The 129,327-nt window shown below is 39.5% G+C and overlaps 4 protein-coding genes across 9 annotated transcripts in view; 2 read left to right on the top strand and 2 right to left on the bottom strand.

Annotated features, from left to right (window-relative positions):
* Window positions 1–13,985, top strand: part of syn2a (synapsin IIa) — a 15,207-nt gene extending 1,222 nt beyond the window's left edge. The window contains exons 2-11 of the mRNA XM_026241537.1: window positions 3,141–3,198; window positions 3,286–3,377; window positions 10,801–10,957; window positions 11,042–11,131; window positions 11,225–11,287; window positions 11,378–11,520; window positions 11,616–11,690; window positions 11,785–11,887; window positions 11,995–12,132; window positions 12,811–13,985. Of these exons, the coding sequence (XP_026097322.1) occupies window positions 3,141–3,198; window positions 3,286–3,377; window positions 10,801–10,957; window positions 11,042–11,131; window positions 11,225–11,287; window positions 11,378–11,520; window positions 11,616–11,690; window positions 11,785–11,887; window positions 11,995–12,132; window positions 12,811–12,945 (1,054 nt within the window). The 3' untranslated portion in view covers window positions 12,946–13,985. The remainder of the gene's footprint in view (window positions 1–3,140; window positions 3,199–3,285; window positions 3,378–10,800; window positions 10,958–11,041; window positions 11,132–11,224; window positions 11,288–11,377; window positions 11,521–11,615; window positions 11,691–11,784; window positions 11,888–11,994; window positions 12,133–12,810) is intronic.
* A 20,627-nt stretch (window positions 13,986–34,612) lies between these two features.
* Window positions 34,613–44,357, top strand: cnbpa (CCHC-type zinc finger, nucleic acid binding protein a). The gene is made up of 5 exons (XM_026241538.1): window positions 34,613–34,732; window positions 36,497–36,608; window positions 36,688–36,753; window positions 43,002–43,200; window positions 43,383–44,357. Exons 2-5 carry the CDS (start codon window positions 36,500–36,502, stop codon window positions 43,498–43,500), a joined length of 492 nt encoding a protein of 163 aa, XP_026097323.1. The 5' UTR covers window positions 34,613–34,732; window positions 36,497–36,499; the 3' UTR covers window positions 43,501–44,357.
* A 4,765-nt stretch (window positions 44,358–49,122) lies between these two features.
* On the bottom strand, window positions 49,123–51,807 carry gp9 (glycoprotein IX platelet). 2 transcript variants are annotated; one of them, XM_026241539.1, is made up of 3 exons: window positions 51,617–51,798; window positions 49,981–50,158; window positions 49,123–49,880 (listed from the first exon to the last, which is right to left on the bottom strand). In XM_026241539.1, exon 3 carries the CDS (start codon window positions 49,877–49,879, stop codon window positions 49,160–49,162), a length of 720 nt encoding a protein of 239 aa, XP_026097324.1. In that variant the 5' UTR covers window position 49,880; window positions 49,981–50,158; window positions 51,617–51,798; the 3' UTR covers window positions 49,123–49,159. The 2 variants fall into 2 exon arrangements, with proteins under 2 accessions (XP_026097324.1, XP_026097325.1); XM_026241540.1 differs by lacking the exon at window positions 49,981–50,158 and having other exon boundaries at window positions 51,617–51,807.
* A 322-nt stretch (window positions 51,808–52,129) lies between these two features.
* On the bottom strand, window positions 52,130–118,306 carry iqsec1a (IQ motif and Sec7 domain ArfGEF 1a). Of its 5 annotated transcripts, XM_026241541.1 has the most exons (15): window positions 117,612–118,306; window positions 114,199–114,228; window positions 113,938–114,051; window positions 67,632–67,917; window positions 65,413–66,461; window positions 63,589–63,750; window positions 62,918–63,040; window positions 62,592–62,758; window positions 62,368–62,507; window positions 62,171–62,200; window positions 61,085–61,210; window positions 60,873–60,972; window positions 59,572–59,733; window positions 58,343–58,522; window positions 52,130–54,903 (listed from the first exon to the last, which is right to left on the bottom strand). In XM_026241541.1, exons 1-15 carry the CDS (start codon window positions 117,842–117,844, stop codon window positions 54,890–54,892), a joined length of 2,916 nt encoding a protein of 971 aa, XP_026097326.1. In that variant the 5' UTR covers window positions 117,845–118,306; the 3' UTR covers window positions 52,130–54,889. The 5 variants fall into 5 exon arrangements, with proteins under 5 accessions (XP_026097326.1, XP_026097330.1, XP_026097328.1 ...); XM_026241545.1 differs by lacking the exons at window positions 113,938–114,051; window positions 114,199–114,228; window positions 117,612–118,306 and adding an exon at window positions 108,135–108,382; XM_026241543.1 differs by lacking the exons at window positions 113,938–114,051; window positions 114,199–114,228; window positions 117,612–118,306 and adding an exon at window positions 96,957–97,578.
* Between the last annotated feature and the right edge of the window lie 11,021 nt (window positions 118,307–129,327).

The following is a 129,327-nucleotide window of genomic DNA, read 5'->3' on the forward strand; positions in this document are numbered from 1 at the left end:
TTGTGAAAAATCAGGTGGACTCTGCAAATTGATTATACAATAATGTTTACATATTTCTACTATGTCATATCTGTTGTATCCTCAGTTTCCTTGGTCATTTGCTCAAAGGATTAGAGTGAGGAACAAATGCATGTTAATTATCCTTTAAATCCATATTTGTAATAGCATGCAGAAGAAATGGTCAAATATTGTTTAGTCTTGGAGAGTGTATGCTGTTAATTTGTGTTGTATAAAGAATAAAGATTTTTGCGATGCAACTTATCTCAAAGATGTTATAGATATTATAGTATAATGTCAAAGAGAATATGTTCAGAGCCAGACAAACTGGCTTACTGATTGCTTTCTAGCTGCTTTGAGATGTCACATATCATATCATATTTTTATGGTTAGTGTAAATAATCCTTTCTGAATCAAAGCTCCCAAAACATGTAATAACATATAATACAGATAAGGATACTTTATTAAATACATTTTCTGTCTAAAGGGTCTGCTGTTAATATATAACTAATATGGATTTTATTCAATTAAATCTTGCTGACATGCATTTAACCTTAAGATTATTGTTTTATTAGAGAAATTGCTGAATAATGTGTAAATAAAATACATGTTCTTAGTTTTAGAATAATTTGGCATTAAATGGGTCACTAATATCCACAGTAAGTGACCATTGGTTTACGTCAAGTCAAGTCACCTTTATTTATATAGCGCTTTAAACAAAATACATTGCGTCAAAGCAACTGAACAACATTCATTAGGAAAACAGTGTCAATAATGCAAAATGATAGTTAAAGGCAGTTCATCGTTGAATTCAATGATGTCATCTCTGTTCAGTTTAAACAGTGTCTGTGCATTTATTTGCAATCAAGTCAATGATATCGCTGTAGATGAAGTGACCCCAACTAAGCAACCCAGAGGCGACAGCGGCAAGGAACCGAAACTCCATCGGTGACAGAATGGAATAAAAAACCTTGGGAGAAACCAGGCTCAGTTGGGGGCCAGTTCTCCTCTGACCAGACGAAACCAGTAGTTCAATTCCAGGCTGCAGCAAAGTCAGATTGTGCAGAAGACTCATCTGTTTCCTGTGGTCTTGTCCTGGTGGTCCTCTGAGACAAGGTCTTTACAGGGGATCTGTATCTGGGCTCTAGTTGTCCTGGTCTCCGCTGTCTTTCAGGGCAGTAGAGGTCCTTTCTAGGTGCTGATCCACCATCTGGTCTGGATACGTACTGGATCCGGGTGACTGCAGTGACCCTCTGATCTGGACACAGACTGGATCTGGTGGCTACGGTGACCTCGGAACAAGAGAGCAACAGACTAATATTAGCGTAGATGCCATTCTTCTAATGATGTAGCAAGTACAAAGGGTGTTATGTGAAGTGTTTCCGGTTTCGGTTTACCTAATCAATGCAGCCTAAAAATTCTTTAACAGATTTGTATATTGAAAGCATATTAGTATGTTATGTGTAAGCCAGGTTAAAGAGATGGGTCTTCAATCTAGATTTAAACTGCAAGAGTGTGTCTGCCTCCCGAACAATGTTAGGTAGGTTATTTCCAAATAGGAAAAGGATCTTCCGCCCGCAGTTTATTTTGATATTCTAGGTATTATCAAATTGTCTGAGTTTTGAGAACGTAGCGGATGTAGAGGATTATAGTGTATATAGCCTTGTCTATATTACGATAGTTAGATTGAACATTAAAATGCTTTCAACTTTCTTATATATTAGGATATAACCAAAACATTATATTTATATACAGTATAATATAATGTCATTTAAACTGTGATGTTGTTAGAAATATAACCTTCACCTTAACCTTAAGATTTCAGTCCGGCTCTGTATCTGTCAGCAGAGGAACCAGCCCTAAAATTAGTGCACTGCACTGCAGGACACTGTTGGTAAAATGTGTAATTACTAACGAGACGTTTAACTCCACTGGTCTGAATTATAGACCATTATAGCACAGGAACCTAAATCAAGTTTGGTCACAATTTTGGCATGGCACTGGCAGATATATGATACAGCCAAATCAACCTATTTTGAACATATTTCAACATATGTAATGTATACGATGAAATAATTAATTTTGTCATTAAAAATAAATGATCATAATCATTTACATGGTGTGTGTCCCGATATTCCGTATATGATGTTGATCAAATGTCCCTACAAGGATATTTTGACCTTGTGGGGACATTTATTTATTTTATTATTTTATTATGATGTTTTTGCAAGTGGAACATTTTGTTGAGGGGTAAATTTAGGGTAAGGGGACAGAAAATACTGTTTGGACAGTAGAAACCCCATTACGCCTATAGAGTCCATGTAAGACATGGAAACTAGTGTGTGTCTGACCTCAATTTGAAGTTAACATTGATTCATGTTGTAACAAGGCAATTTAATTGAGGAGTTCCTGGAATGTCAAACAAACTTCTTCAGATTAAAAAAGCCTACCGCAGAATATGCCATCATCCGTGTGCCTACATTTAGGCCAACATACCAACTTCATTTACATTCCCAGAAAAAGAAGTGTAATGATTGTTTAATAGCTTGTCACTGGAGTAGTAACCTATCTTCGTACACTATTTACTCTTTAACACAGAAGTATCTTAAGCATATAGTGGTACCAAATTGCTAATCTTAAGGTACCAATATTCACCTTTAATGGCCCCAGTGACAAAGCTTGTTATGTGTAGCACATTTCTAAAGAGGTATTTTTGAATAAATAATTGATGGTAATTAATGAACTCACATATGATAAAGAACATCACTATGCAATCTTAATTTCACTTAGGTATTTGTGTGAAATATGAGTGCATTTCTTTATGATCAAACTAATTTCAATTTGAAAAATTTACTTTGAACAGAAAAAATTATATTTTAAATACAAATATATATTTAAATATATATTGTAAACAGAGCTGGGTAGATTACTTAATTACTTAATTACAACTTAATTACTGATACAAATTACACAACTGAAATTGTAGGTACTTGAGTCATTTTAGGAAATGTATTCTGAGTACTTTTTATTTAACTTTTATTTAACTTAATATATATATATATATTAATAGAATACAATCTTTCTTTCTTTCTTTCTTTCTTTCTTTCTTTCTTTCTTTCTTTCTTACTTTCCTTTTACTACAGGGCCAGACTCTTTAGAGGGAAGAAACTGAATGGAGATTATGATATTAAAGTTGAACAGGTGAGATTACGAGAGTCACAAGACAAATTAAATCAAAGAAAGTATTCGTATTAGTTGAGTTACTGATTGATTAGTTTTGTTTTTCAGGCTGAGTTTGGAGACATCAGTGTTGTGGCTCATGCTAATGGATCATGTCACGTGGCCGTGCAGGTTCTGCAGAATGAAAACACAGTTGTCAGGTAAACTTGCATTTAAAAATCACCACAAGCTGTTCCAATTGTTCCACTGGATTAAAGTCCAATTAATGCTAACTTAATGTGAAATAACTGTTACATATTGACATATCATCTAAAACGATCAGTGTCTGTGATCTAATTTGTTATTGTGTACAATAACAGCCAGCAAACTTTGTTAACCTTCTATCAATATGAAAGCTTAATAAGCCCACTTGGAGAGATCTGATTTGATGTGTCATACATGAAAGCTATATCATTATAATGAGATGTAATAAAGGAGAAATGTAATAAAAGCCCTTTCATAGTGATTTGAGTGGCTTGTCACCAAGACATTGTTTCTGTGTAATATCACAAATAGCCCATGAATTTACATAAATTCTGAGTCTTCAGAGGCACATTCAAAACATTGTCAAAAATGACTATATGAGACACTATTGTCACGTCAAGGACTGTCCTGTGTTCTGTGTCTTGATTTCTCTCACATGTTCCATGTTCCCTAATGTGACCTAGTTTCTCCCTCATGCTCTTTGGTTTAATTTATTCCAAGTGTGTCTTGTTAATTTCCTCATCTTGTTCCTTGGGTAAGCCCTGTGTTTTCCTCAGTCCGGCATCCTGTCTAAATGTCATTCCCGGTGCTATGTGTGCATTCCTTCCTTGTGAGTTATTTAAGACTGTTCATGGTGATATTCTCCATCGTCTCCACACTCCTTGTTCCTGCACAGTAGCGAACCGTTACAGAACACAGGACCAAAACAGTAGTCAAGTCACTTTTATTTATATAGCGCTTTTAACAAAACAGATTGTGTAAGAACAACTGAACAACATTCATTAGGAAAACAGTGTGTCAATAATGCAAAATGACAGTTTAAGGCAGTTCAGCACTGAATTTCGGTGATGTCATCATCCAGCTCAGTTCAGTTTAAATAGTGTCTAATTAATCAAACCAACAACATTGCTGTAAATGAAGTGTACCCAACTAAGCAAGCCAGAGGGGACAGCGGCAAAGAACTAAAACTCCATCGGCGAAGAAAGAAAAAATCTTGGGAGAAACCAGGCTCAGTTGGTTGGGCAGTTCTCCTCTGACCAGACGAAACCAGTAGTTCAATTCCAGGCTGCAGGCATTGCCACAGTTCTTCTGGATTGAGTCTGTCTCAGTTTGTCCTGTTTCTTCATGTTATTTCAGACAGACTGGATGTTAATGAGATCAGATCTCTGTGTGGAGCAATGGCTGCTGTCAGACTTCTTGTGCTAACAAAAATCTCACTGGACTATTACATTTAATGGCACAAAAATAATGTTTGGAAATGTAAACTGATATTTCCTACTGACACACTACAGCAAAACATAGAAATAACTGACTTAAACCCATTTTTGTTGGTGAAATACTAGTGGCCTAAGACTTTCGCACAGTACTGTATGTATATATATACAGTTTCTTCTCAAAAAATTAGCATATTGTGATAAAAGTTCATTATTTTCCATAATGTAATGATAAAAATTTAACTTTCATATATTTTAGATTCATTGCACACCAACTGAAATATTTCAGGTCTTTTATTGTTTTAATACTGATGACTTGGCATACAGCTCATGAAAACCCAAAATTCCTATCTCAAAAAATTAGCATATTTCATCCGACCAATAAAAGAAAAGTGTTTTTAATACAAAAAAGTCAACCTTCAGATAGTTATGTTCAGTTATGCACTCAATACTTGGTCGGGAATCCTTTTGCAGAAATGACTGCTTCAATGCGCCGTGGCATGGAGGCAATCAGCATGTGGCACTGCTGAGGTGTTATGGAGGCCCAGGATGCTTCCATAGCGGCCTTAAGCTCATCCAGAGTGTTGGGTCTTGCGTCTCTCAACTTTCTCTTCACAATATCCCACAGATTCTCTATGGGGTTCAGGTCAGGAGAGTTGGCAGGCCAATTGAGCATAGTAATACCATGGTCAGTAAACCTTTTACCAGTGGTTTTGGCACCGTGAGCAGGTGCCAGGTCGTGCTGAAAAACAAAATCTTCATCTCCATAAAGAATTTCAGCAGATGGAAGCATGAAGTGCTCCAAAATCTCCTGATAGCCAGCTGCATTGACCCTGCCCTTGATAAAACACAGTGGACCAACACCAGGAGCTGACATGGCACCCCAGACCATCACTGACTGTGAAAATTTTTTGAGAAGGACCTGTATATATATATATATATATATATATATATATATATATATATATATAAATAAACTTTTGGTCTGTACTGTATACAGTATGTGCATCTCAATAAATTAGAATGCCATGGCAAAGTTAATTTCAGTAATTCAACTCAAATCGTTAAACTTGTGTATTAAATAAATCCACAGACTGAAGTAGTTTAAGTCTTTGGTTCTTTTAATTGTGGTGATTTTGGCTCACACTTAACAAAAACCCACCTGGGCCCGGTTCCCCGATACTGTTACAAAGGCACCGTCCCGAGTGAGGGTGCTGAATTAGTTGGCATCGATTGCTCAGGAATCGATTTTCCACTTCAAGCAAAGGTGCATTACAGCGTTAAGAAAGACAACACGCAAATGAAACATTTATTTTAACATAGTTTAAGTTATCAGTAGAATATAGACTATAAATTAAATGATCAAATATGTTCACATGATATGTTGTGACGGGTAGACGAACCGGGTATCCCTCGCTAATCATCCACCCTCCTTATCCCATTGTGCCACTTGTGCCACTTCTTGACATGGGTTTAACGACTTCTAAAAATTATTTAATACACTTTTATATTAATAGCAAGGTACTTTACACTCAGAATTTATTGGCAAGCAGCTACAGTTACTTCTGTTTAATGCAGTATTGATTGCCATTGGTTAATGTTTTCAATAAAAAGAAACCTATGAACAGAGAGAGAGAGAGTTAGATACAGATGGTCGGGACGCAACGTATAAAATGGCACCTAGCTTAGACCTTAGCCCTCTCCCACGACCTTGAGGAAGCTCCCTGTAGCAAAAAACCTTAGCAGTGCAAGAAGCTGGACTTCAGGGCTTAAAGCGAAATTCCGCCGCGTTAGCCTGGCAAGCGCAGGTATGAGAAGGTCCAGCAGCTCCATAATGAATTGTCTTGGGAGGCGGATTTTTTTTAATATAGCCACTTCAGGCAAAGTGTCAAGTTTTGCTTAATAAAAAAATTGACATGGGCTAAACGGCTCTGCGTTCGGTGCCATCTTTGATTCAACACAACAACAAGTTGGATCGATGCCATAGTTGGTCGCTTACTGGAAACCACCATGCTTTCCTATTTATAGATCTTAGCCATTTAGTGCCAGATTTTAGTGCCAGATGTTTGACAGATTTTAATTATCAAAAGTGATGGCCAATTTAAACGCTTTGAAATTACGAAATAGCCCAGGCTAATTATCACCATATTAGTTCTGATACCACATAAAGTCAACTTCATAAATAGGCCTGTATCCATTGCTAACATATTTTATTATTAGTCTTAAAATGTCTTGAGCTCAAACAACGCTAAGAAAGAGCTTACGAATGGTCCAGACCAACCTTACGAAAGTGTGACTTACAAAAGATATACTTGGCGTACGAACATGTCGGGAATCGTGCCATAAGGTTAAGAGAGAGGTTAAGACTTAGCGATAAGAACGTTTTGGGGAACCGGGCCCAATTCACTATCTCAGCAAATTAGAATATGGTGACATGCCAATCAGCTAATCAACTCATCTGCAAAGCTTTTCTGGGTCTTCAAAATTGTCTCTCAGTTTGGTTCACTAGACTACACAATCATGGGGAAGACTGCTGATCTGACAGTTGTCCAGAAGACAATCATTGACACCCTTCACAAAGAGGGTAAGCCACAAACATTCATTGCCAAAAGAACTGGCTGTTCACAAAGTGCTGTATCCAAGCATGTTAACAGAGTTGAGTGGAAGTAAAACGTGTGGAAGAAAAAGATGCACAACCAACTGAGAGAATCACAGCCTTATGAGGATTGTCAAGAAAACATTTATTCAAGAATTTGGGTTTACTTCACAAGGAATGGACTAAGGCTGGGGTCAAGGCATCAAGAGCCACCACACACAGAAGTGTCAAGGAATTGGTCTACAAGGCTACAGTTGTTGTATTCCTCTGGTTAAGCCACTCCTGATCCACAGACCAGATCAGAGGCATCTTACCTGGGCTAAGAAGAAGAAGAACTGGACTGTTGCTCAGTGATCCAAAGTCCTCTTTTCAGATGAGAGCAAGTTTTGTATTTCATTTGGAAACCAAGGTCCTACAGTCTGGAGGAAGGGTGGAGAAGCTTGTAGCCCAAGTTGCTTGAAGTCCAGTGTTGTTTCCACAGTCTGTGATGATTCTGTGATGATGTCATCTGCTGGTGTGGGTCCATTGTGTTTTTTGAAAGTCACTGCACCCGTTTACCAAGAAGTTTCGGAGCACTTCATGCTTCCTTCTGCTGACCAGCTTTTTGAAGATGATGATTTCATTTTCCAGCAGGATTTGGCACCTGCCCACACTACCAAAAGCACCGAAAGTTGAAGCATGAAAAGATTCTGAGGACATTAAAGGAACTGATACTGAGAGTGGCTTCACCAGAAGAACAAACAGGATCAAACCAGACTCCTTTTCACTACAAGCGGCATGAGAAACCAACAAACTACCAGAATGCCCTCCTACTAAGGAGAGTCAAATCAAGTCAAGTCACCTTTATTTATATAGTGCTTTAAACAAAATACATTGCGTCAAAAGGGGGGGGGGCAGTTCTCCTCTGACCAGACGAAATCAGTAGTTCAATTCCAGGCTGCAGCAAAGTCAGATTGTGCAGAAGAATCATCTGTTTCCTGTGGTCTTGTCCTGGTGCTCCTCTGAGACAAGGTCTTTACAGGGGATCTGTGTCAGGGTTTTGGTAAGGGAGGAACTCAGGTGAAGACAGGAAGTAACGAAACACAGGATTTATTGTACAAAAAGGGAAAACAAAACCCACGAGGGGGAAAACAAGGGCTAGGGTAGACACTAAATAATTCTACAAAACACAATAAACAAGGTAAACAAAGACTCTAAACACTAAATACTGACAAACAAACACTCACTGCAAGACAAAGACTTCTTAGAGGGGTTTCAAGGACAAGATATCTCAGGAGGCTTACAGGTAGGAACACATAAGTTGAACAATCACAAATCACAATGAACCAACGCAAGACAGAGCACACTAGGAGATCTAAATAGGGGGAACAATTAAGACACGACAGGTGACACAGATAGGACAATCACGACAAGACTAGGATAACAAGGGGGGCGGGGCAAGGGAACGAGACAACACAAGCACATGGCCCAAAGACAAGGCCATGTGCTTGTACACAAAACATGGGTCTGTCATGATCCTGCCTCAAGACTAGGGAAAAACCAAGGACACGAGGGCAGAATCATGACAATCTGTATCTGGGGCTCTAGTTGTCCTGGTCTCTGCTCTCTTTCAGGGATGTAGAGGTCCTTTCTTGGTGCTGATTCACCATCTGGTCTGGATACGTACTGGAGGTTAGGTAGGTTATTCCAGAGTTTAGGTGCCAAATAGGAAAAGGATCTGCCGCCCGCAGTTGATTTTGATATTCTAGGTATTATCAAATTGCCTGAGTTTTGAGAACATAGCGGATGTAGAGGATTGTAATGTAAAAGGAGCTCACTCAAATATTGAGGTGCTAAACCATTCAGGGCTTTATAAGTAATAAGCAATATTTTAAAATCTATACAGTGTTTGACGGTGGTCATACTTCCTGGTTTTAGTAAGAACTCTTGCTACTGCATTTTGGACTAGCTGTAGTTTGTTTACTTAGGGATTTAGTTACTGCTTTGACATGATTACTGAAACTAAGGTCTGTCTCCAGAATGACACAAAGAGAAATGTCCAGATCTTGGGCAACAGTCTCTCACCACAGAGACATCCATCCTAAAGCCAGACGGTCATGGCACCAAGACACCACATCAGCAGACGGCTAACCACCCACAACAGGCCAAAAACACACATAGCCAACTCCCCGGCTTCTGACCATCACCTCCATGAGACTGTACACCTCGTGTACACAACGCAAGTGGACACTTGCCCTCTTTTCACCAATATAGACATGCTGTATTGTTCTGAGCCCCAATGGACTTGAAGCATTCATAGAATTGTGCTCAAGTGTGGGAATGTTCACCTTGCCAGCCAGCCAACTCATCTGAAGTGCACTGCCAGGTCACAAAGATCAGGCTTGACTTGACATCTTAGCTGGTCGCGAGAACCCAGTCTCAAAGTCAAACCAGCTCATTACACAGATCCTTGCAAACCAGCCACTGACCATAGGGCCAGCCATTCCATCACCAAGTAATGGCATCACCCAGCCACTTCAGCTGATGGCTGCACATCCAGGATGATTCAACACCTGTCAGCATACCGATTACCACTCGAACCCAGTATCAAGACTCCTGAGGAACCCAATCGAAAAGGGGGGCAACCATGAAACAGCATGTTGGAAAACAAGGCAAGACTTGGAGCTCCGGTGACACTGAAGTAAACCCAACTTTTATGTCACCTCTAACTCTTTGATAGACCCCACGATTAATCTTAGAAACAGAACTGAACTCTTAAGGCCTCAAAGGTGTGCACTGAACATGCAGTCATACACACATACCACCTACTCAATGATAAAGAGATGTTGGATCACATTGACCCTTTGCTGAACTAGAGTCAGCCAAACAGTTCACCCAGACAGACAGTCAGGTCCCCGAGGTCACAAGAAAATCTCACAGCCAGTCATGAGAATATAGCCTTGAACCTCACACTGTTCAAAGCATGCAATCAAGCACACACAAAACCTGCCTTCACAAGAAAGTGAATGAGCTTCCCTATGATGTTTTGTGATCAACCATGGTGACTGCTAAGGACAGCTGCGTTTTAACCTGATGTAAAATAACCAAAGCTCAATCTGCTACTTTCTGTTTCAAGTGCCAGAACTTTCTGCCAAGACTTTACCAGACATTTACTCTTGTGAATATATAAGACTGCAATCCCAGCATATACAAAAGGGGACACAGTTCATCCAGCGATTCTCCAGTCACAACAGAACCTGGAAAGTGATCACAGAGATGTGCCTCCAAATTTTAATGGCCCTTAACAGCCAACGCATCCGAACAGAGGACCAACTCCCCAAAGCCACATGATCAATGGCCCTTAAAGGACACAATGTTGAGTCACGGTGTGACCAGAGCAGGTGTTTGGTGTGTTAATAGCAAACGTCTCCCACGGCAACACTGCAAGCTGGACTTCCAGTCATCAAAGTACAAGTGAAAGCCATTTATTTTCTGTACTTAAATTATGTGATTCCAATACATGTCCCCAACAATTCACATTGCAAAGATGGCTTTCATCTATATATGTGTGTGTGATCTATGCCTCTGCAGGTCATTTAAGCCTGACTTTGTCCTGATCCGACAGCATGCTTACAGCATGACAGAGAATGAAGACTTCCGTAACTTAATCATCGGTCTGCAGTACGCCGGCATTCCCAGCATCAACTCCCTGGAGTCCATTTACAACCTCTGTGACAAACCCTGGGCAGTAAGTTTGAGAATAGTCAATCTGACATGACATAACATTTAATAAATATCTGCTACAAACTCATCTTTCCAAACGTATCTGCAGTTTGCATGTCTGATCAGCACATGCAAGAAACTTGGACAGGAAAAATTCCCATTAATTGAACAGACGTTCTATCCCAATTATAAAGAAATGGTAAGCGATCGTTCCAGAAACATTTTCTTCCAATGATGACTGTATCTGCATAATTAAATAAACACAAACTCTGTTTGTGGGAAAACAAACCAGGTGGCCATGCCGACATTTCCAGCTGTCGTGAAAATTGGGCACGCTCACTCTGGTGTGGGGAAGGTAATGTTTAAACTGAAGCGATAACTGTAAAAGAAGTGACACGTGTTCATGTGCAGTTAAGCATGTAATCAAATTACATGTGTTGTTAAGGTGAAAGTGGAGAACCACACAAAGTTTCAGGACATAGCGGGTGTGGTGGCTATCACTCAAACCTACAGCACGTCTGAACCTTTCATCGAAGCCAAATATGACATCAGGATTCAGAAAATAGGAAATGATTACAAAGCTTACATGTGAGTAACGATGCTAGTCTGTAGAGTTTCTGAATACATCTCAGATTTAGCTAAATACTGTTCTTGACAGATGAAGAATGCTTCTCGTTTCATAGGAGGACGACAGTCTCTGGTAACTGGAAGTCCAACACTGGCACTGCCATGGTGGAGCAGGTGGCTATGACTGACAGGTAACCCACACAACAATGGCACCATTTAAAGCATCTGCTTTCAGGTAAACAAATATGCTTCAAACATGACTAAGCAAGTTGCATTATTCTGCAGGTATAAGCTTTGGGTTGACACCTGCAGTGAAATATTTGGAGGCCTCGAAATTTGTGCTGTTAAAGCTATTCACGGAAAAGAGGAAAAAGATTACATTACAGAGGTATATGCTATGATTTGCTAGTTGTATATATGTGGCATATAGGCAAATTCGACCAATGTGTTGTATTCTCTATGTTACATTATTAATAACTGTGGTAATTTCATAAGGTAATGGGTTCGTCTATGCCACTGGTGGGGGGACATCAGGCCGAAGACCAGCAGCTGATAGCAAACATGGTCATTGCCAAAATGAATCAGGTTATGGAACAAAATCCCAATAGACCAACTGCTATTCAACCAAGAAAGGTAGATAATATATAACACATAAGAAAAAAAAACAATCTTACAAAATAAGGCAGCATTTTTAAGCAAGCTGTCTATAGTACAGAAAAGTAAAATTATAAAAATAATCTTAATATATATAATTAATAATTATATATAATTATCCTACCTATAATTATTATATTTTTTTTATTATTTTATTTTTACTATTGGGTGCAGGACACTATAGTTCATTAATGTAAGTGAGTATAGCAAGATAAAGTAAACTGTGACATATTATACCCAAATATTCTTCACACAGTGGACTACCAGTAAAATTTATAACATTTTATTGATGAAAATAGCTGACAGATATTAAGCAGAATTCATTACATACCTTTCTATCAAGATATGTCATCTGATATTATCATGATTAATGTGTCCTGACACAGTTTAACTCTGATTTCTTTTAACCATTTTCTAAACTATAGCAAATAAACTGTGATAATATGAGAAATGTTGAAGGTGTCTGAAAAAAAAAAAATTGGTTTGACTGTATTAGTACTTAATTTCAGCTTATAAAAATTAAAGTTTGAATTTGCAAGTATGTTTTCAAGGATTATTTCAGTAAAAATAAGTATTACTTACTGTTGTATTTTTATTTATTTTATTAATTTTTTTTGAGCATGAGTGTATATGAGCAAATGTGCTTGTTTCTTTCAGAACGCTGTTGAGAAGGACGCGGTGGTTGAAGTAAAGAACACCCCACCACAGAGAGCTCCTCCACAAGGCTGCTTGCAGTACATTCTTGACTGTAATGGTGTTGCAGTGGGACCAAAATTAGTGAAGGCAAACTAACGTTACCGTGAAAGCTTGAAGCATTTAAGCTTCTGACAGGTAGTGTTCAAACATTCAGACAGTGACCTGAGGTGCAAGGGGACAAATAATCTATAAGAAAAGTCTTAGTTTGGGCCTGATCCGTATTTCAGTCTGTACTGTGTAACTTTCACTGTTCTGAGCTTGTGATGGTTGCTTTGTTTCTATGTGAAGCGGTTGTCTCTTCAGGGTTGTTGTGTGGTGATACAGCAGATCGTGCCTAGTGTTCAGTGCCACTCTTTCCTTGTACTTATTTTTTTCTCGTCTCATGTCTTAGTAAATGGTGTTCAAAGAGTTACAGTGTGTGAGTGAGTGTACAGTATGTGTGTGTGTGTGTGTGTGTGTGTACCTTGTATTCGCTACATTATGGGGACCAAATGTTCCAACTAGTATAATAATACCAGTAAATTTTGTCCTTGTGGGGAAATTTTTTGGTCCCCATGAGGGAAACAGCTTATAAATCATTCACATTTTTTGAAAAAGTAAAAATGCTGAAAGTTGTTTGTGAGGGATAGGTTTAAGGGTATGGTTAGGGTAATGCGATAGAAAATACAGTTTGTACAATATAAAAAACATTACGTCTATGGAATGAACCCATAAAACATGAAAACCAATATGTGTGTGTGTGTGTGTGTGAATGGTGTTAATCATACACAAATAGAGACATTTAATTGCATGAACATTTAATTGCATGATCAAATGTGTGTGTGTCATTGTGTGTTAAGGTGTGCGTTTTCTTTTGTGACGTCACTGTTGAAATAATAGATATCATGTATGCACTTCTAGTATTATGAATGTGTTATAAAATATGGTGAAATGTATTTGCCACAATGGATGAAAGCTATATTACTAAACAACAATTATTTTTTGTTCTTGTTACTAATATTATTGAAGAAATGCGATCACACAATAAAACATGCAATAAAAATAAAACTCTGAACAAACAATGAACCAGTTAAGTGAATGTGCTTAACATTCAGACAGTGTTGACTGTTAACATTAAAAACATTATTTATATTTTATATTGTTTAATTTCTCTTCATTTATATTAAATATGCAAACCTTGTCACCAATCTTAAGGATCTAAACTTCCCAAATTAGGAAAACTCTTTAAATAAGCATCACAAAATAATACAATGAATAACATTTGTCTTTACTTGCAGTCTTGAAGTCTCTACTAATGAGCTGATGACCTCAATCAGGTGTGTTTGAAATATGAAGATATGTGAAATGTGCACTGTTGGGGGACTGAAACCCCTTGACTATAAAACCATTAAACAGAGTGTCTAAAATTTGAAGATGGTTTTCCCAGGTATCAGAATATCACACTTCATCATCAATATGCTTCACAACTGTCTACATACGTAGCAAGCACTTGACTCTTTAATCGTTAAAAGATACCGGGAGTATTTTTCAGGCCAAAACCTACTGTATATTATACAAGCTCCCTGTGAGAGCCTTTTCAACAAGTCGCCCCATCAGACCATAGAATCATACTGCAGATTTGCGTGTGTGACAAAAATGTTTTTTTTTTTTTTTTTTTTTTTTTTTTTACTGTAAATGAAAGGGAATTATCATTTAGGGGTTGTGTCCAAATGTGGTGAAATGCCTGAAGCACTGGAAATGGCTAAGAATGAATAATGGTGCGATGAACCATCAAGGAAAAAGTCCCAGCATGGTGAGTGTAACACCTCTCTCTCCGCCACACCTCGTCCGAGTGGGACTCGAACCCAGGTCTCCAGCATGGGAGGCGGACACACTAACAAGGAAGCTAAATGACTGCAGCCACTATCAGGACTGAGGCTTGATTGCACACCAGTTCAGTTTGGAAGTATCGTATCGGTATGACATCAATGATACTGGCCTTAAAAAGTACCTGTATCGTATTGAAAACTAAATATGTGGTATCGGCCATCCCTAACTGCAGTCCAAATTCAAAATCTTTTTTCCTGTGTCGTCCTTCGGACTTAATGCTCACACAGGTTGCCAGACTGAAGACACAAAACATGAATGAATGCAACTGACAATGGAAGGAGACAAGCCTTACACTGTAAGTTGATGAGCTAATTTATCCATGTTTTAATAAGCCTTTGTTCACAGAGATTGTCAGGATTTTTAGTTCAGGTAGAATCAGCTATCTCTTACCCAGTTTGTTTGATGGCTTCCAATGGCTCCAATATGCACAGTTTTTGTTAATTGGTAACCCAGAGTTATGAATTACTATTCATTTGTTTTCATTTGTTTATTTATTTAAACAGGGACAGTGTAAAATATACATTAACCTTAAAAGGAGATATGCATTTTACCAGGTTGTAGCACATGTGCTAATTTACACCTGTAGTCCCTGGACAGGCTGATGTCAAAAAAATAAATGCATTATCCCAAAACAGTACAAAAAAAAACCTTTCATTCAGTTCGCAACATAAATTTACAAATACACTCACACATACACATCAATTATTATAAATTATGTAAACATGTTTGTTTTAAAAGAAGCCATTTTTGACCTGATGTGAAAAAATGTTAAAATTTCCACATGTGGTAAATTCTGTTGGCAGCTTATTTCACTGTCTGATGGCCACACTAGAGAAAACTGAAGTACCAAATGCTGTTTTACACAAAGGAATTCTACACTCACCTCGAACAGTCGACCTAGTGGCCCTGGATGTACTTTCTGAGCTCAGTAGGACAAACTTTTTTAAGGGAGGAGCTGCAATACCATTTATTTTCTTAAATAAAAGCCAGAGGTTTGAATATATGATTAGGTTTTCAAAACTTAATATCCTATGTTTTTTTTAAATATGAAAGTGGTGAAATAATCAAGATTTCTTATCATGAACCTTAAGAGAACTTTTGTACAATGATTCCAGGGGCCTTAATGTTGTTTTACAGGCCTGTGACCAACTCGTCATACAGTAACGAAAGTGCGGAAATATGAGTGCATTTAGATATAAATTAGATGCATCTATGGTCAAAGAGTTCCTAATATATCTAAAGTGTGCTATGTTCATTTTCAGTGTGTTGGTTATCTTTTTAATGTGTTTTTTAGAATTAAAATTTGGGTCAAGAGTGACTCCTAAATATTTAATTTGGTCAACCCTTGATATTTCCTGACCTTCAATTGTGATTTTTGATTCAGTTTCATCTAGCGAAAACGTACGGCGGATTATGAAGAACATCGAGACTGCTTTGTCAACATTCAAACATTCAACTGGAAATCTTTTTCATTTCCTCAGTTAACTTTCGGGCAACATCCTTAACAGTTTTACCATGAATATACACCACTGTATCATCAGCATACATTATCATTTTAGCATTAATACACACAGATGGAAAATCATTTATATACAGAGAAAACAACATCGGCCCTAATATAGAGCCCTTCGGCACACCCATGGTGCATGCTCGTAAGGAAGAGGATACATTATTTATAATGCCTTGCATTGAGAAAAGATTGAATCCAGTTTATTGTACTTCTACTAATAGAGAAATGTGTTAATTTATCTATCAGTAGATCATGGTTTATTGTATCAAATGCCTTATGCAAGTCAAGAAAGACCGCCCCTACAACTCCTCCGCTATCCAAACTTGATTTTATTTCCTCTGTTAAGTAGCAACACGCTGTCTCCATTGAGTAACGTTTTCTGTAACCAAACTGGAGAGGATGTAATGCAGCAATGTGATTAAGATGTTCCACCAACTGTGCTGCAACTACTTTTTCGAAGACTTTGGAGATAGTGGGAAGGATGCTTATAGGTCGATAGTTAGAGACCTGGAGCTTGTCCCCTGACTTGTGTATAGGCTTCACTATAGCTGTTTTCAGAGCTATAGGGAAAATACTTTCATTTATAGACTGATTTATAGCTTTTTTTACTACTGGAGTTAAGATTTCCTTGTGCTCTTTTAAAAACACAGAATCAATGGCAAAGATGTCTTTAGATTTACTATTGTTTAAGTGTGATATTACTTTTAAAACCATCCCTTCATCTACATTAGATAATTTAAAAAAATGACTCATCACAATTAAAGGGGGGTTGAAATGCTCGTTTTCACTCAATATCCTGTTAATCTTGAGTACCTATAGAGTAGTACTGCATCCTTCATAACTCCAAAAAGTCTTTATTTTTATTATATTTATAAGAGAAAGATAGTCTGTACCGATTTTTTCCAGAAAAACACGAGCGCCTAGAGGCGTGACGTCTGGGCGGAGCTAAAGAATTACGAGCGCCAGTAGACTTTTGAGTTGAGAGCGTTTGGAAGCTGTGACACAGATCCAGAGGCTGAAATTTAACAAGAGCAGCATCAGCAAAGGCGTCTCTATGTGGTATGTACTGAAACTGTATATATTTGCTTAGAGGTTTTGGAAAATGACTAAGTTCCACTTTATGTCATCTTTTTTTTTTTTTTTTTTTTTTAAGCTGTACATGTGGAAAGTGCAGTTTGATGACAACATCGCATGTTGTTTACTTGATGTGCTTACGCGCTGATAGCTAAGTTAACAACACAGAGATATTTGAAGCAGTTTTACTCACCGCATGTGGTTCCAACACACGATCGTGACCCTTTTTCGTTGGGACTGCATTATCCTTAAGAAATAAACGATGTGTTCTGTAAAAATAAACTCTCCATCCACTGGTCCATTAATGCTGTTTCTCTTTTGGTAATCTGTGCAGGGTTGTCTTGCCCTGGCAACCAAAAACACACTCCTTTTGTGACATTTCCTCGACGCTCTCGTTCTGATCAGGCTGTGCTCAGCCTCTCAGTGCTCTGCTATACGGGAGCGCGCGCTCTTCCGGGAGAAGTGCTTTAGGACCCATATAAGGAAATCCCGCTCCATATAACGTCACACAGAGCCATACTCGAAAAAAACTTTCCGAAACTTGTGACAAACCGGAAGAGGTTTTTTTGGAACAAAAATACTCCTTCAAACGTATAACTTAATTTTTGAAACTTTGTCCATGTTTAGCATGGGAATCCAACTCTTTAACAGTGTAAAAAACTCAGTATGCATGAAATAGCATTTCACCCCCCCTTTAAAGTTATGTACACAAATTGATTTCGGGAACATATAGGCCAGATCCCGCACAGAGTCTAAAAAATAATCATTAAAATGTGTTGCCACCTCTATGTTGTCATTTTGAATAATTCCATTTATTTTGAGTGGTACATGATCACAATTTATTTTTTCTTTTCCCAGTAATTTATACATACTTTTCCAGAGAATTTTACCATTTCCTTTTGCTTCTTTAATCAAATTTAAATAAAAGTTTGCCTTTGCTTTTCTAAGCTGTGTGGTAACTTTGTTTCTTAAACTTTTGTATACATGATTCAATTTTGATTTAAGAAAGGTTTTAAGTGCCCGGTCTCTCTGCTTCATTAGCTCCCAAAGAGAGCTACCAAACCATGGCTATTTATTTTTATTAGTTTTATTTCTTTTTAATTCTGTATATTTGGTAATAGTCTTGTTAGTATAGTATAGTTGGATAAATTGGCATTGGATGGAGTCAAACAGAGCTAAACAGACACAAGACGTTCAGATACGGAACACGCATTTTAAACTAGAATAACAGAGAACTTGGAACTTGGCATGTTTCCTAAATATTTGCAAGCATAATATGGAATTTATATACTTTAGAATAGTCAACAAATTACACACAACACCTTTTTTATGAACTATTAGAATAATGTTAGATGTATGAAGCTGAAGAAAGGGCTTTATGCAAGTCAAAAATGTTCAACCGCAAGTGAATCAATCATTCTTTTTATACATGGACGTGCTTTGTGTTCACTTGCTCTTAAAATACTACATAATTTTGTTCATACAAATAAGAGTCTCTACTTTTATTTGTGTGCACTCACAATAACAACAAAACATTGCGCTTTTGTAAAATAAGTGAAGCAAACAGGATGAGTTTTCTGCAGTCTAGGGCTCTTTGAAATTTAGCAAAAAACTCTTTTTACTTCTCTTACAGTAATGAAGAAAATATATCAATAGAGAGTGAAATATCTACTTTCAAATGAAACAATTAAAAACTGAAAACACAAATATTCTCTGAATATGTAATCCGTATGTGTCACGGATCCAGTCTCATAGTTCATAGTTTAGTCTTGTTCTTTGGCTGGATTTGTTCTTGTGTCTTTATTATTGCCTGTTTTCCTCATTTCTGCCTGACCTGGACACTGTTGCCTGCCATGGGTTACCCCTCTCCTCTCGTCCTTGTTTAGATCATGTTTTACTCCTTGTCTGAACTATTGCTTGTTTATTTGGTTACCCCCCTGGCCTTGTTCACTGGATATTTGCTGATCGTTGACCTTATCTGTGCCTGGAATACTGTTTGTCTTGCCTGAAATGTACCTGTTTGCCACTGTTTGACCCATGCCTGTTATGACCAGGTTTTGTAATAAAAGTATGCAGATGGATCTGCAAGTCTCTGTTAGCCCATAACAGTATGAAACTTGCATGCAAGGCACATCCACTGCTGTGAAGATGATAAGTCAGTGTCAGCAAATGTATCTGTTAAGCCAAAAAAACACAGAAAACACTTAAAATCACTCTTAAAAGAAAATCATTTTGCATGTAAATGAGCCTGAGTGACTTTGCTCTGAGGGAGAAACAGCACCATCATGTCAAGTTCACAAGTCAGGTAAGTGCCACTAAATAAATAATAAATAAATACATTTTTAGACTAAATTTAACACTGGTTTAGAGGAAATAATCATTCACATAGTTCCATTTGTAAATTAAAACACAACATGCTCATTATCATCACACATGGGCATAAATACAATCATAAAGCCAAAACTTTATAGGAATAATTGTCAGGTGTTTATTTACAAAATATATGGTAGGCTAGCAAATACTAACATGGTTATATAAAACATTAACTAGGTAAAGAGATACAAATTAGAAAGGGGAAATAAACGTATTGTGACGAACGCACCCAGAGGAATCAGCGTCGCCCTGGCAACCAACAGAAAACACCTGCACGTCCTCGTCACCGGCTGATCGGTCACAGCTGCTCGGTCACAGCTGCTCCCCATCAGCCTGCACACTGTCTCATCTCTTCACAGAAAGCAGCGAGTGACCGACAGCCCACCCACTTTGGAGCACATCAGGACACCCACTTTCACCTTAACTGGCCAGAAGAGCACGGAGAGCACACGGGAAGCACCGGCCACCACAAAGCGGAGCAGCACATTTCACCAGGCACCCCACAATACTCAATAAATCCACCCTCCGGGGCTTTTGATTTCACGCACCTCTTGTCGAGTGATTGTTCACCCCATGACAGTGGTGGAGAATGAGGGCAGAACAGTGAAGAATTACCGACAAGATCACCACCCCAACTCCTAATTTTTTTCCCCTCTTTTCCCTGTTTGTGTCACCAGCACCACGGAAGGCGGCGCGCGTCCCCGCGATGGAGGACGTCTTACAACGCCTCGCTGAAGTGAGCATCTGCCAGCAGCAAATAGCGGAACACCTCGCCACTTGCCTGGGCAGGACGGAGGATGAACTCGCCGCCATCCGGGCCGCCGCAGCCCAGCGTGTTCCGCTACCTGAGCCTCGGGCACAAGCCACCTGCCTGTTACCCAAGATGACAGCCGATGACGATGTGGAGGCCTTCCTTCAGATCTTCGAAAACACTGCCCACCGTGAGGGATGGCCCGAGGACGAGTGGGCACGTGCGCTGACACCCCTCCTCACCGGTGAAGCACAGAGGGCTTACTTCTCGCTCCCCTTGATGACTGCCGACAGTTATGCCGAAGTTAAGCGAGAGATCCTGGCGAGGCTGGGCCCCCTGTATGCGCCGCCCAGCCGAACTCAGCCGCATCGCCCAGCACTGGTTGTTGGAAGGAGACCCCACCCCAACACAGGTAGCGGAACGAGTGGTGGTCGATCGCCTCATGCGCGCACTACCTCGCGCCCACTGACAGGCCATCGGCATGAGGAACCCAAGTAACATCCGGGAACTAGTGGAGGCGATCGAGCTGGCGGCTGCTGTCCATCACAGCGGGGCAGCGGACCGGCTGCCGCCATTCCCACGGAGGGTGGTCCAGGAGCGACGCCCGCTCGAAGGCACTGTGCGACCAGTCAGCAGGCTGACGGTTCCCCCACCGTGAGATGAGCCCATGCCAAGCGCAGATCCACCATCACCTCCGTGAGCCTGGCTGGCAGGCTGCATCGTCCACCATCGAGTACCGGCGGGAGTGCCGAACGGCCCTGTTCGTCTCCGACAGTGGAAGAGAAGGTGAGGCCCCCTCCCAATCTAATAATCTGTTCTATGATGTGTACCAACAGGCCGCTGTAGGGGGCTCTTTCGCCAAGGAACAGCGGGAGGACGACCGACTCAAGCACTGTAGGAGTCGGGTGCGAGTCGTAGATGGAGAGGACGTCCTCCCCCGGCCCCACCCTCTCCCACATTTTGTTGTAGAGAATGGCCTGCTGTATTGTGTCGCCCAGCGGAGGAGGAGGAGAAAAAGTTACTAGTCATGCCTCAAGCCAAGACCGAGACCATCCTAGAACTGGCAGATTCCCACCCCATGGCAGGACACCTCACCGCAGCCAACACCGCTCAACGCATCCGCCACCGCTTCCGCTGGCCGGGCCTGGAGGCCGAAGTAAAGCGCTTTTGCCAAGCCTGCCCGACCTGTTAGGCCATGTTGCCCAGGACTCCTCCCCCAGCCCGCTCAGCCCGCTCATCGAGGTGCTATTCGAGCGGACCGGAATGGACATAGTGGGGCCATTGCCGAAGTCTGCCCGAGGGCATGAGCACATCCTGGTCATCGTCGACTATGCCACCTGGTACCCAGAAGCAGTCCCCCTGTGGAAGGCCACCGCAAAGTCCATCGCCCAGGAGCTGTTTCTGCTGGCCAGCCGAGTTGGCCTCCCCTCGGAGATCCTGACTGACCAGGGAACCCCCTTCATGTCCCGGCTTATGGAGGACCTCTGCCGGCTGCTGCGGGTGAAGCAGTTGAAGACCACTGTCTATCACCCCCAAACCGATGGGCTCGTAGAGAGATTTAACCAGACCCTCAAGCAAATGCTAAGATGCGTAGCGGCAGAGGACAAGCAGGACTGGGACCTCATGATCCCCTACATGCTCTTTGGAATTCGTGAAGTTCCTCAGGCCTCAACTGGCTTCACCCCCTTCAAGCTCCTGTTTCGCCGTCAACCTCGGGGCCTCTTGGACGTGGCCCGGGAAGTGTGGGAGCAGAAGCCGGCCCCTCATCGTTGAACACGTTTGACACCTCCTGCGGCCCCACCAGGCCTATGCGGCCGCCTACCTGGATGACGTCGTGGTCCACTCCGAGGCATGGGACGAACATCTGGATCATTTGCGGAGGGTGCTCTCGGAGCTCCGGCGGGCTGGACTTAACGCCAACCCCCGAAAATGCCACCTAGCCCTCTCTGAGGCCAAGTACCTGGGCTTCCAAGTCGGCCGAGGACTCATCCGGCCGCAAGACATGAAAGTCGAGGCCATCCACACTGCCCCAAGACCCCAGACAAAGACCCAGGTAGGAGCCTTCTTGGGGTTGGCAATCCCAGAGGAATCAGCGTCGCCCTGGCAACCAACAGAAAACACCTGCACGTCCTCGTCACTGGCTGATCGGTCACAGCTGCTCCCCATCAGCCTGCACACTCTTAAGGAGCACACGTTGCACTCAAACGAGGGTCTCGAACCGAATGCAATGCTGGTCTAATCCCTGTCTCATCTCTTCATAGAAACCGACAGCCCACCCACTTTGGAACACGTCAGGACACCCACTTTCACTTTAACTGGCACCGAAGAGCACGGAGAGCACACGGGAAGCACCGGCCACCAGAAAGGGGAGCAGCACATTTCACCAGGCACCCCACAATCCTCAATATATCCACCCTCCGGGGCTTTTGATTTCACGCAACTCTTGTCGAGTGATTCTTCAACCCGTGATAATATATAACAATAAATATAAAATATAGCCCTAATAAGTTCATGTAATAATAATAATATACAAATGTTAAATTAAATGTTTAATGTTAATAAAAATGTTTCATCTATTTTTGATAATACCGGGTTTCTATGGTCACGCAGGTTTGTATACGAATTAAACTTGTGGCCACAAGAAAAATATGTTGTTCCCTAACCATAAGAAGTCATGGCCATAAGAAATGGATGTCGTTCCCTCAACATAGCATCTGGAGGCCACGACGTAAGGATTTTGTTACCTCGACAAAATGATCTCGAGGCCACGACATAATATCATGTTCCCACGAGTTAATATGATGTTAAATTAATATCTGGTGGCCAAGACATATTATCACTTTCCCAAAAGTTTAATTTGTATTTAGACTAAATTTGTCAATACTTGTATATAAAAAAGGAGTAAATGTATTATTTAAACTGTATGTATACACAAACGTGCAACATATATAAAAACAATGAATGAGTGTTCTATGAATATGACTGAGAGAGAAGAGCTGTTTAAGTGAAGGGAACGTGGTCTTCTCTTTTAATCCATAAAACAATGTCAAAAGCTGTTACTATAATTAATTTTAGGTTTCATTTTGGCGTGTTATATGATATTTTCTGTGTTTTTTTGTTAAATGATTAGAAGAGATTGCACGGTCTCTCTCTTTTATGGCATTTCTGGTCTTGTGAAACGCTTTGGAGAGGAGTTTGTCATTCCAGAGGAAAGAGAATAAACTACAGAATCCTTTCACAAGCCTGTTTTCAAAACAGACCGCATAACAATTATTTCCATAGGACAATTAGATGACTCCCAGAGACAGATCCCCTCCGAAGACCTCATCATCAAGACAAGGCAAGACCACAGGAACCAGACCAGTCCACAATCTGACCTGTGTTGCAGCCTGCGATTAAACTGCTGGATTCTTCTGGCCAGAAAAGAACGACGGAGTTTTCTTTACTTCGACACACAATTTTTCTGTTTAATACTGTAAAGCTGCTTTGACACAATCTGTAGTGTAAAAAGCACTATTTAAATACAGTGACTGGACTTTACTTGACAGTTCAATTGAACTGTAACACCTGGTTAATTTTTTTCCTGACTTCTGCCTAATTTTAAAGATGTAATTGAGAATAGTAATAATATTTGTAAATGTTTGTTTGTTTTTTAAGTTCTTTAAACAAATGTTTAAAATAAATTTTACATTTGTATTGCAAATGTAATGTTTGACAACTAGAGCACTTTAAAGGGATAGTTCACCCAAAAATGGAAAGTTGCTGTTATTTTACTGACCTACAGGCCATCCCAGATGACAGTGACTTTTTCAGGGTTCCCACACCTTGACTAACATCAAATTCAATAGCCTCAAATTCAAGGACTTAATCAAGGTGTCTTCAGATATGAACAAGTAAGATATAAGACTTTTAAAGACCTTTTTAATACAACCTACATTAAATTTAAGACCAAACGTCTGATAGAAATCACATTAATTTACAAACGTATAATGTAATATTTAATTTGTTAAATATACATACATATATATATATATATATATACATACATATATATATATATATATATATATATATATATATATATATATGTATATACAGTATTGTTCAAAATAATAGCAGTACAATGTGACTAACCAGAATAATCAAGGTTTTTAGTATATTTTTTATTGCCACGTGGCAAACAAGTTACCAGTAGGTTCAGTAGATTCTCAGAAAACAAATGAGACCCAGCATTCATGATATGCACGCTCTTAAGGCTGTGCAATTGGGCAACTAGTTGAAAGGGGTGAGTTCAAAAAAATAGCAGTGTCTACCTTTGACTGTACAAAATCAAAACTATTTTGTACAAACATTTTTTTTTCTGGGATTTAGCAATCCTGTGAATCACTAAACTAATATTTAGTTGTATGACCACAGTTTTTTAAAACTGCTTGACATCTGTGTGGCATGGAGTCAACCAACTTGTGGCACCTCTCAGCTGTTATTCCACTCCATGATTCTTTAACAACATTCCACAATTCATTCACATTTCTTGGTTTTGCTTCAGAAACAGCATTTTTGATATCACCCCACAAGTTCTCAATTGGATTAAGGTCTGGAGATTGGGCTGGCCACTCCATAACATTAATTTTGTTGGTTTGGAACCAAGACTTTGCCCGTTTACTAGTGTGTTTTGGGTCATTGTCTTGTTGAAACAACCATTTCAAGGGCATGTCCTCTTCAGCATAGGGCAACATGACCTCTTCAAGTATTTTAACATATGCAAACTGATCCATGATCCCTGGTATGCGATAAATAGGCCCAACACCATAGTAGGAGAAACATGCCCATATCATAATGCTTGCACCTCCATGCTTCACTGTCTTCACTGTGTACTGTGGCTTGAATTCAGAGTTTGGGGGTCATCTCACAAACTGCCTGTGGCCCTTGGACCCAAAAAGAACAATTTTACTCTCATCAGTCCACAAAATGTTCCTCCATTTCTCTTTAGGCCAGTTGATGTGTTCTTTGGCAAATTGTAACCTCTTCTGCACATGCCTTTTTTTAACAGAGGGACTTTGCGAGGGATTCTTGAAAATAGATTAGCTTCACACAGACGTCTTCTAACTGTCACAGTACTTACAGGTAACTCCAGACTGTCTTTGATCATCCTGGAGGTGATCATTGGCTGAGCCTTTGCCATTCTGGTTATTCTTCTATCCATTTTGATGGTTGTCTTCCGTTTTCTTCCACGTCTCTCTGGTTTTCCTCTCCATTTTAAGGCACTGGAGATCATTTTAGCTGAACAGCATATCATTTTTTGCACCTCTTTATAGGTTTTCCCCTCTCTAATCAACTTTTTAATCAAAGTACACTGTTCTTCTGAACAATGTCTTGAACGACCCATTTTCCTCAGCTTTCAAATGCATGTTCAACAAGTGTTGGCTTCATCCTTAAATAGGGGCCACCTGATTCACACCTGTTTCTTCACAAAATTGATGACCTCAGTGATTGAATGCCACACTGCTATTTTTTTGAACACACCCCTTTCAACTAATTCAACTAATTGCCCAATTGCACAGCCTTAAGAGCGTGCATATCATGAATGCTGGGTCTCATTTGTTTTCTGAGAATCTACTGAACCTACTGGTAACTTGTTTGCCACGTAGCAATAAAAAAATATACGAAAAACCTTGATTATTCTGGTAAGTCACATTGTACTGCTATTATTTTGAACAATACTGTATATATATATATATATATATATATATATATATATATATATATATATATATATATATATATATATATATCAATTCCAGGCTGCAGCAAAGTCAGATTGTGCAGAACAATCATCTGTTTCCTGTGGTCTTGTCCTGTTGGTCATCTGAGACAAGGTCTTTACAGGGGATCTGTATCTGGGGCTCTAGTTGTCCTGGTCTCCGCTGTCTTTCAGGGATGTAGAAGTTCTTCCTGCTTTCCGCTCTGGTCTGGATACGTACTGGATCCGGATGACTGCTGTGACCCTCTGATCTGGATACAGACTGGATCTGGTGGCTACGGTGACCTTGGAATGAGAGAGAAACAGACTAATATTAGTGTCGATGCCATTTTTCTAATGATGTAGCAAGTACATCTGGTGTTATGGGAAGTGTTCCCGGTTCCGGTTTACCTAATTAATGCAGCCTAAAAATCCTTTAACGGATTTGGATATTAAAAGCATATTAGTATGTAATGTGTAAGCCAGGTAAAACGATGGGTCTTTCATCTAGATTTAAACTGCAAGAGTGTGTCTGCCTCCTGAACAATGTTAGGTAAGTTATTCCAGAGTTTAGGCGCCAAATAGGAAAAGGATCTGCCGCCCGCAGTTGATTTTGATATTCTAGGTATTATCAAATTGCCTGAGTTTTGAGAACGTAGCAGACGTAGAGGATTATAATGTAAAAGGAGCGCATTCAAGTACTGAGGTGCTAAACCATTCAGGGCTTTATAAGTAATAAGCAATATTTATAATATTATTTATTTATTATTATTTAATATTATTTATAATATTATCTATACAATTTATTGGGAGCCAGTGCAGTGTTGACAGGACCGGGCTAATATGGTCATACTTCCTGGTCCTAGTAAGAACTCTTGTTGCTGCATTTTGGACTAGCTGTAGTTTGTTTACTAAGCGTGCAGAACAACCTCCAAAAAAAGCATTACAATAATCTAACCTTGAGGTCATAAATGCATGGATTAACATTCCTGCATTTGACATTGAGAGCATAGGCCATAATTTAGATATATTTTTGAGATGGAAAAAATGCAGTTTTACAAATTCTAGAAATGTGGCTTTCTAAGGAAAGATTGCGATCAAATAGCACACCTAGGTTCCTAAATGATGACGAAGAATTGACAGAGCAGCCATCAAGTCTTAGTGTTCTAGGTTATTACATGCAGAGTTTTTAGGTCCTATAATTAACACCTCTGTTTTTTTTTTTAGAATTTAGCAGTAAGAAATTACTTGTCGTCCAGTTTTTTATATCGACTATGCATTCTATTAATTTTGTGTACGTAACGCACACAGACTGCATATGCACTGCAGACGGATTATGTGAGAAACAGGAGTGCGTCTTGTCGAGGTTTGGGAAGCTTTTAAAGAAAAAAAAATTCCCTGAAGCAAACCCGGCGGCTTCAGCTGCATCCATGTTAGCACGTCACGTTTGATGTGGTAATTTAATATATATATATATATATATATATATATATTGCTGTCGAACATGCTTTTTATTATTATGATATACGGCAAACTTCTCATCAGCAGACAATATCTAATACAAAATATCCCCAGAAAGGCAACGTATGACCAAGGGTGCATCTCAATCAGCTCCCTAGCTCCCGGGCTCGTGAATCAGTAGATCATGTAAACAAATTTGGTCACTGTTAAGTTCCCTGACTCACTGCATATTTTACGTACAATGTCAATGAACAACATAGTAGAATGTCATCACTGAAAAATATGTGAAGATCCGACTATGGACATACAAAGGAAGTACCACATAGGCAAGTTAATGAGGTGGGCTTCGCCTAAGGGAAGTTCTACCAAAACCCAGAACCTATCAGCAGAATGTCTATCTATGTTAACACTGAGCCTCAGGGGGAATAAAGTGGAGAATACACATGGGGCCTCAAGAGGAGCTGCTAGATGTGGAGCACTACCCTAATACAAGAGTTCAACTCGTAATGAGTTCTAATAGCAAGTTCCTCTGTCAAACTATGCTAAGTAAAGTACTTACGTGAAGGAATCTGAGCTTGACTGAAAAAAGCACAAAACCACCTTGAGGGGAGAGGCACTGGTAGCAAGCTTTACACCCTGCCAGTTTCCTGAGTCGAAGAACTGATGTTCAGGACTCTAGAGGAAATTGGTTCCATTCGCAGATTATAAAATCTAGCAAATGTATTAGGTGTAGCCCAACCTGCAGCTTTACAGATATCTGCTAGAGACGCCCCATTCACCACAGCCATGCCCCAGGTGGAGTGAACCCTCAACTCTGAATGCGATCTAGGTATGTGCATAGGGCTCGCACTGGGCACAACAGAGAAAGATCAGGGTCCCCTTCCTGGAAGGGGATAGATTGCAATGCAGGAGTGTTGGGAACCTTGGGCACATATCCAGGCCGAGGTCTCAGGACAATTTGAGAGTCTGCCGACCTGAACTCCAGACATGATTCATTAATGGAGATGGCTTGAAGATCCCCCACCCTCACAGAAGTGAGCGCAGTCAGGAGGGCAGTCTTCATGCAGCGGGCACTGAAGTCAACTGACTGAAGGGGCTCAAACGGATCTCTCTGTAAAGTCTGCAAGACCACAGTGAGATACCAAGAGGGATGGAGACATGGTTCAACCTCTGAGGTGCCTCTGAGTAACCTGATAACCAGATTGTGCTTCTTCACCCCCAGCCCCAGCCCGTCTAGGCCTCTTTGGAGGAAGGAGAGCACACTTCCGATACCACATCTCTGAGGGTCCTTCCATTGAGAAGAGAACAAATTCACAAAAATGCTCCACTTCAGTTCATACAACTTCCTTGTCGAGGGGCCTCTGGCCTGAATAACAGTATTCACCATGGCTGGTGAAAGGTCTTTAAGTTTCTCCTGGTTGCATCCAGGGTCCACACATGAAGGTTCCAGAGATATGGGTAGAGATGGCAAATTGTGACTTTCCTTTGAGAAAGGACATCCTTCCTTATGGGAATACGCCAGGGAGGAACTGATGCCATGAACATGAGTTGTGCAATGAGGCTCACTGGGGGAAATGCATACTTGATTAGGCTCCCGGGCCAGCTTTGAGCTTTGAGCTGGTCCACCTGTGCCTGGCCGAACTGACACCAAATCATCTGAACTGTCTTGTGGTGAAGCCTTCACTCGTCTCTCAGCGAGACCTCAGGAGATACGCTACACAATTGAGGTCACTCGGGATATGACTGGAATGCAGAGATGTATGCAGCTGTCACTGTGTTGTCCTTCCGGACCAACTTGTGCTTGTCTTAGATCAATGGTCCCTCCTCCTGGGTAGACCGTCTCAGGAACACTTTGAAGCCTTGAGAGGACTCATTGTGCCCTGATGACAAGCAGGAGGTGCAACCTTTCTGAAAGTGGTGTGCCGTTGGTCAGGCTTGACTGAAGGCTTGGGCTGTTGCAGGGCCTCAGCGGTCCTTGCAGGGGGCTGCCCCTGGCAATGAGCAGACAAGGCTGCTGATTCGGGGGTGCAGGAGCAGGACATGAGCCACACTGAGGCAGGATGTGTTTGATGGTCTCCATTGGCTTCTTCACCATGGAGAACTGCTGGGAAAGTTCTTCCATGATGTAACCAAAGAGACCAACCTGAAAATTGAGGCGTCAATAAAGCGTACTTTCTCGCCTTCCCGCCTCTCAGCCAGGTTGAACCACAGGTGGCGTTCATGGACCACTAAAGTTGACATCGTAGCCCAGACGGCAAAGTCAGTCACCGAGCGCAGTTCCTGCAGTACCTCTGGGTTGGGACCACCCTTGTGCAGTTTTTCAATGTAGTAGAACCTGCAGGATGGACATGGCATGCAGGCTGGATGCTACTTGTAGGGGAGACCGCTCTACCCTGATACTCTTGGCTGCATGGGCAAGCACGGCTGCCATCTCAGCATCAGCCTCGGACTGAAGCACACCACTCATAGGTGCTCGCTCAGCTGAGTTATCTGCTGCCGATGGCTCAACCCCACTTTCCGATGCTGAGATCAACAGCTCATTTCTCACGAGCCCCGAATGACAAATTGAGCACGTCCAGAGTCCTCAAAACTCAAACTCATCCCAAAACTCAACTGGTAAACACAAGGGAAGAACAGGAAGCTTGTGGAGAATGCTCTGGTGAAACTGATCCTGTTTGTCCCTGTTCTTCCACAGTACACATCACTTTGGCCTTGTACCCGGAGGTGGAAGGACCAGAGCGGCAAGCAGCCGTGGTGACTCTGGGTCTTTTGACGAAGACCATGCGTCGTGAGTGCAGCGTGCCAATAGTAAGTACCTCGCAAGCGATGCACGAACCATCCACAAGTGCTGCATCAGCATGAGCATGCCCTAAACACAGAATACAACACTTGTGTCTTTCGAAACGTGCCTACCACAACCAGAAACACATGGACAGAAAGGCATGATGTAACACACAATTTTATCCATGTAGCTCTCGGATAAACTGTACTCTTTTAAAGCTCACCGTTGAAGCACCCAGGGATATCTGTGTATGAGTAGGGAGAGACCACTGATCATGCCTTAGATCTACAATGAAGAATTGAGAGGTGAATGATCACAACTTCTCATAGAGAGATGTTGCATTCGGCTCCAAAAAACAGAATGAGTGTGCAGATGCTACGCTGGCCTATTTTATATATTAACTTTCGTTAATGCAAACAAAGTTTTCTTCAACCATGATCAGATGATAAGAGCAGGGCATTTGTAACTCTAAGGAGAGCAGTCTCAGTACTAATATAGGTCTAAATCCTGACTGGAAATCCTCACAGATACCATTTTTCTGTAAGAGGAAATATAATTGTCAGGATACTACCTTTTCTAGTATCTTAGACAGAAAAGGGAGATTCGAGATCGGTCTGTAATTAACTATTAACTTCTCTGGGGTCAAGTTGTGTTTTTTTTATAATTTTTTTTTTTTTTATGAGAGGCTTAATAACAGCCAGTTTGAAGGTTTTGGGGACATATCATAATTACAATGATAAACTATTAATAGTCAGAAGAGGATCTATGACATCTGAAAGCACCTCTTTTAGGAGCTTAGATGGAATAGGGTCTAACATACATGTTGTTGGTTTAGATAATTTAACAAGTTTATACAATTCTTCCTCTCCTATAGTAGAGAATGAGTGGAACTGTTCCTCAGGGGATCTATAGTGATGCAATACTGTAGCTGACAGCTGCATGGTTACAATTTATCTGTAATAGTATCGATCTTATAAGTAAAGTAGTTTATAGTAGTTTAAGTAATTACTGCTGCTGTGCTGTTGGGAAATGTCAACACTATTTGATGCTTTATTTTTCATCAATTTAGCCATTGTATTGAATACATACCTGGGGTTATGTTTGTCTTCTAAAATAAGAAAAAAATAGAAAGTAATAAGATATAGCAGTTTTTAATGCTTTTCTGTAGTATAGGTTACTTTCCTGCCAAGCTATACGGAATACCTCTAGTTCAGACAGGAACCACTTTGGCAAGTTTACTTGAGTTTATTGCTCCCAAAATAATTGAACATACAAGAGATTTAAACATTAACCCCCCAAACATAATGAGAGGTATTACAAGAAGTAGAATTTACTTTTTTAGCTATATGAAGTTTGCAGAAATCTAAATAATGGTCTGAGATATAAGATACAGTAATCTTGGGGGGTAGACTCATTTAAAATAATGTAATCATCAGGTTTTAGCCAGTTTTCTGGCAAATAGAGCATATCTAGGTTATGGTCAGTGATCATATAATTTACAAAAAGTGCTTTCGTAGAAAGGGACCTGGTATTCAATAAGCCAAGCTTTATCATTTGTTTATCCATTTTGCATCTGTTTTTTATTTTTTGAACCTCAATTAAATTGTTACTTTTAAACTGGTTTGGACGGTTTTTTTTTTTTTTTTTTTTTTTTTTTTTTTCTAGTTCGGGGAACAGACACAGTCTCTAAAGTGTGATATCTAGTTGAAAGAGTCTCTATGTGCTGAGAATTAACTGATGTCTGTGATGTGAGACAGCTAGCAGACGGTCGGTTTAGCGAGTCTGTCTGCTTCCTGACCTGGGCCCCAGTTAGTCAAGTACAAACTCTAAGAATTTGTGCCATATTTCTAGATAGAGGAGTGGCACGACCCCAGGGGGGATGAAGACTATCTCTTCCACAGATCAGGTCTGCCTCAAAAGCTCATCCAATTGTTTATGAAACCTGTTTTATTCAGCAGGCACCACTTAGACATCCAGCCATTGAGCGATGTATCTCATCACCACGGTAAGCAGGGAGGGGACCAGAGCATATTACAGTGTCTGACATAGTGCTTGCAAGTTCACACACTTCTTTAAAGGGTTAGTTCATCCAAAAAGGAAAATTATGTCACTAATGACTCACCCTCATGTCGTTCCAAACCCGTAAGACCTTTGTTCATCTTCGGGAGATAGTTTAAGATATTTTAGATTTAGTCCTAGAGCTTTCTGACCCTCCATTGAAAATGTATGAATGGTATACTGTCCATGTCCAGAAAGGTAAGAAAAAAATCATCAAAGTAGTCCATGTGACATCAGAGGGTCAGTTAGAATTTGTTGAAGCATCGAAAATACATTTTGGTCCAAAAATAGCAAAAACTACGACTTTATTCAGCATTGTCTTCTCTTCCGTGTCTGTTGTGAGGGTGTTCACAACACTGCAGTGACGCTGCTGACGTATGACACTGCTGGCGTGTTCTCTTTGTTATTGTTATTGGTGCACCAGAAAACATATCAGCAGACCCAGAAGTGAAGACAATGTTGTGCTATTCATGTGACATGCATTTATATATAATTAAAATCCAACATTTTATTATTAAATCCAACATTTATTATTCTATGAACGATTTAAAATTCAGTGGTGTGTCTGTGGGTGCATCATAGATTTGTTGACTTATTGTTTATAATTTTGAAGTCTGGGTAAAGTGTTTAAAATTTTGGATAAAATGTCTTTCTAATGTGTTTATAGTTAGGGCAGCTGTTTGGTGTGTTCCTCTATACTCTGAGGATACTCTTACAGAACTCAGCATGCAGGGCTTCAATACATTTTTTGTCCTGCTTTTCAAATTCATGATAAGGAGAGGACCCCACATTTAACTGCCATATAATGCAATCGTTCCATGACAGACTGGAATATTGTGAGCCAGATTCTAATTGGTATTTCAATTTGGATAGATTTTTTGATGGCATAAAATGTCCTTGCTGCCTCCTCTTTCAGTTCATTGACAGCCAAATTTAGCTTACCAGTTGCATTTATTTTTAGCCTGAAGTACTTTGTGGCATATTCAAACGTGTGCAGGAAGTCTAGGTTCTGTTGTAGACACTCTTCTGTTCTGCTGATCATCTGCAAACAGCAAAAACTTTATGTTTATATATAGGTCAGGTGCTGCTGATTGTTCTATGAGTTTTGCCAATTCATTAATTTCAATATTGAAGAGGGTCAGTGATAGTGGACAGCCCTGCCTCACATCCCGCCCTTGAGCGAAGAATTATGTTTGTTTGTTTTCAATTTTAATTGCGCATTGATTGTTTGAATACATTGTTTTTACAATATTGTATGTTTTACCCCCAATACCTGATACTAGTAGTTTCAGCAGACCTTCATGCCAAATTGCATGCAAAAAATTTGGTTTTGTTTTGGTTAAGATGTCAAGATGTGAAGATGATTATCTCTCTCTGTCTCTCTCTCTCTCACTCTCTCTCATAAACACACACACACACACACACACACTGATATTTGAGTGTCTGAGGGTACTTTTAAAGGGGTAAGAATTTTAAACCTATTTTTTTTATATTCGTCTTAATTATGTATTATTCTGCAATGTTGTTTAAAGCATGGTCATATTGCTAATGTAGGTGTACTATGATGAAAAGCCATGGAAATGAACAATTGATGGAATGCAGGTTTTTCGATAAGACTGAACAAATGTTTGTAGCCACCGTTTTTTAAATGTATCATTTCATAAAATAATGTCTGAATTCAAAATATAATTCTACCATACTACTCTATTTATACCATGTAAAAAATGACCTAAATAATAAGTATGCTGAGTTCGAGGCTCTGCTCAAGCCCTACCGCATAGTTCATTTATTATAGTAAAAGTTTAGCCACTAGATTTGAGGACCAACTGTTAAATGTTGCTTTATCCGGGAACAAATGTGTGATTTTGGAACTGCTGCTTAAAATAATTAATATATCTCTGTCAATTTGAGTTATACCTCACAACTGAACGCTGATTAAATAAACCTACCACATATAATGTTTGGAGAAGTACACGTGTTATTTATTTCAGTAGTTCTCTGTACTAACAGACTATATAACGCCACAGTAACAGAAGCGTTGCTCTGATGAATTTCACAGCGGTGTTGTTGCTGTGTGGGCAGGCCCGTGTGTCTTTGGGCAGAATGGAGGGGCGTCTCCAAGCCTTCGATCCTCATTGGACATCCCGCTCTGAATAGCGAGCTCTTATTGGCTACTGTATCTGTCGCTCAGTGGATTCATGCGCAGTGCTGAAGGGAGGAGTAAACAGCCGTGGGTCACAGCTAACAGGCTAGTGTTCGCTATAGGTGAGTACACATATTATCAGCGATAAACTCACATTTCCAATGGATTTTGTCCATATTATTTCCGTGATCTGTTACGTATTTAATGCTAGTTGTAATTATGTTAACCGCACGGTTTGTATGTGCGTTGAGTGTGTTTAATCACACACGTTGTGCTAACTGAGGCCTGCTGCAGCTCGTGCCTGCGCGGGAAAGTCTCATAAAAGTACACGTGCACATGTGCAATTGCAGAAATAAATCGCACAGCAGTTCATAAAAACTCACATCGCGGCAGATTAGCGATAGAATTGAGTGTTGTGTGAAGTTTTTTTGCTTGAAAATGAACGATGAGGCCCAGTGTTGAGGTTCAAAGGCTGCGGAACATTTACGCATGTGACTTTCCTTCAAGCATGTGTCATTTAACCTCTGTACATCTCTAAACACGTGTTAATCCGGCTAATTTCATACTGTGTTAGTGCATCCCTGATAAGAGCAATTTCACTTATGGCCTGCATTTTTGGTTTCAGATAATAAATGATCTGTCGATCAGTAACTGTTACTGGTGTTAAACCAGCATGTAACAGTCTGGGCCTTCATGAAACCCGTTTTTAAATACAGTTATGAGTGTTTATTAGTTGTTTCCAATAAAAACCCTGTACATTTTGTTAGATGTGTTAGCCTTTAGCAGTAGCATTGGTGCTAGGACCATGTGTTAGCTGTGTGCCATGTGCCATCAGCTTTCCCATTACAGTAGATCCCTTACATGAGATTGAAAAGTGCTCCCTTTTTGTTTCTTTGAATTGTTTCCACTTAAAAAATCAAGTTTTTACAGGGTTGTGCTAGAAAGATGGTGTCTGACATGAGTTTTCACTGAAAGGGGATTTTTGAGGAGTTATACTGCATGTTGTATGAATGCAGATAAATCCTTGGCTTAATTGTCATAAAAATATCACAATGAAAATAAAACTGAATATAAACTCCCTGTGTAAAGTTATTTGGTAATGTTAGTCTTGGGAGCTTGACATTACCCCATATTTGAACTTGTAATCAGTGTTGGGGAGTAAGTTAACTGGAAACATGTAACAAAATTACATAATTAAATTACAAAATACGTGTAACCGTAATCTGTTCCATATACTGAGGTTTCTCTCCCAAATTGCAGTGACTGCTCTAAAATGTGAGACCCCAGTGTTTCAAGAGTTTAGGACAGAGAATAGGACATGTTTATTTCGATAACCGTTTTATTTCCTATTTGGGTTTGTTTATATGCTTTATATTTAAAATGAACTTTTTATTAAAGATTTGGTTTTAAAAATGGCATCATAGCTATTACACAGTTTCTTATGATTTTACACCTGTATTTAACCTCTGAACGATCTGTTGATCTCAAAGTAAAAATAGCTGCTAAAGTCTGATTTTGTGGTGGCTGTGCTGTAAAATGAAATGATTATTATTAATCTTTATTCAAGTCATGATGGATTTTGAAAGTGTGACTGTTATCAGTGTTGAGTACTTCTGTAAGATTAAGCTTTACATGTTTCAAAATGATTGACAGTCGATTAAAATTTTGAAAAGTAATCAAATGTAATCAGTTACATTAATAAAGCAATTGAAATACACTACTTATTACACTTTAAACAGAGTAACCCTTAATCTGTAAGCTATTACATTTCCAAAGAAACCTTCCCAAAACTGTTTGTAATAAGCGTAATGAGATCGTTCACACCTGCAGTGAGCACTCTGTGGTTAGCATGAATGAAACCAAAGTGTGTGGCTTTATCTCCACAGATAATGGACATGAGTACCAGCGAGTGCTTTGGATGTGGCCGCTCTGGACACTGGATCAAGAACTGTCCTAATGCTGGTCGAGGTCGTGGCCGGGGCCGGGGACGAGGAAAGGGTAGGGCTTCTCCAGTTATTTAAATAGCGCTCCTTCGAGACCGATGCAGTCTTAACTAAGTTGCACTTTCCCTCTGTAGATCTGTTCTGTTACAGGTGTGGAGAGCAGGGACACATTGCGAGAGATTGCGAACAGACTGAGGATGGTAAGATACTCTGCCTCATTGCACTACGATTAGTAACAACTAGAGATGTAACGATATTATCAATATCGAGATAACAAAACTCGATATTATCTTGGTCAAAGTCACCTTTATTTATATAGTGCTTTAAACAAAATAAATTGCGTCAAAGCAACTGAACAACATTCATTAGGAAAACAGTGTGTCAATAATGCAAAATGATAGTTAAAGGCAGTTCATCATTGAATTCAGTGATGTCATCTCTGTTCAGTTTAAATAGTGTCTGTGCATTTATTTGCAATCAAGTCAATGATATCGCTGTAGATGAAGTGACCCCAACTAAACGAGCCAGAGGCGACAGCGGCAAGGAACCAAAACTCCCATCATCTTGGTCACCTGATGATATGAAATGCTCTTCCAGGCAAAAAAAAATGTAGTTTTTAAAATATCCCTTCATCAAGTCTTTCTCTGCGTGTTTCAAAACGAAGCGCACACTTTGTTCAGGCGATCAGCTCGTGATCCAGTGTTTTCTGTGCCTCAGAAGAGCTCAGCTCACACTGAATGAATGCGTCAACTCATTTATTATACTTGCGTTGAGTTAAGCGCACATTTGGGAACACAACAGCCACCAATTAGGCTTTATTTTCATGGTAGATAATTATAGCATTTAACTAGATTTGTAGTGAGATGCGTTTTGGTAAGCCTGTTTTCCCTGAAGCTGAAGTTTTCCTTCAAAATAAAAGCTCTAATGCAGTTGCGGTCAAAATAAAAGCTTCATATGAATAAAATAAAAGTGCAGTATGAATTCCTGGCAGCTAGCGGTTTAAATGCAGTCCAAATTTAAAATATCTCTTTCAATTGTAGAAATTAGGAAATAAGTATTGTAACTTCCCTACTGTAAAGCAAAAATAATATACCTATTAAAGATTCATTTTCATTTATTTTACAGTATATGGCTTTTACTGTCATTTTTGTTTTTATATTCTGATTTGTTTGGCTTCCTAAAACCTCAGTGAGAATGTAATTTAGATTGAGAAAGTTTATCATAAATAAAAAGAGGGTTGAGTCCCCATTAAATTAGGGATGCATTGATCTGATATTCCGGATCGGCTCCGGTCCTGGCATTTTCTGCGGATCGGGTATCGGTCAGACGAGACCGATCCAAATCCGATATTGTGCGTATACTACTGTGTTACTGTTGATCCCCACGAAAGGCACTGAAACATTATAAAGCACCAAAACATTTTTCAGTGAGAACATATTTCAAGTGTTGTGAGGCTCTAACAGTACACTGATTGAACTGCTGTGAAGAGAGGACTGAAGATGAACTGGAGCAGAGCAGCTTGTGTGTTGTAATAACTGATCTCTGTGGACTCGGAGGACTGCGCAGCTGCACACTGTGACTCCGTGTTGTTTCAAGCTCATCAATCTGAGCACGGGATGTGCAGAAGCGCTCTGTGACTCCGTGTTGTTTCAAGCTCCTCAATCTGAGCACGGGATGTGCAGAAGCGCTCTATGACTCTGTTGTTTCAAGCTCATCAATCTGAGCACGGGATGTGCAGAAGCGCTCTGTGACTCTGTTGTTTCAAGCTCCTCAATCTGAGCACGGGATGTGCAGAAGCGCTCTGTGACTCCGTGTTGTTTCAAGCTCCTCAATCTGAGCACGGGATGTGCAGAAGCGCTCTGTGACTCTTTTGTTTCAAGCTCATCAATCTGAGCATGGGATGTGCAGAAGCGCTCTGTGACTCTGTTGTTTCAAGCTCATCAATCTGAGCATGGGATGTGCAGAAGCGCTCTGTGACTCTGTTGTTTCAAGCTCCTCAATCTGAGCACGGGATGTGCAGAAGCGCTCTGTGACTCCGTGTTGTTTCAAGCTCCTCAATCTGAGCACGGGATGTGCAGAAGCGCTCTGTGACTCTGTGTTGTTTCAAGCTCATCAATCTGAGCACGGGATGTGCAGAAGCGCTCTGTGACTCTGTTGTTTCAAGCTCCTCAATCTGAGCACAAGATGTGCAGAAGCGCTCTGTGACTCTGTTGTTTCAAGCTCATCAATCTGAGCACGGGATGTGCAGAAGCGCTCTGTGACTCTGTTGTTTCAAGCTCATCAATCTGAGCACGGGATGTGCAGAAGCACTCTATGACTCCGTGTTGTTTCAAGCTCATCAATCTGAGCACGGGATGTGCAGAAGCGCTCTGTGACTCCGTGTTGTTTCAAGCTCCTCAATCTGAGCACGGGATGTGCAGAAGCGCTCTGTGACTCTGTTGTTTCAAGCTCATCAATCTGAGCACGGGATGTGCAGAAGCGCTCTGTGACTCAGTGTTGTTTCAAGCTCATCAATCTGAGCACGGGATGTGCAGAAGCGCTCTGTGACTCCGTGTTGTTTCAAGCTCCTCAATCTGAGCACAGGATGTGCAGAAGCGCTCTGTGACTCTTTTGTTTCAAGCTCATCAATCTGAGCATGGGATGTGCAGAAGCGCTCTGTGACTCTGTTGTTTCAAGCTCATCAATCTGAGCACGGGATGTGCAGAAGCGCTCTGTGACTCAGTGTTGTTTCAAGCTCATCAATCTGAGCACGGGATGTGCAGAAGCGCTCTGTGACTCCGTGTTGTTTCAAGCTCCTCAATCTGAGCACAGGATGTGCAGAAGCGCTCTGAGACTCCGTGTTGTTTCAAGCTCATCAATCTGAGCTCGGGATGTGCAGAAGTGCTCTGTGACTCTCTATACTGGCGCCTTTAGTATTATAATACTTTTCTGCACAATCAAAGGTTATTAATAGTCTTTCTTGTTCTGTCCTATTAATGAATGGAGCAGAAGCGCATCTTCATTCATTAAACACACGGAAGCGCGCATGACGTGAACACATGAACAACATCTCCAGAACTGCTCTGACAGTCACTTCATGAGCATTTGACCGTTTGACTTGAGTAAAACTAGCGTCACATCACATACACAGAACTGTAAAGGTACGTCAACCCGTCAAAATAAAAGTCCAGTTAAAGACTGTTGTTCAGCAGAATGTACATAGCCTACTACTAAAAAAAAAAAATCTTACATCTTTTTTAAAGTTTTAATCACACAACATTTCTTCCATGTTTTTTTTTTTTTTTTTAGCAAATCCTCTTTGTTTACCAAAACGTTCAATAATTCAATAATTAAAAGATAAATTAAATTAATGTTTTATGTGTTTAATGTGCATCTCAGAAAATGCTTTATTTAAAACCCCAACTGAATGGCACTTAAATGCACTTAATTCATCTGTCAACTTTATTGTCATTGTTCACAGTACAAGTACAGACAGAGAAACAATGGGTAATAATTAATTTTTTATTTTTGATGTATGCATTGCATTCTCTGCATTTAAAAAAAATTTAAAAAAGGAAACTTAGTTGTTAATTTTAAGAGATCCAGGAGTCTTATTTTCTCTTGCATAATTAATATTGCACTTTAATTAAGCAAAAACAAATTTTATCCAATAACTCGATTAATCGATGGAATTTTTGGTAGAATACTCGATTACTAAAATATTCGATAGCTACAGCCGTAAAGCAATGTGTAACATTTTACCAGACTTTAGACTTATTCACTTTTATTTGCAAATAAAATATTTCACTAGATATGATAAAAAAAATATTGTGCACCTGTGAATTTTCTAGAATCTCGAATATATTTTGCTGCCAAATTATCCACTAACCTAGTTTATAATACTAGTTTTGTCATAGATTGATTTAGGGCTGGGCGATACATATATATATATATATATATATATATGTATATATATATGTATGTATATATATATGTATGTATATATTTATATGTATGTATGTGTATATATATATATATATCTCAATATTGTCAATTTTAACGATATTCAATATATATCTCTATGTTTGCATTTGCATTTAAATAATAAAAAAACATGATTTTCTTTTGCCCATTTAAAAAAACAAACAACACTATTTAGATTAAAAAGCTAATTTAAGCAGTTAAAAAAATCTAGACCAAGAGATCGATTACTGCTTTTTATTAAATGAATACATGTAGGCCTATATGTAAATGAAGCAGTGCAAATTAAGTACAGAAAGTGTAAAAATATCAGTGAAATTCCACAATAGTAATTCCAATTGGCCATAGCCTATGTTTCTCTATTCAAACATCAGCGGTCGAGTAAGTGCATTTATTTTGCGGTCACAAATGCAAACAATACCGTTGAGATCTCACGACAGAACACAGACCGGCTGAACGACGCTTTCATTAGATCGCTCAATTCCTGCTTGTTAGTGTTTTCAGATTATCGTTGTGTGCTCTTCCGCTATGAGGAGTGAGCACGTGCGCATGGTTGCCAGATTGCTTAAAATAAGCAAACACCGGGCAGAAAATGTATCCTTGTAACAGTGGAGCTCTGATTCGGAGATTTAAACCCTTGTTATCTGGCAACTGCTATCATTAAGCTCTCGTAGTAGAGGGGCGTAGAGCAGTCAGCAGTTACAGGTTCCTTTTTTGGACATTTGGCGCGTTCTTTTGGGAAAGTATGCTTGAATTTGAAATATTTGATATTCCCGATATATTCAAATTTTACATCGTCATCAAAATTATTCCGATATTATCGCTAATATTCGATATATCGCCCAGCCCTAGATTGATTATATATTATTTCATTTGTTGTGTTCCATTTAAAATGAAGTTGTGTATATGTAGTAGATTGTGATAAACACAAAAGAGGAATGAACAGGTCAACACAGAGAAGTATAGAAAATCTGCATTCATTTAACTGCGCTGGTATCAGATTCAATCTGTATCGGGAGATACTCAGAATTTTTGGGATCGGGTCGGTTCTGAAACAATGGTATCATTGCATCCCTATTTTGAAGTTCGGGAACAAGTTAATTCCCAGTAAAGAAACATGGGTTGCATCTAGGGCTGCACGATAAATCAAAAAAGAAAAAAAAGAAAACGTGATTTGGCAGAAGCTGATATTTTCATGCACATCTTTCACGATTCTGTGATCAGCAGTAAATCTCCATCTGAAGGCCAGAGATACTCCAAATACACCCCTCAGAAGACACCCAGGAAACGCATATAGCGTTTGCTGAATAAGATTTAAATGCTTTCCTTTAGTTAATGTGACTAGTAAATGCACGACTATGACATTATACAGTTCATCTTATCATATATTTTTTTTATTATAAGTCAAGTCATCTTTATTTATTTAGCGCTTTAAACAAAATGAACAAAAGCAACTGAACAACATTCATTTGGAAAACAGTTTCATTAATGCAAAATGACAGTTAAAGGCAGTTCATCATTGAATTCAATTGTCATCTCAGTTCAGTTTAAATAGTGTCTGTGCAATCATGTGCAATCAAGTTAATGATGTCGCTGTAATTTAATAATAAAGTACTGTATTTTTCAGACTGTAAGTCACACCTAAGTAGAAGTCGCATCGGTCCAAAAATACGTCACGGTGAGGAAAAAAAACATAAGTCGCACTGGACTAGAAGTCGCATTTATTTAGACCCAAGAACCAAGAGAAAACATTAACGTCTCCAGCCGTGAGAGGGCGCTCTGTTTTCAGTGTAGATTACAGGAGCACTGAGCAGCATAGAGTGCCCTCTCACGGCTGTAGACGGTAATGTTTTCTATTGGTTCATTTCTCTTGGGTCTTGTCAAATTAATTTTAATAAGTCGCACCTCTGACTATAAGTCGCAGGACCAGTCAAACTGTAAAATATGGTATTTAATAATGCAATGCCTTTATTGTTGCTTAGAATACTATGAAATGTTGCGTGCCCTATTCTGTGTAAGAAGCCACATCATCTCACAGAAGGGTTTATTTAAAGCACTCGACTGGTATTTTGAGGTGAGTTTGGTGTAAAAACAGGTTATTAAATGTGGTATTTTAATGTGCTCTCAGATGAAGCAGCATTTACTAACATTACACAGAGCCGAAGTTCACTGACAAGCTACGCAAACAGCTTTCATTACCGCGTATTATTTTTTTCGATCTCCTAATCGTATGGTTATAGCATCTGCGGAAATTATTTTATTTTTTGCATCAGATGGAATAAAATGTACTTTTTATTCCAAAACTTAAAAATTTACTAATTGTTCCATTTCTTTGTTCATTTGTCTTTTTTTTTTAATATCACAATAAATATTGTATCGTGAGATTTTGGTATCGTTACATCCCTAGTAAGAACTTGAATCTTTTGTACAGTTGGTACTCTGTCTACATTGTTGTTTAATGATTTTTTTTTTTCTGCTTCAAATACAGCATGCTACAACTGCCACAGGAGTGGCCATATTTCCAGAGACTGTAAAGAGCCCAAGAAGGAGAGAGAGCAGAGTTGCTACAACTGCGGCAAAGCTGGTCACGTGGCACGCGACTGTGACCATGGCAATGAGCAGAAGTGCTACTCCTGCGGGGGGTTCGGACACATCCAGAAACTGTGTGACAAGGTGAAATGTTACCGGTAAGTCCCATCAGAGCTTGATGGTCTAATGAAGCGGTTTCCCCCTAAAATTCGTAGCAATGACAACTTAATAAATTGTTTCCTAGATGACTCTCACTATTACGGCAGTGTAGTACAGAGCTGAATGCTGGAGGAAGGCTATGAATTGAGTGGCAGACTTAAATGTGTGTTGTTTTTTGCAGGTGTGGTGAGATTGGTCACGTGGCAGTGCAGTGCAGCAAGGCGACTGAGGTGAACTGCTACAACTGCGGCAAGACCGGTCACCTGGCGAGAGAATGCACCATTGAAGCTTCTGCGTAACTTCTTTCCTCTGTCGCCCCTCCTTTCCTGATTGATGGTTGTTTCTCTTCTCTGAATCCTCTTCATTGGCCAAAGGCTGGCAAACAGAGGCCTTTCCCATGCCAGTGAGCAGCTTTGAGTTTTGTTTTCCTTTGTTATGAAGAAAAGGGGTAAAAAAAAAAAATATCATATTGCGTTTAAAATGAAATGTTTATTTAGGTAGAGGTGAAATAAATGACGCTTTGTTTAGGAACCCCTTTCCATGCCACTGGTGAAAAGATCCATTACTGGGACATCCCGCGCCACAGGGAACCTCTGGGCTCACGGAAGTGAACCTTAGATCAAATGTAAGAGAGAAGTCAGGCCAAGGCTCAATTCTGGTGTTTTGTTTTGTGGTTCTATGGAGAAAAGTGAAAGCAGGCTTAAGAAAGACCATTTTCATCACAGGAAGTCCATTATGATCTGGTGCCCACTAGCAGCTCACAGCAAAGTGTGTGTGATTCCTAAAGAAATATGTTATAATGGTATATTCAAATTAATTTGACTTCCAGAAATCATACACTTTAATTTTTCTTTGTAATTTTTTTTTTTTTTTTTTCAAAGCAAACAGTGCTTGTTAATGCTGAACATTACGGAGTAATTTTAGTCCTTTCTACCTTAAATTATCCAGTACAACAGAGAGACGTGAAATCAGCAACAATTTGCAAAAAAATAATGTTTTCACAGAAATCAGATATTTTTGTACAATATCACTTGGACTACTGTTAGAATATCATTGCTTGTACTCAGTTTTTAAGTCGGAAGGAAATTGCAACTTAAGTCCTAGAAAATAGATATGTAATTTTAAGCTGTCAATAAAGTTGGAGGAGGATGAGGAATCTGCCTGTGTCCAAGATTTTTATTACATAGAAAAAATGAAATGGTTGACTTCTACTCCACACGGACATTTGGTATTAATTGGGGCTTTGTCGTCCAGCAATTAGAAATGTATTTCAGCTGTGTGATCTCCAGTTGTTATTGGAGTTCTTTATGATTACATTCATAAAATATTTTAAATATTAAATAATGAATGTTGTAATAGGTAAGTGAAAATGCTGGCAGGGCAAGTAGATGTCTAAACTTCCAGCAGAAATTATTTTAAAAATACTTATGCGCTGTGCTTTTGGCATTTTTCTGTGCCGTTGTTGCAGAGAGCTAGTAAGATAAAGAGAGCATAGGTGATTGCCTATAAACTCCTGCAGATCAAGTTTTGAGACACTGGAGGAGGAAATGTATAGTACTAAGTATAAATGCCTAAAAAACAAGATAAAGTTTACTCAAAAGTGTATGTTATGTCTATTAATATGCAGATTACGGGAGCTGGACAAAACCAAAAAACCATCACGTACAGGGTTTTGTGAAGCAGCTCAGTAGCATTTTAGTTTAACTACTTAATTTAGCATTTTCTCAGTAAGTGTGTATATGTATATAATTATAATTTGTTTTTTTTTAAGTAGTAAAACTACTGACTTAAAAATGTATTGTGTGTGCAGAGGCATTTAGCCACTAGACGCAAGGGACCTTCTTCACAAAACATCTTGAGGCTAAAAGTAGAACATAACTTAGGAGAAGATTAAAAAAATAGTGACTCCTAAATTTTGATCTAAGAGTATTTCACAAAGCGTTTTAACACTAAAACATGCTCCTAAATTACTTAAAAGAAGTCAGAGATTATTTTAGATACATCACAAGTATGGGCTGTACAGTCACCACGATGAAACACCCGCTGCAGGACAGAGAGAGAAAGGCCTGTGGGAAACTGACAGCAGTATTTGTGTTCATGTCACTGAGCCAGCACAGCCACATGCTAATAAGCTAGCATGTGTGTCAGCTACAGCTGGATGCCATTCCTGTGGGACACCAGAACATTTAGCAAACACCTGACGTTCATCTTCACAGAAACAGGTGCATCAAACCAAATTATTTGTTGCATGCAAATTAAAACATGATGGATATTTTAAAGAAGTTAAAAGTCATCTGTGTTTATTAACTGTGTTGCATTAGCTTTTGTGAACTTCATGCAGATCTTGATTGACATGACATCTCTTCATTTATTACTACAAAGTTGTAATAACAATTATAAATATAGCTGCATGCAGCAATTACTGGGCAAACAGAGGAGCTAAGCATGGCATGGAGCATCACACCAAATTCATTACTGAGAAACGGTTTTGTCTATCGACACAAAATCCATAATGTTTTGTCAACATGGTCTAAAGATTATATGATTTCTGTGAAAATCAGACCAACGGTCTAGGGGGAGTTCGAAACAGCCAAAGAATCTATTGATACAAGTCTCTTTACAATAGGCAAAATTCACAGAAAGCTATTAGCATTTATTTAAAATTTCATTATAACTGTCTCAAAACTATTTGAGTACTTTAAGGTCATAGTCTCGATGGCACATACAGAGTTTTGTAATGGTGCATCAATGCATTTGTGAAATGTATCATTTTATATTATAAAGCTCCACAAAGAGGCACAATCCCACAACGTTTTTAACGTGTGCTTAGACTGTGTTCATACATATGTTTGAAAAATGTTGTGATGATTCGTCAATGCGTTCGTAAAATACAGCATTTTAGTACATAATTCAAAATGGCCGACGTCCAAAGCGGCTAACATGGGAAAATTTGATCTCGTTACACTCTGCAAGATACACCCAATCTAAAGAGACACGATCTGTGATTTTTGACCAAACCTTTCAGAAGACAATCGAAATGAATATTTATAAACCAAGATTACATGAGATGCAAGGTTTATTAAAACTGCAAAGGCAAACAAATTATGATTATTTTGATAGATGTGAGGAGGGAGAAGAATTTATATGTGCATCATGTTGGGAAACAGATGAGTCCTCTACAAGGTTTGAGATGTCCTTCAAGAGGGCTAAGTTTGATCGGTTTCTGACTCACAGGAGCGAGGACACAAGGAGGCATCAATTTGATTCAGACTCCCTCTCTCCCTTTGCCTGAGATCGGTGACGCAACAGACAAATCAGAAATTGTGACCACTGTTTCTCACTTGTCTGTCTCTGAGCTCATTGCTGCATCAGAGACCAGACTTCAGTTAGCTCAGCTTCATACACGGACAAAGGTTGGTAAAGAGCTTGAAACTAACGTTCACATCAGATGTGAAATATCCATTGCAGGACTGTAAAATTGTGCATGGTGACCACTGTCTAGTGGAAATATTGTCACTACGCACAATTTAACTAAAGAAAGGCACCATTAGATTGAATTAAATAATCCTCGGGAGATAAGACGATCCACACAATTGAGTTTTGATGATATCCCATATGTGCATTCTAACATTATTGCCCACAGACTAATGGGCCAGTAAATTATCTTACAGTGTTTAAACAAAGTATCCAGTTTGCAGTACAGGGAAAGCTTGGAAATGAACCGATGTCTGGGCAGTGGGCAACACCTCATGCTACCACGTGGCTACACCTCTTGAACTCCTGCCGTAAGATGCATACTGTAATGTACTGCCTGTCAGCATAGACACAAAGACCTGTTCCCATGTCAAAGATAACATGACATCTGTGACGGGGTTTCAAGTGAGCTGTGCACTTTCAGGTTCAAGAGCATTTACAGCAAATGGCTAACTATAAGGATGCTTCTAAAAACAGCAAAGGCAAATGATTGTGTTATAGATGAATGGGAAGGTTCATGATTTGAAACAAGCTGACTGTTGTTATTATTTGTTTAAATGCTAGTCTAAACCCAATGAACACTCTCCGCAATAAACAGTGAACATAGGATGGTGGTTCCAGTCATTCTGTACTTAGGTTATTACTCAAAGTGTTCAGAATGTGTTAATGCATCAAAGCATTGTGTTATAGTGCTCTAAGATTGTTTCAGTGTTTATTCTCTGAAGAAAAGGTTAACGTTTAAGTTTTATTTAGCCACTAGATGGCAGAAATAAGAGAGAAGAGAGACACTCTTGCATAAGCCTGCTTCGTGAGTGTATTCCAGACAAACTGTGTGTGTGTGTGTGTGTGTGTGTGTGTGACAGCGTGGGCCTGTTAACACCTGCTCTGTACATTTTCACTGATTGTATATTTATCCAATCATAAAAGACCAGGGGCCGTATGAATAAAGGTGCGCAAAGTTGTAGTCCTAAGTGTCGAGATTTTAAGAATGACATAATTTTACTCTTATTCCTAGACTACAGAATAAGTGTGATTCATAAAGGCTGCTTAGCATTCAGACTAGGTCTTAGCTCCTAAATTATTGAAGAGCTGAAGAGGTCTCCTAACCTAGTTAGGAGTAACAAGATGGCAGCAAAGAGGAGGAGACAGACACTTTCCAACAAAAATATGACATATTGGAGTTGATAAAACAATACAAACTTGATTGTCAAGATCAAAAAAGTATTATTTATATATATAAGTAATGAAAAGTAGTAATTTATTTTATTTATTTTTATTTTTTATGGCTAGATATTTGTAAAAATGCAGCAATGCACCGGTGATGTCACAGTTAACAGGGTCTTACATATTGTGGCACTGACCCCACCAAACAACAACATTAGTCACAACTGATGTGTGGATTTTTTTTTAATGACCCTACATTTCACTTAATCCATCAAAATACGTTAACAAACAAACAAACAAAGGTACCAGTGTTGCCACCTGCTTTCATTGAACGTAACTTAAACTGGTCACTAATGTTGCTGGATGACCTCATAAAGGTGAGTTCACTGATCTGCATTTGTATTTATATAGATCAGTTTGTCCAAGAAACTGATTTGTTTTGCTAGGTTTAAAAAAATTAATAATAATAAAAAAAAAACAACAACAACGTCTATAAAGTGATAAGGAAGTCATAAGTCTAGAGACAAAATCATTAAATTGGCAACATTGCTGATTACAACATACATTATTTATATTTCATTGGTCCTCTTGTTTTTGCATGTGTTTATAATTTCTTTGTATGACAGCATGGCCAAAAATTATTACAGCACAATTCTGTAATAATTTAATTGCACTATTTTCACAAATAAAACAAATGACTAAGCAACTATGCAATATGCTTACAAAATCTTACACATTTATTATTTTTTTTAATTAAAGGTGAAGATGTCCAATTTCCTAGACCAGACATCACTCTTGGCCACTAATAACCCCCTAACCCAACTGTCAACACCATGTCCCAATGAGAGCCACACTGACCTGGAGTTTGATATGAACAATAATGATTCGCTTGAAACCTTTTGTTTGGCTTAGAGGTTGTTTTCATTCTTTTTTTTTTTTTTTACACAATATAATAAATAAAATCCACCTTACATATATATATATATATATATATATATATATATATATATATATATATATATATATATATATATATATATATATATATATATATATAATATTGTCATGCATTAAACTAAAAGACTCTATAGAACTTTTGTTCATTCTTGTTATTATTTTTATTATATGTTCTTGTATATTTTAACATATTTATTTATATATATAATTTTCAAACAAAATTGTTATATAATTGTTTTGACGTGATATATAATAAATATCTTTGTGAAATTAAAATATTTCCTCTTGCCATGCCACTGCTGTTGACATCATAAATAAATAAATAAATATATGCTAGAAGGCATCAGTGCAAAGTTCAGTTCTTCACGGTACTTTAATCTTAATGTTGTGTTGTTTGTGCAGGACGTCCAGTATCTGAGGGAGGATGTCCATGTTGAGTAAAGGCTTGTCCATGTCACCGGCTCCTGTGCTCAGTGACCCGATACTGCACCTCATCCTCACTCGGTGTTTGGGTTTGAGCGATCGAAGAGATTCTGCCTCAAATCCCCGGTGTCTCTCATCAATTCCCAGAATAAACGTAGAGTTTCTTGCTAGCTGCAGGCACCACAGAAGCAGACCAATGAGAAAGCAAAGCATGACGCATAAGATGACATTATAAACCCACTCAAAGCAGTGATCAGAGACACAGGATGTGACATCAGCATCAGTGAGCTCATGGATGGACCTCTGGGCCAGTTCAGTAGGACTGGCACACACCGGCATCACAGAGACAGCTTTATTCCTCTGTAGCCATTGTCTTAAGTACTGGATGCTGCAGTCGCAGTGGAGGGGGTTCCCGGATAAATTGACCCGCTGCAGGTGGTGGAGCCGGTCTAAATGCCCTGGGGTTACAGTGGTCAGGAGGTTATTCTGCAGCAGGAGTTCAGTGGTTTCTGCAGGAAGATGAGGGATGCTTCTCAGGCCCTGCGAGCTGCAGTCCACCCTCAGACCTCGGGACGGTAAAGACTTGCACCCGCAGGACTGGCAACTGACATGTGCAACGATCGAGCACAAGAGAAGAGTCAACCCTGAACCCAAGAGCATCCTGTGTGTGAAGAAACCACACATACTTCAGCACATATCTTTAGATGCAGGGAGTTATTGACATCATTACATGCAATAAAAATCTGGAGCCTGAGTCTGACCTAATGGTTAGTCCCTCCCCTTGAACGCAGATGAGCCAATTAGCAGGTTTAGGTTCAACCTTTAGGTTTCAGTGCCATAGAGAGAACATCTGAAGCTCACGCTGGTTTGATGGTGTTTATGCTTCAACAATAGTAAAGTGATGTGCCTGGGTTCCTTGTAACACTGATTCCTGGGATCCTGAGAGGATGGCCAATAGAAGTTATTTTATTACATTACCTAAACTCAAACAAAATGTCCCTAAGCATTCAACCCCAATCCCAATGAAGACAAACATTTTCATTTTCTGGTTGTCATACTCTCATTAAGGTAAAATCTTTAAAGCAAAACATTAATCTCTTCTTGTGCTTCAGCAAAGTATCTCTGGCTAAAACTAGCTAACATTTAAGTTAGCGAGTCCATGCTAAAGTACACCTAAATAGTGAACTGTTCTCACATTATGTGCAGTGTATGTCAAAAACACATAAAACAAAGGTCTACAATTCATCTCCATATTAAAATGGTTAAATGTACATTAATGTAACCATACCCTGTGATAAATGAACAGTGTTGATCCTGCATGTTGTCAAACCTGATCAAGACGATCGTAATGACTCCTCCCGCTTGCATTGTGATCTGTATACCCTCACTTTGAGTTACCCACCATAATTATTTTGAAATATTTATATATCCATCCATGGGATATTTAAATCCCACTTGAATGGTGGTCCTTCTGTGTCCAAAATTATACTGATAGGTCAGTTGTATTGGAGTATATAACCTGATAGCACGTCTATTTGCATTTACGTCTGCAAGACGTATTTTTAGAGCAGTGGTCACCAACCTTTTAAGCCCAAGTACTGAGACTTGCTACTGTCAAAATAATGACAAATTGAACTCTTGTGATCTAATCAGTCAAACAGGTTTGCAAAACGTCTGAAATTGTTCATCAGTCAGTTTGACACTCAGTCAGTTCACTCGTGCACTGAATCCTTTACAGAGGTTTTTCGCACCGTAGCGGATATCAGAAAACAAAAGAGCTGGAAGAGGGGGATATTTACTCACAATCCATTGTAGGAAACAACACTTGTATTCTTTGTCAAGGACAGCTCGGTATTTCTAACCAACATTTAAATAAAATTGCTTAAATATCTTGTCTGTGCAAAGTTACTTCCACTATTATATACACAGAGCATATAAACATGAAGAGACAATGCTGTGCACAAGATCAAATATGTACATAGATAAAATTCATAACCAGAAGTGCATCCACCTAGAACAGTACAAATAACAGAACTATAGCAGTACTTTATGCTTCGTAATATTTCATTAGTGTAAACAGAGCTTAAGTTGACCTCAGTTTTTTCATTGAGAAATAAAGGACATAAAACAAAACAAATATAACAGGATATGACATCAGTGTATAGAGTGTTAAAGTAACACTGTCCAACAGTGACATGAAAGAGGTCAAACATCTCAAAAGACATTATAAACAGCACTGTGACTGCCATAATCATAATAATAAAACATATGCTGCTTTATATAAAGGAATGGGCTCTTTGATATGTCTGTACATACAGTATGTGACCCCAAAACTAGACATTTAAGTCTCTTTTGAAATGTTTGAAAGCACTCAGATAAGAGACTTCTGTGACTTACCTTTTAGCATGTGATTGACAGCAACTGAAAACGTGTAATAATCATTCTGGCTTTAAGCTAAGACGTACATCCACTATAGTTTTTTTTCTGCAAATGTTTCTGTACATCAAAACAGGCTTTATACTGTGAGTGTCTGGACGTTTTCCTGTATCTGTGTAAGTTTGTATTGAGCAGTCAGAGCTCCAGCAGCATCACGTGATCCTCCCAGGGCTGGCCTGTGTGAGCAGAGGATAAGACTATCTCCGACAGCACATTACACATGCCCTGCTCACTGAAAGAGCTGGTGCTTTTATCTGCAGCTCAGAGGAGTTAGAAGAAACTGAAAACACAATAACTTGCTACTGTATATACATGATGAATGAGCAATGTTTAGCCTGCAGTGCGTACATGCAACACCTAAACAATGTACTCATCCGCTTTAGTTTCATGAAAATCTGCAGTCCCTCTCTAAATGTATTCACGGACATCAAAATCAAAAAATAATTGAAATGACAGACTACTGAATACAAACCGTATCATATAATTGTTTTATTTTATGTTCTGAATGTCGTCACAGTTTGAGTTTTACATTGTACACTGACATAGATAACCATCACATAAAATAAAACCTCAAAAGACAAGCATTCTCTGTTCTACAACAACAAGATAAACCAATGGCCTTTATTATGACCTATTTCTGCGAGTGATAGCAGCCTGTGAGGAGAGAAACATCCAACACCTCGCATTTAAAGAGAGACCTCATATTCTGCAGTCAGGATACTGTACACTCTATATACACAATGGTAACTTGGTCCCTAATATATCTATTACTGCTCAAATGTGTCTTTACAAGCCCTCTTTACATGGGCTTACAGTGGGACAAGATCGTTTTATGCCATCTTTTACACGGATGAGTTGCATTATCTGCAGTAACACACAACACAGTACAGAACGACAGATCGAGCACATGAAATGAAGAAACACATAAAATAGATGAATAAGAGCGAGAGGTAAAGTGAAATAAAAGAGTTAAGGCTGAGTGTTGATCAGCTCACGGGGGTCAGTGCATCTGAACCTGCAGTCCTTCATCTGTCAATCAAATATCAGAAGCTCCTCATCTTATTAATATTTTATGCAGAACAAAATCTTTGGAAACGGTTGCTTTGTAAGTAATAGAAATGCAAGATCTTTTAAATTAGTTTTCTTCTTAAAGTCAACATGAAATGACATTAACAAACCCATTTTACTTCATTGTGAGCCCCCACCCCCCCACAAAAAAAAAGGATATTAAAGAACACAAAAAGTTTTTCTTTTATCCATCAAGAAATGATGTAAAAATGGCCGGCGATTGAAGGAGTGGGGCTGAGAAATAAAAGGGTGTTATGATTTCAAGTACATTTTTTAAATAGAAAGAATAAGATGATTATGTTTTCTTTGAGTTTAACAGGAGGGAAGTATTATTAAGCGAAGTAAACATGGTTAGTTTAGTCTGTTCATGTTGACTTCAGTACATCAGATTGAATATTGAACACAGTATTTGTGATATGCTGAAAAGCAAACCTTTGGTTTGGGGTCATGAAAACGTGCTCAGAAGCAAAGGTTACACAATTCTGAAAAATATCAGCTTATATATCTGATCAGATTGCATCTTTACAACAATCATTTTCATTTGCCTCACTTCACAGACTAAAAGTTCATTTCTAGATGACTCTAAACATACAGATGCTTGCATAATAGAGCAGAATATTCACCTGAAACAATCTCCTGGTTGTTGAAAAGTAAAAAAAGAGGAGTACTTTTTACAGGATTGCACTTCATTGCCATGTTAACACTGGTTTATTTTCAACAATAAATAAACAGCCAAGAACAACATCAATAACAAATCACAGTTAAAGCCTAGCTGATCACTCTGACGTTTCATTCGATGTAAAAACACTAGAGAATCTATGATGAAGTAATAGTAAAGATGCTCTCGTCATCATGACAAACATATTGCACTTAAAAACAAACAAGAACAATCCATAAAATATAGAAAAATATTTCCGTCACTGGCCCTCAGATGTCCAGGAGTTTCCTCCAATGAAAAAAGAAATCATAAAATGATTTTTACAAAAACTACTCCAGGCATGCAGACATATTTTACCATCTCCTCAAACCCTTACTGTAAGTCTGTAAGATTCATATGATGCTGTACAACGTCAAAGTGCCACATGATACTGCATTTGTGCTTTATAACAGATCACAACGGAAGGTTTCCATGAGCGTACTTCTTTAAATATGACTTCCACTCAAACTCACCAAGATATTGTTCTCAAAAAGTTGTGAATACATCTTTTACAGTATTCTATAACATCGCTTTTTGCTGACAATGGTTTCAGTTACACTACTGTACTACTGTTCTACACATGAGACATAGCGGGTGCAAAGGTCAATGGCACGTTGATTAATGATGGTTTAGACAGCATGTGGAGCTGTCACCTAATAATAATACAGCGTTAGGACATCTACTCTGTGTTTCTGAGACGGACATTCACTCAAACTAGCAGAACCACAGTGGTTGAATACTAGCAAAACCACTATTTACTTTGTTTTTATAACCTCTCAAAGAAATCAAGAAAACCTGTCAGGAAAATAAATATCATATTTTGCATAAAGGCAACAAAACCCGTATTTGGGACCATTACGATGTTTCGCTGATATTAAGCACAGATAAACACACTCCTCAAATTCTCAATAAATAAATATGAAAACACAAAACTGCGATTGCTATTAAAATCATACTACTGCGATGTGAAAAACAAAACTATTGTGTTAAATGTTAAAATATTTGTGCAGCATGGTAACTGTTTTTAATGTATGCTAATATTAACCAAAATATTATTACGTTTTCAAGGAACTGACTAAAAACTATTTAATAATAAAATAGTAATCATAATTTTTAATAACAATAATAGTTTTAATAATGCATTACAGCAAAAAATATGTAACAATGCAATATATCTTAATGGTCCTTGGTATTCTTTATGCAAAATATAAATTCCTACTCTAATCGTGTGTCCTTGACCTGTGGCAGGATGAAGTGAGAGCGAGAGGCGTCAAACACAGATGTTGGGCTGGTGTGTGTCTGAAGCTCACACCAGGGTCTGTGCTCGCTGATCATGTGCTGCTCTCTGTGGTGTGATGGTGTGCCCAAGACGAAGCACTCGACCCGAATGCTTTCGAAGAGTGACCCAAGGAGGGAGTCTGGAGCGCGGTGTCCGTCAGGGAACAGATGCTCCTGGAAGAGCAGGTCTGCTAAAGATGGAGCCCTGTGACGAGAGACACGGACCAAACATTAATCAACTAATCAAACACTGTAAGTCAACTAGATTCTGAAGTGAAGTACTGCAAGTATCCACATGCATTTTCATAATCATTTCCTCCATAGACGTTAAGGCCTGGTTTCACTGACGGGGCTTAGCTTAAGCCAGGACTAGGCCTTAAATTAAGATATTTATAAATAAAAAAATAAAAAATATATTTAAGCAGCTTTTAACAAAATGCCTTAGAAGGTGTGCATCTTGAGACATATTTAAGAAAAGTCAGAGCAAGATATTTTTAGTTGAGACAGCTCAAACATCTGTTTTAGTCTGGGACTAGCCTAGGGATTTGAATGTTTATTGAGATTAATAAAGTAGGACTGTCAAAATTAATGCATTAATACTGTGTCAACACAAACTCATTTTTAACGGCACTAGTTTTATTAACGCGATTAACGTAGCACATATTTCCTGTTTGACCTGTGGCCTAACCTGGAGAAATGGACAATTCAGCCATAGACAGCAGTGAAGAAATGTAGGAAGAAAAAGGTCTTCTGAACGGTAAATTCATTTACAGAACGATGTCTGATGTTTCTGTCGACAAGACAAAAGATATCTGCTTTTATTGCCGATGTGAATTAAGTTATCAACAACAAATCTTTAACATGCAAAGCCTTGCTCTTTGGAGTGAGCCGTACTTCAGGCATTTACTGACACATCTTCAGCTGTTTGGTCTCTTTATTTCTGACAGACAATCACATTGTTTGATTCCCAAAGTCAGATATTTAAATGGACAAGTCTAAGCAGCAATCCACTTTGAATGAATACTCAAATCATCCATCAAAATTAATATACATAAAAAACCAGACTGAAATCCACATTTGACTCAGTCTTCAAAGGTCTGAGCTTGAACTGATGAGACTTGCAGGGACACCAAGCATTTGATTAAAGCAGAGCACTCTGTGTTTGTATGCATGAGGTTCATCGGCCATCTAACAGATACAAGTCAAAGCCCCTTTAAAAAAGAAGTGAAAGAACAGACTTGCATGAACATTAAGACACAATCATCAGACTATTTAAACACACACACACACACACACATGCACTGAGCACCAGCACTTACAGACAATTAAGCCCCAGTTTCAGTAGGTGAGCAGTTCATGCATGTGAGCAGCCAGGACGGGTACACATCAATAAAAACATACTTATACACTGCTGTCTAGAGACTAGTACAGCTCCCATGCAGTAGCATAGATGAGAGATGTACATCACACCGGTAACATCCCTCTGCTCTAACCTGATGAACACACTGAACCTTCTGGGTCATTATCAACATTAACTGAGTGCCAGTTTGCTCTCTATACTCCATCTATACTCCACACTATGCTCACAAACACTTGTGTGTAAATGATATATAAAGTAAGACTAAAAGAATAGTTTCAATACAATGTACATACAGCAGACTGAGTAGAGTTTCTGTGCTGTATTGCAGACCTGGAAAAAATGACATGAGATTTTTTACTCAAAGTTGCCTTTATCTGTATACCGAAGCAGAGCCTGGTGGTTACTTGACAAAAACATTACAAAGTTGCTTGCGAGAATCTTCACCTTCACTGTTAACACACCTTATATAGTGTGATCATCACAACTTTGAAGAAATATCACTTCTAAATCGCACCTCTTACATGCATGGTCTCTGTCGTTTAGCTTGAGTTTCTCTAAAGATTTGGCCTTCTTGTCTTTATTATGATAGGACAGTAATGAGCGAGGAAGTGAAGTGGACGAGAGAGGAGGGCAGGATCAGGACCGGTCTGGGAGCCAGGACACACTCAATGGAGCTATATTTCTGCACGCTGTCCAGCAGGAGACTGACGCCAGCAGATCCTCTCTGTTTCAGCTTTCTTCCCGTTTATCTGCTTCCCCTTAGTTTCCTGGTTTGGTGATTAGCTCCTTCTCACCTGTGCTGTTTTATCCTGATTATGTTCCTGTTGTATATGTTTCCTATATTTTCATTGATCATGTTTCTCCAGAGGGTTTCGTGTTGGACTTCAGATTAAAGTCAGTTTTGTGTAATAAAACCGATCCAAAATATCAGTATCAGTAGTGTAAACCATTAGGAAATGCTAGTGAATGGATCTACAAAGTGAATCAATGAAATATAAAATGCTACTTTTAAATGTGCCCTTTTATTTCTAAAATGCTTGTTAAATGAGTTTAAATGTATGTACAATAATATTGTAAACTATGCTGTATTCACCCAAATAAATTTAATTTGTCTTGTATTTTGTCCATGTCCATATTCTTATATGAAAATAAACAAGCTGAAAACACTTGAACTGAGAAACTTTTAGTGCTATTATATAGTATTAAGCCTCAGATGTCAACTGTATATTGGATTTCTTCTTTAAATTATAAAAAAGTACAAATAAGAATGGCATTATAGTGTTAAACTAAAATTACAACAATGGAAAAACCCTTAAGATAACATGTAGAAAGAAAAAAACTTAGAATAACATAGGTGGACTTTGAAGGATTAATTACTGCTTTGAAGCATTACGTAATTGTGGCATCCATAATTATAATTGCGATTAGAAATTTGATGAATTGTGCAGACCTAGTTCTGTCCAGTATTTGGTTGTTTTTAACCCAGGATTGTTTTAGAGAGCAAGCTTGAAATGGGAGACAGGTGAGTGTATCCCCCAAAACACACCATTAACAGGAACATACAGCATCACCCTAACAGCAGACACACATCTTGTACAAAAATAGCTGAGACCAGACGCTCAGAAAAGACACTTCCTGAGGAATCAACAGTGAACGGCCAGAATGGAGCTACCTGGACTGCTGGACACAGGTGTGTTAAACAGACAAAGTGCCCAGCAATGGAGGAGACAGAGGAAACCAAAGGGAGCTGAAGCTCTGCCGTGTCAGACCTGGGCTAAACCTGACTGACAGTTAGAGATGCACTCTTTCAGAAACTACATGTGCTGGATTGTCTGCAAACTGTTGTGTTCATCCTGATTTGCCATGAGTAGTGAATGCAGTTTTACTGTAAATTATATACAATGGAAATAAATTTGTATGATCAATTCAAAGATGTGAAAATACCCACTGTTTAAAGCCACAAGAAGAAAACAGTATGTGTATGATAGGATTTTGGTGCCACTAACCACTTGCTTATTACACAATTTTACAGCTCATAAACCCTATGCACTTAAACCTTGTGTATTTTTTACTTAATTCTGTGAATGCAAGCTGCAAATCCTAGGACCCATACTGCAGTCATCTAATGTTACCAGTGGAAATATTATTTGTAATATAATATGTGAAAAGATTATGTACAGGAAAATCATTCTACACAGGAAATCAAACGAGCATAAACCACTTCCTGTTTTTACTGATCAGAAAGGCCATCTGTTCATCAGTACATCAGATGCACTGAACTCACCTGCTTCAGAAAGGTCACGCAGGGAGCTACTGAGCGCGCTCCGCTTTAGCCCCTCCCCCATGGTGTACGTGTCATCCAGACTAGTGCGGCCCATGGTGCTGTTTCCGCTCTCCTTCTTTAGGCCCGACATGCTCTGAGACATACTGGGTCTGACCACTCCTTTCTGTTTCTCCAGCTCAGCTGCAAACATTCAAACACACACATACAGTCATTTCAGTCCTACAGCATACAACTACGAAGAACATCGTACATAGATAACAAGCAAGAACTAAGCAGCGTTGCCAAGTTTTCACAACAATAACCCGCTCAAATGCTACTCAAAACTAGTCCAAAACTAGCCCAATCAGGATTCAAGGGGAAAAAATTGACTTTTTTGGGGGGGGGGGGCGGGGGGACAATTTTCATTTCAGGGACTACATATCTCATTATTGGGGTAGCTTCAGAACCCGTGGACATGAAGAATAAACCCACGGACATAAAAATACGGGAAAACCGCAGACTTGGCAACACTGGAGCTGAGTGATTTAGCGGCTAGTCCTCTCTCTACAGTAAAGCTGATTTCAGTTTAATGTGCTTTATTTACCATAACATTCATAAAGAATATTCAGCATAAAATTATATGGTTATCCATCAGAAAAGAGGAAACAGTAACAACCTTAGTTTTTACAATTTCTTTGTTTTTGTACAAATGAGTCATAAGTCAAATGAGAAAAATTTGAAATGAAACACTAGAAATAATCTCGAAGAATGTTGAGATTTAAAAATTACATGAATTCTGATCTGAAATTCATGTAGCAGTCGCAATGCACAAAATTCAGATGCATATCTGATTTATTTTCACATTAGAAGGAGGCCCAGATCAGAACTGATTTTTCTGATTTGAGCCACACTGGGTTTCTGATGTGGGAATGAAACCTCTGAGTCTGACCCTTACAATCAAACATGTAAATGACCATTATAATATGATTGGATGACCTTGATGTCACACATGAAATGAGTCCGGCATTCCTGCAAAGCTGAATATAAATGAACATGTAAATAGAGACAGTCACATGCTAATGAGACCATGGAGATGAAATGATAGATTTCAAGAAGATCACGAGATTTCTGATGTTTGCTCTTTATTCCTAACAACTGTAACTCTGCATCTGAAAACCACATTAACATGGGCAGCTCACAAAACCTGCTTTGCTAACGGTGAGGATGAGGAAGAATAAAGGTCTGTTTACACTCTATCCGGTACTTTTCCATTTCCTGGACCTCAGCGATGGACTCTCGCAGGTCGCTGGTGAATCTCTTGCGGTCCTGGGAGTTGGGAGCGTTCAAATTGATCAGGACTTTGAAGTCTGCACCATGGATGGCTGAAGTCAGCCGGATACCATTCGGATAGACTGAGAAAAAAAGACAACACAATTTAACTTTAGGCTAATTCACACCACACTGATAAACGCTGACAGATGGCAGCTTTTGTCTGATCAGTGTTGTACCCTGTCTGTGTCTGATGGTGTCTGTCGAATCTAATTTGTTCAGTGACTGAACACGCTGGATCGGCTCTTTTTGGGAGGAGGGATGTCACAGAATGAATGTACTGTAATCTGGTGATTGTCTGCATTGCTCTGTGTCTGTCAGAGCAGTATGAAGTGGCCTTTAGGACACATACAGCCTTGCGTGTAAGAGTGCCATAAACTAAGAAATAAAACATTTGGTCAAACTCTATTTTAAGGTCCAATTCTAACTATTACTAACTAACTACTACTTTTGCCTCAATTTACTCCTAATTTGCTGTTTATTAATAGTTAGTGAGGTAGTTGTTAAGTTTAGGTGTTGTGTAGGATTAGGTTACGCAGAATATGTGCTTTATAAGTATTAATAAACAGCCAATATTATAATAACACGCATAAGAAACTAGTTAATAGTGAGAATCGGTCCTTATATTAAAGTGTTAGCAAATATATTTTTCAAGTCAAAAAAAAAAAAAAAAAAGTCAATACATCACTGAATTAAACTACATAAATGTACAATTTAGAGACTACCACAACTTTAAGTATGTCTGATTATTGTCTTTCTATCTGAGAAATTATTTGTTAGTGTTCATTACAATTGTTGTATAAATAATTATCATTGATTCCTTATTTAGCGCTGTCAAATGATTAATCGCGGTTAACCACATCCAAAATATTTTTCTAACATAATATATGTGTGTGTACTGTTTATTTATTATGTATATATAAATACAAAAACATACAATATATATTTTGAAAATATTTTCATATTTATATTCATATAATTTATATTATATATAAATATATTTAATATATGAAAATATAAAAAAAATCTTAAATATATACAAGAATGTGTGTTTATTTACATACAATACAGTACAATACATATACACAGTACACACACATAATATGTAAAAAATAAAAACAAAAAACATTGGATGCGATTAATCGTTTGACAGCACTAATATTATGTTAATGGCACTTCTAGCCTTCCATTCAGAAAGATTGATTGTGTTCATATTTCTTACACTGGTTCTCAAAGAGCATGACTTGCATCCCGTACAGAGAGAAAGACTGCCTGAAACTATACGTCACTGAGTTTTTCTTCTTCTGGAAGATCTTGGTCACCTGTTACAAAGATGCAGAAATCAGTGATCAACACATGCTGATATCTGTCCATTAATGGGAGTATTTAGCTTTAGTAGACGATGCAGCACGCTCATGTGGTGTGATCTCTCACCACCAGCAGGTCATTAAACAGGAAGATCTCCCGCTGGTGCTGCCCCAGTTTCTGCAGTCTGTTGGGATCTGGCACCTCGAACAGTCTGCAGTAGCACACCAGCCTGCGATGGGCCTGAGACAGCACCTGTGACACACACACACACACACACACACACACACACACACACGCACACACACACACGCACACACACGTGTTTGTTTCTCTATCATGGTGGAGACTTTCCACCGACCGACGCCTGTTTTTATACTGAGCTATGATATATTGTTCTACTGATCTACTGTTTTTATAAAGAGCTAGCTATAAAACTATAACCTAACACACCCTAACCCTTTATTTACCATTTATTATTGTTGTCACCAATGAGAATTTCCACAAAACGAGGAAGTTGTGTCAGATTTAGCTCACTTATGAACGAAAATTTGCATCCAAAATATGGTTAAAGGGATAGTTCACCCAAAACATGGAAGTGCTCTCATAATCCACTTTCCCTCAAGTTATTCCAAACCTTTATGAGCTTCTTTCTTCTGCTGGACACAAAATGAGTTATTCTGAAGAATGTTGGTAACAAAACAAGTTGACGGTTGCCATTGACTTCCACAATATTAACAACAACAACAGAAAAAAACTATGAAAGTGAATGGTTATAAGCAACAGTTTGGATACCAACATTCTTCGAAATATCTTCTTTTGTAACAACCTTTGTAACAATATGATTTTTGGACGAAGTATCCCTCTAAGTACTGTAAGTATACACACACAATCTTAATTACAGATTAATTTACTGTTCATGACGTGAAGCATTTCAATCAGCTTTTAACTCTTGGAAGGGTCTTTTACATTTTGGTCCTGTTACCAAATCTTTACATACTGTATCAATATTTAAATTATGCATTGAAAGGATAAAGAAAATGTTTTACATCCAGTGCGAAATATTCAGTTATTGATTTTAGGTTCAGATATGACATTTGGAAAGAAAATTACATTAGCTAAAGTGTCTATGGTAGTGAAGCGTGGAAAGAAATAACAATTTGTCACACACAGACGGACAGCTGCTGTATTCATGCATCATAAAAAAATACTTACACATCCAAGGCCATGGTGAAGTGATCCCATCTGCAATGCAAGAGGAGAAGTCAAGATATGTGTGTGTGTGTACTAATGCAATTATCTTTATGAAATCCTAAATTGTCATATCTGAATTGTTGAAGAATGACCATAAAAGTCTGCATCTCTTAACAAATTTAGTGCAGTTTCATAAAGCAGGATTATGATGAACCTACTTGCTTCTTGCCCACAATGAGTTTCTCCACCTTCTGCACCTGAGACACATGGTCCTCATTGGTTTTGAGCTCCTTCTTCTGGATCCGCTCGTAAATCCCGACCAGCATCTCCCGAGGGATGTCCTCGCCATCATCGACCCCTTCCAACACAAACACAAGACCATTACAGCTGCAATAGTGCTTCACAGCTGTACCTGTTATGTTTGTGTGCGTTTCAATCAAACCTCGCAGATTCTTGACGAAGTCCTCAAGCTTCATCTTGCGTTCTGGCTTGACGTTGGGGCTGTACATGTCTGTGTTGAGGAGGATGATGGCGAAAGCCAAGATGAAGATGGTGTCAGGGTTTCTGAACTGACGGACCACATCAGGGTTACAGATGCAGTAGCGCTGGCTGAACAAAAACACACCCAAGATCACAATCATGGTAAAACATTTCAATCTGAAGCAATGAAAATGATCTTTTTAGAGTTAGTGCTGCTTGTTTGTCTTTTACCTTGTATATTTGTCTTTTCTAAGTTATATCACTTCATAATGATGCTTGATAACACACCTGAAAGCCTCGATCAGGCGCTCCACTTTCTGTGCCTCGCCCTGAACACGGATTTGAGCCTGAAATTTCCGCAGGGCTTCATCCAGCTCCATCACTGAGAAATCCAGCTCATCCACCACACAGCTGCAACACACACAGGTGCTTCACGGTGATAGATGAACCTGTTCTTCTAGAGGGTTCCATGAAGAACCTTTAACATGGATGGTTCTTTAAAAAATCTTCGACTGAATGGTTCTTTGTGGAACCAAAAGTGGTTCTTCTATGGCATCGCTGTGAGAAACTTTTAAACATCTTTCATTTTAAGAATGTGCCCTCAAACGTCAACACATACCTGCTGAATGCCACAAAACAGGGTACAGAAAGTGTGTTCTGTTTTGTTTTTAAATTCATTATCAATAGAAAAACTAAAGTTCGTAGCCTGATTGGGAGCGAGTAGCTAGGTTACAAGTTACATGGTTGAATAGTTGATTTTGACAAACATTGTCAGAGATAGACCTATTGTTTGTGTACGATAGAAGAGGTCCAAATGATCTCACTTTGTTTGAATTAGATATTTAATGTGTTTCAAACTGTATGCTAGGATCACTTTATTTAAGTTAGTTTTTCTAAAACATTCGATACAAAACATGGGATTTATGTCTGTAAATGAAAAACAAAAAACAAATACTTACTCTAAAACATCCCTGTTGAACTGTTTCTGTCTGTTCCCAAGAAATTCTCCAATCATTTGTCGACTCAAGCCCTTCCTCTGCAGCAGGAAGTGGGCCACGCCCACGGGAGTGTCCGGAATAAAGCCCCTCTCCGTCAGGTACTGGACGCCCTTCTCTGGCTTTCTGAAAGTAGATCAGCAGGTCTCATCCTACTGAACGCTCAAAATCATCGTCATAGTGGCTATAGGACATGCAAACTAAAACATAAATGCAATCCAAAAAAGAAACTTGAAAAGGTATAGGAAGACTAGTATTGAATAATAGGAAAAATAATATTGCTTTAACTGAAAAGAGTTACTGTACACACAGTTTTGATTCATATGATGTACTCTCTCTCCAGTGTGGAATACATAAAATCCTCATTATTTATGTTTACTTTAGCAAAAACGTTCTTATGTGTCTCGTAATTAAAAAGTAAGCAAGATTATATTTTACAAAAAATAAAATAAAAAGTTCTAAATAATAATAATGATTACTTAATATTGTTTCCACAAGCTCATTTGTGATTCATAGATGTCAAATCTGAAAGAGAGGTGTGCGTGCGTTTACTGTGCATACATTCATTCAATGAGGGACATATACACATATTTGAGAGATGATCGTAAGATCAATTTTAGGATGTTTTCTAAGCAACATTTTATAACTGAGGCCCCAGATTTGTAGGACAGACATCATAAGTCTTTTTGAACCAGAAATAACAAACATCCCTCCTACAGTCTTTATCCAAATATTCAGTACTGGCATCATCAAGCTCAATAAGTTGAAGAGATGAAGTAATATTTGCTAAAAAAAGACCAGTTTTGGCCAATTTTGTTAATTCTGATCACTGGTCATCATCCCTGAAACATTTAGAAAGATTTTCAAGGCTGGCAACAAAACATGTTTTGGAAAAGTTATTACACCAGAATTTGAGAATGCTAAATTAGGATATAAAATTGGTGATACAATTAGTGAAAACATACCTAAACAACAAATAAAATAATAATTAAAAAGAAATAATCAAAACATCCATCATATACATTAATATTAATATCACAGGTCAGAGAGCTCTTGGAATGCTTAAAATAATATCTTAATTTGTGTTCTGGAGATGAATGAAGGTCTTACAGCTTTGGAACGACATCAGGGAGAGTAATTAATGACATCATTTTTTTGGGGGGGTGAACCTTAAAGGGATCTTAAATAGGATCGTGCAGAACAAGGCATTAATACATGCTTTATAAGTACTAATAAACAGCCAAAATTCTAGTTATATGCATGCTAATAAGCAGCTAGTTAACAGTGAGAACTGATCCTTAATATAATATAATATAATATAATATAATATAATATAATATAATATAATATAATATAATATAATATAATATAATATAATATAATATAATATAATATAATATAATATAATATAATATAATATAATATAATGACCCTGGAGCACAAAAGCAGTCATCAGTAGTACAGGTATACATGCAGCAATTGCCAACAATACAATGGTATGGGTCAAAATTATCAATCAGCTATTTTCTGCCTAAATCATTAGGATATAAATTAAAGATCATGTTCCATTAAGATATTTTGTAAATGTCCTATCGTAAATATATCAAAACTTAATTTGGACAACTTTAAATATTATTTTCTCAATATTTCGATTGTTTTGCACCCTCAGATTCCAGATATTGAAATAGCTATATCAAATCCAGATATAGCTCTACCTTAACAAACCATACATCAATGGAAAGATTATTTCTCCATGCTGTATAAATCTTTGATAACTGTAATACATACTTATTGAAGAGGTTGAGGCCGATGCGGTATTGTCTCTTGCGCATGAGATCGCTGCTGAAGGCCGGAGAGTCCCAGCTGTTGCGAGTGTCTTTGTGGTACGTCTGTTTGCTGAGACTATGTCCGTCTCTGGATGAGACTTCTGAGTTTATCGTGTCAATGGAGTTTGAATTGCTGTTGATGCTGTCATTGTCTCCGTCTGAGAAGTCAGACTCGGACTTGCTCTGTCGCTTGCCGTTGGTGGCCAGGTGGCTCTCCAGCTGCCGGTGTCGAAGCGGCTCTTCGTCTCCAGAGAGCGAGGGGACTCTAGGAGGCAGCCCTTGTTTGGGACGGGGTCCGGCTGCGGTGCGTTGGTGAATGTTTAGCGGCTGGACCGAATCTTGCTTGGACCGGTGGCTTGTATCTGCTGCGCTGTCGCTGGGAGGCTCAATGGTCAGCAGGGGTAAGCCTGGTCCCTGGCGCTCGAGGGAAGGAGTGTCCACGTCCAGCTTCTCATCCCTGGAGTCCGTGGATGGCTGGACCAGTGGAGAGAGCTCCTCTTCATCGATGAAGAGTGTGACGTCACAGACCTCATCATCCTGATGCTTGTCCTCCTGACAAACCACTTGCTCGGGCTGCGTCTCTTCTCTGTGCAGACTACGGCAGTTCAGTGCATCGTCGATCGACTCGGCCAGTGACTTCACTTGCCTGGAGAAAGTGTCCTCTAGCTGTGTGATTGTGTCCGTCAAGTCGTTTTGAGCTTCTGGGGCTTCCAAAATGACAGGAACCATCTCTGTGGCCTGCACCATGCCTCCTACATGGCTGACGTCATCCAGGAGAGACATTTGCCTCCCCTCCAAAACAGAGCCAAGGACTTTCTCAGGTCCCTCAAAGGAAAACTGCATCCTCATGTTGGACAGAAGGATCCTGCGGGTCATGCGGTTCTCCGACATCGAGCTCCTGAGACGCTCAAAGTTCTTGTTCATCTGGTGTTGGCGGAAAGCTGTCTGGATGGTGCGCGCTGCATGGCGGGTTATGAAACGGCCTCCGTATTTCCGCTCAAGCATTTCCACCTTAGAAAGCCAAGAAACATATGATTAGGACTATATCATGACAAACCAATTAGGGTTAATAAGAAGGTACAACACATTGTGTATAGTTATTTTGGTAGTCAGCTTTATACATTCTACTAACTATAAGTAGCTTGCAACTACATGTCAACTAGTGCTAGAAGATGGTCATGTTTGTTGTTACAGTTGACCTGTAGTTGCAAAGTTACTGTTTTACATGACTTTTACATGTCTTGCTTTTAGAGTGTTCTTTGTTGGTCAACCACTTCTGGGGAGGGTAAGAACGGTCTTGATTTCTCTCCATTTGTACACAATCTGTTTTACTGTGGATTGGTGCAGTCCAGTCTTTTTAGAGATGTTTTTGTTACCCTTTCTAGCCTGATGAAGAACAGGTCCTCAGAGATCTCATTTGTTTGTGCCATGATACACTTACACAAACATGACCAAACTTTGCTAGATCCCTGTTCTTTAAATAACACACTGACACCTGATAGTCATCACACTGATTAAAAACACCTCTGAACAGATGGACCCTAACTTTACTTCAAATTAACAGCTGATCCTACAGATTCACATACTTTTGCCACTCACAGATTTGTAGTATTGGATAACTTTTCTGAATAAATAAATGACAAAGTATATATTTTTAACATACAGCACAAGCCTAATGAATATAACCATTAAAACGAAAATAATAAAAACTAATAAGAAACATCAAATGTAGCGCAGCAAATTCTGGGAATGTCAGTTCATTTATACTTCCAAAAGTATTACCATAAAATTACATTAAATGCATTGCTGTTTTACACCATATATTATAAGAATTTACCATTAACCAATTAATTTTTATTTTATTTTATTTTTGCAGGTCTTTTACCTTTTTTTTACAATGTACTAATACTGTAATGACTGCTAGCTGACATGTAGGTGCAAAGTTACTTATTAGTAGAATTTCTGATTATCTACAATGTTATGTGTGTGTGTGTGTTTGTGTGTGTTTGTGTGTGTTTGTGTTTGTGTGTGTGTGTGTGTGTGTTTGTATGTGTGTGTTTCAAAATAAAGAGTTTTGAAACATACACTATGTTGTTGATAATCATGAATGTGCAAACTACAAAATGCAGCATACGTTCGTTCAAATCTCTGATGCACTTTTATTTTGCTGGGCCACTGTACCTTCTTGTCCTGCAGGTCTGTGGAGAGCTCATAGCTCTCGGAGAGGGAGCGCGAGCGCTTGATGGCCTCCTCCTCTGCCTGCTTGCGGAGGATGGACTGAGAGTGCTGTAGTTTGGGCCGCTGAGGGCGCTGTGGGCCTGGCTGGACACTGTGACCGTACACTGTGCTTTCAAACTGCTCTGGACTCAAGGAAGAACTGTGTGTGACAGGGCCTCGTCCATGGCCATATCCTGTGCTGGTGTCCAAGGAAGGGCCGGCCTCACTGTTCTGAACATTCCCCTCCACACTAGACAAGACAAGAAAGCAAATGAATGAATGTAACAATACATTTACATGGCACAGTGGGTCATATTCACTAACAATTTCACATACATTGCATGTGCGGAAAAGATTATCATGCAAACATTCTGCTGTTCTTATGCACATTTTTCTTAGCCTTTCTAATGCTGACAAATCCATCCATATTGTTTTAAATGGACAAATATAATGCCATAGTTATTATTAAGCATCTAGGCTTTCTGTAGGACCCCTCCTGTATAGGTATTAACTGTCTCTAGGCACTCTAGCCTAGGATTTTCATGTAAAACCAAGTGTACCATTCCCGCTACCAGCTGAGATTTACATTTTTTTATAAGCTTCTGCGATTCAGGCTGCATTTTCATGCCTGAACTATCCTAGATAGAGATCTAATTTTTTACTCTGAAATAAGTAAGATTTAGGGCCCATTCACACCAAATGGCTTTTCAGTTTGTGTTGAGTTTTGTGTTAAACTTATTTTACCCGGGCCGCTTTCCTCACTGGCATGTCATAAGAGATGCTGCAAAAATGCAAGATGCAAATGCAACAGTCAAACACTTTTTTGGGAGGGATTTTTTTTTTTTTTTTTTTTTGACACTTCCAGATGTGATTCTTCGTCATATGACCTGTATCTAAATACTTACATAGTTTAAGGTCTTCATGATGAAACAGTCAGTGGAGTGCTAATGAAGTTACCTGTTATAGTGTATTTATCTGAAAAAAATATTTGGCAATTTTTTTTTTTTTTTTATTCATTGAATTTAAAATAAAAATCCACAGAACGCAGAAACGTTGCATTCAAATTGTAGGTGTGTATCAGGCAGCCTTATCAGCTGTGCACAAAATGTGATGACAATGTAAGCTTCATTGCATTTTAATGTTTTTCTCAGCTTATCCAGTTGAATCCACTAGATGTGGCACTGCTATGTTGTTAATTCAAAATATTGCAAAAAGAGAACATCAATGATGTTATTTACATCAAAACCAAGACCAAGCTGTTCACACAGAACACATTTTTATCACATTTTCTAGAGGTCCATCTATCACTGTTGCACTCGTGTTTCGCACTAGAGAGTGGCATGTTTAGAAAGCCATGCCATTAAAATTAATGTAAGTTCAAGTTTTTAAAAACATGTCTCAGGACTTTATGGCAGTTTTTCCCCATCCCACTGTATCTCATGTTTTTAAATGAAGAAAGTACCCTTTGTGATTGGTTTTCAAGTGGAGTCCACAAATGACAGTGGAGTCATTTGTGGTAAATGTGAAAATTTGTGTGGTTAAAAGGGTCATATGACGCAATTTAAATTTGTCCTTTCTCTTTGGAGTGCATTAAAACATGTCAACATATTACGTTACACCAAATACACAAAATAATGATCTTTAAAAGAGCATCATAAGACCACTTTAACATCATGTTGAGATGACGCTGTATCCTACGCTGTTAGAGTAAATTAGTTTGATCACGTCTCATAATTACCACAAACTTATTAACACTTGACACTTACTACTGAAATGTCCTGCTCAAGTCGTGCTTGTGAATCAGTCTCTTCTCAATCACCCAGTTCAACCATTTCATCATCAGACATCTGCTAGAATTGGTAAGGTACAATCGATACTATCTTTACTATGTACGGACCAATCTCCAGAGCTGTCATTCTGTCATGCGGGCATTCATACTCTTGAGTCACTGACCAATCACAGCAGTGAGGGCTCACGGAAAGGAAAGGTTTAGAGAGACTGATTCTTTGAACTGCTTTCCACGAGTTGTTTAAGAATCATATAGAAATTAGGTGAAATTAAATCTATTTTTAATGTGTTTTTTGACCTTGCATGCATGTAAATGTTCTAAGAGACTTTCAAAACAACATTAGCAACCTTAAAATGGCATAATGGGGCACTTTAAAGATGGTCTTGTTATTTTATTATGCTTTGAAGAAACTTGATTTGCCCTACTGTGGCCTCAAGAGAGAAGCCAAAAGCTTTTTTTCCCCCTAACTGAAATTATGCCTTTTAAATTTGAATATAATTTGAATATTGATCATATTTAAGTACAAAATTCAAATTGAGTTTTTCAGCCATTTTGACAGATCTACAATGCAACAAGGATAGTTACATAAATTATGCTGTTTACAGTTTTTTTTTACTATTGCTTAGACAATTTTAAAAACATTTTGTCAAAACACTACACACAATTAACACATCCACACACGCAAGTATCAGAACATCTCAGATCATTTGCAAAATAAAGCACATCATTCAAAACCCAATTTTGGTACTGTATGGTACACATGGTTCATTCTGTTTGAACCAACTAGATGCAGCTGGGCACAATCTTAAACACTTTCAACATTTCTATTTTTTATACAGTTTATTTTTTAATTTTATTTTTAAGATATTGTTAAAGTACATGAAGTACATAAAGTACATGATTCCTTAGTATATCCAAAACCTCAGAACAACTTGATGATGTAACAGAAACTATGGACTCTTTATTTTCTAGAATTTTAAATACAGTTGCTCCTTTACACTTAAGGAAGGTTAAGGAAAACAGTCTGACTGTTGAGCACACTCGCACCCTATAGACAGCAGCCCAGAAAATGGAGCGCAGCTTGAGGAAAATAAAACTAGAGGTATTTTGTATTGCTTGGTAGGAAAGTAACCTATCCTATAGAAAGGCATTAAAATCTGATTACTTTTAATCTCTTTTAAAGGAAAACATACAAATAAATACCCCAGGTATTTATTTAATTCAGTGGCTAAATTAATGAAAAATAAAGCATCAACAAGTGTAGACATTTCCCAACATCACAACAGTAATGACTTTATGAACTACTTTACTTGATACTATTACAGATAAAATTGTAACCATGCAGCAATCAAGAATAAAAATCTTGAATCTTGAATCTCTTGAATCCATCAGCTACAGTATCACATCAAACAGTGCACTATAGACCCCCTGAGGAACAGTTCCACTCATTCTCTACTATAGGAGAGGAAGAATTGTATTAACTTATTAAATTGTATTAATTGTGTTAAATCATCTAAACCAACAACATGTATGTTAGACCCTATACCATCTAAGCTCCTAAAAGAGGTGCTTCCAGAAGTCATAGATCCTCTTCTGACTATTATTAATTCCTCATTGTCATTAGGATATGTCCCCAAAACCTTCATACTGGCTGTTATTAAGTCTCTCATCAAAAAAACACAACTTGACCCGAAAGAACTAATTAATTACAGACCGATCTTAAATCTCCATTTTCTTTCCAAGGTACTAGAAAAGGTAGTATCCTCACAATTAAATTCCTTCTTAGAGAAAAATGGTATCTGCGAGGATTTCCAGTCAGGATTTAGACTGTATCATAGTACTGAGACTGCTCACCTTAGAGTTACAAATGACCTGCTCTTATCATCTGATCGTGGTTCTATCTCTCTATTAGTGCTACAACATTCTTTTGCATAGACTAGAAAACTTTGTTGGCATTAATGGAAGTGCATTAGCATGGCTTAAATCTTACTTATATGACCACCATCAATTCGTAGCAGTGAATGAAGAGGTATCATTCTATCACAAGTGCAGTATGGAGTACCTCAAGGCTCACTACTAGGGCCATCACTCTTCACACTTTACATGTTACCACTGGGAGATATCATCAGGAAACACGGTGTTAGCTTTCACTGTTATGCTGATGATACTCATCTCTATATTTCTTTGCGGCCCGGTGAAACATATCAATTTGAAAAACTAACGGAATGCATAGTCGATATAAAAAACTGGATAACTAGTGATTTCATGCTGCTAAATTCTGAAAAAAAAACCAGAGGTGTTAATTATAGGACCTAAAAACCCTGCATGTAATAACCTAGAATGCTGTCTAAGACTTGATTACTGCTCTGTCAGTCCTTCGTCATCAGATAGGAACCTAGGTGTGCTATTTGATAGCAATCTTTCTTTTCTTATTTGGCGCCTAAACTCTGGAATAACCTACCTAACATTGTTCGGGAGGCAGACACACTCTTGCAGTTTAAATCTAGATTACAGTTTTTGCCCGTTGCTTGAATACTATAGACACATGCATAGACCAAAGTAACATAACTTGAAGTTGTTGTTACTATACCTTAAACAAAGTGTAACCATAACTTAAACAAAAGCGCTGCTTTGCACTTTAGTTGCAATTCTGTAACACACTTGCTCCTTTCTGAAACACACTTGCTCTTAGACACTACACACTATTTCATACATAAGACACTTAGTTAAAAAATTAAATCTCAGGTTAACATTGGGAAAAAACACATCTATTCAAAATACAACACACATTGGTTAATTGAAAAGACACACCTAAAAACACTTACTTACAAAACTGAACACCAATCAGCCAGCAACAAAAAGGTCTCAGTTAAGCCATTTACAGCAGAGGCAGGGAGAGCTAGAGGTAGAGGAAGAGGAAGACAGACAGAGAGAGAGAGGAGGATGTGGTCAAAAGAGGCCACGCAATGACCATTATTTCGGATTACATAAGAGCAACTTTGGTGGACCATGTCATAAATCATGGCCTGACTATGAGGGAAGCTGGGCAGAGAGTCCATCCTAATCTAAGCCGTTGCACAGTTTCATCCATAATAAGGACATTCCGACTAGAAAACAGGTATGTCTTCAACTCTTTACTCTACTTAGACTGTATCTAGAGTATCTAGAGTACAGTACTGTACCATATCACGCTACCATATCACATGTATTGTATTTCAGGGTGGTTAATGCTCCTTTTCCAACAAAAGTGGTAGTTTTATAAAACATACTGTGATAACGTGTTGAGATGTTTCAGTTCTGTGTATGGTACATACATACAGTAAACTTTAGTATACAAAGTACTGTAAAAACGGAGCAAATGAGAACAATTCGTCTATTTGTCAAGAACTGGTTGCATAGGTTTTTGGATCACCAGTAGTTCTTTTCAGACAGTTCAATTCAATAAACCGGTTGAAGAAAACTTTCTTTTGTGCTCAAATTAATGACGTCATTGACGATGATTGAACTTGATTCAAGCCTTCGGTTTACCCGCGCTCATAACACTAGCACAGAATCAGTTCAGAATCAATCACCAAAAGAATCAGTTCAGTTCAGACGCTCTGTGTGTCGGTCTGCTTCACACTGAATCACACATGCCCAGTATCATCAGCTCCTCGGTTCACGAATTGGACGCGTCTGACAGAAATGGTTCTTGACTCGTGAACGAGTCAATCGTTCTTTTGTAGTTACATAGACTACTTTGAAGATGTTTTTATTACCTTTCTGGCCATGGACAGTATACCGTACACACACTTTCAATGGAGAGACAGAAAGATAAATCTAAAATATCTTAAACTGTGTTACAAAGATGAACGGAGATCCTACGGGTTTGCAACAACATGAGGGTGAGTTATTAATGACATAATTTTCATTTTTCGGTGACCTAACCCTTTAAAGCTATTACAGTATACACACAGTTCTAGGCACATGTATTGCATGTTTCATGAAATGCTGTCAATATTTGAACAACTCGTAAAACCTGGTTTTCAAGACTGAGCAAAAAAAAAAAAAAAAAAGAAAAAAAAAAAAAGATGGTAACATTTTAGTTTAGGGACCAATTCCAGCTATTAGCTAGTTGCTTATTAGCATGCCTATTATTAACATATTGGCTGTTTATTAGTAATTATAAAGCACATATTCTGCATTGCCATATTCTACATCCCTAATTCTACACAATACCTAAACTTAATAACTACTCCACTAACTATTAATAAGCAGCAAATTAGGATTTATTTGAGACAAACATATTTAATGGATTGTTAATGGCAAGAATAAAGTGTAACCAAAAATATTAAATAAAAAAACAGTTATTAGTGGTGCTTTCTTAGGAAAGAGATATTTCAAAGGGATATTATGACCTGGTAGGGGCCATTTGGATTTGGTGCAGTACGCAACAAAAAGATACTCACTAGCAATTGCCCACAATAACTAAGCAAAAGTTTTTTAGATAGAAAATTTATAAAATATATAAATAAATACATTCAAAATCAACCACTGAAAGGCAAAAGTAAGAACATATAGGCTAAACAGAGCAAACAACTTATGATAGCAGACTTGATTAAAAATCTTCAATGGCTGAAACAAACATTATGGGAAACTTAATGGGAAACAAAGTGGCATTACACATCACAACTAATGATTATCTCAGCTGTTTAGAAGGCCTAACCAGAATGAATTCAATGGAATTCTACCAAATACATTAAAGTAATCAAGTTAAGACTGCACTTGATCTATCTAGCACATGCTTAGCAAACAAACTCCTTTTCATTTTGTAAGTGAGCCATGTGTTCATGAGGATCAGCTATGCTTACTTCAGTCAGAGGATATGTTTTCCATATTTAAATGAAAATTACTCACTAACTCTTACTCTTTGCAGAATTTCGACGTGAACGTTGTCCAAAGAAAGACCTCCTGCCAAAGAAGTTCAGCTTCTTCTTCTTATCTGCCATTGTGAGCCACAAGTTCGAAGGGCAGTTCAGGTTCCTCCAGAGAGCCAAAGTCTGCTCTGAAGAAACCAATCATTTACAGAACAGCACATCACGCTCGGCATAGAGTCATGAACTCGCCAGCATCTACAGGGTTTTGCTTAAATACTATAGAAAAGAAACTTCCTTCAACAACTTCCTCCTCTGAGTTTGCAGTTGACATGCCTCCAGTCACATGCATCACTGTACAAACAACTGTAAGCAAGAGCTTACAATGCAGCAGGAGAGGCTGAATGCAAATGTCAACCAAGCACACCTTTTTATGAAATGAAGAGAAACACAGTTAACTTATGCACAACTAATGTGAAGCAGGCTACTGCACATAATGCTGTTTTATCTCATCAAAAGATGCACTAGCAATACTCCATCCTTAAATAGGATGTACTTTATTTTACAGTATGTGCACGTATGTGTATGTTCAGTGTACTCATCTAAGAAAGTACTGGGTATGGGTAGTATAAGCTAACTACATGGGTTAAGGTTAGGTTTAGAGGTAGATTCAGGTTTGGTACCTAGTCATTGCACGTGGAAAATAATTGTAATAAAAAATGCTAGTCTTACTTTTAAATTAGAATAATCCAGACTACATGTAATTTTCACATCCTGAATTTATTATTCTGTTGATCAGATTTACAGAATGATACCAAACATAACAATAAAGGGGGTAATAAAATGTTTCTCTAAGCATGTTATTAAGCAAGTCATAGCATTAGTGAGTAGTGAATATAGGGCTGTGCAAAAAATCGAATTGCGATTTTCATGCACATCTCATCAGTAAAGATGCTCCTGTAATCAGAAGTATATCTCCAGCACGTGCCTTCAGTTCAGGGTTGCCAGGTTTTCACAACAAATGCTTCCCCGTTGCTTCTCAAAACTAGTCCAAAACTAGGAGGTCCCCAGATAAAAAAAAAAAAAATGCTTCCCGGGGTTAAAATATACAGTTTTTTTTTTTTGGCATGGTTGTCTTGGTAAAATTAGCATTTTAGGGGCTAAATATCATGTCATTGGTATTGGGGTTGCTTCAAACCATGGACATGAAAAACAATCGCAGACTTGGCAACACTGGTTCAGGTGGAGCGGCAGTTACTACACAGAGCCGTAGTCTACCGACAACTAACACAAAATCGCTTTCAAAATCGACAAAGAATCGCCTGCGATTTTAAATTTCGACTTTTGTGTAGATTGTCAGAGAATTACGGCTCGGTGTAGTAAATGCCAACCGGTGTTGCCAAGTCTTTGGTTGTTTTTCATGTACGCGGGTCGAAAGGGACAATACCAATAACGTGATATTTAGCACCTAAAATGCGAATTTTACCAAGGCAACCATGCCATAAAACTAAAATTTTAACCCCGGAAAGCAATTTTTTATCGGGGAACCTCCTGGAAACACGATTGGGCTAGTTTTGAGAAGCAACTGGGCAGAATTTGTTGTGAAAACCTGGCAACCCTGATCTGAACGCATGTGCTGGAGATATACTTCTAATTACAGGAGCGTCTTTACTGATGAGATGTGCATGAAAATCGCATTTGATTTTTTGCACAGCCCTAAGTGAATATATTTTTACCAATATCTTTGGTTATATCAATGCTTGCTGTCAGACCCTAATTTTCAATACAAGTACAGTGCAGAACTGTTTATGACTAATTGTGATGCATTAGAAGGGACTACAGGTGAAGATCTCAGTGACTAGATGAGTGCCGTGTCCACACATTCACACAGAGTACATGCAGTCACGGAGATGTACTGTCGACACAATGAAATTCACACTTCTTGCATAATATCTCTCGAGACGAATCTCATGCACCATCTGTCCTGGCAAACACTGACACATTCCTCTCTCTGGTGGCCAGCCTACCTAGTGCTCAGACACACATGACAGCACACAGTTTAGAAGCTGCTGATCTAAAATGAGATGGAGAATAGTTTCAGTGTGCATTGACTGCTAAATTGTAAAGGATTAGGATTGGACATTTCTAACATGTAAAGGATAATTATGCAGCATCATTCATTCACTGAACAACTTTTGTCTCTAATGTCAAACGTTGCAAAGCAGAGCTCAAGTTTGTACAAATGACCAGCCGTGACCAATGGAGGTGTATATAGTGTAGTGTGGTCTGTGTGATACAGACAGGAATGGATACTAGAAACCAACATAATAATACCTCCGTGATATCCGGAGATTGCATTGCTGTCCGTATGAATTAATTCAGTCCTCACATTCATGTGAGACAGACACTCAGAGAAGCAGATCCAATGAAGTTGTGGAATTATAATGTACTGTAACAACTTCAAGGATGTTAAGCATTCTTATCCTCTATGCTTATACGAGCGATCTCTAGTGTGCAGAGACCCTTTGGTTTCCAGTTTTTAGTATGCCATCACAAACTATGGCCAAATTTACTGAACCGGGCAAAATGGAATTAGCTGCAATCTCATGAAAACACAGATGAGAGTGGTTGATCTACTGGCAAATTAAAGAATACAGACACAACCAGTGCCTTTCCTTCCTAACCAGTGCAGCCTACCAAGAGCAGCATAAATTAGCATTAGAGCTGATGATAATCAGATGTGTGTAATCTACTAACAACACAGGCACAAAATGGCTTTACACAGATGTGAAAAATGTCAAACACTACGCTTGTGTGTCTTCTGCTTGTTCAGAGTGCAGTGAACAGGACTGTCATAGCACTTACACGTACTGTATGTATGACTGATGAATCTTACACAGTTATGCAACTGAACTGAATCAAAACTCAACTGATGTGAGCTGTAGAATGGCTCTATTAACGTAGAGCTCAGAATGTGACAGAATTACGGCAGAATGTGAATTTGATAGCATTGTGAAGCTTCTGTGAAACAATCTGTATTGTATAAATCACTAGAAATAAAGAAGACTTTCTGACTTGGCTTGTATGCATCTTCAGTATATATATATGTGTGTGTGTGTGTGTGCAGGCCCGGCGTCAAGGGGCCCTCCCATCCTGGCACAAGAGAACATAAAAATGTAATTAAATAAGTACAATGTGATATAAAATGTGATGTGTAATTTCAATAAAAAGTGTAAAAACAAAACGTTACTCATTTTAAATTTAATCGAGTTTTAATCATACCACAACCACTAAAAAAATATCAGGCAAAAATTTTACATGACCGTCAGACTGTTGGTAGGTGGACATTTGTCTCCTAGCAACGCTAGCCTATCAGTGAGCTTCTTACAACTGCGTGATTCATCAGCAATGGCTAGATAGATTGATTAAATTGATATACGAAAATATATGATAAATCGGTCCCATAGTTTGCCAGATGCGACTGTGCAATTGCAAGCATCCAACAGCAACTCAGGAGACACGCTAGTTGACAAGACACCAACACCAATTGGTCCTCTGCCCTCATGCTCCAGGCCCAGCTCATGCACGCCTGGACCGCTAAGAGTGCCTTTCGACCTTGGTGAGGATAAATCAATGCTACATCAGCGAAAGACCCATTTAGTACAATTGGCATTTGAAAGAGACTTGACAAGAAAATTTCGGAATGAATAGAAAGATACTCTTCTGAGAAGGTTCAACGAGCGCCGCAGACTCCAGCTGTTGTAGCAGGTTGGTGTTATTTCATTTAGCTACTATAGAATGCATAATTAGTTTATAACGTCATCATATTTTAATTGTGACTTAAAAAAATGTTTGCGTAAAGTTTGAACCAGTTCTGATGTGCATCGGGCCAGTGAAAAATTATAATACATTTTCTTCTTTGCGAATAGTGACGATGTTTAGTAATACTAGTTACTTTGTTTTATAGGCAAAATTAAATTACATCGATACCAAACGCCCACTGACACTCACATTATGTGCCACCAAAAAAGCACATTTTCTTTTATTCTAGATTTATGGCACACAAACTGAGTTTTTTTTTATTCTGATGGTTATGACTTAGAGCCAAGGGAAATACAAAATTTAGTATCTCAAAAATGTGAATATTTTCTCAAAGATCAATGAAAAAAAGATATACAAAACAGAAATGTTCAAGATTTCCAAAGCAGGTTTAGTCATGCACTCAATACTTGGCTCCTTTGACACAAATTACTGCTTCAGTGCGGCGTGGCATGGAGGTGATCAGTCTGTGGCACTGCTGAGGCGTTACTGAGGCCCAGGTTGCTTTGATAGCAGTCTTCAGCTCCTCTGTTTTGTTTGTCAGCTGTTACTTATCTTCCTCTTCACAATACCCCATAGATTATATGTAAGGTTCAGGTCAGGTGAGTTGGCTGGCCAATCAAGCACAGTAATATCAGGGTCAGCAAACCACTTGGAAGTGGTTTGGGCAGTGAGGGCAGGTGCTAAAGTCCTGCTGCAAAATGAAATCAGCATCTACATAAAGACGGCAGATGGCTGCATTGACTTTGGACTTGATAAAACACAATGGACCAACACTAGCAGATGCCATGGCTCCCCAAATCATCTCTGACTTCAGAAACACACTGGACTCTGGATTCTGTGCCTCTCCAGTCTTCCTCCAGACTCCAGACCTTGATTTCCTACATTTACTTTCATCTGAAAAGAGGACTTTGGACCACTGAGCAACAGTCCAGTTCTTTTTCTCCTTACCCCAGGTGAAATGCTTCAGACGTTATTCTCTGGTTCAGGAGTGGCTGAAGACGTCTGAGTGTGGAGACTCTTGATGCACTGTGGCTTCAGGCCACTCCATGTGACACTCTCCAAAGTTCATGAATCAGCTTTTTCTGAAAATGTTCCCAAGGCTGTGGTCATCCCTGTTACTTGTGCACCTTCTCCTACCACACCTTTTCCTTCCAGTCAACTTTCTATGAATATATTTTGATACAGCACTCTGTGAACAGCCAGCCCTTTCAGCAATAAGATGATTGTCTTCTGGACAACTTTCAAGTCAGTAGTCTTTACCATAATTGTGGTTGCATGTTCTGAACTAGCCCAGGAGGTACCCAGTATTTATACTCAAAATTAATCAAACTAGTCAAGCTCAAAATGGAATATAATTTTTTTTTAGATACTGCATTTTTAATTTTCCTAAGCTGTGAGTTGTAACCATCAGTCTGAAATATCTCAGTTTGTGTGCAATGAATATAGAATATAAGAAAGATAGATATTTTTTATTTATTAAATTACAAAAAAAAAAACACACACACACACATAAACACACATAAACACACACACACACACACACTGCATATGCATTTAAACGAAGTCAGAAAGTCATCTTTAATTATAAAGCTTTTTGTACAATACAGATATATATATAATACAAATGCAAGGGGGTTAAAATGATTTCTTTCTAAAAATAAACAAGTTTTGATTACTAAGTGAACAATGATGTGTTCACACCTGATCACTGTGTGTAGGTCATCAGTAAATCTGTGGCATTACAATGGCAGTGTTTCTCAAATTAAACAAAAGAGCTTTTTGTTTCAAATGATGCATGTAATGTAGAGAACTGTGTTTGCAGTTCTGCTAAAAGTTTGTTTTACAATATCAAACTGAGTTTAAATCATGTATTTTACTTATGTTTTTGCAGACTTGGTCTAAAGATTAGGTTTATGAGTGAATTGTTCCACTACGTGGGCCTCAAGTATCACTTTTAGTGTCTAAACAATGTTAAAAACTGTAAGACATGTTTTTTGTGGGTGTTAAATGATGGCACAAATACCAGAAAATTTACCACTGCTAACTTTAGTAAATGATATTGCATAACTCATTAAAATACTTAATCATCATACATTTTGCATCTGAAAGGCAAACCCCTTCAAATGAATATGTAATGACTAATAATAACTGTGTCCATGCCTTCTCATCGCTCATTTTTTACTGTGTCTTTAGTAAATCCTTACAGTAGTTATTTTAATGCACTGACACAGGCTGTCAGTAAATCTAGCCTTATCAAGCCAATCTGGATCCGAAATTCACATTCATTGTTCTCAAAAAACAAGAAGTGTATAAACAACAATTTTAATTTAGGTACTTTACCAGGAAACCCTCAGTAAATGAGGTTTAAACGAGTGATTTGGCAAAACTCTGTGAAAGTGTGTGACTCAGACTCTTCTAGAGAAGTTATTTCCCCATCACAGGTCACAGTTAAAGGAACAGCAGCTGAATGATTGAGGAGAAGAGTCTAGAATGACCTTTCCTTTTACACAGCCCTAGAACCGCAACTGTGTTTCTGACAGTAAATCAAGAGTGGCCACCGTAAACACAGAAGATTTACACAAAAAAAACCCACATGAAAAAATGCTATAGTCATTTATAGTAAAAACTATAGTGTTTTTGAACCATACTATAGTAAAGTACTTGAATTAATTTGTTGTGGTAATTCTATATTGCTGTGGTAATATAACAACCATACTAATATAAACAAATTCATCTACCCAATCCTGTCCTTTTCCTTTTAGCTGTTTTCTACAAATATAGGGTAATATACTAAAATACTCTACAGTTTACTGTAGTAAAAACTAAAGTATATTACAGTATTTATTACAGTTGATAAGTTCACTATACAGTAGTTAATACAGTATGCTGTTGCATTCATTAACAAAGTGTTGTAAATACCATAATATATACAGTATAATACACTTTACTATAGTATGGTTCAAAAACTCTATAGTATTTACTATAAATTACTATAGTATTTTTTCAGCTGAAAAGAAGACACACACACAACTCTGTCTAGCTATCTTTGTGAGGACATTGACACAATGAACTTTCTAGCTCCTTACCCTAAACCTACCCATCAGATCTGAGTGCCTCACCCAAACCATAAACCTAACCGTTACCCAATTACAACCTGACCCCTAAAACCAGGTCTTGACCCCCAAACAGGCCTTTAACGGGCTCTCAGAACGTGAGGAACAGCCCAAATGTCCTCACTTAACAAGACTGTCCTCACTCTGATGGTCGAAAACTAAAAATGGCCCTCACAAAGAAAGCTGTACAATTACACACACACACACACGCACACACAAGAATGGGTTCTCTCACATTGCATTGACATTCTGGAGCCTTGTCTATTATTAGAATAAACTTGTACCTCAGTTCAACCCCACCACCCTCCAAAACCCTGATTGTATTAAAATAATTTTGCTTAATTTGGATTTTTTGTTGTGTGTGTGTGCGAGAGGATGTGCGTCTGTCAAACCATCCCCGCTGGGTGTTTGACAAATAGCAGGGGGATTCCAGCATTCCAGCTGAATAAAGGTGGATGAGAAAGAGGGCAGGAAAAATCTCTGGGAGTTCATCATGTTAATGAAGAGCAGACGTCAGCCCTGTGTGTGTGTGTGCGTGTGCGTGTGAGCATGCTGCTCGTCTCAAGTGGATTTCCATATGTGCCTGAAACACGCTGCAGACCACATGAACCACTTGCAGTTTTACTATCAATGACAGTTAAACACAACATCACATATTAAACACACAGTGATCTCAAAAAATGTTTGGACACAGAGCCACACTTAAAAGTCATCATATTTGATCATTCAAATAAATGCCACTTGGTTTGATATTTAAAGAGGGACAGCCAAGCGCAAGACAAGGTCAAAACAACTACAACAAACGAGATACACAGCTCAAAAGGATTGGGAGACTTTTGCTGTCAAACATTAACGGATCTTTACATAGCTGTGAACTACATGTGAACTACACCTTCAGTCACCTGAGGAGAACTGACTTGATGCAAAAGTGCAATGTGATTGAGAAAAGTTTAGCAGAAATAGTTTACTGATGCAACTTGCTTTGATATTTTATTATATAACGCAATAAAATTCAGGCATTTAAAGTGTGAAGTGCATATTTTTTTATACTTCTGCCGCTACATTTTCTTCATAAGAACTCGTCTCGCAGACCTTTTGTAATTAGGCACTGAATTATTGGATGAAAGAATCACAGCCAACCAAAGAATCACACAGGCATCCATTACCAACAATGTGTCCGAGTCAAACTGTCTGCTGATTTGTAGTTGTGCTGTGGGGCTGTTGGCACAGGAAATGAGGTGGCCGTTCTGTGTCCTCCAGCAGAGGAAGCAGCCGTTCCCTGCTGATCTTTCGGCTGTTATTCTGTTATCTAGCTCAGCACCGCAGACATGTGACATAGACAAAAACACACAAAGTGTTGAACTCAAAGCTCAGGCCCAGATATCCATCACCACAGAAAAAAAAAATAAAAAAAAACACAAACAGCTACTTTAATTTGAAAATTCAGTAACACTTTATGTAACACTTTATTTTAAGGATTCCTTGTTACACGTTACATGTACTTACTATTATAATAACAATTTAGCCATAGTTACATGCATGCACGTAACCCTAAGCTAAACACTAATCCTAACCCTAAGTGCATGTAGTTACTTAATATTACTCAAGGACACCTTAAAATAAAGTGACTGATAATTCATCTAGAATGACGCATGTCTCATGGCCTTCCAGTAGTTAACAGAGAAGCACAGACTTTCCACAACAACACTGGACATTATAAATAAACCATAACACGAAGCTTTAAAGCGCTGCTCTGCATGAAAGCCTTGACTAAGATGTCTAACCTCTGAGGACATCTCTGACAAGCAAATATATTCAGGTTCATGCTGTCTAAGAACTCTGTGTTCCAGTCCTGAAAAATGTGGACTGTCATGTTCCACTGTATCTCTCAGCTGCACAGGCTAAAAAAGAAAACCCTTTCATTAATGTGATCATCTCATAAATATAGAGCAATGCTTCTGTCAGGGCACATGACCACTGACTGCTACAGAGACCAAAGAATGAATGAAACCGGTGCGACATTGACATACACCAGGTCAACAGCACATGACAAGCTTCAATATACACAGGCTTTTAACTGCAAACATTATATTCCACTGTCTATTCTACAGCACTCTGAAACCTTTGTTGACTTAATGAACTGAGATGAACTGTAACTTGACAAAGGCCACCTCTGGTAACATTACTGAATACAAATACAAACAATAATCGCATTATGTATATTTATTATGTATATATAAATATAGATCCATACAGCATATGTTTTGAAAATATGTATATATTTATATTCAGATAAATTCATTTGACAGCACTAATATCAACAAATATTCTTTAATTGCATTTTATGCCATTACACTCAAAATGCATTGTTCAAACCTAAACATTCACACAAACACTAGTTATACTCTTACCAGCTGTCCAGCTCCAGTTCAAGCAGAGACTGTGTTTTCTCTGAGTTGCACTGCAAACACCACATATCTGCAGAAGAACACACGTCCACAACAACACAGCCAGCTCAACCATCACTGGATCCAAGCGCTCCAGGGCTGTCTCTAGCTCTCACATGCACCAGGAGGAATCCCAGACAGACTTGCTGCCAGCAAACCCTGCCTCACATCTACAGTTAGAGGATGTGCTTGTGAAAGAAGGCGGGAGAGAGGGCAGGAACCAGTGAATGAGTGAACACTCACAGGGTGACTTCTGCACGGGGCAGCGGAGGAATGCAAGTGGGAAAAAGAGGAAGCACCTCTATTAATAGAGGCTTTCAGAGAGAGAGAGAGAGAGATTGTCCTGTTCAAGCTCTGCTCTGACGATCATGTGTTTCTGCTTCACAGTTACATGCTTCACGTTTAGACTTTTAGCATTACAAAAACATGCTGTATGTTTTTTAAAGAGAAAAAAGACGTAGACTATTCTTTGACCTTGATTCAATGACCTTTTCCTTGAATTCACATGTGGATACGAAATGGGCCATATATATTTGTTATAACATAAAAGCAGTTATAAACATAAAAAGCCTAAATGCAGGATTTATGGATTTGAATTACATATAAAATGCACAATTAACATATAAATTACACAGCTTAACATAAATAAACAAACTTGATATAAATAATAAACTATTTAAATAAACTGCATATTGTTCAGTCAAACATAAAAGAGTATTATGCATAAAAAAATCCATAAAATCATGGCATAGTTTATGAATGGTTTGCATCTATTTGATTTCATATAAATGTTATATAAATATTAATATATTCAAATGATATCATTATAAATGCCTACATACTGATATAATTAAGTGTATTGAGTTAGAAAGTATGAACCTGGCTAAAATATGTCTAGTTGTGGAACAAGCAATATTCAGATTAAAAAGAATGACACTGAAAGAAATTATATTTATTGATGATTAATAAATATAGGCTATATAAACCTGGTTATTTTGTATTTAAAACCCATTCAGTTTATTAGTACTATTACAGAACTTTTACCTGTTCATTTATGTTTCACTGACAAATATCCACCACATTAAGTTTACTAGTTTATGTTCAAACATAGTTTTAACATGAACAAAGTAACAGTAATCTATTATATATAAGGCCCTAAATATTTAATTGCATAATAGGGCATTATATATAATTCAAGTACTGTAAATGTAGAGGTCAAGTGCCAAAGTGTAGTATGTGACGAGCAGCTGTAGTCGTGGACTGACAGGCTTTAGATGATGGTGTGAGGGGCGTGAGATGGGGCTGTGGAGGTGCTGCAAGGTTCACTGGCCCTCTCTGAATAATGGCATGTGAGGTGACAGGAAAAAGAGAAAATAAGTACCAGATGGCCAACTGTTTCCTTTACAAGGACACCAATCACTGCGGCTGCATGACTGGATGAAGGTGACCACGTCCTCTAATTAGAAGCAGGACATTTTCTTTCCCTGTGGAGAAAACGACTGCTTCCTTTGGTTTGCAACTAAAACTGAAACTGTGTATTGCTAAAGGGAACAGGTCACAAGTTCAGAGAAGCAGCGCAAATATCCATAAGTCAAAGAAAGAACGACACTTGAAGTGTGTGAGCATGTGACATTATGGGCTATTTTACTCACTCAAGTTGTGAAGCAGTGAAGTGCAGCTGTTGCTCCTCCAGACCTCACAGTTCACTAATGCATGTGTCACCATCTCACATATCCTCTTTAGCTCAACAGTGCAGAAAACAGACATGCATGCAGCAAACCTCAACCACAACATGGAGCAAGAGATGTGATCTTGATTATGTTTACTTCATATCACACTCAAATGTGGTGCACATTGGGGCTTTAGAGGAGGGTTTGTGCCTGTGGTGTTATTCACAGAAAGAGCCAGGCTGATGTCAGATCCGGGAAACCCAACTGGCCTCTCATAAAACATCTGCTTCAACTCAGAGCTTACTCCCACCAGGCCCACAATCACAGCATCTTATTATTGTGCCTGCCAGTCATTATTATATTCTCAATAACCAGCCTTAAGCCATCACAAAGTTATATGGTTTAACCAGAACTGACCAGAAAATATGAAAAGGGGCCTTTACCCTTTAAAGGTACAATTTGTAAGATATTTGCAGTAAAATATCCAAAAACCACTAGGCTAGTGTTATATATTTTGTCCAGCTGATTACTAACAATATCGCTAATGTTTTCAACTACTTGTAAATCATGAGAAATTCCCATTCTAAACAGTGACACGGGGCAGTGCAGTCGGCTGTCAATGACATTAGTTAGTCTTCTTAGTTTTATGGCAGATTGCAACCAGGGCTTATCAGGTGCAAACCGCCACCTACTGTATCGGACATAGAAACCCAGGACAACAGGGTTGTGGACAAATGCCGAAAAAGCTTCACGACAAACTTCAACAAGAAAGAGATGCCGATCTCGCTTGTGTTTTACTCAACAGGTGAGTTGTTTTGATTCGTATCTATTATAACGATCAACAAAATTAGTTGTTATTTAATTAAATTATTACACCAAACGCAGGGCATCGCGTCTCTAGACCCGCGCGAGAACGCATCTGATCGTGTCTTTGCATTGACTTTGAATGTAATCTACTCGCGCAAATCATTGAATTCGCGTTTGCTATGTATGCACTATTATTGTTTGAATGTACACAAGTGTATATATTTGTTGAACAAGTGGTAATCGTTTTCATATCGTCTGATTGATGGCCGTCAGCGGTTGGGTAGAAGACAACAAATCCCATCATTCCACGCTCCTTCTTAGCGTCATCAAACCACGCTATTGTTATTGTTTTGATAGTGCGCCCTCTAGTAGCAGGTCCTACAACCTGTACCTTTAAGAGTTTTCAAAAGCAACACCACCCCTGAAAAATATCACAGTACCAGCAGAAACTAGCTATGTTTCCATCCAAAGTTACAGTATGAATTAAATGTATACGCAAAATTGGAATATCTCATAAAACATTTGCAAATAAAGCACCGTTTACACTCAGGGAACTGAAGAGAACAAAATCGTCACTTCCTGATTAACTTGAGCTAAATATCTCAAAATCTCAAAATTTGCTGAAGTATAGCAGAAGGCACTGTATATAATAATTAGTGTATACAATAAATTACGAGTTTCAGAGCACGCTGGTGAAACGCGGTCATGTTATCTTATTTTTTGAGTCTGCTGTTTGGGAACACAGTTCTTGGAGTTAATTATAACAAAGCACTTTGACAAGACTTTTCTCAAGCACATTAAAATGGCAAAACTAGCATTTCAGATGTTGTGCAATGAGATCTGTCCATTGGTTGCTCCAGTTTTATGAGCTCCCATCGCAAAGTCACGTCTTTTTTGATGAGCATTAAGGAATTTATTTGGTAAAAGTCTTTCCATCGTAGTTTGTGCGCATGTTTTCTTACTAAATAAAAAATGTATCCTACTTAATTGAGTGTATACGTTTTTTTATGCGCATCTCACCGTTTTACTCATTTTTTGCAATATCCCAAAATGTGCATAAAAATAGGTGGATGGAAACATAGCTATTGATGTCATTCCATATTTCTGATTCTGACGTCCTTTCTCTGAAAGCAGGCCTGTTATGTGGTCCGTTATAGTCACTTCAAGAAAGTAATTTTACCCTTCATGGTCATGTGACCCAGGGTGGCGAGTCCTCACAATACATATAAAAAGTCTATAAAAGGCCTATAAAAAGTATAATTGAAGTTGTTTTGTTGAGATTTTAGCCTTTTTGTCATGAATTTCATATGAAGTTTAAATAATTAGGTAGGAAATGTGTAGTAACAGTAAATGCATAGAAGGTTCTTCTCTATGAAAAGGTAAGAAATATGTGGTTGTTTAAAGAACCTTTGAGAGAATGGTTCTTTGTGGAACCAAAAATGGTTCTTCTATGGCATCTTTATTTTTAAGAGTGCTGGTAGGCTAGACCGCCATTTGGTGTATGATGTAGTGTAGGGCAGCAGCAACAAATAGAAAAATAAATGTAAAAAAAAAAAACATAGTAAAATAACTGATTTACATAGTGCTGCACAACCTGGCCAAAAAGCCAAGAGGCATCATCAGAGCCTTGAAAGCATGTGTTAGTGTTGTCTCCTTCAGATTTCTGTGCAACCAAAGCATAGATAATTGCTCTTTCAGTCTATCATGTCCAGAGGGTCGCTGGCTCACATAGAGTATTACACATACATATGCTGTTCCATTCACACACAGCTTATACTGGGACAACCATTTCCAAACATGAACTTCAAGATAAAACTCTTAGAAATTCCAAAATATATGTTAGTTATGCTGTCCAGGTATGACAGGTTTGCTATGACTTGCTATGGTGTGTTAGAGGAAGTTTAAAGCTGAAAGAGAAACCACCACATTTGTGTTCAAGATTCCTGACCTTAGTTTGCTCCAGGAGGTCTAAACATGTAATAGGTGATCTGTAAGACACTTTAGATGGATAAACGAATAGTACATTAAGATGTACAGTAGTTTTTATATAAAGAAACCTGATAATTACCTTTTATTTAAACAACTCACAATCACACTGTATTTTAAGGTCCAATTATCGCTATTAACAACCCATAAACTATGACTTTTGCCTCAATTAACTTCTAATTTGCTGTTTATTAATAAATAGTGTGGTAGTTGTTAAGTTTAGGTGTTGGGTAGGATTATGGATGTAGAATATGGCCATGCAGAATATGTGCTTTATCATAAACCGCCAATATTTTAATAATAGGCATGCTTATAATCAACTAATTAATAGTGATAATCGGTCCTTATACTAAAGTGTTACCCAACTCACATATTAAATTATATTAAATTACACATGCATCTGTAATATATAATGTAACAGAAAGACAGATTTGCCCTGATGAAACAAATATTACCAAAAACACTCAACCATATAGACAACTGACACATTCACATTCACAAAAGAAAGCCACACACACACAAACATACACAACCCCAGGGCCCTTTCCAGATCAACAGCTCTTCAGGAGACTGTGATGGTGACTGACTGCAGATCTGACACAAGGTCAAACAATCAATGAGTTCATTAGTTCAGTCTCAGCACTCACTACACACATGCACAAGTTTCTCACTCAAAACACACTGTAATGCAGCTGAGATCTGCTATCTACAGATAAAGAACCAGCAACATTATCAATGTCAACTAAACACAAACATAATGTGTCGTGTATCAATGTCCATGCATTCTTAGAAATGCAATATTTGCCTTCATGTTGCTTTTCTAATATTTTGTATTATTATCAGAAGGAAAAAAAAACAAAAAACATTTTGTGTAACCACTGTGTAAAATATTGTGAATATAATGACATTTTCCTAGGCTTTAACAATTTGACATAACCTAATCCTAAATGATCTGAAATGTTAAATATTTTCATGAGGATCTACAAGAAGGACTATTTTCTGTTTCCAGGAGGATCACTGTCTAAAGAATTGCATTTCAACCTTACACGAAAGCATGTAATTTAAAGGTCAGTGACAGGACATCCCGAGGTTATCTCAACAATATTTTGCTGCTGGTGGACTTTGATCCCAATCTTATCTGTTATCGGTTTTTAGCTTTTTCTCAGGATTTACATAAGGAACACTGGTTTTGAGTTGGTTCTTCCTGTAGGAGATATTATACTGAATCATTCATGAGAATATCACATTCCCTATCTGACCAAACACAGAGCACACAACACCCTCAGGATAGAAACAACACTTCTACTGGTCAGGAGCAGCTTACATAAGAGGCTTTCAGATATGATTTAGCATTGTTTATTATTTTTTTATAATTTTTTTACCAAACAGAAGGGGTAACAATGTCACATCTAAACACTAGTTACCAGCACTGAACTATGAAACCAGACAATAAATCTCAGAAGTCTTATGATGATCTAACACAAAATATCTACTGAGGTTAGTAGCAACCACCCAGGGCCACCAAGAGTAGCAGAGACTTAGTAATGCCCTTGAAATTAACCTGAACAACTTTGAAGCTACATAGTAACTCAGAAAACCACTCAGAACTTAATAGCAACTCTCACGTAACCACCCATAACACACCAGTGACCGCATCCTTTAAAATGAATACAAAAGAAGAATGAAAACATATGAATTCACATATTAATTCTGTGGCCTGTGTGGGTCCGAAAAGGCCATAATACACCAGACCAACATCAAGGAACTTGTGGCAATGCAAGCCAACTTTGTTGTCGCCTGCATCTGTACCAAAGGATTGTGCTTGAACATACCACAAAGACTAGTCAACAGTCTATGGAATCAATATATATTATATTTGTACACACGGGTGTAATGCATAAACAAGCCTGCGTGACGATAGCAACCTAATATTATCAGAGACTGATCAAATATTTTTATCCATCCCAGTCTGTTGATTGTGTCTATTTATGTAATATATGTGTATACAGGTGCATCTCAATAAATAAGAATGTCATGGAAAAGTTCATTTATTTCAGTAATTCAACTCAAATTGTGAAACTTGTGTATTAAATAAATTCAGTGCACACAGACTGAAGTAGTTTAAGTCTTTGGCTCTTTTAATTGTGATGATTTTGACTCACATTTTACAAAAACCCACCAATTCACGATCTCAACAAATTAGAATACTTCATAAGACCATTAAAAATCACTTCTAGTGAATTGTTGGCCCTCTGGAAAGTATTGTACATGTACGCAATACTTGGTAGGGGCTCCTTTTGCTTTAATTACTGCCTCAATTTGGCGTGGCATGGAGGTGATCAGTTTGTGGCACTGCTGAGGTGGTCTGGAAGCCCAGGTTTCTTTGACAGTGGCCTTCTTTGACAGCTCATCTGCATTGCTTGGTCTCTTGTTCCTCATCTTCCTCTTGACAGTAGCCCATAGATTCTCTCTGGGGTTCAGGTCTGGTGAGTTTGCTGGCCAGTCAAGCACACCAACACCAAGGTCATTTAACCAACTTTTGGTGCTTTTGGCAGTGTGGGCAGGTGCCAAATCCTGCTGGAAAATGAAATCAGCATTTTCAAAAAGCTGGTCAGCAGAAGGAAGCATGAAGTTCTGCAAGATTTCTTGGTAAACGGATGCAGTGACTTTGGTTTAAAAAAAAAAAAAAAAAAAAAACACAATGGACCAACCCCAGCAGATGACATTGCACCCCAAATCATCACAGTCTGTGAAAACTTAACACTGGACTTCAAGCAACTTGGGCTACGAGCTTTTCCACCCTTCCTCCAGACTCTAGGACCAGTTTCCAAATGAAATACAAAACTTGATCTCATCTGAAAAGATGACTTTGGTCCACTAGGCAACAGTCCAGTTCTTCTTCACCTTAGCCCAGGTAAGATGCCTCTGACATTGTCTGTGGTACAGGAGTGGCTTAACAAAAGGAATACGATAACTGTAGCCTTGTAGACCAATTCCTTGACACTTCTGTGTGTGGTGGCTCTTGATGCCTTGACCCCAGCCTCAGTCCATTCCTTGTGAAGTTCATCAAATTCTTAAACCGATTTTGCTTGACAATCCTCATAAGGCTGTGGTTCTCTTGGTTGGTTGTGCATCTTTTTCTTCCACGCTTTTTTCTTTCCTCAGCTTTCTGTTAGCATGCTTGGATACAGCACTCTCTGAACATTCAGCTTCTTTGGTAATGAATGTTTGTGTCTTGCCTTCCTTGTGAATGGTGTCAATGATTGTCTTCTGGACAACTGTCAGTCGTCTTCCTCATGATTGTGTAGCCTAGTGAACCAAACTGAGAGAACGTTTTGAAGTCTCAAGAAACCTTTGCAGGTGTTTTGAGTTGATTATCTGATTGGCATGTCATCATATTCTAATTTGTTGAGATGTACAGTATACTGTCATTAACCATTATGCCTCATCTTTGTGTGGTTTCATCTGAGAAGTGTAACGGTCTGGCTTAAAAAAAGGGAAGGAATTCTGAAGAATGTTTGCTACGAAACAGCTTTGACTTGCATAGTATGGAAAAATACTATGGACGTGAAATGGTGGCAGAAACCTGCTTGTTTGCAAACATTCTTCTAAATTTCCTCCCTTCCACTTCGTCTGCGATAAAAAAAAAAAGCCAACGCAATCTCCTCCATTGCAGACGTTTGAAGGCGACAAAACAGCGAGATTCAGGAAGTGTGCGACTTCAAAGGTCTTTTTTGACCCCTCCCATTACTGCAGCCGCCTACTCTCACCTACATTTCAGGCGAGGCAAGGCGCATCTCAAACAAGCCTATTGTTATGAGCGCGGGTAAACCGAAGGCTTGAATCAAGGGCAATCATCACCAATGACGTCATTACGTCGAGCGCAAAAGAACCGGTGAACCATTTTCTTCAACCAGTTTATTGAATCGAACTGTCCGAAAAAAACGGATCGTGGAAAAGAACCGAACTTCCCATCACTACTGGTGATCCGAAAACCGATGCAACCGGTTCTTGACTCGAGAACGAGTCAATGTTTCGTTCATTATCTGGCTTGGCTCGGTGTTCATCTTCAGTTCTCTCTTCACATCAGTTCAGAGGGAGTGTCAGCCACATTAAAAAAAGTTAACAGCTTAAGTCATTGGTGGATTAATGCTTATTGGAGACGCGAACCGTTTCAAATAATTCAGTTCGATTTGGAGAACTGGTTTAAGAAGATCCGGTTAAATTGAGTGATTCATTCGCGAACCGGATATCACAAAACTGCTTTGATTTGAACTCTCTCTCACACAGACACGGAAGAGAAGACAATGCTGAATATAGTCATAGTTTTTGCTATTTTTGCACCAAAATGTATTTTCAGTGCTTCAACAAATTCTAACGGACCCTCTGATGTCACATGGACTACTTTGATGATGTTTTTCTTACCTTTCTGGACATGGACAGTAGACCGTACACACAGTTTCAATGGAGGGACTGAGAGCTCCAGGACTAAATCTAAAATATCTTAAACTGTGTTCTGAAGAGGAACGGAGGTCTTACGGGTTTGGAATGACATGAGGGTGAGTTATTAATTACATAATTTTGAACTAACCCTTTAAGCTTTAACCCTTTTTCCTATGCCAAGTTAGACTAGTTTAAGTGTTTTTGTAGTTAATAAAGTCTTATTTGTATCACACTTCAGGATATGTCCATTGTTTGCTCATAACCAAAGTCCCTAATCATGCAGAGAGGAAATTAACATTCTTAGAATTGACAGACAGTTGACACTAAGAGGTCTAGTAAATACATAAAGCAGATCTAAATATTTATAATGAATCATAACTAGGTATTATTGATTATTCATATTTACTGTTTGAGCTGATTTGTTACGACAAACAACATTGTCTCAGACTGTGTTCATTTAATAATATATATATAATAACTAAACAATAATTACATTAAATAATAATAATAATAAATACACATATACAATACCTTAGACATAAATCATAATGCTAACAATAATAAATACAGGTTCATTAGTTAGAGGTACCATATGCCTGAAGGTAATGTACTTTACAACTCAACCCTCACATGAAACATTAGAGGGGTGGATAGGCAGCCAGTTTGTCTAAATATCCAAGAAATTATCCCTAGACAGTGGAAAATCTTTACAGTTACAGTAGACAGTAGACCTCAGAAAAAAAAAATTCCACAGAGATCAAATTTAAAAAAGAGAGAGGGGAGGATGACTTTCGGTTATTTAATATAAGTCTTCTATACAGGATGTTTAATATGATCCCTTAAAATGTGCATAAAAATATGTGGATGGGAACATAGGTAATGTTATTTGTGCTTTTGTCAGATTTTGTATTGGTCAGTACAGACTCATAAAATCTGAAAGTGGATGTACCTAGCAGTGATCAAATACCATATTACATGAAGTAAACTTAAACCAGATTGATTTTCAAAAGCATTCTTTCGTCATGCATAATATAGACAAATGATTGATTACCTGTAAAGAGCACGAAAGACATTCAACTCATTATAAAAATTAAGGATTAGGCAAAGTCTAACAAACCTGTTTTTCACTATACTAAAGTCTAGTAAGCTCAACATTCATCAGACTATGAGTATGTGTCTAATGAATGAAAAAGAGAGGCAAACTCACGTCCCGGGCAGTACACAGGAGCTCAGAGAAGACCACTGATGTCAGCCAAAGACACAAGCACCTTAAACACAGCAATCAGATGGCAGCACTGAATGATCTATGAGCCGTTATGCTGGCCCAATCTGCGGCAGGCTGGGACAGTCAGTAAATAAGTAATGCTGTCTGCTGTCTCAGATGAGTAGATCAAGTTATCTGAGGTCTCCAATGTCATGCTGCTTCTTTACTGAGAGTTTCTTCTCATAAACCTTATCTACTTCACAGAAAATCCAATTCATATTGATTTTTTGCTTAAAAAAAGTAATAATAAAAAAAACTTAAAGGGATAGTTCAACCAAAAATGAATTTTTTATATTTATCTGCTTTTCCACAGGGCATTCAAAATGTAGCTGACTTTGCTTCTTCCGTAGAACACAAATTGAGATTTTTGAAACAAACCGTTGCAGTCTAATAATGGAGATGAATAGGAATCATGGTTAAAACATAATACAATAAAACAAACATAAACAAACAAAACCAAATTAAACCCAAATTAAAATGTCATGTGTCCAAACTGAGTCCATTTCAGTGCCACCGGAGATGTCCGAGCCCATTGCAGTGGATAGTGAATTTTCACTTTCAGTCTCACAAGCGAAGGTCGAAAAGGAGGAGTGCAGCAAGGTCCACTCCAGTTCTCCTGAAGGGAGAGCCTGCTCCTCTCTACGAGTCTGACCCAAGTCCAGTGGTCCTATAGGACCTGACACCAGTGCTCCCAAATCAGGTGGTCTTGGAGGACCTGACTCTGGTGGTCCCAAGTCCGGAGGTTACGGAGGACCCGATTCCGGTTGTTCCCAGTCTAGTGACTCTGAGTCTGTTAGTCCTGGAGGACCCCGCTCCAGTGGTCCTGAGTCCAGTTGTCCTGGAGGCCCTGGCTCCGGTGGCCTTGAGTCTGGTGGTCCTGGGGGAACCCATTCCTGGTGGTTCCCAGTCCAGTGATCTTGGAGGACCCGACACCGGTGGTCTCTAGTCCGGTGGACCTGGAGGATCTGACTCTGGTGGTCTCAAGTCTGGTGGTCCTGGAAGACCTAACTTTGGGGGTCTCAGAGGTCACCACAGGTTCACTTCAGAGCCCACTCAAGTCTATGAGTTCACCGCAGAGCCCACTCAAGTCTACAAATTAATTCAAGAGTTTGTTTCAATCTAAGAATCCACCTTAGAGCTTACTCAAGTTTAGGAGTTCACTCCTGCACTCATTCCAGTCCAAGAGTCCCCTAGTTAGTCTGCTCTAGTTCCTCTCAAGGTGGTGGTTTCTGCTGTGGAGCTTCTATGGAATATGGAAGCGTCCACTTCAGCTCCCCTCTAGGTGGTGGTGTCCACTCCTGAACTCTGTCTGCCTTGTCATGGCCAAGGAGACTGTTGTTGAACTGTCTGCCTGCCCTGTTCTGGTCAAGGATACTGTTTCTGAACTGTATGCCTGTCCTGTTACAGCCATCAAGGCTGTTACTAACCCTTCTTTCTTTGCAGTCCTGCCTGAGCTGCAAGGGGGTTCATCGGCCTTGTCAGCTCCGCTGATGTAGTCTTCAGCTATGCCTTTGCTGTCTGCCAAGCTCCTGACTCTGCCCTCGTCAGGGTTGTTGTTCAGCCAGAGCCTCGCTGGTTTGTCCCGCCGGCTCAAGCCTCCTGCTCTGTTGACTGTGCCCTGGCCTACTGCTGTGTCACCCTGGCCTACCTCTGTTTCTAGACCTCTTTCACTACATGGACCTGGCCTTCCATCCCTCCCCCTGGTCTGCCTCCATCCCACCTCCATCCTGAATTTCATTGACTTTTTGTGGAGCATCTGGGATCTGCTCCTTAGAGGGGGCAGGGGTAATTTCACAGTGTCTAGTTGGTGTGTCCATATATATAGCCACCAGAGGGCATCCTTTGTTTCTCTGGACATCAGTTCCTAGGACCCTTTGCTTTGACTTTCAAGACTCATTACATTCAGCTGTGTCTCATTTACCTTGTTAACTCATCCACATATAAGCCCGCTTTTCTTTGTCTTTGGTTGCTGGTTTGTTTACTGTTACTTGTTTACTGTTGCTCTGTTTTTGCCCTGATGTGGATTACTCTGTTTGTTCTACATTAAAATAAATAAACAAAAATATATATCCCTCTATAGCCTGACATTACTGGAGCACATGTGGGGTATTCAACACAATTTGTCTGTTTAGTCTGGCCAGTTGAACCCTTCATGATAGTAAGTCTTGATCTATAACCTGACACCACGGTCCTTATATGCACACTATACCTTTATGTCCAGTAAATTCCAGGATCCCACACACACCCAGAAACCTGGTCCGAGGGACTGTTGTCAATAATTATCTCTATTTAAGATCTGTCAAATACTGTTAGAAACCCCTGAACCAGAATAAAAAGTTCCATCTGAATGGAATTTGTCAATAACTTTGTAAGAAAAACAAACTTTTATTCAAATTGCTACAACTCTTCAGGTAATGTTTAATATAATTTAACTGACCGATCAACACTTAAGCCTAACAGTGAAGACTTTATGACCCTCAGTATGCTGTAGTTAAAAAAAACTGTTACCTCTAAAAATAAAATTACATTTGATCAAAATACATTTGACTGTGAGTTAAACTAGCCAATTTTAATTCTATAATGTGGTATATTTTACAGTTAAACAGGATATTTAATAAGAAAATATGTAGGGTGAGACTTGATTGGAATTGATTGGATGGTGAAAAGTGAAAATCTGTAAAATCACAAAGTCAGAGCTGAAAACAGAAACACTGCCAGCACCCACTTCTGAAGAGGCTTTTTTCCCTGGAATAGTGTGTGTGCATGCATCCCTTTCCAAAATCATTACTTAAAATAATGAAAAAAATACCAAATAAGTGAATACATTTGCAAGATTTTAAAGGGACTGCTTTACCAACCATAACCAGCTGAAAACAGAGCCTATACAGCTATTGGTCTATTGGTTAGCATTCACAGTAGTCCACATGGTCAAGGTGACATCAGCTGAAAAATCATTTTTATTAATGATTAAAACACAAAACAACGTTTAATAGGGCCAATAATAATTGTCATGTTCAATATACATTCTGCTTGTGTTGTCAATTATTTTAAGAGCATGCAAAATGTTAATTATTTGACAGACAACTCACACTTACCTTTTGAAAAATGCGCTATTAGGCTGAAGGCACAAAAACTGCCAATAATCCAAACACAGAGCTTTAAATCTTGACATTTTCAGGGCTGAACACTCAGTCACATGGCAAAATGATCAACCTTCATTTTCACCTGAGAAACGCAAGCCAAAGATTCGTGCAGCAGAGAAGATCTCTGCGTGTTACATGCTGTCTGCTGGTCGTGCAATGCTGCAATAAATCTGATGGGCCAAACACATCTGACAGTCCAACCGTCTAGCTTTCTTCTTCCTCTTGCAGCTGTGAAGAACCCAAAGCATCCTCAAGAGCTCACAAGCAAGCCGTTACACTGTGTATCCAGGAGGAGATTCCTACAGCATTCGGCTCATTGATAAGGAAACCAGGTCAGCTCTAGATCCACCCTCACTGCATCAGCTTCAGCGTCTTCACATACAGATCCAGCAAACACCAGAGGATGGAGTCACTGACATGCACCTCAGCATATACTATATAAATTGTATCAGATTGGCATCTGAGAGTGAACTTCCAGAGTGCAGGTGCTCCTTGCTGCAGGATTTTCCTCAGCTGTTCCCTACGAGTGCATTTCACTGCATCCATGAAGAGATCTCCACCTATATATGCTGAATGTCGGTTGCCTGGCAACAACATCACTATTGAACTTGCAAATGGTTTGCTGACAATACTCTGGTGGTTGGGCTGTCAGAGGGGAGGGACTCCCTCATCCTCAAAACTATGATGTCATGTGCAGAAACCACAGTGTATAATAATTCTACTGCATTGAAAAACAGTGCAGCTTTGCAGTAAATTGAGAAATGTAAAGCAGCTTTTCTCATTAGACTCATCAGTAAGGCTCAAGTGCTCCTCCAAAAGACCATTATTGAGAACAGAGCCACTAAGAAGCATGAAAAATGTACAGCATTTATTTTAATAATAATAATAATAACTAAGAACGCTCACCACACACCAGCTTACTGGTGGAGAGGAGACAGAGTGATGAAGCCAATCAGCAGATATGGAGGCCATGATGGTCAGAGGCCAGTGGGTGAATTTGGGGGATTTTTACTGACCACAGAGAGTCAGGACCTCGGTTTAACATCTCATATGAAGGACGGTGCTTGTTGACAGTATAGTGTCCCCATCACTACACTGGGGCGCTGGGACCCACACAGATCTCAGGGTGAGCACCCCCTGCTGGCCTCACTAACACCTCTTCCAGCAGCAACCTAGTTTCCCAGGAGGACTCTCACCCAGGTACTGACCAGGCTTCAGTGGGAAACCAGTCTTTTGATATCAATAGGCTGTGAAACCTTCTGAGAGACATTTGATAGGAAAAATGCCAAGCTAAAATGGAATGTTCTCACAACTTTCTTTAACAAAAACAAACAAAACGTTCTTTGAACAACATTCTTCTAAATATCCTTATGACATTATTCATACTTGATGAACATTCTTACAATGTTGAGAAAACCTTCTTAGTCCAACATTCTCAGAGCATCCTTATGAAGTTACTTGTACTTAAACATTATACAAATTTATTTTCTTTTTCTTTATTTATTTTTTGTAACCTTTAAGTGGCATTCTAATCATGATAAGAAATCTAGAAATTCCAAAAATTGTATATTATGGGTGACAATAAAATTGGTATAATAGGGAGGGAAACAAGAGATTAACAAGTAATATATATATATATATATATATATATATATATATATATATATATATATATATATATATATATATATATATATATATATATGACTTATTGAAGGTTTTGTGAGTGGGTGTTATTAATATGCTAGCTGTTCAGGTGGTTAATACTTTAAGTGTTTGCTCTTTTCTCACATAAAAAAGCACATTGTCAAGATGCAGAAAGGTTCATTCATTCATAACTTCAAGGCCAAAGCTCTTCATTGATTGTAATATGATGCTTTCATCGATTGTAATATGATGTCACTCTTTATTGTATTTACTGCAACGCTGCAATCATGCAAGTTGGTGTCTTTGAACAGGCCACACCATAATTTATTAATCTTCTGTTGGACATAAACTTTAACTTTGGGATGCAGTGAAATTCAAATGAACTTGAGCTGCCTGTCTACTTCATTAGCATTCACATGAAAAGAAGAAAATGCCCCTTTAGGTGTTTTTTTTTTTTTTTTTTAATAAAAGGACTCAAATTAGACCCTACCAGAGCTCTGAGTCATGAGGTAGCATACAGGTATCATGAGGTAATTCAGCACAACATCATGATGCCATCACATTCACTCCTCAGTAGCTCCTGCACCTTCATGCTAGCTTCAGTGTGAATTGATTAGTGCAGCTCACAGCAGAGACAGTCACAGTTTATAGCATGGACTGATGCACTAAAGTATTCATGAGTCTGTGAGCATCAGCCATCAGCATTAGAGGTCATAAAGAAGAGAACACACTCAGATGATGCAGTTTTAAAACATGCCACTGTTGCCTTTGGCTTAATTAGTTGAAGTCTCAAAGAGACCTAAAGTTCAGTAATATCATCGATTTGACAGCACTGACACTATCAGATGAGAACAAAACTTGAACTAAATTGAGCTGAATGATGACAATAACAATATTCAGTAGAGCTGTTTATAGCTGAATTGAACTTGTTTCAGAATGAGTGAACTTTACACACTTATTGAACTGAACTGAATCAACACTGAACTGACTGGAGCTAAATAATGGCACTACATTATGGTCTTACTATACATGCTTTATAGCACATTTTGGATTTGCATCATTTTTAAAGTTTGCATCATTTATTTTGTTACTTCCATGTTCAATACTGTGAACTTGCTTTGAAGCGATCTCTGTTTTACAAGTGACATAAAAATATCAATTCATTCACTATCCACTCACAATATTCAAGCTAGAGAGATTGAGTAGACAAAATCATAGGATTTTGAAAATAGTACACCAAAGGTACATAAGAGAGCATGCTATTGCTGGTGAATTTTTAATGTATACATCAGCGCACAACATACTTTTCACACTTAGAAATATGAACTGAGATTGAGACAGATCTTGATGTAATGGCCTGTGTCAGAATTCAGTGATGAACTGCCTTTTTGCATTACTGACGCACTGTTTTCCTATTTAATGCTGTTCAGTTGCTTTGACACAATCTGTATTGTTAAAAGCACTATATAAATAAAGATGACTTGACTTGTGTTGTTCACTAGAGCGAGGACGAGGGCTTTTCACTCATGAAACAGTAAACTATGGGTCATCCTCAACCCCGGGAACACAATCCTGTACACATGTAGTATGAATACAATATGGACATACAGCATCCAGAAAGACAGTCATATTTATTTATTTGGATTTTGTCGCTAAATGTAACCGATATTATCAGCCAGCTCTTTATTTAAAGCTAGCTATGTAAATATGACTAGCTTTTTTCTACTCACACAGGGTGATGATATTTACCATGAACTGTAGCAGATCTCAACTGCTCAGTTGCTTTTATCATCTCAAATTGTTAACTATCACCCAGCTTGAATCAGCCAAATGCGACTATAAAGCAAGATAGTAAGAATAAGATAATATAAACATTATTAAACATCAACATCATGATTTTCTGTAAAGCAACTTTGAAATAATGTGTATTGTGAAAAGCTCTAAATAAATAAACTTGACTTACTGTAGAGAACAACATCTGCCACATTGCTATTCCCAGCCTTCGGCTTTCATTTACAGTGTGACAAATGAACAGAAAGTATCAGCCTGAACTTGTTCTTAAATCACTTAAAAGTAATAAAAAAATAAACAATTTAAAAAAAGAAGAAAGAAAGAAAAGCATCATAAATATATGTGATGATGCAACGTCATGAGGTTATGTGGCAACCCTGCAGCATACTACGGTTTAAACCATACTCTCATTTTATCATTACATAGTGTTTCACATAAAATAAACATGATAAACTGAATACAGCACAATCTGAACACAGTCCTTATTAATCTCTCAAGATAAAGATTGAAACTAAGAAACAAGGCACACGTGAAAGAAAAACATTCAACTCTACAGATATTGAGTGCCAAAGAAATAAATAAATAAAATACAAAAATAATAATCATATACAGTAACTTTTAATTTGAATCTTGTATATGATTCAATACATGGTCAAGACAATAAACTACTGATATCAGGCAAAGCAAACACTGTTATTATACAGTAACTTAAATAGATATTGCTTTTCATTCATGCATCACTCCGAGTCCTGAATCAGTGCTTGTCCACACTGTTTGTAACAGAGCTACACGTCTGAGGCTCAACACTTGACTGTAGTCAAACGTTCTAGCGCTACACTTGTGTTCTTCCAGCGATTATGAAAGGAACTACTGCAGAAAGATTGCCATCTGTGCTGCTACATGTGAATGTGAGGGCACACACAGAGACATTTATTCCCTCAGGAGCGGATGAGGACAGATCCGTGGCCAGGCAGATGTGATTCCTGCAGAACTGATGCAGCACACTCTCATCCCTGTGATAGAAGCACACTATAAGAACAGCACACATCAGTGCACTCTCTGGGACAGCACTTCTCACTAACTATTGCTTCATGCCCAAACACAATGTTGTGTACTGTACAAAGGTGAACAGATATGTTCTGACCTCGAACTACATAGATGCAACCTACATTTTTGTTGCTGATGTCCGACCAAACTATTTTGGCACATTTATTGAATGAGAAAGAAGATGTTTATGTTTATAAAGAAGATCATTTTTTTCATACTATGGAAGTCAATGTGAACCAGACACCGTTTGGCTTCCCACATTCAGCAAAATATCTTCTTTTAACAGAGAAAGAAACTCACACAGGTTTGGAACAACTTGAAGGAGAGTAAATCACACACACTAGACGTGTTTCCACTGGCGAGCTTAAAGCGGGCGTGCTAGTGCGTGCCAGGACCAGTCGAGTTTCCACTGTCACTTCCGGGGCTTGATCGTGACTCGCCGGGGCTTCCTTGGGGCCAACGGCCAGGGTTTTTTGGCCCGTAGAAAACCTTGGGCAAAAGGGGGCCAGCTGGGGATAGAGGAGGGGTTATGAACAAAGGTGGAGTTTCTCCGCATCTGGAGAAACCTCTGCGCTGCGGATCATTTCAGAAAGATACCAGCTAAAACTCCAGTATTAAAGACTTTAAAGACTCCTGCCCTGCAGCTGATTCTAAGGTTGTGACACACTGGCTGCGATGCGTGAGCATGGCCTTTCTGCTGCATGTCAGTTGTGTGATGGCTGCTTCACGCTTTCTGTGTCTTTACACACCAGAATCATGCCTGACGTGGCGCTGCTGCTGTAAGTAACATAGAGGGAGACTGCCAACAGACCAGGATCTTGTCTTCACGACAACAATATCTATACTTCATGTTGAGCATAAATATAAAGCCTGCTAATAAAGGACACCGTCAACAGTATTGACGGTAAAATAGACTATGTTTGACAGGTGCAATATGCCAGTGTGTCACCGGCCTAAGGTTTTCAAAAGGCATCACGCGAGTGTGAACATCACTACAACTAGGAATAAAACAATTGTAATTCAAACGCAGCTCCCGTCGGCATTTAAACAGACCTTTGCTCTTAATTCTGATCGGTCCAACGCAATAACGAAATCTGAGGGATTGGTAATGCTGCACTGTAATCATAGTTATTTAGATTTTTCATTATATTTTATTATATGATATTGGTTTGAGACTGAGAGTATTTTATTTAGTGCAGAACTTTGCAGCAGTATTTTATTTCTTATTCTTTTCTTATTTTAAATATATTTTATTAAAAAGTATTTTAAAAAAATTTAAAAAAATTGTTAAAAATATTAATAAGCAACCTGCGGTTTAATGTTTGCATTTGTTTCCCTTACTGTACCGAAAATGAACCGAACCGTGATTTTAAAACCGAGGTACGTACCGAACCGTGATTTTTGCGTACCGTTACACCCCTGGCAAACATGGTAAATGTGTCCGCTGGAGAAATCAGACGTCAGCTTCTTATTCTCTACCACAATCATGAATTTATTTAGTAACATATTTTAAATGTCATTAGTCTCGTCTGGAGAGTTTAGCTCCCCGTAGCTTATCATAAAAATATTTTTATGTTCGGGAGCTTTTATAAAAATAGAGATATTGTCATTCTTTCTAAATGTGACGTATATAGGCTACTGTGGCTACAAATAAACAGAGACAGACTTGACTGAATATGGAGGCTATTTTCATAACGCTTAAACGTTAAAAAATAAATAAATAAAATAGAAATAAGTGTATTTCAGTGTGATTAATTTTGAGTCCTGATAAGTTAATTCATTATGATCAATGTATCACTTATTCTATAGTAAAACATCGATGCTTTTGAATTTGAATATTTAACAAAGCATGCAAACACACGGGCGCTTTTATCATGTTCCTGTGTGATCGCGCATGTTCCAGTGACTTATTTCTTTGTTTTCTGAAATTTCCCTTTGTTGGTGAAATGATGGGGTTGCGTGACGTTGTTTCTGAGATGCGTGTAAAGGGCGTGTGTGAACCCCTGGCTCGCACTGGCCCGACAGTGGAAACACATCTAATGTTAACTATCCCGTTAACACGACATAAGCTAAATATGAGAACTGATCATTTTGCAGCAGAAGTGCAATGTATCCATTCACCTGTATTTAATATAGACAGGTTATCTTGTGTAGATTTGTTCATGTTCTGTGAAGACCTCTCGTGCTGGCATCTTTATCATTTGGCCTCCAATAAATGTGCCAAAATGACAACAGTTGGTCAGATGTCAACAAAAAAAAAATGAGAAGGTTGAAGAGTTTTTTCCACTGGTTGCATTTTATTATCTGCACTTTATTTCCCAAACAGATGCGAGACTGATTTCAGGGTCAGTTGAGAAGCGCTGGTCTAGGCTTCCTCTGACTTCTCTCCAGGCCGTTCACTGAAGCAAGCGTTATATATCTCTATATATCTCTATTCCTGAGTATAGACCAATCCCAGTGTCTGCAGCACATGCACACTCAATGAAGGCAGAAATACAGCAGCATGTTGTATACAAAAAAAAGTAGCTAGATAAGTCACAACGAATTCAACAGAGAATTGGTCTGACCATTTCTATGGTTTATCTGTTCATCTTATCTTCTGTTGTGCTTATCTGTAACCACTCTTTACTAAAATGAGGGAACACGTTGGTGAATCATGGCCACAATTTAACCAAAAAGAAACAAATGAAGACTGAATTATTAATCTGTGTCCACAATACAGCATATATACATTTTCCCTGCATGTCATGTATATAAATACATTTAGCTTTCACACAGTATATCATGTCAAAATATAACCCAAAGTTTAAATCCACAATATTCCCATCTACTTTGAGGTTACCAGTCACATCAAAAGAAAGAAAGGAGATAGTACAGGTTTGTAGAGTACAGTAGATAAACGTAGTGTCACTGATAGCTCAGACACTTTGGGAGTGAGAAGCTGCTCAGCACATCAGTGTCATCTCTCAACAGCACTGGGCTTCTGCTTTGAGTCCAACTACTGCGGTCAGTATTGCCACCAGTTAACTGTGTGACCACTGACAAGAGATTGGTCTATTATAACACGTTTCACATCATTTTAGTTCAATTTCAAAAATAAGCTAATACAATTCCAGTTCATGAGAATAATAGGACAGACAGCTCTAAAAAATAATCTAATAATATAAAGACATTAACCAAATCTGATCAAAAGTAATATTTAATTAAAATCTCATAAAAATACAACAAATCTATATATATATAAAAAAATAATAATATGTAAAAGGAGCACTCCACTAGGGAGCAAATTGAGCCACATTCAAAGATTCAACAGGCTACATTTACACAAGAGATTCACAACCCGCAGAAAATAATGCAGCTGTCAGCTGCAAACTGATTCACAATGCTTCAGATCTGAGTCGCAAAATCATTAAAAAAAGTGCTTGGAGGAGAAATATATACAAGAAAAACATCAAATGTTTTTAACAAAAATGTTTTTCCATTGTGAATCTCAATCAAACTGCAGTTGGGTTATTTTGTTTAGGTTAAAAATAACAAAAAAATAAATAAAATACAGCTAATTAACACAATAAAATGTATAAAAATATATATATTATATTATAATATATATATATATATATATATATATATATATATATATATATATATATATATATATATATACAAGTGCATCTAAAAAAATACAATATTGTGAAAAAGGTCCTTTTTGTATATTCGTTAAATTTTTCATATATTCTACATACATGTAAAGCAAAACATTTCAAAAGTGTTTTTGATTTAATTTTGATGATTAGAGCTTACAGCTAGTTAAAGTCAAAAATCAAGTATCTCCAAATACTATAATATTTCCTAAGCTATATATATATTTTAATAATAATAAAAGGCTGCTGTGGACCACTGAGCCTCAGCTCGTATCCACTGTTTCTCATCGATCTCTTGAAAACATCACAGATTCCACATGGGCTTCAGTCAATCAAGCACAGTAATATCATGGTCATCAAATCTTGGAAGTGGTTTTGGCAAAGTGGGCAGGTGCTAATGTCCAGCTGGAAAAGGAAATCAGTCTCTCAATAAAGCTTGTCAGCAGATGGAAGCATAAAGTGTTTCTGGATCTCCGAGAAGACTCTGGACATGATAAAACACAATGGACCAACACCAGCAGACGTCGTTGCCCCCAAATCACCTCTGACTTCAGAAACTTCACACTGGTCTTCAAGCAGCTTGGACTCTGTGCCTCTCCAGTCTTCCTCCAGACTCCAGGTTAGGGGATTTCTACACAATTTCTACTCAAATGTAAATACTATAATATTTTGAGATACTGGATTTTTGACTTTCATGAGCTTTAAAGGCTTAGTTATATCCAAATATGAAAATTCTGTCATAAATTCCTCTCCCTCATGTCATTTCAAACAGAAGATACAAGAATACTTTTTGTGCAAAATGTTTTACTTTACATGTAATGAATCTATATGAACGTTTTACTTTTTGAAATAAGTAAAAAAAATAATAATAATTTAGATGCACCTGTATATACACACACATACATATATTTTGTTGGTTATTCAAATCAATTTTATCCAATTGTCTTCTTGCTTAAATTGAAGCAATATCTATCAAATCACATGACATTCACTCGTTAAAACTCATTAGACAGCTTGATATACAGTAGAAACAAACATAACTCATTCTCATAAACTGTAATTACAATAAACAATGTAAAAAAAAAACAGGAGAGAGCAGTCACATCACATCACACTCAGAATATTTAGAGATTCACATCTTTCATATTTACAAATACCCCGAAGCAAAGACTTCATTAAACAACAATTACATTTGCTGTCTTCCATTAAACTGCAAATCAATTCAGCTACTATAATTGTGAAACGTATATTAAACAGTACGCAAAACCTGTAAAGTGAGACACAGAGAGAGAAAACGAACAGCACAGAGCATCAGGTAACGTGTGAGAGGACTGAGAGCGGACAGAGGTTTGACAGAGGCATCCTGAGCACCTCTGACCTGACTCAGAGAGAGCATTTACACCCCTACGACACGAGGAGAAACAAAGAGCTCATCTACTCCATCTACAGACACACTTCAGCCCATCAGTCTCTCTCTGCTCACTGTGTTCAGACCAGGATTCACTCTCAGACAGGAGAACACTCTTTCCTAGCTGTTCTTAAAATAAATAAAATGCTTGCTTTTAGCAGATTCTCATCTCCAGATAACATTACGAGTGCTCTGATCCTGTGAAACAATCGCCTTATAAAGAGTTTGCTGTGTTTGTGTCTGATATAGATGAATAAATGAGAGGTGAAGATGTGAGTCCATGAGTCCTCAGGTCTTTATGTAGCTCTGCGCCAGACTGCTGTCACATACACAACACACTGCTTCAGTCACAGACGTCCTCACACTTACATCAACACAACAGGAATAGTTCACAAATACAGCTGAAATGTCATTAATGCATTCAAATGTTTGTAAAAACATAATCACTTCTCATTGGGGATCACATGCAACTCATCTTGGCCACCAGATATCATAATGTTCCTGGCTTTAACATAATAAATAAAGGTTGTTGCTTATTGTAAAAAATAATAATAAATAATAACATAAATAAATGAATAAAAGGGATGTCTTGTTCGTACTTCCTGTTTTTAATTTAGTAATAATAATAATGATAGTAATTGTTTTTATTATCATTATTATTATTATGTAACCATATTAATATATAAATAAATAAAAATAATTTTTCATTTACATTTTTTGTAATTTGTTTTTCTGAAATTGTGTAAGAATACAGTAAAGAAATACAAGAGCTTTATCACAACAATATCTGTCTAACAACACAAATTAACTAAATAAATATTTGTCTGATTATAATGATAACTGGACGCCACTGGCTGAAATAAATGCAATGTGATGACGTCATGTGGGACATATTATTAATGGAAATGTTATCGTTGCACACATCATACTGATCTGCATGTTATTTGAAAAAATAAATGAATAAATGAATAAACAATTAGCTGTCAGTTTAAAGAACAGGCTGTGCAGCACAAGCAGGATATTAGTGTTCCTTACTGAATCACCACTGGAACGTCCTACAAAGAGCCCAAATAGCCTTCAACCCATGAACTAGTGCCCTTCAGAGGACAGAATCTCCAATGAACACTCACACATCTCTGATGCTGCTTCACGTGCCTAATGTACACTTTATATGCTGACAAGAGCAAGAATAAACAGATTACAAAAATAAAATCCAAAGCATTTCTGCAGTTATTTATGTGAGAGATGGCCAGACTGAACACTGCACATGAAGGAGAAATGCATCACAAATCACAGTTTATAGCAGCACATTGTGCTCTAAACATGTGACTGCGATATTGCGTCATAATACACATCAGCCACAGCCAAACACACACACACACACACACAGCTCCTCGTGTTTCTACGGCACATGAAAACACCTCAGCTCAGCAGAGCAAGCACAGAGCTATCACTGCCATTTACTGCATCAGCACATCCCAAACACATTGAGACCGATACAGAACTCGCCTCGCCATCCGGACGCACGCACACAATCACACAGCCTCACGCATCCGTCGAGCGCTGTCATGCATGCGGACCGCATCTGATACTCACATGACGCCGAGTCTGTGTGCCATGGCCGCGGGTCTCATTCAGTCTGCTCAACGCTACAGCACTGCGTTCATGGCCCGTGACGTCACACACGCATCACACACTTACATCAGCACGCAAACACGGACACTGCGCAGGACGAGGACAGCAATTCACAGATGCTGCTGAGGAAATGTGTGTGTGAGAGAGAGAGATTTCTTAATGTGCAGGACATGCTCAGCCTCCTCCATCTGCAGCCTTTAGTTCAGTCCACAGGGCAGCTGATTGGCTCTCTGGTCTCCATAGAAACAGGAGGAGAGAGATCCTGGACGCAGCACCCATTACACACGTAATAATACATCAACATCACAGCCAGAGGTCAAGCAAGGAAGACAGACGCAGACAAACCACAACAGCCACATTAATTTAGTGTTGTGGGATCATTATCTGATTTTTGCAGATTTACCATGCTAAATCTGTCTTTCTCTGGTGTTGGAGTGTCTGTGCATTATGGGATGAAATTAGTTTTAAATTTACTTACAAATGCACACACAATTATCCATGAACTTGATAAATGTTGCAAATGAATCTCACTATCCACAACCAAATGCCTGTCGACTTGTATCTGTGAAATTCAGAATTATACGAACATGCAGCGATTTGTACCAATATAAACGTGTGTGTGAATGCAGAGGTTTTCATTTGCATTAGTGTATCGGTATTTGTGCATGAAACAAGGAAGATTGTCATTGCTTCTTTTTTTTTTTTTATATCAAAATTATTTTCATTTACCGTATAAAATCAATCCCGGATTTTCAGCGTGGATGTGTTCACTGTATACCTAAAGCTTTAGATATTTTAAGCTGTTTCTTTTCATACATAATAAAGAATGTCTTCCTGTGTCTATTACTGTATTTAATCCCAAGGAATAATGGGTTAGGAAGATGATTATAATCTAGTGAAGCTATAGTGAATTAAGCACTGAAGGTGAGTCATGGAGAAGACCATTAATAAATACATTTTATTAATAATAATAATAAATTAAATGTAGCAATAAATGAATTTGTGCATCAAGTTGTCATGATCATTAGCTGGAGTGCCCATAAACTCCAATAGAGGGCACTCCACTCAGGACTCTGGCATTTTAGTTCCCATCCATTTTATCATGCAGGTTGTGGGTCTGTATTGGTGATAGAGGGACTATAAATCCTGAATGCATATACAGTAGCTTGTGAGTTTTTTTTTTTTTTTTCAAATGAGATTTAATTTCTAAAAAGTGCCTGTTTGTGTCCCATGGAAAGCAAGCAGCAATATAATGGCAGTGATGGTGCCCGGCTGGGATTTCCACCTCTAAGACCTCTATTTTCTGCTGTGTATCTGTGCTAAAAATGGGCCTGAGAGCGTGTCTTCACTGCTCTGCCATGCAAGTCTAACAAAGGGCTGTTTCTATTCTATCGGACTAAAACACAAGGCAGATTTAACTCTAATATACACAAGCTGAGGCAGAAAGGGCATTAAAATAGTGTGTGAAGCTACAGTATTTGACCTCTTTCTCTTTGACTAAAAAATGGAATGAAAGATTGAGTTTTAAAAAACGAAGTTCTCACACATAAATGATTCATAGGAATGATCTGAGGTCAGGTTGTCTAATGACTGACAAAAATACTAAAGACTCCACAAGCATAAGCATATCTCACACATATTTAAAATAAATAGGCACATTTCTTGATGATGGGGTTCAGTAGCATAATATAGCCACCAGATGGCATTACAGTTAACTACAAAGCTCAGAGACCATGCCAAATAACCTGATCAAAACTTTTGAATATTTTTCCATTAACATCTGCCTCTGCCTGTCTATCTGTGCTCTGACACAGTATTAAGCATGCATTGTTAAACTATAGAAGAGTGAGAAGAGCAGTGAGAAAAGAGGAAGACTCTACTGCTGCACCTTCCCCTGGTTCACATCAGATGAACGCCTGTGCCACTGAAGGATGGTGCAATAGTGTGTACATGCATAGCTCAAAGGGTTCATTCAATAATCTTCAAAAGGCATTCATTAGCATGCAATTAATATTCAACTATACAAGCTCAGGTTGTATAGACAGTAGAAAATCAATGCACAGGCAACATAAATGATGATGAAAAGCCTAATATATACATGTAGTAATGTATATTTACTAAGAAATGTATTTTGGGGTTGCTTGGGGGGGTTGTAACCTTTTATAAAACAAGCCTTTAGAATATGTACAGATGGCTGTTCTCACAAAACAAACATGCATTTCCCTGTAGGACATCATGTGATCAGACACATTTAGGCTACACTGTTAATGTGGCTGCAATTTACACTATGGCTAGTATTCACTGTACTGTGATTGTCATGTAATGTCAGATTGACCAGTGACTTCCAGGAAGAGGCTGGTTGATTACCAAGAATAGTGGGTGATGGTGGGAGGGACAGCAGACAGTTTGAAAAGATGGTATTGGGGCTAGCAGCACAAACTGCGGCTTCTGAGAGGAAGAACCCACTGTGTCACTGAGTGGTAAGAGCCCAATTACATTTAATCATTTAGCAGATGCTTTTATCCAACGACTTACGATTGAGAACAATAGAAGCAATCAGACCACCAAGAGAACAACCCCATCCACATGGTCAGAAATCTTGGTGTAACCTTTGATGACCAGCTGACTTTCAAAGACCACATTGCAAAGACTGCTCGATCTTGCAGGTTTGCTTTGCACAACATCTGAAAGATCAGGCCCTTTCTAACTGAGCATGCTGCACAACTTCATGTCCAGGCCCTTGTCATTTCTAGGCTGGACTACTGCAACGCTCTTCTGGCTGGACTTCCATCAAGCACAATCAAACCTCTTTCTAATGATTCATAATGCAGCGGCACGACTGGTTTTCAACGAGCCCAAAAGTGCCCATGTTACACATTATCTCTGATAGCACTGGTTATCAGTTGCGGCTCGCATCAAGTTCAAGACATTGATGCCTGCATATAGAACAGCCACAGGCTCAGCACTGGTCTACTTCCACTCACTATTACGGATCTACCTCCCCTCCTGAAGTTTGAGATCCACTAGTGAGTGACGCCTCGTGGTACCATCACAGAGAGACTCAAAATCACTTTCCAGAACATTCTCGTTCACCATTCCTGGCTGGTGGAATGATCTTCCCACCCCTATCTGGAATGCTGAATTTTAATTTTGACAGCTGAAAACGTATTTCTTTTGACGCTACTTGACTTCATCCTAAATAAAAAAAATAAAAAAAAATATTTCTCTTTATTTATTCCTTCACTTTCTAGCTTGTACTTATTTGAACAAATACCTGAAACTTGGCATTATGAGCACTTCCTGTGTCTGTTTGGCTCTGTAAGAAGAATTCTTGGGGTGTATTCCCCAATTGCAAGTCGTTTTGGACAAAATGATCTGCAAAAGGACTAAATGTAAATGTGAAAATGGAGTGAGAGAGAAAGAGCGAAACTAAAAGAGGCAATGGAGGATCCTAAAGGGGATATGGAGGAGAGGCAAGGTAGCCCACCAGTGGAGGTACACAGAAGGAGTGTGATTTCCAAAGGAGAAAGATTCAAAGAACATTGATCAATTAAGAATCATCTTTCTGCTCAGTGTTGAAGGAAAGATATTCTTCAGCATTGTTGCAAGGCACCTGAGGAACTCATATGTTGATACTTTTGTCCAGAAAGGAGGAATCCCGAAGGTGCCAGGGTGTACAGAGCACACAGGTGTGTCACTCAGCTGATTAGGGAGGCCTGGGAGAACAAAGGGGACTTGGTGGTTCTGTGGTTCACAGATCTCATCTTGGACTGTTACAGTGGTTTCAGCCTAAGTTACTGAAACCACTATAACCACTTACTGCTGAGTGCCTTGAGCTCAGAAATAGGATAATCACTATTTCAGTGATCCTTTTCTCACTTGCCATGAACATGCTGGTGAAGCGGTAAAGCTCAGCTGAGGTGCAGTGTAGACGACCCCCTCAAATACTGGCATCCGACAACCACCAATTAAAGATGTTATGGATGACCTGACTGTGACAACTGCATCGAGCTGGGATGACCTAGGCTCACATGAGATTTAAGCCAGCAAAGTCCAGATTCCTGATGCTGAAGAAAGGAAAGGTCACAGGCAATTTTCATTTTATACTTGGTTACCCAGATACCATCTATCACAGAAAGAGCCTGGGGAAGATGTTTGACTTCGGTCTGAGAGACACAGCATCCATCTGAACCACCAACCAAGAGCTAGAAGTCTAGCTAGGTGCGGTGAACAGTGTTCCACCCCTACACTTTATGAGAAGTGCCATGGCATTTTTTACTGACCACAGAGAGTCAGGATCTCGCTTACATGTCTCATTCAAAAGACGGTGCCTGTTGACAGTATAGTGTCCCCTTCACTATATTGGGGCATTAGGACCCACACAGACCACAGGGTGAACACCCCTTCTGGCCTCACTAATGCCTCTTCCAGCAGCAACCTAGTTTTCCCAGGAGGATTCTCATCCAGGTACTAACCAGGCTCAATCCTGCTTAGTTTCAGTGGGCAACCAGTCTTAGGTTTGCAGCCTCTCTGCAGCGTCTACATCATGCTGGGCATCAGAGGCCAGTAGACGAAGGGACATTAATCCAGTCACAGAAGCAGTGGGGAGAGATATGGGTAGAGCTACCTAGACACAAGTCGGGACTTGATCAACCCCGGTTGGGTCACTTAGAAATAAAACTAATATTAAAAATAATGTATATCTTATTAAATCATATTTTTTTATTAATTTAAACAGTAACCCTTTGTTTAACAGAACCAAAAATGTGAATTAATTATTAATTTTAATCTGATTGCATTTGAAAATATTTATTATAATATATGATGCTGCTAAAAAAGAACATTTGTTATGTGTATTTGGTGTAATCCACTGTGTTAATTCAGTTTAGGGTTCAAAAAACACATTATTTTCCATATAATGCACATTATTGTTTCTCCTCTATGCCCCGCCTTCTGAAATGTGTCGATTTTAACAAGGCTTTTCAGTCTGAAAAGCAAAGTGTATGCTGATTGGCCAGCTATCCAGTGCTTTGTGATTGGCCGAATGCTTCAAGCATGTGACGGAATGTTACGCCCCTTCAAAATTAAATACTTAATTTTTTCCAACTACTTACCTAATGAATATAAGATATAATACATTATTATGAGTCTGATGCTGTCCAAAATTGTCTGAGAAACAAGTATATGAATTAAATTAATAAAATCTTCTGTAGTTTCTTTTACAGAGTTTTTTTAAAGCAGGCTTGACATGCTCAGTTATTTTAAAATTTTCCTTGACACTCACTTTTATATAAAGAGTTTTTTGTATAAAAACAGTGTTTGCGAAACCCATCTCAACCCTCGTTCCCACTCTCTGCTGATTATGCTACAAATGCTTCTGATAGTGCCTCATCTCTTTTTGAACCTGAAACCTTCCTTTCAGCTCAACTGTGTTAATTAACAATCTGGTGTGATCTCTCAAGACACACGATGGCTGAAATCATACTAAAATTCAATGCACTGAAGATGTTAGTTCTGTATGTTGTATGACCTATAATATACTATCAGGTGTAAAAATAAATGATTGTAAATATGGTCACTTACTGTCATTGACAAGTGACTAATGAAGAGTCAAATTCATCAAATTGTACAAAGGAAATAATTACAAATAAGCCAAAAAGTGCATTTCACTTGTTAAGACCTACTGTCATTGAAAAAATAATACAATTCTAGTATAGTATACACCCTACAATATGATATAAACAACGATGAGAGTTTACTGTACCCGAAGGATACAGACTTCCACTGCCGGGACGGCACAGGTCTCCTCCACACGGCTGATCGGAGGCTGCTGGGACTCTGTCGGTCTGTCGTTTCCACAGGAAGAGAGGCATGTCTTCTGTAGACAGAAACACAACACAGACTCCAGACACTTCACAAGAGTCTGCAGAAGAAGCACATATGAGTGGAAGCACAGTGGGACACCCGGATGAACACTCAAACACCTCTAGCAGGGTGTTAGCAGCCACTCAGACATACTACATACCTGACGATTCTTGTACTGCCATATTCTGACCTGAAACACACAAATATAATGTTTTAGGAAAACATATCTAAACAGAGTAGAACAAATCAAAATCACATTTAGAGTTACAATGAAATGGAAAACATTTAGTAAACCTTAACAATTGTAAAAACATACAGTATGCTTTTTAACAAGTGCCACTATACAAATATGAAGAATTTCAGCAAATATTTCAGAAATTACCTTTTTTTTTTAACTGCTTACACACATTTTCAAAACTTTACACACAAATTCAAGAACTGCACACACAAAATGCAAAATGCCTCATCTCTTGCAAAATGAAGCACTGCATTCAAAATATCACAAACACATCTCAAAAGCCAACATTTGCAAACGCCTTTGCCATAATATTAATTAGTGTATGTATGGTTCTGAAGATTGGTGTGTGCTTCTGCTGTTTGAGGGTCAGATTTCAGAAACTGTGACAAGTAAAGACTTTGTGTCTAAGCAGTTTAGAAAAACTGTAATGTGCTTTCCTGCTGCAACCGTGACATCAAAACCCTGAAGACTAATGTGCTGCTGATTCCCCTTGACTAGTGTTTTTAATTAATTTTTTATTCATGAGTAAAATAAGATCTGCAGTAAACATAACTTGACGATACTTGGACATTTTGCTCTACAACATAATTGAAACACACAACATGTTAAGGCATATTTAGTTATTTATTGTTTTAAGTAACTACATAAGGTTTGTGTTGTGTGCTCAGTTTACATTGTACAACAGTACAGCGTATCGTCAACACTTTTGTCAAGTTATGTTTACCAGAGAACTTATTTTCCTCATGACTGATATTACTCATATATTAGATGTATTAGTGTTTCTAATGTCAAATATCAGCTCCAGGGAGGGTAAAATTATGAATTGTACAGCTATATTGGATTTAATCTTTAAAGGTCTGACTGAATGCAAACGTCATGCTGGAGCTGGATGACAAATGCCTGCAGATCTAATGGCTCTCTGGACTGTAACATTAGAACAGAAGCCATTAGAGGTGATTCTCCTCTTAGCTGTCTGAAGAAACGTCAGGCCACTCCATAAGAAAAGAAGCTATAAACACATCGACTAATGCTCTGATTTACTGCTGGCTTCCAGTGTTATACATAACCCCTTAAATGTCCATTTGTTCCTCACATAAAACCATGGCTTCAGAAGAGTGCATAGTGTATGGGTCATATACTTTTGTGAAAAATAAGTGCAATCAGCTGTACTGAATGGGCTCTTCTTAAAGTATATTTTTAAGAGAAGCACATTTGTGAAAATGTCTCAGTATTACTGCCACAGCAGTTTTTTTTTTTAGTTTTTATGTTAAACAATGATGGACTTTCTACATATTCCACCACAATGTTAGACCTAACCGTCACAAATAGATTTAGCTGAAGCCGGGTGTTTCAAGGGTCACCTTTATTTATATAGCGCTTTAAACAAAATACATTGCGTCAAAGCAACTGAACAACATTCATTAGGAAAACAGTGTCAATAATGCAAAATGACAGTTAACGGCAGTTCATCATTGAATTCAGTGATGTCATCTCTGTTCAGTTAAATAGTGTCTGTGCAATCATGTGCAATCAAGTAAATGATATCGCTGTAGATGAAGTGACCCCAACTAAGCAAGCCAGAGGCGACAGCGGCAAGGAACCGAAACTCCATCGGTGACAGAATGGAGAAAACACCTTGGGAGAAACCAATTCCAGGCTGCAGCAAAGTCAGATTGTGCAGAAGAATCATCTGTTTCCTGTGGTCTTGTCCTGGTGCTCCTCTGATACAAGGTCTTTACAGGGGATCTGTATCTGGGGCTCTAGTTGTCCTGGTCTCCGCTGTCTTTCAGGGCAGTAGAGGTCCTTTCTAGGTGCTGATCACCATCTGGTCTGGATACGTACTGGATCCGGGTGACTGCAGTGACCCTCTGATCTGGATACAGACTGGATCTGGTGGCCACGGTGACATCGGAATAAGAGAGAAACAGACTAATATTAGCGTAGATGCCATTCTTCTAATGCTGTAGACAAGTACATCGGGTGTTATGGGCAGTGCTCCCAGTTCCGGTTTACCTAATTAATTAATTAAAAAGATCAGACCAAAAAGAATGACAATTTTTTCAACTGAGTTATGCTTGACTATTGTCAAGTTATTATCAGTTATTATCAGTGCAGTAAGTAAACAAATAGAACAGGTCCAATTACAGAGCCTTTTGGGACACCAGTACTCAGACACATGGTAGAGTTAACAGACGCATACTGTATGTTGGTGTCTATTCTGAAAATATTCTATCAGACAATCAAAGATCCAGTTACAGAGAGAAATTTCCTTTGAGGGCACTATGTTATTGAATCCCATTCTCAGTCTCTTATTTGTTCCTCTCTTATTCAAGGAGTCATGAAGCAATGAGAAGATGCCACATGCTTTACCCAACTACTCAAACAACAGGTTTGAGTGCAGCTAGACAGCAGTCATTCAGTGATTCTGCCATTTTTGTTGACATCAACACAGCAGTTTTATGAAAGTATGACTGGGCAAGAGAAAGAAAATCAACCAGAAAAATCGGTAGACTAATAGAAATGTTGTGTTGTGGAGTATGAAAATCTACTTACACTCTTTAAAAAAAGCTGTAAAAATAAAACACAGTTTACTGTATAATTTCAATGAATTTCTCTGCATTTATTTTTACAGGTGTTTTACCAGTATTTGAATTTTACACTTCATTGCATTGTGTTAACAGAAATGTCTGTTAAATGAATTGATATATCATGTGAAATGATTTGCCAGTACTTTTTCTGTTATTTTACAGATGTATTTTTAACTATCTCACCTGCAGCGCTGAAGTTGCAGCGGAGGTGTGAAATACAGGGGTAGCAGAGGGTTTCCAAGACCTCTTTAACTTTAGAAATGTTATCACTTGGTGCTCATTTTTTTTCTTGAACTTGATTGCTGATTTCAGCAGATTTAACCAACATCTGCAACATTGCTGCCTATTGGATATCTTCAGTCAGGATTCCTCACACACATCCATTCAGAATGCCAGTTTCAATACAGAAAAGAGTTTAGTTAGTTTAGCTAGACAGGGTCTAACTCTTAAACCAGCCTATGCTGATCAGTCAGATCTAAATCTTTTTATATGATTTTGGGCACATTGTGGTTAGGCTTGGGACTATATCTGAAAGCATTAACTATTAGCTGTTAGAAAAAAAAAAGCACAATCTACTTTAATAGTATTATGGGCGTACCAGACACTGCAATTGTGTATTTTTTTAAATCAAGCTAACCAAACTCTAAAAACGATACAACATATAGCCTCCTGTCGCTGTATTCGCATTCTCCTGCATACTATCTGATTAAGAAGCATGTTTTGAAGGCAGTGCTCGAGAAGTCTTACTGCTGCAGTGGGCTGGTGTTCTCCTGGATGGAGCGCAGTCTGCAGCTGATCAGATGCCGCTGGTGCTCGTGTCTCAGGCGGCTGTTCTCTGCGCACAGCTCGGACACATGCTGCTCCAGCTCAAAGATGCGCCTCTTCTGCCGCTTCAGCAGCGTCTGCTGGGTCTCTATGATCTTATTCAGCTCCTTCAGATAGCCAGCTGCCTTCGAGGGGTTCTCGGGCCGGCTGTCCATCGTCTTCTCATTCAGCCTCACTAGTCCGAGTCAAATATAGCCTCTTTTCTCCAGCTAAAGACGCGCTGTGATTTATGCGAGGTGCGCACGTCCCGGGCTCAGCCATGCTTCTGTCAAACGCTGACTCTGCGTCTCCTGCGGTGCTTTGTGTCACTAAAGCTTTACATGTGGCTACAGTTTAAAAATCACAGTTCACTGTTCTGGAAGGAGTTCATGGTGCAGTAGAGAACATTTAATCCACTTGCCATACTCTACAATGCACTTATAAATTGTGACGCAGTAAACACCCTGAGTAAACCTCAAGCGATGCGACGCGACGCAACAACGCAGCTGTCTGCGAAGTTCGAACGCGCTATGTCGGTCGAATAAACCCGCCGCGCGCATAAACAAAGGCCCTGATTGGTCGACTGGTCGTCTGCGTCACTATTCCACCGCAGTCCTGGTCCAGACGGACGCGTCAAGCTCCGTCCGCAGCGTCCTGTTTCGCGTCGCGTCCAGCATTGTAGCGGTTTGTGACCTGTATTTAATCATTGCTTTATAGATACAGTTCAGTGCCTTCGTATCCCAAAATATGGCAGTTGCATATCATTTTTTTGATTTTAAAGAACCCTCTACCCCCCAATTTAGTAGGCCTACTGTTTTTTTTTTTTTTCAATAAATGGCACTTATTTTGATATATAGGCCTAATGCTAAAACATGTTTCAATGTCCAAAAACGTCTGGGGTCACCTTGTATAGGCTAAGGCTTTGAGGATCTCCAGAAGCATGAATAAATGCAGGTCAAGCAGACAATTCATATATATATATATATATATATATATATATATATATATATATATATATGTGTGTGTGTGTGTGTGTGTATATATATATATTAGAATGTTTAACTATACATATTCACAAAATATGTATCATAAAGTTGGGAGAAGTTGAAACATGAAGAAAAATGGACTTGAAACTGAACTGAGAATGAATGAGTCCCTGTGTTCCTTTGCTGGATACATGTGTTCATTGCACTTTACTTCTTCAACTATAAACCAGGAAGTTTTTTCTCTAACCAGCAGATGGCAGTATTCTATCCCCAACATATGGCCATTAGGTCATTTCATTGATTCTTTCATAAAAAAAAAAAAAAATCTTTTGCCAATATTTTTGGCAAAGCTGAGTAATTGTGCAGTAAAAAAGGTGAAAAAAATATCCCCTAAAAAACAGCATAAATGCATAGTTGAGAATTAGATAAAAAAAAAAGATACAGTTTATCATATGAAAAAAGTATATTTCCTTATGCAATCGCTCTGTAAAAGTTTGCTGTCTATATAACCCCAAGGGACTTAAAGAGCCAGTAAGATGAAAATTCTAAGCTTCCTATCACTGTTTATAAGTCCTGTACATTAGGTTTAAATCCATCCAAGGTTAAAAAACATTGTCATTTTGTCAAAATATCATTTTAAAATTACCTCAATTCTCAGAGATCCCCAAACAGTTCGCGCGAAGCTGTTCAAAAGATTCAGTTTCCTTAAACCCCACCTTTCGGTAGCATACTGTGTTCTGATTGGTCAACTGACATAGTCAGGTTTGATTGGTTGTTCCGCACACAACCTCACGGTAAACTATGCGATAGCATCTGTTTGGGGTGAATTATGTCTTATTCCTCTTACCGCTAAAGCAAACAGTAAAATAAAAAACTTGAACAGTCTCGCTGCTTTTTCTTCTGTGTGTGTGTATTCAAGCGCGTGCTTCAGTTTGAATCTGAATAGCGTTCAGCGCGGGGGCGTGGTCACATTAGATATAACGAAGGGAGACGTGAAAAACAGACATTGCGTTGTTTTCATATGGATTACTTTATCACAGAATATCTGTTTTCGGCAGCACTTGTTTAGTTATAAAGTAGACATGTCAAGCTTTCTATAGATATCTCTCTCATGTCTCTTCGTTGAGTATTCACGGAGTTACACTTCATTTTAATGACGTGTTTGTACATGAAGATCAGCGCAGACAGGCTGCAGACAGCACACATACTGATAAGACGCTCGGGAGAAAACAGACACATAACTTCATAATCATACTTCGCGTTGTGATTCGGAGATGCTCGTTGTTCTAAATAAAGTTGGTAAAGAATCATCTTTTATGGCCAAACGCTTTGAAAATCCCGCTGTTCTCACCGAGATTAGAAAAGCAGTCATCAGTGAAATGTTGTGAACACAACAAGGATTTGTTGTACTGCTCTGGTATTGTGGTAAAAATGAATTTTAGCCATTGGTTCTTCTGAAGTAACTTTATAAATCGTGTACTTTTTGGTTTAATTACTTTGCACATTGTTTACACTGATGGACAGCTACATCATATACTGTAATACAGGTAATTTTTGATTTCCCATCTGTGTGGCTCTTTAAGAGTAAACTCTATTTGAGGTAGGATTAAGGGTTAAAAATTAAATTTTGATTAACACTTATTTAAACATTTTAAAGAACATGACTGGTAGAAAAAAGCTGTCAAATGTCAATGCTGAATGGATTATTTCATATAATTTGCACAATGATCTCATATCTCTGGGAATGAGCAGCAGTCGAACACACACTGGCTGTAGGAGTTTCACATGAGAAGAACAAGTACTGCTGTATGATGAGGCTACCGATCCTGTTTCAAGACATGATAACAGCAAAGCTCTGGACCATTCCACTGCACAGATCCTGAAAGACAAGCTTCAGAATATGACATTGATGTTGCTTCAGAGGAAGCGGTGAAAGCCAAAGGACAATCATCATTTTATATAAAAACAAAACACTGACCAAACTGGTGATGTGGGGCAGGATACTGTGTGCATACTTATTGCACAATGTTTTTCGTGACTAATTTTACTGCTGAAGAGATAAAATACAAAAGTGTGATTTGTCTCTCTAAAGGGAACGCAACAACTTTCCCAAATATTTGTGTGCACAATTATAAGGCAGTTCGATTATGAAGGATTGTTCTTTGTTCATCTAATTTTTTAACCGTAATCAAGAATGTTTACACATTAAAAAATAAAACAATACCAGAGAATGATCAGTTCCCGATTAGCTGTAGTTGATGCAGTCACCAGTCAGCTGGGCTTAATTCAGAAGAACAAGGGGCAGGCCATTATTCTTTCACCTCTGGAGACTTTTCCCGTGAACCGGACAGTGCTCGTCTGCATGTGATGGAGCGTGGTCATGTGACTGCCTCAGATGAAAGTGTCTTGTAGACAGTGCTCGTCTGATGGAGCATGGTTATGTGACTGCTGCAGATGAAAGTATCTTCCAGACAGTGCTCGTCTGCGTGTGATGGAGCATGGTCATGTGACTGCCGCAGATGAAAGTGTCTTCCAGACAGTGAGATGCTTGTCTGCGTGTGGTGGAGCGTGGTCATGTGACTGCCGCAGATGAAAGTGTCTTCCAGACAGTGAGATGCTTGTCTGCGTGTGGTGGAGCGTGGTCATGTGACTGCTGCAGATGAAAGTGTCTTCCAGAAACTGAGATGCTCGTCTGCGTGTGACGGAGCGTGGTCATGTGACTGCCGCAGATGAAAGTGTCTTCCAGACAGTGAGATGCTTGTCTGCGTGTGGTGGAGCGTGGTCATGTGACTGCCGCAGATGAAAGTGTCTTCCAGACAGTGAGATGCTTGTCTGCGTGTGGTGGAGCGTGGTCATGTGACTGCCGCAGATGAAAGTGTCTTCCAGACAGTGAGATGCTCGTCTGCGTGTGACGGAGCGTGGTCATGTGACTGCCGCAGATGAAAGTGTCTTCCAGACAGTGAGATTCTCATCTGCGTGTGATGGAGCATAGTCATGTGACTGCCGCAGATGAAAGTGTCTTCCAGACAGTGCTTGTCTGCGTGTGATGGAGCATGGTCATGTGACTGCTGCAGATGAAAGTGTCTTCTAGACAGTGAGACGCTCGTCTGCGTGTGATGGAGCGTGGTCATGTGACTGCTGCAGATGAAAGTGTCTTCTAGACAGTGAGACGCTCGTCTGCGTGTGATGGAGCGTGGTCATGTGACTGCCGCAGATGAATGTGTCTTCCAGATAGTGAGATGCTCGTCTGCGTGTGATGGAGCATGGTCATGTGACTGCTGCAGATGAAAGAATCTTCCAGACAGTGCTTGTCTGCGTGTGATGGAGCATGGTCATGTGACTGCTGCAGATGAAAGTGTCTTCCAGACAGTGAGACGCTCGTCTGCGTGTGACGGAGCATGGTCATGTGACTGCCGCAGATGAAAGTGTCTTCCAGACAGTGAGACGCTTGTCTGCGTGTGAAGGAGCGTGGTCATGTGACTGCCGCAGATGAAAGTGTCTTCCAGACAGTGCTTGTCTGCGTGTGATGGAGCATGGTCATGTGACTGCCGCAGATGAAAGTGTCTTCCAGACAGTGCATGTCTGCGTGTGATGGAGCATGGTCATGTGACTGCCGCAGATGAAAGTGTCTTCCAGACAGTGCATGTCTGCGTGTGATGGAGCATGGTCATGTGACTGCCGCAGATGAAAGTGTCTTCCAGACAGTGAGACGCTCGTCTGTGTGTGACGGAGCATGGTCATGTGACTGCCGAAGATGAAAGTGTCTTCCAGACAGTGAGACGCTTGTCTGCGTGTGAAGGAGCGTGGTCATGTGACTGCCGCAGATGAAAGTGTCTTCCAGACAGTGCTTGTCTGCGTGTGATGGAGCATGGTCATGTGACTGCCGCAGATGAAAGTGTCTTCCAGACAGTGCTTGTCTGCGTGTGATGGAGCGTGGTCATGTGACTGCCGCAGATGAAAGTGTCTTCCAGACAGTGAGACGCTTGTCTGCGTGTGAAGGAGCGTGGTTATGTGACTGCCGCAGATGAAAGTGTCTTCCAGACAGTGCTTGTCTGCGTGTGATGGAGCATGGTCATGTGACTGCCGCAGATGAAAGTGTCTTCCAGACAGTGCTTGTCTGCGTGTGATGGAGCGTGGTCATGTGACTGCCGCAGATGAAAGTGTCTTCCAGACAGTGCTTGTCTGCGTGTGATGGAGCATGGTCATGTGACTGCCGCAGATGAAAGTGTCTTCCAGACAGTGAGACGCTTGTCTGCGTGTGAAGGAGCGTGGTCATGTGACTGCCGCAGATGAAAGTGTCTTCCAGACAGTGCTTGTCTGCGTGTGATGGAGCATGGTCATGTGACTGCCGCAGATGAAAGTGTCTTCCAGACAGTGCTTGTCTGCGTGTGATGGAGCGTGGTCATGTGACTGCTGCAGATGAAAGTATCTTCCAGAAAGTGAGACGCTCGTCTGCGTGTGATGGAGCGTGGTCATGTGACTGCTGCAGATTAAGTTGTGTCTTCCAGACAGTGCTTGTCTGCGTGTGATGGAGCATGGTCATGTGACTGCCGCAGATGAAAGTGTCTTCTAGACAGTGAGATGCTCGTCTGCGTGTGATGGAGCGTGGTCATGTGACTGCTGCAGATGACAGAATCTTCCAGACAGTGCTCGTCTGCGTGTGATGGAGCATGGTCATGTGACTGCCGCAGATGAAAGTGTCTTCTAGACAGTGAGATGCTCGTCTGCGTGTGATGGAGCGTGGTCATGTGACTGCTGCAGATGAAAGTGTCTTCCAGACAGTGCTCGTCTGCGTGTGATGGAGCGTGGTCATGTGACTGCCGCAGATGAATGTGTCTTCCAGACAGTGAGACGCTCGTCTGCGTGTGATGGAAGCGTGGTCATGTGACTGCTGCAGATGAAAGTGTCTTGTAGACAGTGCTCGTCTGATGGAGCATGGTCATGTGACTGCTGCAGATGAAAGTGTCTTCCAGACAGTGAGACGCTCGTCTGCGTGTGATGGAGCGTGGTCATGTGACTGCTGCAGATGAAAGTGTCTTCCAGACAGTGCTTGTCTGCGTGTGATGGAGCATGGTCATGTGACTGCCGCAGATGAAAGTGTCTTCCAGACAGTGAGACGCTCGACTGCGTGTGATGGAAGCGTGGTCATGTGACTGCTGCAGATGAAAGTGTCTTGTAGACAGTGCTCGTCTGATGGAGCATGGTCATGTGACTGCTGCAGATGAAAGTGTCTTCCAGACAGTGAGACGCTCGTCTGCGTGTGATGGAGCGTGGTCATGTGACTGCTGCAGATGAAAGTATCTTCCAGAAAGTGAGACGCTCGTCTGCGTGTGATGGAGCGTGGTCATGTGACTGCTGCAGATGAAAGAATCTTCCAGACAGTGCTCGTCTGCGTGTGATGGAGCGTGGTCATGTGACTGCCGCAGATGAATGTGTCTTCCAGACAGTGAGACGCTCGTCTGCGTGTGATGGAGCATGGTCATGTGACTGCTGCAGATGAAAGTGTCTTCCAGACAGTGAGACGCTCGTCTGCGTGTGATGGAGCGTGGTCATGTGACTGCTGCAGATGAAAGAATCTTCCAGACAGTGAGATGCTTGTCTGCGTGTGGTGGAGCGTGGTCATGTGACTGCCGCAGATGAAAGTGTCTTCCAGACAGTGAGATGCTTGTCTGTGTGTGGTGGAGCGTGGTCATGTGACTGCTGCAGATGAAAGTATCTTCCAGAAACTGAGATGCTCGTCTGTGTGTGACGGAGCGTGGTCATGTGACTGCCGCAGATGAAAGTGTCTTCCAGACAGTGAGATGCTTGTCTGCGTGTGGTGGAGTGTGGTCATGTGACTGCCTCAGATGAAAGTGTCTTCCAGACAGTGCTTGTCTGCGTGTGATGGAGCGTGGTCATGTGACTGCTGCAGATGAAAGTATCTTCCAGAAAGTGAGACGCTCGTCTGCGTGAGATGGAGCGTGGTCATGTGACTGCCGCAGATGAAAGTGTCTTCCAGACAGTGCTTGTCTGCGTGTGATGGAGCATGGTCATGTGACTGCCGCAGATGAAAGTGTCTTCTAGACAGTGAGATGCTCGTCTGCGTGTGATGGAGCGTGGTCATGTGACTGCTGCAGATGAAAGAATCTTCCAGACAGTGCTCGTCTGCGTGTGATGGAGCGTGGTCATGTGACTGCCGCAGATGAATGTGTCTTCCAGACAGTGAGACGCTCGTCTGCGTGTGATGGAGCATGGTCATGTGACTGCTGCAGATGAAAGTGTCTTCTAGACAGTGAGATGCTCGTCTGCGTGTGATGGAGCGTGGTCATGTGACTGCTGCAGATGAAAGAATCTTCCAGACAGTGCTCGTCTGCGTGTGATGGAAGCGTGGTCATGTGACTGCTGCAGATGAAAGTGTCTTGTAGACAGTGCTCGTCTGATGGAGCATGGTCATGTGACTGCTGCAGATGAAAGTGTCTTCCAGACAGTGCTTGTCTGCGTGTGATGGAGCATGGTCATGTGACTGCCGCAGATGAAAGTGTCTTCCAGACAGTGAGACGCTCGTCTGCGTGTGACGGAGCGTGGTCATGTGACTGCTGCAGATGAAAGTGTCTTCCAGACAGTGAGACGCTCGTCTGCGTGTGATGGAGCATGGTCATGTGACTGCCGCAGATGAAAGTGTCTTCCAGACAGTGAGACGCTTGTCTGCGTGTGAAGGAGCGTGGTCATGTGACTGCCGCAGATGAAAGTGTCTTCCAGACAGTGCTTGTCTGCGTGTGATGGAGCATGGTCATGTGACTGCCGCAGATGAAAGTGTCTTCCAGACAGTGCTTGTCTGCGTGTGATGGAGCATGGTCATGTGACTGCCGCATATGAAAGTGTCTTCCAGACAGTGAGACGCTCGTCTGCGTGTGACGGAGCGTGGTCATGTGACTGCTGCAGATGAAAGTGTCTTCCAGACAGTGAGACGCTCGTCTGCATGTGACGGAGCATGGTCATGTGACTGCCGCAGATGAAAGTGTCTTCCAGACAGTGAGACGCTTGTCTGCGTGTGAAGGAGCGTAGTCATGTGACTGCCGCAGATGAAAGTGTCTTCCAGACAGTGCTTGTCTGCGTGTGATGGAGCATGGTCATGTGACTGCCGCAGATGAAAGTGTCTTCCAGACAGTGCTTGTCTGCGTGTGATGGAGCGTGGTCATGTGACTGCTGCAGATGAAAGTATCTTCCAGAAAGTGAGACGCTCGTCTGCGTGTGATGGAGCGTGGTCATGTGACTGCTGCAGATTAAGTTGTGTCTTCCAGACAGTGCTTGTCTGCGTGTGATGGAGCATGGTCATGTGACTGCCGCAGATGAAAGTGTCTTCCAGACAGTGCTTGTCTGCGTGTGATGGAGCGTGGTCATGTGACTGCCGCAGATGAATGTGTCTTCCAGACAGTGAGACGCTCGTCTGCGTGTGATGGAGCGTGGTCATGTGACTGCTGCAGATGAAAGAATCTTCCAGACAGTGCTCGTCTGCGTGTGATGGAGCGTGGTCATGTGACTGCCGCAGATGAAAGTGTCTTCCAGACAGTGAGATGCTTGTCTGCGTGTGGTGGAGCGTGGTCATGTGACTGCCGCAGATGAAAGTGTCTTCCAGACAGTGAGATGCTTGTCTGCGTGTGGTGGAGCGTGGTCATGTGACTGCCGCAGATGAAAGTGTCTTCCAGACAGTGAGATGCTCGTCTGCGTGTGACGGAGCGTGGTCATGTGACTGACGCAGATGAAAGTGTCTTCCAGACAGTGAGATTCTCATCTGCGTGTGATGGAGCGTGGTCATGTGACTGCCGCAGATGAAAGTGTCTTCCAGACAGTGCTTGTCTGCGTGTGATGGAGCATGGTCATGTGACTGCTGCAGATGAAAGTGTCTTCTAGACAGTGAGACGCTCGTCTGCGTGTGATGGAGCGTGGTCATGTGACTGCTGCAGATGAAAGTGTCTTCTAGACAGTGAGACGCTCGTCTGCGTGTGATGGAGCGTGGTCATGTGACTGCCGCAGATGAATGTGTCTTCCAGACAGTGAGATGCTCGTCTGCGTGTGATGGAGCATGGTCATGTGACTGCTGCAGATGAAAGAATCTTCCAGACAGTGCTTGTCTGCGTGTGATGGAGCATGGTCATGTGACTGCCGCAGATGAAAGTGTCTTCTAGACAGTGAGATGCTCGTCTGCGTGTGATGGAGCGTGGTCATTGTGACTGCTGCAGATGACAGAATCTTCCAGACAGTGCTCGTCTGCGTGTGATGGAGCATGGTCATGTGACTGCCGCAGATGAAAGTGTCTTCTAGACAGTGAGATGCTCGTCTGCGTGTGATGGAGCGTGGTCATGTGACTGCTGCAGATGAAAGTGTCTTCCAGACAGTGCTCGTCTGCGTGTGATGGAGCGTGGTCATGTGACTGCCGCAGATGAATGTGTCTTCCAGACAGTGAGACGCTCGTCTGCGTGTGATGGAGCATGGTCATGTGACTGCTGCAGATGAAAGTGTCTTCTAGACAGTGAGACGCTCGTCTGCGTGTGATGGAAGCGTGGTCATGTGACTGCTGCAGATGAAAGTGTCTTGTAGACAGTGCTCGTCTGATGGAGCATGGTCATGTGACTGCTGCAGATGAAAGTGTCTTCCAGACAGTGAGACACTCGTCTGCGTGTGATGGAGCGTGGTCATGTGACTGCTGCAGATGAAAGTGTCTTCCAGACAGTGCTTGTCTGCGTGTGATGGAGCATGGTCATGTGACTGCCGCAGATGAAAGTGTCTTCCAGACAGTGAGACGCTCGTCTGCGTGTGACGGAGCGTGGTCATGTGACTGCTGCAGATGAAAGTGTCTTCCAGACAGTGAGACGCTCGTCTGCGTGTGACGGAGCATGGTCATGTGACTGCCGCAGATGAAAGTGTCTTCCAGACAGTGAGACGCTTGTCTGCGTGTGAAGGAGCGTGGTCATGTGACTGCCGCAGATGAAAGTGTCTTCCAGACAGTGCTTGTCTGCGTGTGATGGAGCGTGGTCATGTGACTGCCGCAGATGAAAGTGTCTTCCAGACAGTGCTTGTCTGCGTGTGATGAAGCGTGGTCATGTGACTGCTGCAGATGAAAGTATCTTCCAGAAAGTGAGACGCTCGTCTGCGTGTGATGGAGCGTGGTCATGTGACTGCTGCAGATGAAAGTATCTTCCAGAAAGTGAGACGCTCGTCTGCGTGTGATGGAGCGTGGTCATGTGACTGCTGCAGATTAAGTGTGTCTTCCAGACAGTGCTTGTCTGCGTGTGATGGAGCATGGTCATGTGACTTGCCGCAGATGAAAGTGTCTTCCAGACAGTGCTTGTCTGCGTGTGATGGAGCGTGGTCATGTGACTGCCGCAGATGAAAGTGTCTTCCAGACAGTGAGATGCTTGTCTGCGTGTGGTGGAGCGTGGTCATGTGACTGCCGCAGATGAAAGTGTCTTCCAGACAGTGAGATGCTTGTCTGCGTGTGGTGGAGCGTGGTCATGTGACTGCCGCAGATGAAAGTGTCTTTCCAGACAGTGAGATGCTCGTCTGCGTGTGATGGAGCGTGGTCATGTGACTGCTGCAGATGAAAGAATCTTCCAGACAGTGCTCGTCTGCGTGTGATGGAGCGTGGTCATGTGACTGCCGCAGATGAAAGTGTCTTCCAGACAGTGAGATTGCTTGTCTGCGTGTGGTGGAGCGTGGTCATGTGACTGCCGCAGATGAAAGTGTCTTCCAGACAGTGAGATGCTTGTCTGCGTGTGGTGGAGCGTGGTCATGTGACTGCCGCAGATGAAAGTGTCTTCCAGACAGTGAGATGCTCGTCTGCGTGTGACGGAGCGTGGTCATGTGACTGCCGCAGATGAAAGTGTCTTCCAGACAGTGAGATCTCATCTGCGTGTGATGGACGTGGCATGTGAGACTGCCGCAGATGAAAGTGTCTTCCAGACAGTGAGATCTCTCTGCGTGTGATGGAGCGTGGTCATGTGACTGCCGCAGATGAAGTGTCTTCCAGACAGTGCTTGTCTGCGTGTGATGGAGCATGGTCATGTGACTGCTGCAGATGAAAGGTCTTCTCAGACAGTGAGACGCTCGTCTGCGTGTGATGGAGCGTGGTCATGTGACTGCTGCAGATGAAAGTGTCTTCTAGACAGTGAGACGCTCGTCTGCGTGTGATGGAGCGTGGTCATGTGACTGCCGCAGATGAAGTGTCTTCCAGACAGTGAGATGCTCGTCTGCGTGTGATGGAGCATGGTCATGTGACTGCTGCAGATGAAAGTGTCTTCCAGACAGTGCTTGTCTGCGTGTGATGGAGCTGGTCATGTGACTGCTGCAGATGAAAGTGTCTTCAGACAGTGAGACGCTCGTCTGCGTGTGACGGAGCTGTCATGTGACTGCCGCAGATGAAAGTGTCTTCCAGACAGTGAGACGCTTGTCTGCGTGTGAAGGAGCGTGGTCATGTGACTGCCGCAGATGAAAGTTCTTCCAGACAGTGCTTGTCTGCGTGTGATGGAGCATGGTCATGTGACTGCCGCAGATGAAAGTGTCTTCCAGACAGTGAGATGCTTCTGCGTGTGATGGAGCGTGGTCATGTGACTGCTGCAGATGAAAGTGTCTTCCAGACAGTGCTTGTCTGCGTGTGATGGAGCGTGGCATGTGACTGCCGCAGATGAAAGTGTCTT

Source organism: Carassius auratus, linkage group LG48F (genome assembly GCF_003368295.1).
Source record: "Carassius auratus strain Wakin linkage group LG48F, ASM336829v1, whole genome shotgun sequence".
Lineage (NCBI taxonomy): Eukaryota > Metazoa > Chordata > Actinopteri > Cypriniformes > Cyprinidae > Carassius > Carassius auratus.

What these genes read in the sequence shown, in the direction of transcription:
- gp9 (XM_026241540.1), bottom strand. Translation starts at nt 49,879, where the DNA reads ATGCTCTTGGGTTCAGGGTTGACTCTTCTCTTGTGCTCGATCGTTGCA.
- cnbpa (XM_026241538.1), top strand. Translation starts at nt 36,500, where the DNA reads ATGGACATGAGTACCAGCGAGTGCTTTGGATGTGGCCGCTCTGGACAC. An exon ending in GGGCCGGGGACGAGGAAAGG is followed by an intron (nt 36,609 to 36,687) that starts GTAGGGCTTCTC and finishes TTCCCTCTGTAG; the next exon opens with ATCTGTTCTGTTACAGGTGT. An exon ending in TTGCGAACAGACTGAGGATG is followed by an intron (nt 36,754 to 43,001) that starts GTAAGATACTCT and finishes CTTCAAATACAG; the next exon opens with CATGCTACAACTGCCACAGG.
- iqsec1a (XM_026241541.1), bottom strand. Translation starts at nt 117,844, where the DNA reads ATGGACAGCCGGCCCGAGAACCCCTCGAAGGCAGCTGGCTATCTGAAG. An exon ending in GGCCTCAACCTCTTCAATAA is followed by an intron (nt 63,751 to 65,412) that starts GTATGTATTACA and finishes ATCTACTTTCAG; the next exon opens with AAAGCCAGAGAAGGGCGTCC. An exon ending in GGAAAAGTACCGGATAGAGT is followed by an intron (nt 58,523 to 59,571) that starts GTAAACAGACCT and finishes GAATGTTTGCAG; the next exon opens with CTGAGCTGGAGAAACAGAAA.